The 110,175-nt window shown below is 40.5% G+C and overlaps 2 protein-coding genes across 3 annotated transcripts; one reads left to right on the forward strand and one right to left on the reverse strand.

Annotated features, from left to right (window-relative positions):
- Positions 1 to 7,531: 7,531 nt before the first annotated feature.
- Positions 7,532 to 76,597, forward strand: DYRK4 (dual specificity tyrosine phosphorylation regulated kinase 4). The gene is made up of 14 exons (XM_088025881.1): positions 7,532 to 7,619; positions 34,347 to 34,427; positions 35,123 to 35,239; positions 35,950 to 36,088; positions 37,752 to 37,915; positions 41,031 to 41,167; positions 41,487 to 41,627; positions 43,493 to 43,631; positions 53,919 to 54,000; positions 56,553 to 56,725; positions 68,697 to 68,757; positions 72,453 to 72,582; positions 75,354 to 75,529; positions 76,229 to 76,597. The coding sequence occupies exons 1-14, from the start codon at positions 7,533 to 7,535 to the stop codon at positions 76,471 to 76,473; spliced, it is 1,872 nt and encodes a 623-aa protein (XP_087882007.1). The 5' UTR covers position 7,532; the 3' UTR covers positions 76,474 to 76,597.
- A 1,769-nt stretch (positions 76,598 to 78,366) lies between these two features.
- On the reverse strand, positions 78,367 to 109,302 carry AKAP3 (A-kinase anchoring protein 3). 2 transcript variants are annotated; one of them, XM_028120976.2, is made up of 3 exons: positions 109,207 to 109,302; positions 96,490 to 98,811; positions 78,367 to 78,522 (listed from the first exon to the last, which is right to left on the reverse strand). In XM_028120976.2, exons 1-3 carry the CDS (start codon positions 109,300 to 109,302, stop codon positions 78,367 to 78,369), a joined length of 2,574 nt encoding a protein of 857 aa, XP_027976777.1. The 2 variants fall into 2 exon arrangements, with proteins under 2 accessions (XP_027976777.1, XP_087882006.1); XM_088025880.1 differs by having other exon boundaries at positions 96,490 to 98,838.
- Positions 109,303 to 110,175: the final 873 nt, after the last annotated feature.

Consider the following 110,175-nt stretch of genomic DNA (forward strand, 5'->3'; position numbering starts at 1 on the left):
AAATTTATTAAGAGCCTACCCTGTATTAGGTACTGCTATCACTGATTAGTCATCTGGCGCCAGTTTGAAATGAAACCTGTTTCATTTTCAAATGAAAATGAACCTGTTTCCTCTGTGTTATTCAAAGTAAGTTTGGGGGCACCTGCGTGGCTCATTTGGTTAAGAATCCAACTCTTGATTTCGGCTCAGGTCATGGTCTTGCATTGGGCTTGCACTCAGCCAAGAGTCTGCTTGGGATTCTCTCCCTCTGCCCCTCCCCCACTCATGCTTGCTCGCTCTCTCTCTAAAATAAAATCTTTTTAAAAAAGTAATAGCTTATACTGAAAATTACCTTAAATTATGCTAAAACCGGCCTTGCAGAAAGCACTAATGACCTTTCTGTCAAATCCAGTGTACAGTTTTCTCACCTAATCTTACCCTGCTCATCATAACCTGCCTATTAATATATTTTATTTACTGGACTCACATGACACTATTCTTTTTTAGTTTTCTCCCCATATCCCTTCCTGCTCTTCATTATTTTGCAGACTTACAATCTTGTGTCACCTACATCCACTCTTCCGCCATAGTGCCCTATTCTGTGCGATTCCATTCTTTTCCCCTGCCCCCCCCCCCTTTTCAAGCTTAGGTGACTTCAAGCTCCAGTGGTCACCTATGTGACAATGACTCCCAAGTCAGGATTTTTTTAGCCCAGATCTTGCTCTGTGCAAGAGCCTGGTTCATTGATAATCTGATGCAATAAGTCACCAGTAAATCAGTAATATCCTCCCTATCCTCCGTGTTTCCCCTCCTAGATTTTGTTAGTAAATGGCACCACTATCAATTGGAGGGCCTGGGGCACTTCCGCCCCTCACATCCAGTCACTGAACTCTCTCATTTTGTAAATTGCTCAGAACTGTTTTTCCACCTGCCGTCCCTTACTCTGAAACATCACTCACTATTAACAGGCATCCTTGCCTTGATTCTTAACCTATCTGGTCTACCCTCCATACCATTTTGCCAGAAAGTTTTCTAAAATCTGAGCATGAACACCGCTCTGCTTAAAATCCACATACAAAAACCCTAGCCTGTTTAGTTCATGAGATATTTCAAATCTGGCTGTCCCGTCTGCTTCTTCAACCTGGTCTCATGCTGCCCCCTATGCACTTTTGACTTGCCGCACCCAACAGGCCGGCACCCGTGATACCATGTGGTCCCCTAGCTCAGGGCCTTTACACGGGCTCTTACCTGTCTGCTTTACGTTGCTAATTCCTATTTGGCCTTGAAGACTCAAATTCAACTCATCTTTCTAAAAGCTTTTTTTGAATGTCTGTTTCCTTCTTAGACCAGACGATATTCCTCCAGGTCCCGCTACTGTCATTTAGCTAGAACTTTAATTAGTTTTCATGCATTTAAAACCTGGTGCAGAGTCAATGCTCAGAAAGTGCTCATCTGATGAATACTTTATATCTGGAACTTTTGCCATGAGCTTCGGGGAACCACAACCTTTTTGGAAGAGGGAGAAAGTAGGAATAATTTCATGAGCCCGGGTAGTTCGGTGAACTCGAATCTCCCCATTCTTGGGATGTCCTTCAACTCTACCTGAGGCGAGAGAATGGGAGTAGGGGAGGAAGAGAGGTGTTCTTTATGCTGATGTGAACGGTGGTTTGGGACGGAACCAAAGTCTAAGTCCTTTCCGCGGCCGGAGTCACAAAAAGAGCGGCCAGAGTTTCTATAGAGACGGGAGGAGGGCGTGGTCCCCGGCCGGTGCGGGCGGGAGCAAGCGCCCCGCAACGGCCGCCGGGCAGTGTGCGCCAGCCCCATGCAGCTCTTCCCACCACCTGCCGGCGCCCGGACAGAGTAAGGCAGCGCTCAGCGCCAGCGGGGAGGAAGGGACCGCGGTGGGGCAGAAGCATCTGGGGCAACGGGGGAAGAAGGCTGGGGAAGCGGGGAGAAGGGAGGTGCGGAGAATGCGAAATAGGGGGAGTGTGGTCGGAGGAGAGAGGCACGGGGTGTGAGCGCGGACGGAAGTGCTCTGAACCGCCACATCCTCACAACCTGACATCCATGTAGTTTGCTCCTAACAGAAAGTTGCATCGCAGACCTCGGCTGAGTGCGGGGTGGGGAGAGATGGATTTTAGGAAACTCCTAAGACCTCTCCTGAAATTGCTTCCAGCCCTGACCCCGACAACGTGGGGCGCAAAACTTTCCTCCCCCTTTATCTTCAGGGCGTGGCTGGTCCTTTTGGAGGTCAAAAGTGAGCCCACAACCCCACGCCTCACGTGGATGTCCTAGGATGTGGCTGATACCAGCCTATCCTGGCCCAGCCCATCTGCTTGAAGCCTCCATGCTCAACCAGAGCCCAAAGCAAGACAGCTTTAAGCTGTGTGTGGATCGATCATAGGTACGTCCAGAGCATCACTTTTCCTCTGGGTCGTACTTGCCACTCTAGGGTAATGCTCGTCCTAGCAAATATTTTCCTTAAAAGGGGGATGAACAATGCAAAATTTGGATTTTTTTTTTTTTTTAATCTGTAGTTGATTTGTGCTACTTGCTACGTTTGAAACGTCCATCCGCCAATTCAGGGCGTAAGTAACTTGTGACCCCTCTGACTTGTTTTAAATGACTGATTGTCAACAATCTTAACTCAAGCTTCACTGTTCAGGATTCAATGGAGACCTGGCAAAGGTGCAAGGCCATTTATAGAAAGTTCAAACTATGAAAGGACAAATGTGTCCTTTGCTGCTAGTCTTGCTCGAGGGATTTAATCATCTGTGTGTGTTAAATATGTAAAATCTAGGAGTTTTAAGGAATCCTTCAAACCTGGACTGTGCCTAATTAGTTCTGGGACTTATGTCTTTTACTTCCCTTCTCGGTTTTAGTCCTTATCAAGAGGGTAATGAGAAACCTGAAAGGAGTCTCGAGTGGTGTGCCAGCCACTCTTTGACTTTGCCTTCTCCAGCTCCATACTGTTGTCAGGAACTTGGCTAGAATACATACTTCGCAAATTTGTGGAGGACCCAGTGCTGGGAGTCCATGGTTTTAGCTGATCCCAAATCCAACATGAGTGTGTTGTGACAGCTAAAAGGGGCAAATACTGGTCTAGACTTCATTAATAGAAATACAATGACCAGGTGAGTGATGTAAAGATCTCGCTGGCTGATTTAACATTGATTAGTACATAATCTAGACTCTAGAAAATGGTAGCCACTTAAAACAAGGTCATAAAAAAACTAGAAAGTAGAGAGGGACAATCACAATACAAGTTCTCTCTGTCATGCCTGGATGCTCTATCCTACGAAGACATGCTTGAAATAAAACTACAGAATGCCTGGAGATGAGTAGGTGCCAGGGAGGCAAGAAGGCACTGTTTTGAATATTCAAGAGCTCTTGGAGTAGAAGAGAGGGTAGATGTGTTCTTTGTTGTTCTGCAGAGGATAGCAAGTATTTGTGGAGGATATGTTGCTCAGTATCATTTCTTCCCACCGACATTTGCTGAGCACCAACCATATGTATAAGCAGTCAGAGGTGAAATGGGTTGCCCGGAAAAACAGTGAGTTCTGTCACAGGAATATTCAAGCAGAGACTGAATGATTGCTGGGGATACTCTAAAGAGGACTTCTGCCGGGGTGGGAAAATGGATGAATGGCCCCTAAAACCTCTTCCAGCTCTGAGAGTCCATGGACCATGAATTGTTTCAAGGATAATTGCAGAGAGGCCAAGGAGTTCTCTTTGCAGCAGTGAGAGTAACTTAAGTACATTAAGTACATTATCTCCTATCCACAGAAATGCAAAGGGAGTACCTGCCAGTCCTACACTGCCACAATTTCTGCCCCAAACGTAGCTCTCCAGGGCATAAAGATCAAGCTACTTGACAACTGCAATAGAAATAAATCTCAAAAGATATATTTCTTTACTGGGCATTGAAGATTGGTGTACATAGATAACACAATAAATATAAAATACTATGTATACAGTTAAGGCTGGCCCCACTGTTGATGGCTCTGTCATGCCTACCAGACCCTGAACTCTCCTTGAAAGCAAGGATTCTGTTTTACTTATCTCTCAGGCCCCCATGCTTAACACAGTCTCTGGCATTCAGATGGTGGTCTCAAATTTTTTGATGAATTAATCTAAACTATCTTAGATGTCTCTTTCTCAGCACATTTGTACCAAGAGCTTTCAGCAGACAAGTCATTGTCCTTGTCCAAAGGAGGAATGTAAGGAATAAAATAAAATCCGAGCTCATCATTCTTGCCTCCAAGAGATTCACAATCAAGATGAAATGAAATGTATGCCCCTAAAATAATTAACACTCAAGTTGTTGACCAAGTGACAAAATGATCTCCACACACAAAAGGGCTGAAATCCAGAGGAAGGCGATGGGTCTAAACTGGAGAAGTAGGGAAACTAATCTCCATGTAAAATAATAGGAGGAACTTTTAAATTTTAGTTTCAGTTCTCAAAGCCGTATTCATTCTGGCTCTGAGATGAGTTTCTTATCTTTGACCCTTCATGCAGCAGTTATAAACAAGATATAAAACATTCTCATAGTTCACCACCTATTTTGAGGATAAAAAGTAGCATTTGTGAAGCTTTGAACATAGGTTATGTGTCATGGATTAAATTGAAGCTAGATTGAATGCATTCTTAGGAAATAAAAAAAGGCACAAGATAGTCTTTGATGGCCACAGAATTATCCAAAGGAGTGAACTCGTGGAATAAGCCACAACAGAACTTTTCCAATCTGGCAATATTTAATAAAGTTAGCATCAAAGAAGCTTAGAACTGGAAGGGACATCAGAGGCCATCTAGTCCAGTCCTGTCATCTTACAAATGGGGAAACTGAGGATAGACAAGGCATATGACTTGCTCAGAATCTATCTGGGGACAGCACTGAGACTAGACTCCAAGATGCCGCAGCATCTTCTTGAGGTTTTCATGTTCTCTTCACCTACGGAGCCCCAGAAGCTGAATAGACGAAAAGAGCTCCACTGGCTGGGAAAGATGATGTGGACTTGATTGTCTCCCACATCCTTGTGGAATAGATGGAGGGAGCATGTTTGGATTTTGCAACCCTCATATCAAATTGATGGCCAAAATTCTACCAGTTCTGTCTCCCAAATTATTCCCAAGTTCCCACTTCCACTGTGTCCTCACATGGCCTTGGTTGAGGTCCTCATCCTCTCTTGCCTTGATGCTCAAGACAGCTTCCTACTTGAGCTCCTCTGAACCTTGTTCCATGGTATTGCCAGAGAGATGATCCTAAGTACAAATCTGATTTTGTCAGACCTAGAATGAACCATGCGACCCTTTCTTTACAGTCTAACCACCTCTCTAGCCCTCTACAGTAATGTCCATGTGCTCACACTTTCTGAAGAACACAGTGCTCTTTCCTACTATTTGGTTGCTGTCTTGTCCATCTGCTCTTGACTCCATGCCTGTCTGTTTATTCTTCAAGGACAGTTCTACTCTGCTCAGGTGTGAAGGCTCCCTCGCCCCCTGCAGTGTGCTTCATTAGCTCGTTGCACTGGCCTCTATTACTGCCCTGATCATGTGCATTGTAATGACCTGTTTCCATGTGTCTCCCTCCTAGATAATGAACTCTCCTTAAGGGCAGAGGCTATGTCTGGTTTATCAGAAGAATTATCTCAGCAAATGTTTGTAAAGGAAGGAAGGGAAGAAAGAAGTGACATTATGATCATTTGAAGAGAAGCAACTATTACTTTTTGTTTACTCTTGCATAGGATTTTTTCATATTGTGTGTGTGTGTGTTAAAATTCATGTTCCCACTCACCTTCCCCAGCTCCACCCCTCAAAGGAGGTAATTATTTTTATTTTTTCTATGTTCTTCAATATACCTGATTAAGACATGCAAACATCTTGTTTTTTTCTTTTAAAGATTTTATTTATTTGTTTGAGAGAAAAGAAAGAGTGAGAGAGACAGCACGATCAGGGGGAGGGGCAGAGGGAGAGATGCAGGGAGCCCACTGAGCAGGGAGCTCAACTCCAGGCTCAATCCCAGGACCCCGAGATCATGACCTGAGCCAAAGGCAGAATCTCAATGGACTAAGCCACGCAGGCACCTCCACCTCGTTTTTTTCTTTTTAAAGATTTTATTTATTTATTTGACAGAGAGAGAGACACAGCGAGAGAGGGAACACAAGCAGAGGGAGTGGGAGAGGGAGAAGCAGGTTTCCTGCTGAACAGGAAGCCCGACGCGGGGCTCGATGGGATCATGACCTGAGCTGAAGGCAGACGCTTAACTGACTGAGCCACCCAGGCACCCCCATCTTATTTTTTTCTTAAACAAATATGGAATCATGCATATTGTTCTGTTTTTATTCAATACATTACAGGCATACATAGAGACTTCATTTTTTAAAGTGATCACATCATATTCTATAATACATATGTGCCATATTTTTTAACTTCTCATTATATATAGACAAGTAATTTCTGGTTTTTCAACATTATGCTGTGATAATAGTGGGCGGGACGTGTCCTGAGTCCTCTGAATAATTTCAGAATTGTGATGCTGTCACCATTTATTATAGGGTCTTGAAGAACCTACCAATGGAGTGGTTTACAGAAGCCAGAATAACATTCGCACTGATCCCTGTTCTGTCCTTGTTCAGATGTCCTTGGCTACCTTGGCTCTTGTTAGAGTTAGAGGCTGAAAAGGATCTTCAAAGGGACACAAAGCAGAGTTCTAGCAGCTGTCTGTTAATGGAACGGGCATGTAACAGTGGCGTCAGATCCTTTAAGACTCTTCCATTTACATAAATTGTCGCTTTAACCAGATTCCATAAACTTAATGCAAATTAGTTTTTCGTCTTGCAGTGAGTTCATTTTTCATACAGCTCTGCTCTGAATAAAGAAGGTGCAAAAAATGCCTAATGAAATCCAGGCAAAGCATTTCTATCCATTGTCCCTTTTCTTTTTCTGTAGGCTTTAAGCTACCGAGTAACCGCTTATATATGTATCTTTCAGAGCAAAAGGTGGTTGTGGTAAGAGAATGGTTTACTTTGCAGTGAGCTAGAGGAAATGGGTCTTTTTGTTTGGTGTCCTAAACTGCTGGCCACCTCGTTAGCTCATCTTCCTTCCTGGGCTGCCGTCTCCCTTTGCCCTGAGCACCCAAGGGCTGATGCCAAGACACCCCCTCTCCTGACATCAGCCACCAGGAGGGAAAAAAAAGGAGTTAGCAGCAGACACTCAGCCACTGTTTTTAGGCCTGACACTTTTTTTTTTTTCAAAGTATTTTTATAAGAGAGAAAGAGCGTACACAAGCAGGGGGAGAGGCAGAGGCAGAGGGAGAAGCAGGCTCCCCACAGAGCAAGGGGCCCCACGTGGGGCTCGATCCCAGGACCCTGGGATCATGACCTGAGCTGAAGGCAGATGCTTAACCGACTGAGCCACCCAGGCACCCTAGGCCTGCCACTTTTTATCTCCAAGCCTGCCCTCATTCTTCCCATCCCTGGGTGCGGGCGCCATTACTTATATTTTGCTCCTACTACCAATGTACTTTTTATTCTTCCTCCTGCAGGACTAACATGGATGCTAAAAAACCAAGGAACTGCAGTTTGACATCCTTCCCAATTTTGAAAGCAAGAAAGAAACAGAATATCAACCCTGGGAAGGTAAAGATCCTTGAATTTCATTTGGGCAAGAGAGGTATCATCATGAAGATTTGGGGACCTGGGATCTAGGAGTGACCATTGTCCTCCAAGCACCTTTGATGACAGGGTGAGGAGAAGTTCTGGAGGTGTGGATGGACCAGGCTGGTTGGCAAAGCCAGGTCTGGGCAGGCTTGGAGGGACATTAGCTGCAGGGCCAGAGTGTAGTTTCATGAACTCCAGAACTGCAAAGCCTTCATCAAACAGGTGGCTTGTGTTTGAGAAGGCCCTGGACTAGCATCTCTTCTAAGTATCTTGTATTGTGGTCTGTATTTCTGGAAACACACCAGAGGTGTCCCAAAATGGTTCCAAACACTTCCGGAAAAGGTCTATGTGCTTTGGGTTGTTGTTGTTTTTTTCCCCCCTAACACAGACATGGTGTCTTTTTACCCAGTCTCGAAAACCAGTGAAACACCACAGCATAAAGGTAATTGTGTGATGTGGTGACTTTGTGATCACCATCTACAAGATTACTTCTAAATGAGGTGTACTTTTTCATCTAATGCTCTCAGTTTGGATTTTACACCTTACTCGAAAGATCGTATTATTTGGATCTTTGCTCTGAAAGTTCTGTGGCAAACTTGAGCCCAGAGCACTCAGGTTTGACTTTGAATCTTGCTTGTGTCACTGAATGGAAGAGCCAGAGTTCAACAGCCTATCCGAGTCCTGAAAAAAGTCTGCTCCCTGTAGATCACACACCACCTCCTTAAAATTATGACTCTTAGGTCACCTCCAAGCAGTGTTCCTGATTTAACCTTAGCCTTCTCTCCCTCAGGGTTATAACTCATGAAAATGAATCTTAATGCAAAGTCCACTGCCCCCCAGCCCTACCCTTGCCATTACCAAATACAATAAAAACCATTATTTTGTGATTCACAGGCACAACAAGTTATTAATTCCTAAAACATTTATTTTGACAAAGAAATCAATATAAAATATTTAAAAGAGTAAATCTATCACAAAACAGGATAATATAATAAAGACAACATTCTGTTCACATTTAAAAATATTCTGCAAACAGGATGGTCTTGGTCATCACTTAAGAAAAATCATCACAAGTTTTGCAACTTATATATATTTTTCTACCTCCTTGAGCTCATTTTTATTGAGTGTTTGGATGACTCTCACATGAACTTTAGAGGCAAGTACAATTATTATCCTCATTTTACAGATGGGAAAACTGAGATTCAAGTGGAGTTAACCAGCCATTGCCATAAACCATTGCATGGCAGACAGAATGCAAACCCATATTCTTTTTTTATTATGTTATGTTAATCACCATACATTACATCATTAGTTTTTTTTAAATATTTTAATTGTTATGTTAATCACCATACATTACATCATTAGTTTTTGATGTAGTGTTCCATGATTCATTGTTTGTGCATAACACCCAGTGCTCCACGCAGAACGTGCCTGCTTTAATACCCATCACCAGGCTAATCCATCCCCCCACGCCCCTCCCCTCTAGAACCCTCAGTTTGTTTTTCAGAGTCCATCCTCTCTCATGGTTCGTCTCCCCCTCTGACTTACTCCCCTTCATTCTTTCCCTCCTGCTATCTTCTTCTTTTTTTTCTTAACATATATTGCATTATTTGTTTCAGAAGTACAGATCTGTGATTCAACAGTCTTGCACAATTCACAGCGCTCACCATAGCACATACCCTCCCCAATGTCTATCACCCAGCCACCCCATCCCTCCCACCCCCCACCACTCCAGCAACCCTCAGTTTTTTTCCTGAGATTAAGAATTCTTCATATCAGTGAGGTCATATGATACATGTCTTTCTCTGATTGACTTATTTCACTCAGCATAACACCCTCCAGTTCCATCCACGTCATTGCAAATGGTAAGATCTCATTCCTTTTGTACATCATTAGTTTTTGATATAGTGTTCCATGATTCATTGTTTGTGCATAACACCCAGTGCTCTATGCAGAACGTGCCCTCTTTAATGCCCATCACCAGGCTAACCAATCCCCCCTCCCTCCTCCCCTCTAAAACCCTGTTTGTCTCTCAGAATCCATAGTCTCTCATGGTTCATCTCTCCCCCCGATTCCCCCCCTTCATTTTTCCCTTCCTTCTCCTAATGTCCTCCATGCTGTTCTTTATGATCCACAAATAAGTGAAACCATATGATAATTGACTTTCTCTGCTTGACTTATTTCACTGAGCATCATCTCCTCCAGTCCCATCCATGTGGATGTAAAAGTTGGGTATTCATCCTTTCTGATGGCTGAGTAATATTCCATTGTATATACGGACCACATCTTCTTTATCCATTCATCTGTTGAAGGGCATCTCAGCTCTTTCCACAGTCTGGCTATTGCGGACATTGCTGCTATGAACATTGGGGTGCATATGGCCCTTCTTTTCACTACATCTGTGTCTTTGGGGTAAATACCCAGTAGTGTAATTACTGGGTCACAGGGTAGCTCTATTTTTAAATTTTTGAGGCACCTCCACACTGTTTTCCAAAGTGGCTGTACCAACTTGCATTCCCACCAACAGTGTGAGAGGGTTCCCCTTTCTCCACAACCTCTCCAACATTTGTTGTTTCTTTCCCTGTCCATTTTTGCCATTCTAACTGGTGTAAGGTGGTATCTCAATGTGGTTTTGATTTGAATTTCCCTGATGGCTAATGATGATGAACATTTTTTCATATGTCTGTTAGCCATTTGTCTGTCTTCTTCAGAGAACTGTCTTTTCATATCTTCTGCCCACTTTTTGACTTGATTATTTGGTTTTTGGGTGTTGAGTTTGAAAAGTTCTTTATAGATCTTGGATACCAGCCCTTTATCTGTAGTGTCGTTTGCAAATATCTTCTCCCATTCCGTGGGTTTCCTCCTTGTTTTGTTGACTGTTTCCTTTGCTGTACAGAAGCTTTTTATCTTGATGAAGTCCCAAAAGTTCATTTTTGCTTTTGTTTCACTAGCTTTTGGAGATGTATCTTGAAAGAAGTTGCTGTGAGCGATGTCAAAGAGGTTACTGCCTATGTTCTCCTCTAGGATTTTGATGGATTCCTGTCTCACATTGAGGTCTTTCGTCCACTTTGAGTTTATCTTTGGGAATGGTGTTAGAGAATGGTCGAGTTTCATTCTTCTGCATGTGGCTGTCCAATTTTCCCAGCACCATTTATTGAAGAGACTGTCTTTTTTCCATTGCATATTTTTTCCTGCCTTGTCAAAGATTATTTGACCATAGAGTTGAGGGTCCATATCTGGGTTCTCTATTCTGTTCCATTGGTCTATATGTCTGTTTTTGTGCCAGTACCACGCTGTCTTGGTGATCACAGCTTTGTAATAGAGCTTGAAATCGGGCAACATGATGCCCCCAGCTTTGTTTTTCTTTTTCAACATTTCGTTGGCAATTCAGGGTCTTTTCTGATTCCATACAAATTTTAGGATTGTTTGTTCCAGCACTTTGAAAAATGTCATTGGAATTTTGATCAGGATGGCATTGAAGGTATAGATTACTCTGGGTAGCATAGAGATTTTAACAATGTTTATTCTTCCAATCAATGAGCATGGAATATTTTTCCATCTTTCTGTGTCTCCTTCAATTTCTTTCATAAGTGTTCTGTAGTTCCTAGAGTATAGATCCTTTACCTCTTTGGTTAGGTTTATTCCAAAGTATTTTATGGTTTTTGGTGCTATTGTAAGTGGAATCGTTTCTCTAATTTCTCTTTCTACAGTTGTGTTGTTAGTGTATAAGAAAGCAGCTGATTTCTGTGCATTGATTTTGTATCCTGCCACATTACTGAATTGCTGTATGAGTTCTAGTAATTTGGGGGTGGAGTCTTTTGGATTTTCCACATAAAGTATCGTGTCGTCTGTGAAAAGAGAGAGTTTGACTTCTCTTTGCCAATTTGAATACTTTTTATTTCTTTTTGTTGTCTGATTGCTGTTGCTAGGACTTCTAATATGATGTGGAACAACAGTGGTGAGAGTGGGCATCCTTGACGTGTTCCTGATCTTAAGGGAAAGGCTCTCAGCTTTTCCCCATTGAGGATGATATTCGCTGTGGGTTTTTCATAGAAGGATTTTATGAACTTGAGGATTGTTCCCTCTATCCCTATACTCTGAAGACTTTTAATCAGGAAAGGATGTTGTATTTTGTCACATGCTTTTTCTGCATCAATTGAGAGGACCATATGTTTCTTCTCCCTCCTCTTATTAATGTGTTGTATCACATTGATTGATTTGCAAATGTTGAACCACCCTTGCATCCCGTGGAGAAATCCCACTTGGTCGTGGGGGATGATCCTTTTAATGTATTGTTGGATCCTATTAGCTAGGATTTTGTTGAGGATATTGGAATCCATATTCATCAGGGATATCGGTCTGAAATTCTCCTTTTTGATGGGGCCTTTGCCTGGTTTGGGGATTGAGGTAATTCTGGCCTCATAGAATGAGTTTAGAAGTTTTCCTTCTGTTTCTATTTTTTGAAACAGCTTCAGGAGAATAGGTATTATTTCTTCTTTGAATGTTTGGTAGAATTCCCCAGGGAATCCATCAGGCCCTGGACTCTTGTTTTTTGGGAGCTTTTTGATCACTGCTTCAATCTCGTTACTGGTTATTGGCCCAGTCAGGTTGTCAATTTCTTCCTGTTTCAGTCTTGGCAGCTTATAGGTTTTAAGGAAGGCCTCCATTTCATCCAGATGGCTCAGTTTTTTGGCATATAGTTGTTGATAATAATTTCTAATATTTGTTTCTATTTCCTTGGTGTTAGTTGTGATCTCTCGCCTTTCATTCATAATTTTATTTTTTAATTTTTTATTGTTATGTTAATCACCATACATTACATCATTAGTTTTTGATGTAGTGTTCAATGATTCATTGTTTGTGCATAAAACCTAGTGCTCCACGCAGAACGTGCCCTCTTTAATACCCATCACCAGGCTAACCCATCCCCCCACCCCTCCCCTCTAGAACCCTCAGTTTGTTTTTCAGAGTCCATCGTCTCTCATGGTTCGTCTCCCCCTCCGATTTACTCCCCTTCATTCTTCCCCTCCTGCTATCTTCTTCTTTTTTTTTCTTAACATATATGGCATTATTTGTTTCAGAAGTACAGATCTGTGATTCATCAGTCCTGCACAATTCACACCTCTCACCATAGCATATACCCTACCCAATGTCTATCACCCAGCCACCCCATCCCTCCCACCCCCCACCACTCCAGCAACCCTCAGTTTGTTTCCTGAGATTAAGAATTCCTCCTATCAGTGAGGTCATACGATACATGTCTTTCTCTGATTGACTTATTTCACTCAGCATAACACCCTCCAGTTCCATCCATGTCGTTGTAAATGGCAAGAGCTCATCCCTTTTGATGGCTGCATAATATTCTATTGTGTATATATACCACATCTTCTTTATCCATTCATCTGTCGTTGTACATCTTGGCTCTTTCCACAGTTTGGCTATTGTGGACATTGCTGCTATAAACTTTGGGGTGCACGTACCCCTTCGGATCCCTACATTTGTATCTTTGTGGTAAATACCCAGTAGTGCAATTGCTGGATCTTATGGTAGCTCTATTTTCAACTCTTTGAGGAACCTCCACACTGTTTTCCAGATTGGCTGCATCAGCTTGCATTCCCACCAACAGTGTAGGAGGGTTCCCCTTTCTCTGCATCCCCGCCAGCATTTGTCGTTTCCTGACTTATTAAACATAGCCATTCTGACTGGTGTGAGGTGGTATCTCATTGAGATTTTGATTTGGATTTCCCTGATGCCGAGCGATGTTGAGCACTTTTTCATGTGTCTGTTGGCCATTTGGATGTCTTCTTTGGAAAAATGTCTGTTCATGTCTTCTGCCCATTTCTTGATTGGATTATTTGTTCTTTGGGTGTTGAGTTGGATAAGTTCTTTATAGATTTTGGATACTAGCCCTTTATCTGATAGGTCATTTGCAAATATCTTCTCCGATTCTGTCAGTTGTCTTTCGGTTTTGTGGACTGTTTCTTTTGCTGTGCAAAAGCTTTTTATCTTGATGAAATCCCAAGAGTTCACTTTTGCCCTTGCTTCCCTTGCCTTTGGCGATGTTTCTAGGAAGAAGTTGCTGAGCCTGAGGTCGAAGAGGTTGCTGCCTGTGTTCTCCTTTAGGATTTTGATGGACTCCTGTCTCATGTTGAGGTCTTTCAACCATTTGAAGTCTATTTTTGTGTGTGGTGTAAGGAAATGGTCCAGTTTCATTCTTCTGCATGCGGCTGTCCAATTTTCCCAACACCATTTGTTGAAGAGACTGTCTTTTTTCCATTGGACATTCTTTCCTGCTTTGTCAAAGATGAGTTGAACATAGAGTTGAGGGTCCATTTCTGGGCTCTCTATTCTATTCCATTGATCTATGTGTCTGTTTTTGTGCCAGTACCATACTGTCTTGATGATGACAGCTTTGTAATAGAGCTGGAAGCCCGGAATTGTGATTCCGCCTGCTTTGCTTTTCTTTTTCAATATTCCTCTGGCTATTCGGGGTCTCTTCTCGTTCCATACAAATTTTAGGATTATTTGTTTCATTTCTTTGAAAAAAGTGGTTGGTATTTTGATGGGGATTGCATTGAATGTGTAGATTACTCTAGGTAGCATTGACATCTTCACAATGTTTGTTCTTCCAATCCATGAGCATGGAATGTTTTTCCATTTCTTTGTGTCTTCCTCAGTTTCTTTCATGAGTATTTTATAGTTTTCTGAGTACAAATCCTTTGCCTTTTTGCTTTGCTTTATTCCTAGGTATCTTATAGTTTGGGGTGCAGTTGTAAGTTGGATCAACTCCTTAATTTGTCTCTCTTCTGTCTTGTTGTTGGTGTATAGGAATGCCACTGATTTCTGTGCACTGAGTTTTTTTTTAATTTTTTTATTGTTATGTTAATCATATATTACATCATTAGTTTTTGATGTAGTGTTCCGTGATTCATTGTTTGTGCATAACACCCAGTGCTCCATGCAGAATGTGCCCTCTTTACTACCCATCACCAGGCCAACCCATCCCCCTACCCTCCTCCCCTCTAGAACCCTCAGTTTGTTGTTCAGAGTCCATCGTCTCTCATGGTTCATCTCCCCGTCCGACTTACTCCCCTTCATTCTCCCCCCCCCGCTATCTTCTTCTTTTTCTTTTTTCTTAACATATGTTGCATTATTTGTTTCAGAAGTACAGATCTGTGATTCAACAGTCTTGCACAATTCACAGTCCTCACCATAGCACATACCCTCCCCAATGTCTATCACCCAGCCACCCCATCCCTCCCACCCCCCACCACTCCAGCAACACTCAGTGTGTTTCCTGAGATTAAGAATTCCTCCTATCAGTGAGGTCATATGATACATGTCTTTCTCTGATTGACTTATTCCACTCAGCATAACACCCTCCAGTTCCATCCACATTGTTCTGTGCACTGATTTTATATCCTGCCTCTTTACTGAATTCCTGTATGAGTTCTAGCAGTTTTGGGGTGGAGTCTTTTGGGTTTTCCACAAAAAGTGTCATATCATCTGCAAACAGTGAGAGTTTGACTTCCTCTTTGCCAATTTGGATGCCTTTGATTTCTTTTTGTTGCCTGATTGCTGTGGCTAGGACTTCTAATACTATGTTGAATAGCAGTGGTGATAGTGGACATCCCTGCTGCATTCCTGACCTTAGGGAGAAAGCTCTCAGCTTTTCCCCATTGAGAATAATATTCGCTGTAGGTTTTTCATAGATGGCTTTTATGATATTGAGGTATGTACCCTCTAGCCCTATACTCTGAAGACTTTTGATCAAGAACGGATGTTGTACTTTGTCAAATGCTTTTTCTGCATCTATTGAGAGGATCATATGATTCTTGTTCTTTCTTTTGTTAATATGTTGTATCACGTTGATTGATTTGCAGATGTAGAACCAACCTTGCAGCCCAGGGATAAATGCCACTTGGTCATGATGAATAATCCTTTTAATGTACTGCTGGATCCTATTGGCTGCTATTTTGGTGAGAATTTTTGCCTCCATGTTCATCAAGGATATTGGTCTGTAATTCTCCTTTTTGATGGGGTCTTTGTCTGGTTTTGGGATCAAGGTAATGGTGGCCTCATAAGATGAGTTTGGAAGTTTTCCTTCCATTTCTATTTTTTAGAACAGTTTCAGGAAAATAGGTATTAATTCTTCTTTAAATGTTTGGTAGAATTCCCCCGGAAGCCATCTGGCCCTGGGCTTTTGTTTGTTGGGAGATTTTTGATGACTGCTTCAATTTCCTTAGTGGTTATAGGTCTGTTCGGGTTTTCTATTTCTTCCTGGTTCAATTTTGGTAGTTGATACATCTTTAGGAACGCACCCATTTCTTCCAGGTTATCTAATTTGCTGGCATAGAGTTGGTCATAATATGTTCTTATAATTATGTGTATTTCTTTGGTGTTGTTTGTGTTCTCTCCTCTTTCATTCATGATTTTGTTGATTTGGGTCATTTCTCTTTTCTTTTTGATAAGTCTGGCCAGGGGTGTATCAATCTTGTGAATTCTTTCAAAGAACCAGCTCCTAGTTTCGTTGATCTGTTCTACTGTTCTTTTGGTTTCTAGTCCATTGATTTCTGCTCTGATCTTTATTATTTCTCTTCTCCTGCTGGGTTTAGGCTTTCTTTGCTGTTCTTTCTCCAGCTCCTTTAGGTGTAGCGTTAGGTTGTGTTTTTGAGACCTTTCTTGTTTCTTGAGAAAGGCTTGTTTTGCTATATACTTTCCTCTTAGGACTGGCTTTGCTGCATCCCAAAGATTTTGAATAGTTGTGTTTTCATTTTCATCGGTTTCCATGAATTTTTTTAATTCTTCTTTAATTTCCTGGTTGACCCATTCATTCTTTAGTAGGACGCTCTTTAGCCTCCATGTATTTGAGTTCTTTCCGACTTTCCTCTTGTGATTGAGTTCTAGTTTCAAAGCATTGTGGTCTGAAAATATGCAGGGAATGGTCCCAATCTCTTGGTACCAGTTGAGACCTGATTTGACCTAGGATATGATCTATTCTGGAGAGTGTCCCATGGGCACTAGAGAAGAATGTGTATTCCGTTGCTTTGGGATGGAATGTTCTGAATATGTCTGTGAAGTCCATTTGGTCCAGTGTTTCCTTTAAAGTCTTTATTTCCTTGTTGATCTTTTGCTTAGATGATCTGTCCATTTCAGTCAGGGGGTGTTAAAGTCCCCCACTATTATTGTATTGTTGTCAATGTGTTTCTTTGCTTTTGTTAATTGCCTTATATAATTGGCTGCTCCCATGTTAGGGGCATAGATATTTACAATTGTTAGATCTTCTTGGTTGATAGACCCTTTAAGTAGGATATAGTGTCCTTCCTCATCTCTTATTACAGTCTTCGTTTTAAAATCTAATTTGTCTGATATAAGGATTGCCACCCCAGCTTTCTTTTGGTGTCCATAGCATGGTAAATGGTTTTCCACCCCTTCACTTTCAATGCGGGGGTGTCTTTGGGTCTAAAATGAGTCTATTGTAGACAGCACATCGATGGGGCTTGTTTTTTAATCCAATCTGATAGCCTGTGTCTTTCAATTGGGGCATTAGCCCATTTACATTCAGGGTAACTATTGAAAGATATGAATTTAGTGCCATTGTATTGCCTGTAAGGTGACTGTTACTGTATATTGTCTGTGTTACTTCCTGCTCTATGCTGCTTTAGGCTCTCTCTTGGCTTAGAGGACCCCTTTCAATATTTCTTGGAGGGCTGGTTTCATGTTTGCAATTTCCTTTAGTTTTTGTTTGTCCTGGAAGCTTTTTATCTCTCCTTCTATTTTCAATGAGAGCCTAGCTGGATATAGTATTTTTGTCTGCATATTTTTCTCGTTTAGTGCCTGAAGATATCATGCCAGTGCTTTCTGGCCTGCCAGGTCTCTGTGGATAGGTCTGTTGCCAGTCTAATATTTCTACCATTGTAGGTTACATATCTCTTCTCCCGAGCTGCTTTCAAGATTTTCTCTTTGTCTATGAGACTCGTAAGTTTTACTATTAGATGTCGGGGTGTTGCCCTCTTTTTATTGATTTTGAGAGGGGTTCTCTGTGCCTCCTGGAATTTGATGCCTGTTTCCTTCCCCACATTAGGGAAGTTCTCTGCTATAATTTGCTCCAATATACCTTCTGCCCCTCTCTCTCTCTTCTTCTTCTGGGATTTCAATTATTCTAACGTTTCATCTTATGGTATTGCTTATCTCTGGAATTCTGCCCTCGTAATCCAGTAGTTGTTTATCTCTCTTTTTCTCAGCGTCTTTATTTTCCATCATTTGGTCTTCTATATCGCCGATTCTCTCTTCTGCCTCATTTATCCTAGCAGTTAGACCCCCATTTTTGATTGCGCCTCATTAATAGCCTTTTTGATTTCGATTTGGTTAGATTTTAGTTCTTTTATTTCTTCAGGAAGGGTTTCTCTAATAACTTCCACGCTTTTTTCAAGCCCAGCTAGTATCTTTAAAATCATGTATCTGAACTCTAGGTCCGACATCATACTAATGTCCATATTGAGTAGGTCCCTGGCAGACGGTACTACCTCTTGTTCTTTTTGCTGAGGTGATTTTTTTCGTCTTTTCCTTTTGTCCAGAGGAGAATAGATGAGTGAGAGAACAAAATGGTAACAGTTTAATAACGTCCCCCAAAAATATACTCTATACAAATCAGAAAAGACCTGAAACCAGGGGAAAAGAAATGGAAAGAAAGAAAAAAAAAAAAGAAAAAGATAAAAACAAAAGCAGAACAAAACAAAACAAAAAAACCAGAATATGATCAAATATGATCAGGCTAGTGTATAGATCAGTGCCACACACTAGATTTTGGGTGTATTTTGGTCTGTTAGAAAATAGTGCCTCCTAAATTTGTAAAGAAAGAAAGACTTATATATGTACAAAATAAGGGTTGATACAATGAAGGGATGGAAGATGACTGTAAAGATGAAAATTATAAAAGATTTTATAAAAGGAATTGATAAATTGTTTGAAAAATGAAAGAAGAAGATTTAAAAAAAAAAACAAGGGAGAGAATGTGATCAGTCAGGAGACTGGAACAAAGCCATACACTAGACATTTACGGTATATTTTGATCTGTTAGAAGAAACCGTATCTCAAAATTTTAAAGAGTGAACAACTTATGTATGTATGCCAAAAATAAAGGTAACTACTATGAAGGGATAGAATATGACTCTAAAAATGAAAAATAAAAAATATTTTTTTAAAGGGATTCATAAGATGTTGGTTGAAAAAGGGAAAAAGAAAAATTTAAAAAAACACAGTTAAAAAAATTAACTTTGAAAAACTAATGAATCCTGGTTAAAAAAACCCATGAATTCTATGTGCAGTATTCCCATAGCGCTGGCGTTCTCCCGTTCTCCTTCATCGGTAAACTTGGTCTTGGCTTGCAGGCTGTTCGTGCTGATCTTCTGGGGAGGGGCCTGTTGCCGTGGTTCCCAAACGTCTTTGCTGGAGGTGGAATTGCCCTGCCCTTGTGAGTCCAGGCTAAGCAATCTGCTCGGGTTTGCTCTCGGGAGCTTTTGTTCCCTGCAAGCTCTCGGTACAGCTTTGGAGCATGAGAGTGAAAATGGTGGCCTCCCAATCTCCAGCCTGGAGGAGCGGAGAACTCGGGGCCCTGCTCCTCAGTGTGCCCCCAGAGAAAAGCAGTCAATCACTCCCGTCTCCCTGGTCTCCGGCTGCACTCCGTGCTCACCCGGCCTGTGACCGAGTGTTTCTATCTCTGGCACCCGACCCCGTGTGGAGTCTCCAAACCTAGCAGATCCCTGCGGTGCGCTCCCGCGCCGCTCCTCCCGGGGGAGGAAGGGGAGTCTCCCCAGCTCTGCTGCTTGTTGGGACCGTGCTGGAGGAGCAGTGGCCCGACTGGGCCGCTGATCAGTTTATGGCTGCCCTGAGCTGAGTTCCCACGCCTCGGCTCTGTCTCTGCAGCCGGCTTCCCCGCTCCGATACCTGGGAGCTCTGTGGCACTCAGGCACCCCCGGTCTTTCCGTGACCCCGAGGGTCCTGAGACCACACTGTACCGGGAGGGTTCCACCTCCCGCTTAGCCACTGGAGTGACGTCCCTCAGCCGAGCCAACTTTTAAAAGGTCCGATTTTGTGCTCTGTGGCTCTATCACTTGTCAGAAGCGGCCGACGGAGGCCCCTCCCCCGCCATCTACCCTCCCGAATATCGCCTCGGATTCACTTCTCCGCACGTCCTACCTTCCAGTAAGTGGTCGCTTTTCTGTTCAGAGTTGTTGCTACTCTCTTCTTCGATCTCCTGTTGAGTTCGTAGGTGTTCAGAATGGTTTGATCCCCATTCAGCTGAATTCCTGAAACCAGACGAAATCCAGGTCTCCTACTCCTCTGCCATCTTGCCCCGCCTCCTGCCTCATAATTTTATTAATTTGGGTTCTTTCTCTTTTCTTTTGGGTAAGTCTGGCCAGTGGTTTATTGATCTTATTAATTCTTTCAAAGAACCAACTTCTAGTTTCCTTGATCTGATCTACTGTGTTTCTGGTTTCTAATTCATTGTTTTCTGCTCTAATTTTAATTATTTCTCTTCTAATGCGTGGCTTAGGCATCGTTTGTTGCTTTTTCTTTAGTTCTTTAAGGTGTAGAGTTGGTGAATTTGGGATTTTTCTATTTTTTTGAGTGAGGCTTGGATGGCTATGTATTTCCCCCTTAGGGACCGCCTTTGCAGTATCCCATAGGTTTTGCACCGATGTGTTTTCGTTCTCATTGATTTCCATGAATTGTTTAAGTTCTTCTTTGATTTCCTGGTTGACCCAAACACTCTTTAGCAGAGTGGTCTTTACCTTCCAAGTGTTTGAATTTCTGCCAATTTTTTTCTTGTGATTGAGTTCCAGTTTTAAAGCATTGTGGTCTGAAAGAACATGCAGGGAATAATCTCAATCTTTTGGTATCAGTTGAGACCTGATTTGTGACCCAGTATGTGGAGAAAGTTCCATGTGCACTCGAGAAGAATGAGTATTCTGTTGTTTTAGGGTGGAATGTTCTGTAAATATCTATGAGGTCTATCTGGTCCAGTGTATCATTCAAAGCTCTTGTTTCCTTGTTGATTTTCTGCTTAGATGATCTGTCCATTGCTGAGAGTGGAGTATTGACATATTGCAGTTAACTTATTGTTATCAATATGACTCTGCAATTAACGTATTGTTATCAATATGACTCTTTATTTTGGTTAACAGTTGTCTTATGTAGATGGCTGCTCCCATGTTGGGGGCATAGATATTTACAATTGTTAGATCTTCTTGTTGGATAGACCCTTTAAGAATGATATAGTGTCCTCTGTGTCTCCAATTACAGACTTTAGTTTAAAACCCAATTTGTCTGATATAAGAATTGCTACCCCAGCTTTTTTTGAGGTCCGCTGGCATGGAAGATGGATCTCCATCCCTTCACTTTCAGTCTGGATGTCTCTTTAGGTTCAAAATGAGTCTCTTGTAGGCAGCATATGGATGGGTCCTGTCTTTTTATCCAATCTGCAACCCTATGCCGTTTTATGGGAGCATTTAGGCCATTCATGTTGAGAGTGATTATTGAAAGATATGAATTAATTGTCATCATGTTGCCTGTGAAGACGTTGTTTTTATAGATTGTCCCTGTAAATTTCTGTTGTGTATCACTCTTGGGGTCTTTCTCCTTTTATAAACCCCCCTTAATATTTCTTGCAGGGCCGGCTTAGTTGTCACATTCTTTCAGTTTCTGCCAGTCGTGGAAGCTCTACATCTCTCCATCCATTCTAAATGACAGCCTTGCCAGATAAGGTATTCTTGGGTGCATGTTCTTCTCCTTTATTACCCTGAATATGTCTTGCCAGGCCTTTCTGGCCTGCCAGGTCTCTGTGGATAGGTCTGACGTTATTCTGATGTTCCTCCCTCTGTTCGTAAGGAATCTCTTCCCCCTAACTGCCCTTAAGATGGTTTCCTTGGTTCTAAGATTTGCAAGTTTTACTATTACATGCTGGGATGTTGGCCTGTTTTCCTTGATCTTGGGAGGGGTCCTCTCTGCCTCTAGGACACGAATGTTTGTTTCATTCCCCAGATTAGGGAAGTTCTCAGCTACGATTTGCTCAAATACATCTTCTAGTCCTCTCTCTCCACTCCCTCCAGGATTCCAATTATTCTGACATTGGAACGCTTCGTGGTGTCACTTATTTCTCTGATTCTATTTTCATGGATTCTGAGTTGTTTTTCCCTGGCCTCCTCTTTTCCCTTTTTATCTATTATATTGTCTTCCAGGTCGCCTATTCATTCTTCTGCCTCAGTTACCCTAGCTGTTAGATTATCTAGATTGGATTGGATCTCATTGATAGCATTGTTAAGTTCTGCCAATTCAGCTTTCATTTCTGCCCTTAGAGACTCTATGTTTCCATTAATTGATTTCTCCATTCTAGCCATTGTCTTCACAATTGCTAGCCTGAATTCCATCTCTGACATCTTGGTTATATCTGCATCCATTTGTAAATCTGCGGCATAAGTCATAATCTCTGAGTCTTTTGTATTTTGGGGGTTCCTCCTCCTAGTCTTTCTGTGGATGGGTGGTTGAGGGTATGTATAGAGTCCAAATTATTGACCAGAACCCAAGCAAGATGCACCTGTTTTCTTGGGACCTTAGGGTTGCTGGCCTCTTGTTTTCCCAGCCTGTCTTCTGGGGGAGAGGCCTGCTGTGCTGTTGCTCAGGGAACCCTATTTGGGCGGAGTTGCCCTGCCCCCCTGTGGCGGGGGATGGGCTCAGCGGGAATCAGTTTTGGGGGCTTTTGGTCTCTGGCGGCTTTCCCTGGCGGCTTTCCATGTTTCTTCTGTGAGTCAGAGCAGAAGAGACCGTTTCCAACCCTCTGCCTCAGAGCAGAGAGACCGCAGTCTGTCCTTCAGTGAGCTCTCCAGGCCACACCGTCTCCGTTTCTGTCCGTGTTGCTATAAACTGCAGCTTCCTGGGTTGTGCACCCCTCCACAGTGCCCCCAGTCCTGCCTCCAGGTCGGGGCACGTCTGTGCCCTTTGTGCTTCTAAAACCGCCAGCTGCTCCCAGTTCACACGTGTGACCCTGCTGCTCCGGATTTCTGCCCAGGGGCTGCTTTAAAGTCCTTTCCCCGCTGCTAGCTACCGGTCTGCGAGTCTGTGCCCGGTCCCCAGTGCGTGAGGCTGTCGCTCACCGGTGGTGTAGGATCCCCACGGCCAGGTTCCCTCCCGCTGCCGTTTATCCTCCAAAGTCTGCCGGCAGAATCAGGGCTCCCTGCTTCCTACCTCAAAACCAACCGCCTGTGATATTCTGTTTGTAGAGATCCAGATCTTCTTACATCTCAGGCTGGTTTCGTGGGTGCTCAGAGTGGTCTGGTAGATATCCAGCTTAATTCCGGGGACCAGTTGAAATAGGGTCCCCTACTCCTCCGCCATCTTTTGTGTGTTTCTGTAACTGCCAACAATTGACAATACCATTTAAAAATACTATCTAGGGGTGCCTGGTGGATCATTTGGTTAAGTATCAGACTCTTGGTTTCAGCTCAGGTCATGATCTCAGGGTCATGGGATCAAGCCCGTCATCAGGCTCTGCCCTTAGCGGGGATTCTGCTTGAGATACTCCTTCTCCCTCTCTCTCTGCCTCTCCCCGGTTCATGCAAGCATGCTCATGCACTCTCTCTCTCTCTCTCTCTCTCAAAATAAATCTTTAAAAAACTATAGGGCACCTGGGTGGCTCAGTAGTTGGGCGTTTGCCTTCGGCTCAGGTCTTGGTCCCAGGGTCCTGGGATCTGGCCCCGCATCAGGCTCCTTGGTCGGCGGGAAGCCTGCTTCTCCCTTTCCCACTCCCTCTTCCTGTGTTCCCTCTCTTGCTGTGTCTCTCTCTGTCAAATAAATAAAATCTTTAAAAAAAATAAAAAATAAATAAAAAATAAAAATACTATCTAAATTTACTGCTATTGTCTTTACATCGGTAATTATTCTTATGGGCCCTAAATAAATGTCTTTTCGCCATTTGTTCATTTTTTTCCAATGGACTTCTCATCCAGTTGAGCTGAATAGGCCCAAGTAGGGAAAAGCAAACAACTCAATAACCGTTCTCAGCACATGAAACCTTGGGCTTCAATGGATAGTTATGATATTAATTGGAGGATGAAAAGAATGAATTGTAATCTCTTCACCTTAAAAAGCACTGAAGATGAGAGAGCTATGGGTCTCAGCATATCAACTGCCCCAAGCAAGTGTTGAAAAATATTTAAATAAATTGATAATAATATATATTTACTTCATGGCATTTAATGCTATAACTATAATGTTTACAATAATAATTAAATATTTAAGTATTTTAAATATGGATCTTGGTAGTGTTTAAGCTAAGGAAGTCTTTAAAATGTTGTTTTTAATAATTGATTTAAGACCACAGTGTGGTCCTCTAGATAGTAGTATACAATGCCCCATTCATTTGGCTAAAACACGGTAGAATATTAAAGAGCCGCCTGCTACGGAGTGCTCTCCGCAGGGAGTCCTTTGCCTTGGATGCCTGTGGAGAGTCCCCATCCTTTCAGCTTAGCTGGCCAGGATCACAGAGCTCTCACAGTGGCTCCCAGTGACGTAGGATCTCTGTGCAATTGAGGAAAATGGTCTAATGTTGGAGTTTATCCAAACTGCCAGCAGAGGGAACTTCCTCTTTTCTGGACCTCAGTTATCTCAGCGAGTGAGTAGTTGCACGATGTTTGGCTTTTCTGTAACTCTGATCAAAGAAAACGTGTTGCCTCGTGGCCAGCTTCTGGGATGGAAGAGTCTATTAATTTAGAGGGTTACTTTACAGTTTTTCTGACAATTAATGAATAGATGCTACAATCCCTCTAAAGGCATGTTTTCTATGTTCAGCCCTGGAAGAACAGGTACTTGCTCTGTTATTTCTCTTCTATCATTCCTATCATTTAATTGCTGAATACCACTTCCTTAGACAGGGCTTCGCTCACCACCCTTTCTAATTATATTACGTATTTGTTTGTTTACTTGTTTACTGTCAGCCTCGCCCTCTGGAACTACCATGTCCAATACTTCAGCCACTGGCCACGTGAGTCTATGGAGCCCTTGACATGGGGCTCGTCCAACTTAGGTGTGCTGCACGTGAAAAATACACACCATGTTTCAAAGACTTGGTGTGAGAAAATGAATATGAAATGCCTTACTGATAACTTTTTTTAATTTTGTTTTATTTTATTATATTATGTTAGTCACCATACAATACATCATTAAATGTAGTGTTCCATGATTCATTGTGCATAACACCCAGTGCTCCATGCAGAATGTGCCTTCCTTAATACCCATCACTGGGCTAACCCATCCCCCCACCCCCCTCCCCTCTAAAACCCTCAGTTTGTTTCTCAGAGTCCATAGTCTCTCTTGGTTCGTCTCCCTCTCCGATTTCCACCCCTTCGTTTTCCCCTTCCTTCTAATTGGGTGAGTTTTGTAGTATGTTAATACCTCAATGACATGGATAACCTTCTTAACTTCCCTTTCTCCATCTGTAAAATGAGGGCGTTTGATTACAGATTCCTTAAGGTGGCTTCCAGCACCATAATTGTTCAAGCTCCACTTAACAGAAGCCCCAAAAGGGAAGTCTCTCCCCCAAGGCCATGCACTTAGGTACATTAGAAAATGTCTCCAAGCATCTGGTCTTTCAGGCTCATGCTCTTGCCCCTCCCTCAAGCCCTAAGGACAGCCAGGCTCTCCTTCCTCCACCTTCACCAGGAACATAACCTGGTGGGTAGGACTCCCGAGAGGACACTGCATAAGGTGGGTGAAAGCCTCAGTCCTCCCGAGTGGCTGGCCACGTCCGCTCTGCTAATGAGTCTCCTGAGTCCAGGCTTGGCTGTGGGTATAAACAGGAGGATAATCTTTTCTGTCCGACATCCTGGGCTTCCTCACACAGCAAAGGGGCTTCAGGGAAGAGTCTTAGCTAGAAGTGGCCATGGAGAGATGCAATTTGCCTAAACTCTATGCAGCGATAGTCGGCTTAATGCCTTAGCTAGGGATTTGAGGAGCCTAGCAACTGTCTCTTTCTCCCAGCTCTCTGCAGTGCTCTGATGGGCCTAATCATCAAACTTGTTGTGTTCTGTAGAGTCCCCAAAGATTTATTTTCTCTCTTCTTGTCACACCCTCTCTCTGCGTTAATGCATTTGTTTTGAACTCTCGGTTGTTCTGGCTTCTGGGAAGGGATTATGGAGCCTACAAGGAGGAAGCTGTGATCTGATATCACAGAACTTGAGCTTCACCTGCTCACCCAACCTTGATCATGCACTTGGAGATTTTTTTTTTTTTAATTAACAGGGAGGAGGAAGAGACAAGGAGGAGCCAGCTGAGAAAATAGAAAAATAGCTGGTGAGGTATGATTGAGGCAGGTGTTTTGATGGAGGTGTATGCCTTTCTGAAACATCTGGGTAGCCCAGGGGCAGGAGACCAGGGTGGCCTTGATGCCTGCTGAGAGCCCAGTTGTTTTCTCCGCTGAACTTTGCAGATGAGGACATCTAGGGCTCTGTCCAAGGTAATAAGACGAGACAGTGCATCTCGAGATTCTGTTCTTTTTTTTTTTTTAAGATTTTATTTATTTGAGAGAGAGAGAATGAGAGATAGAGAGCACGAGAGGGAAGAGGGTCAGAGGGAGAAGCATACTCCCTGCTGAGCAGGGAGCCCGATGCGGGACTCGATCCCAGGACTCCAGGATCATGACCTGAGCCGAAGGCAGTCGCCTAACCAACTGAGCCACCCAGGCGCCCTCGAGATTCTGTTCTAACTAGCCCTACAGAGGGACCCTATTATCCTGTAGCACTGAGTGAGGGGGCGGGAAATATACTCCCCTGTGAGTCATGGGTAAACTGTGCATGTTGGGGTGGGGGCTTGGCCTGAGGAGAATGCAAATTAGGGAAGGGGGAGGCACAGTGTCACCAGGGAGAGGGCACTGAGGCAAGACAGAGGACTGGAGATTTCACTCTTGTGTGCAATTCTGTCCTCTATTCTGACATAGAAGTTACATGTCCGTGTGATTGATGATGATGATGATAAGGTTTGTGAAGACCTTCTTTCCTAAAATGAACGATCTCTTTCATCTAGCTCCCCAGCGCCAGGAACCCTTCTGTGAGTAGAGATTCACTTATTTGCACCAAAACACTTTCTTTTCTATGCTTTCTTTTTGAAAATGCAGTTACCTTTGAGAAGAAGGTATTGGCAGGGGAATTTTCTTATGTGCATTTGCTGACTGGGAGGCATTCCTTCCCAAAGGAAGTGCTGGGAAGCAGGACAGAACTGGTTCCCCTGGTGGGAATTGAAGCCACTAGGAGAGGGAATGTGGACACACAGGGGAGAGGGTGGACTACCTACCAGGAAGAGAGGCTGAAGTCCAAGCTCAGCTGTTTCCTGGGTGGCTTAAGTCTTTGAGGACAAGGACTAGGGTTTCCTGCTCCCTCAGTCTCTCCCTCCTCCTTCCCTTCCTTCCTTTAGCAAATATTCAAGTGACTACTAGGTGGGAGATACCACGTTATGCTCAGAATTCTGAGATAAGACTCATATCTTTTATTAAAGGGTCTTATGGTCTGGCAACAGAAGGCAGATGTAAGACAACCTTGTGCAACAAACCTTTGCAGGTGTTGTGATTGGAGCAAGTATGAAGCATGGGGCAGTGGTTATGGAGGCTTCATGGAGAATGTGACACTTTGGCCAGAGCTTGACCTTGGATAAATTCACCAGGTGAATGATAGGGACTTGGAATGGAGGAAGGTGGTAAGTGGGTGATGAGAGAACATTCCAAGTAGAAACAGTAGGAGTGGAAGTGATGAGATGTGAACAAGCATGGTGTTTGAGAGCTGCAAGGCATTCGTAATTGCTGGAGCCAAAAAGGCAGGGCCAGGGCCATGACAAGGGATGAGACTGAGAGGGTTTGTGTGCTAGGACATCCATACCCTGGGAAGTCACTGGGGAGATTTAAGCAGTGTAGCAACAAGATCGGATGTTCATGTTTAACATCTGAGGTCTTAGGCAGTTGAGGATGGATTGGGCAAGGGACAGGGTACTGCTTAGGAGACCACTGCAACAGGTGCTTAAACTAGGGATATGGTAGGCACAGTCTGGGAGGAATATCTTCATTCTCACATAATTATGCTACCCATGGTAGGAAATCATAGATGACAATTTGCAAGTTTGTGAAAATATTCTCATTCAGTCCTGCAAGTGGGAGGTTGTGCTTACTGCAGCCAGCTTGTGTTGAATAATCTAGATTTATAAAAAAAGGCACCTCCCTGTGACAACATACAAAGAGGCAGCCTTCATTAGAAACAGCCTATAACTAATCCAACTGTCCCAGCAAGGAAGATGATATGCCCAGTCTCTGCAGATGGTCCCAGCTTAGTCCAGGCTCTTGTGACTATGGATGCCATGGATATTGACACATGGCTAGGCACTGTGGGGACCCCTAAATGAACCAGCCAGAGGAATACTCTTGAGAGGCCTCATGTTTGTTGCCATAGACTCTTGCTGAGGGGAGATAAGAATTCACAAAAAATTAGGAAGGATACATAAATATCAAGGACATAAAGGAAAACCAAGTTCAGAGTGGAGAGAGATTAATTCCAAAGGAGGGGATGGCATTCAATCGTGGCTCCCATCCCGGCTGCACATTACTCACTTGGAGAGCTTTTTAAAAAATACGGGTTTCTGGGTTCTACCACTAGGGAGTCTGGGTCAGGGTGGAGATTCTGTATTTTAAGAGCTTTTCAGGAAATTTGAAACCCCTGGACTCTGTGATCTGTGCTTAGCACCCTGCCTGATACATAGATGTGCTCAGTAAATATGTTAAAAATGAATGCATCACTAAGGTCCATCTGAACTCTGTGATTCCAGGTGTCATCCCAGCTTGGGGAGGCAGGAAGCAGGTATTCCTGGAAGAATCCTTGAGTCCAAGCAATAGGAATCAGCAACTGGAATAGTTTGGCTCCTTTTAGCAATTTGTCTGATTGTTGGGGACATGGGTGGGGGGTGGGGCAGCTGGGTTTCAGCTTTCCCACCTTCCTCCGAATCAGGTTTTAGGCCGAACTCAGTTTTTATTTGAGAAAGATGAGCTAGCTGGCTTTTGCAAAGTAGTGAGATGGAATTTGCCTTTTTCTTTTGCTGAGAAAACAAAAGAAGTGTGAGAACCCAAAAGTCTCCAGTTCAGAAGACAGAGGCACAGAGAGGTGGAGGAGGGGCCCAGGGTCAGGATTTGAGACACCAGGCTTCTGATCAACCAGCCTTGTCACCATGCATGTTGGTGCAGGGCCTGAACCCTCTGGGTGTATCACCCAGTGATGACAAGCATAGCCGGAGACCCTAGGGGAATCCCAAGATTCGAATGTGGACCTAGATGTGGAGAATCTTAGCAATCTGAGCCCACTTGTGAGCAAAGGGGTCTACCTCCCTTCTTTTGACATTGCACAGTGCAATGTCCCTGCTCTGAGGCTCTGAGTCAAGGTCCCTTGACAGTGTCTTCTCAGATATAATTCTCTCTGCTTCAGGCTCTCAGGGAAAGAATGTCTTTCTCCCCTAGTGTTGCAATGAACCATTTAGAGTTCTCTGTTGTAATATTGTGTTTTTTTTAATAATGGTATTTTTTGAATTATAAAAGCTGTACATGTTCATATAAGAAGTTTAGAAAATAAAGGAGCTTCACAGGTCAGTTCTGGCTGTAGAGGAGGCCTCCACGACCAGTGATGCACACAAAAAGGAGCCATGAAAGGACCCCGGTGGCATCCTCAGATGCCCTGCCGTTTTATCTTCTGGCTCCTCCAGAGGTTTTCTCCAGCCTCAGGCAGTGCCCAGGTCTTAGACAGCATAGGAATCACTGCCTATGCTATGGACCTCTGTGCATAAAATCTTTTTTATACTGAGGACTCTAAATTTGGATAGAGAGCTCATGACTATTAGAGATTCCTGTTACATTGGCTCAGAGGTCAGTGAGGAACCGCAGAACAGGGCTACGAAGCTTCTGGTCTTAAAGGACAAAGTCTTTTTTGCCACCATGCATGCTGGAGATCACACCCTCTTTTTCCTGCCTCCTGGGGATGCTGCGATAGAATGGAATGTTGTTGAGGAAGCTGCTGGAGACAAAGAAGCAGCAAGTTTCTAAACTTGTGTGACACACTGGTAGAGGTGTGCATGGATGTAGAGGTCAGCAGCCCTCGGGGCAGACAAGCTTGGGGCAGCTGGAACCCTGTGCTGGTAGCATCTGTCTGGGAGCTGCCTCCTCTTTTTACCCCAGGTTGTCATACAAAGATAATTTTTTATAGTGTGGCATGGTGTGACAAAGGTTGGGAAGCAGTGTTCTATACGACAGTTCTCAGTGTTGGTTCCATGAGAGGATGAAGGATCCACTCAAGACACTCCCAGGGGTCACCTGAATGAGTCTTACAGACAAATGGGACTTTGGAGGTTGCATCTTGTCCACCACCTGAGTCCATGCACATTTCTCACGTGGCTTATTAGGTGGACTTGGCCCTTCCAGTGATAGAGAGCTCACTGCTCATAAGGACTCCCATTCCATTTTTTGACAGCTCTAAGCTCTAGAAAATCCTTCTTTATATTGAGCTAGAAACCACCTCTCTATGAATTCCACACTTTGACCTCATTCTGTCCTTCAGATCAGGTAGAACAAGCTTATACTGAGTCATAAGCAACGACCCCTCTTTCTTTTTTTTTTTAAGATTTTATTTGACAGAGAGAGACACAGTGAGAGAAGGAACACAAGCAAGGGGAGTGCGAGAGGGAGAAGCAGGCTTCCTGCGGAGCAGGGAGCCCTAAGCAGGGCTCGATCCCAGGACTCTGGGATCATGACCTGAGCCGAAGGCAGACACTTAACGAATGAGCCACCCAGGCACCCCAGCAACAGTCCTTCTGATATTACCCCTCCCCTCAGGAGTTTTGTTTGTTTTATTAATATACTTATTTAAGAACCAGTTTTAGACTTGCAGAAAAATTGAGCAGATAGGACAGAGTTCCCATATACCACTACATATGCCACACCCGGTTTCCCCTATTATTAAAGTCTTATATTTGTTGTGGTACTTTGTTGCAATAATGAACTGATACTGATCCATCTTTTTAGATTTTTAAAATTTATTACTTATTTTAGAGAGAGAGAGAGCATGCATGCATGCAAGTGTGGTGAGGGACAAAGGGCAGAGGGAGAGAGAGAGAATCTCAAGCAGACTTCCTGCTGAACACCAGAGCCCGACATGGGGCTCGATCTCACAACCCTGAGATCATGACCTGAGCCAACATCACAAGTCAGATGCTTAACCAACTGAGCTACCCAGGCACACCATTCTTATTTTTTTTTAATATTTTTTAAAATTTAGATAGTGATACATTTTTAACTAAACTCCACACTTTAGGCAGATTTCTTCATTACCTAATGTCCTTTGTCTGCTCCAGATTCCTATCTCAGATGTCACATTACATTTGGTTGTCATGTTCCCTTAAGCTCCCCTTGGCTGTGACAGTTTCTCAGACTTTCATTGTTTTCAATGACCTTTACACCTTTGAGGAATCCTGGTCACATATACTGTAAGATGCCTTTCTATCGGAATTTGTCTGTTTTTCTCATGATGCCATTGGGGTTGTAGGCTTTGGGAGGAAGCCTACTTGAGGGAAGGTACCATTTTCATCAAGCATATCAACGACACATACTATCCACATGGTTTATGGTTGCTGATTTTGACTAGATTACCTGGGTAAGGTAGTGTTTGTCTGGTTTCTCTGGTAAAGTTGCTTTTCTTCCCTCCTTTCCATGCTATACTTTTTGGAAACCAGTCACTACGCACAGCTTAAGGAGTGGGGAGTTGTGCTCCCCTCCTCTAGAGTGGAATGTCTGTATAATATATCAGGAACTCTTCTGCATGGGAGACTTGTTTCTTTTTGCGTGTTTATTTCTTTATTGAATCATTTATTTGCATCAGTATGGATGCATAGATATTTATTTTAAACTTTGAGTCCTAATCCAACACTACTTCATTTTGTTGCTAAAATTGTTCCAGATTTGGCCATTGGGAACTCTTTCAGTTGGTTCCTGTGCCCTTTGGACACACTCTCATCAATGTGGGTTGTTTTGTTTTGTTTTGTTTAGCCCTTCCTTACTTTATGTCACTAGGAAATACTCCAGGTTCATCTTGTGCATTTCCTGACCCAGTCCTAGAATTAATCACTTCTCCAAGGAGCCTTGCTTCCTTTTACTGGAGAATGGTATTAGAAACCAAGTTGTGAGTTTTAGGTGTGCTTGTTTCTATGGGGGTGTTATTTCTTTTAGGACCTCTAAAGCTAACAAAGCAAAGAAGTGTGTGTGTGTGTATGTGTGTGTGTGTGTGTGTGTGTGTGTGCGCGCGCGCGCACGAGTGCATGCATTAACCCTTGCATATACACATATCTATAAATTTGTCTATATGTGACCATTTGTAACTACATTGAGTTAAACATGAGTTCCTACTGATGTCTCCAACTCTAATCCATTATCACATGTTGGTAATGTTGATGATGACCTTGATTATCTACAAATCTCCAACCCATCATGGGAAACCTGGTTCCTGTCATCTATAATCTATTTATTTAGTCATTTGATTCCAGTATATATGTATGGCAGTATCAGAATTGTTAACCTCTCAGACATTTAGTTTTGTTTTATCTTCTCTCATGTTAAATATCCTCAGTGCTTTTTAGATTGCACATCATCTTGCTCATTCTCCATCAGTTCTGAATCCATGTTTTCCTTTCTTATGAGAAATACCAAAAAACCGCTCTCCATTTTACAAAAGAGGAGAATTACTTCTAGCAAACATTTACCCTTGCCATATACAAAGCACTGCTTTAAGAGTTTTATGCACATGAATTCATTTAGTCCTTATAACAATCCTTTGAGATTGGTACTGTCATTTTCTCTATATTACATGAGGAAAGGTTGATAACTTGCCCAAGTTCAAACAACTAATGAGTAGTGGACCTGGGATTCAAAACTAAGATCTGATGTCAGAGTTCATATCTGTGATCATTATTTTATGCCACATTGTTGCTTGAAGGGTCTTTCTGAAGTACTGCTCTGCATATGTAACACCCAGACTTTCAAACTGTCAGTGGTTCACTATTGCCCATTAGATAAAGACCAAATATCTTAGGTTAACATTCAGTGCCTTCCACAATCCAGTGTACCCTCTGCTCCAGCTTAGAGAGCATGAGCAGTGAAGATCCTCAGAACATTCCCAGATACTGTTTCACCTAATGAACACATTCTCTACCCTTCCTCCCAGAAAAAGCCCAGGCCAAGCCAGGCCCTTTCCACAAAGCCTCCTCACATCCCCCCTGGCAGACTGCATTAACAGTGATCTCTTCCTTCTTTGTTGACACTCATTGTTCAAGTCCTTTGCTTGGTATTTAGTTGTGTTTTGTTAATATACTTTTTATTGGTCTGTCCAGTCTCCCCAGTTTGTTCTCAATGCCAGCTTGTCACTGTTGATGACTGTTATAAGTTTTAATCCTCACAGACTTATTTGATGAGAAGTTGGGACTGCAGTATTTGCTCAGATATCATCATTGTCCATTCAATAGACAATAGACAATCAAATCCTGCATTAGTATATGTTAGCCAATCAAATTAGTTTTGTCTAAGTCCATGAGCCATGCTCTATGTAGCTCCTACTCCCCTAGATATTGTCCCTATTCTGAGAAGTCAAGGTGGCCTATTGTACATAGTCCCCATCATTTTAGCTCTGTAGAGGGCTTAGCTGTGCTAGGTGATACTAAGTTGAAGTATTGTCCCCAGTTCTTATTTCAGTGTGGCCGGTATACCAAGTTTTACAGGGGTGGGTCTGGCACCAGCTGTGTCTCAGATAAATCTCGTTCAGTTCCCTAAGAGGGGGCTGGAATAAGGAGAACCCACGAATTCTGCTTCAAAGAGAAGAACCTAGATTCGAACTGTAGCCTGTTTTTGCTAAACTTTAGTAATTTCAGTGCCACCTTCATGGTTTTTACCAGGTCTACTTAATGCTCACATTTTTTTAACTTAAATTTTGGTCTCATTTTACATAGTAAAATTATAGGTTTAATATGCTATGGTTTTTCAAATTAAAATAAATGTATAAACATTAGATATCCGTTATCTTGTATCACACACAATTACGTCACATACTTTGACGGTGTGCTTGCCACCCTTTGGGGGACACAGCTCTGCTGTTTTGGTCTTTTCCTCCTGACCCCTTTCTAGATGTGAAGTCTCTCCTGATCAGGTCACTGGTGTTCAGGCTGGGCTCCCATACTCTAGTGGGTTCCAATAGGGCACCTTCAGAGCCACTCTGAGGGTAGGAAGAGTCCCTGGGCAAGACTATGGGCATTTTCTTTTCTTTGGAAAGAGCAGCTCAGCTTTTATTTCTTCCCCTGTCCAGAGTGCCTAGTTTTTATTTGAAGAAAGGGTGCTATGGATTTTTTTAAAGTATGAAAACCATAGGACAAGTCAATCCAGGATAAGCACTGCCAGAAAGACCACTTGTTTTGATATGCATTCATTCATACATTCATTCAGTACTTCTCTAGGCCTCTCTTAGCTCTTCCTAGCTTTGGGATCAAGAGAGCTGACTTCAACTGTATTTTGATTGTTGTAATGAAGCAAAATATGTCTCAATAGCTTGAGATGATAGCATGCTAAACACTATTCCAATACTGTTCTACTTGATCTAGGTTGAGAGTAAGCCTTTGGTTCAAGCCCAGAAGCCACCTTCCAAGATCAAGAACCTCAGAATGACTCGATTCTTGCCTAAGGTGGGAAGTGATGCTTAGTGTCTTTTCTCTAGGAAAGGTTGAGGTTAAGTGGGTGGCCAGAATAGCTTTTCAGAGGCATTTTTCATCAACTCAGCATAACATGATGCATATACTCTATCCACATCACCATGCCTCATCTCCACACAATTTTAGATGTTGCTATTCAATGACAGACTACCTCTCTTGTAATCAATCAATTCATGGAGACAGGCATCCAAGTGAGGTCAAATCAATAATGTAGGAGAAATGCAAGCTTATGTTGCACCAAGGGAGGTGTACACTATATAGCAGGAAGTGCTTTCCCATATTAGGGTGGTAAGATATTGGAATGATGATAATAATGGCTAACACTTATGGAATACTCTACATGAATTGCCTCATTTACCTCACAAAAGCCTTATGAGGTAGATCCCATTTTTGTCCCCATGGTAGTGATGAGATAATTGAAGCTTAGAGAAAGAGTTTGTGACCTATTCAGGATCTACAGTTACATGCGGTGGAGCAGGGAGTCAAACCCAGAGCTCATCTGCTTGACCACTCTGCTTTTCTCTACAAGAGCTTTGAAAATAGATTTAGGCCTGGATTTGGTTCAGACTCATTCTTGCTGTGACAGGGGAGCTGGGAGAAATGACTCCCTGGAGACATAGATTTCTTGCCTGAGGCTTCTGCACCTTATCCACTTTCTCCTTATATAGAATCCAAACACCAGCATTACTTCACTCCCTTTTGTGGATACCAAGGGGAAGAAGAACATGGTTAACTTCCCACGCATCAGCAACAAAATCTTGCTAAAGCCACCCCTGCTGTATCAGGTGAGTACAGGGCAGTGGACATGGCCCTGAGCAGGGAGGTCAAAGACTTTGGTCTGGAACCAAGTTTAGAAAGGCCTAGATGGTGGGAAAAGCACAATGTCACCTGAAGAGTTGGGTTCTTGTCCTGTTCTCACTCTTTACAATGAATGTAAACCTTAGCAAATAAATCACTGACTTTCTTTTATCCACAAAATGGGCTCTCCGTAGGGTTGTCATGAGGATTTATTGAGGGAAAGAAGAGTGAAGTGTCTGGTATATAAATAGTAGAAGCATATGAAATGATTGTTTTCTTCCAGTGTCCCCTACTCTTTTTTGTGTAAGGACCAAAAGAGAGAACATAAGAAAGAGCCAAGTTAAAGAGGTATGATAGACACATAAGTTCAAGGGTTTGTGCCCTTGAGCAAATCACTTTATCTAGTTAGGAAATGACCTTCTCAAGAGCAGTAATAAAAAAACTGTTCCCATTTCTTCACTGTGGTTGTCAACTGCTTAAGGCACTGTGCACAGGCCTCACAGAGAATAATGTGAGTCAGACAGACACTTCCTTTGAGAGGAAGACTGAGAAAACCTAAGGTCTGATAATTATCATTTTCTCCCTGGAAAGGTAGAAGAAGAATCTGTCTGGAGGTGGGTGTTCTTGGTCTGATCAATGGTTCGTGACACCCAAAAGTCTAAGCAGTCCTTTATTTCAAGTCTCTTTGTCTGGACAGGAGAATCAAAGTCACAATCAGACGCCAGCCTCTGAGCTCCGGACTTCAGAGATGCCTTTTCATTCAAGCATTAAAACCGAAGATCTCAAGCCAGAGGAGAAACCACCAAGAAAGCACAAGGTGCCTCTGACGGCGGCAGGTATGCCGTTTGGGAAGTAGCAGCGTTTAGTGGGGCTGGTTCTAGATGGTCAAGGTGTCATGAGCTGAGCTGAACCAAAGAGGGCTAGGCTGCCAGGTGTTAGAGAAGTCAACTAAGGCAACAAGCCAAAGTGAAAGTAGCAGTAAGCATCTCATCACTTACTGTGATAGTATAAGGAAGAGAATAAATAGGGGGAAACACCGACTCCCCAGTGTTCCATTTTCCCTGTGGACTGGCACCACTCCAGGTCAGATGTGTATGATGAGCTCAAGCAGAGCTCACTGCCTAGGGAGCTGAACAAGCTTCCTGTCATTTTATGCAGGAGGGGGAGGGAGAAGTAGAGGGGAAGAGCTACGAGAGGAAATGTACTGAGTACTGAGTCAGAGTAGGGCAAGTGCCTTGATATCTCACTTCTTCCTCTTGATAAGGAGGTCTTGTCAGAAATACCTGAGGAAAGCATCTGAATAGGGGCTTCTGGGTTAGAAATGTAGATGTGTGTAAGCGCATGGCTGCCCAGGGGAACCTGAGCCCTTGACAGCAACTTTTCAGAGAGTTCATGTACTGGCTCTGCACCAATGCTGGTGTGGCAATGGCAGTTTCCCCGTGAACCCTGCCAGGAAGCCTTTGTAATTACCTATGGTTGGGCCTGAAAGATCACATAGGTTTTTGGCCAGGAGCCCAACTCCTCACAAGGTTCAGAGATTCATCCCCTATTAGGATTCAAAGGAAGAGAACCAACACCCACTGTGCCAACATTATCTGACACTTAGAGCTCTTTACCCACAGCTTTGAAATTGTTGTCCTTCCTCTTCTTAAACAATCTTAGGAAACACCCACGAGGCGATCACTTCAGTCTTGAGTTAGTTCTGCCTTTACAGAGCTCATATCTCCCTCCTTGCTCTCTTAGGTCTTGGTTCTATCTTCTGGGCTAAGAATATGCATGACTGCCCTTCACACAGGTCTTGTCTCTCATGTCTTTTTTCCTTCTGGCAGTTCCTTCTCCAACTCTTCAGCAGTTTGTCAAATAACGTGGTGCCTTCCCCTCCTACCCCCAATCCCCAGGACTCTCTCTCAGCACTCTCCAGTTTATCTCCTTAAAGTTTGAACCCCACCCCACTTGCTGCCAGACCAAACACCAAATACCTGATGGGGTCTGGCCAGAGAAGGATAGAGAAGAGCAAACACATGTTCCTTCCTTGCAGTCTGAGCTGCAGATTTGAGTGGGAATACTTCTTGGGCCTTTAAAGTTGCACTTAAGTTACTTGCCTGGCCCTTGAAGGCATTATAGTTTGCAAACCCTCTTGGGATAAACTGTTTGTGTAGCCCCCAATATGGAAACTGCTGCTGTAACTACATACCACTTGACACTAGCTTTCCTCCTCAAATTTTTACCAATGCTACTGCAACCCATAGCTTTTAGCAAATGGCTAAATTCTTCCTTTCCCTTCCTTGTATTTCCCTCCTGATTTATGGAAATAGTACAACACCTTAACATTTATCCTTTACATTTCTACCCTGTGAGATTCAAGACACATGGTCCTTAGTAAGGCACCTAGTTGAGGAAAGGAGTGACTGTCTCATGAGCTAGAAGGGGTGTCCTCATCAGGACCCTGGGTAAATCCCCATGTTGCCTCAACTGACAACTATAATGTCTTTCACACAGAGGCCCTAAAGTTTTTTAAGAACCAGCTATCTTCATATGAGCAAAGTGAAATCCTGGGCTACACGAAGCTGTGGTTCCTGGGGCTTGAAGCAGAGAAGCTCCATGTGACTCCTGAGAAGTTAAGCAAAACAAGTTTCGATGATGAACACGGCTCCTATATGAAGGTGATAGGGGAGTAGGTCATGGTAACTCCAGGGGCCTGGGGCTTAAGGACAAGAAGTAGTCTGGAAAGGAAAAAAAAAAAAAAAGTGTGTGTGTGTGTGTGTGTGTGTGTGTGTGTGTGTGTTTAATAGCATTTGGTGCCAATACATCTCAGACTAGGCATCCTGAAGGATTCTAGTAGGTGATAAACCAAAGAAATGCCATGTTTAAAAATGGGAAAACATGCACTTAATATACAAACTACTCTGCTAACAGAGTACTGATTTTTCTCCAAGAGTATTTGGAGTAACAGGTTTGTGTCCTGGGCAAATTTCCACAGGCTCTTTTCTGCATAGCTCTGCACCCATTGGAAAGGCCATATTCCATGGAATAAGGTGCAGTCTTCCCAATATCCTCTTTTTTGTCTCCTCTATACAAGCCCATACATGGACCTTTTCCTATTCCATTTTAAATGCCATTTCTCTGCAACCAAAAAAAGTTCTTGTCACTGTAGTCTCTGGCACCTAGTCCTTGACTCTTTTCAAGTTCCCAAAGATGGATCCTAGCAAAGATGATCTCTCCTTCTCCTCTTCTGATTGTAATCTGGGGTTCGCCAGGACAGTGCCTCTTACCAGCCTGAAGGCAAAATCCAGGCAGTGAAAAGTGTCTCTTTTGCTTCAGAAAGGAATTTCCACTTTTGAAAATGTCCAGATATGTGATGCTTAGTCTACCAGGTTAGTAGGCTGCTGAGAAATTCCTCCTCTGGACATTTCTTCACAACTTCGTTACATTTAAAGATTGGTCTTTGATGGCTTCAAAGAAGAGACATATTTCTTTTTTTTTAAAGATTTTATTTATTTATATGACAGAGTGATAGAGAGCACAAGTAGGCAGAGAGGCAGGCAGAGGGATAGGAAGAAGCAGACTGTCTGCTGAGCAGGGAGCCCGACGTGGGGCTCGATCCCAGGACCCGGAGATCATGACCTGAGCCAAAGGCAACTGCTTAGCTGACTGAGCCACCCAGGTGCCCCAAAGAGACATTATTTCTTAAGAGTATTTAGAGCTGTGTTTCTCAAGCTCTACTATACACATTAAGCCCCTGGAGATCTTGTTAAAAATGTGGATTTTTATCCAGCAGCTGTGGGATGGAGCCCCAGAGATTTTGCCTTTTTCAAAAGTTTCCAGGCAATGCCCATGCTGCTGGTCCTTGGTTACACTCTGAGAAGGAAGGATTTAGAGTTTCTGGCACAAATCCTCTATCTAGTGCCCTGGTTCTTAACATTTTTAGGCCGAGGATCCCTTTGGGAGTCTGATATATGCTGTAAGTCCTTATTCCAGAAAAGGCACCCTGAACATACATAAGGTTTCAAAGAGGGGTGGGCTGTTAATGGATCCTTGGTTAAGTATCTCCAACACAAACCTTACTTCCAATTCATCCAGACATCCTCAACTCCTCCACCCTGACCCCTACCTGGGTTAGAGTCTCTGGAAAATTCCCCAGGGATGTCAGCACTACCTTTAAGTTAATTCACTGGAGCTCAGTTCCTCAGTCTCAAATATTAGGGAGCTATGTTACTGGTGGAGGCAGGCAGGGGGATAATGCATGCTCACTGTATACTCAGAATCTCCATCTTCATTGCATTCCAATGCATGCCAAATTCCCAAACAGGCAGCACAACTGCATTCTCATTTCTATTCTGTCAACGATCATTAATTGAATACCTATTTGAGAACCTATCATATGCTTGAGCATTGCTAGACTCTAGAAATATAAAAGGAACTATAAAAATGAGTACAACCTGGTTCTTGGCCTCAAGTAATGACAGTCAATGTCAAAGTGGACATGTAGATAAATAATTATGATACAACCAAACTGGTGACCTGTGCAAAATACCTTTATGCCAACATGTGCAGAGCTTGTCCATTGCCCTTTCCCTGTACATTGTCATGACAAACCTGTACAAGTAGGGCAATCCACTTCCACAATTAGTAAAGTTGTACCTGTTCATATTCATGATCCTGATTCCTGCTATATGAAAGAACTGCCACCACAGAATCATGAACACTTCATGAGGACTTGTATACAAACATATGTCTTTCATCTCTCCCAAATTCCTGCGTGCAAAACTGGGAATCAGAGATTCTCAGAACTGGAAGGCATTAGAGGTTCTTATCCAGAATCTTCAGTTACAGATGAGGGCACTGAGCTCACAGTTAGTAAGGGACTTGTCTGAAGAAGTGCAGATAAAGTCTTTTTAATTAAAAATTTCCCATTGCTTTGAATAAATCCCTGTTCTCTAGTTTCCAGCCCGTGGAGGGACATGGGTGATTCTGACTCTTGGAAAATGCTTCTCTTCTTAGTTGAGAAAGGTTTGAGTTCTGTACTGCTTACTGTCAAGTTAGAATTAAATCTGGATAAGTCAAGAGGAGAACTAGATCTGACCAGGAAGAGGCAGAACAGATGCACCAGGGGTCTAAAATAGAACTTCCCCCAAACTGAGGCTACTGCTCAGCTGCATTCAAGAATTATGAAATATCCAAACCGGAAGGACCTGAGAGCCACTTTGTTCAGTCCTTTTACTTGGCAGGTTCCCACATAAGCAGAAAACTAGAGGTAACAGCAGGGCTGGGACTAGAACCCAAGTTTTCTTTTTTTTTAATTTTCAATTTTTAAAGATTTTGCTTACTTATTTGTCAGAGAGAGAGAGAGAGTGGGGGGTGTGTGTGTGCACAAGCAGGGGGAGCGGCAGGCAGAGGGAGAAGCAGACTCCCCGCTGAGCAGGGAGCCCGATGCGGGACTCGATCCCAGGACCCTGATCATGACCTGAGCCGAAGGCAGACGCTTAACCAGACTGAGCCACCCAGGTGTCCCTAGAACCCAAGTTTTCTAAAGACCATCCAATGTTCTTTGCACTGCCTGACGTGGATAGAGCCTGTGGGACCTTCCTGGCACCACCTTGGTAGCCTGGGATCTGAGCAACAAGCTAAGCAACGAGAGGAGTATAGGAATTACACAAATACCTGGTGCAGTTCAGAAAGTTCCCCCAGGCATAAACCATGGGCTGACACAGGGGCCCCACTATCAGGGAAGCCCCAGAGCCTATGGCTCTGTTTCTTACCCTGGTCTGGCTTCTGCAGGTCCTGCATGACCACATTGCCTACCGCTATGAGGTTTTGGAGATGATCGGGAAAGGGTCCTTTGGACAGGTGGCCAAGTGCTTGGATCACAAAAACAATGAGTTGGTGGCCTTGAAAATCATCAGGAATAAGAAGAGGTATGGTTTGCTAGATGGCCTAGGCCATGGGAGAGGTGGTTTGCGTGATTCTGGCCCCTTCATAATGCCAACCCTTCCTAACTCTGCGTTTTCCTCTGATCTTCCTCATCTTTTTCCTCTTTCTCTCTCTAATTTCACAATGGGGCAAAGTAGAAGCAAGAATATGAAGCTTTTAGTGCTTTCTGCCCCCTCTCCCTGGACGGTCTTGTTGGGGTGATGGGGAGGGGCTGGAGAAAGGGGCTAACTGCTGTAGCATGACATGACACTGTGAATTCTGTCCCCATTTCCTATCCTCCCTGCCACTCCCCCACCACTTCAGATTTCACCACCAGGCCCTGGTGGAGCTGAAGATCCTGGAAGCTCTCAGAAGGAAGGACAAAGACAACACCCACAATGTGGTACACATGAAGGACTTTTTCTATTTTCGCAATCATCTCTGCATCACCTTTGAACTCCTGGGGTCAGCTGCTTTTTCTTTTAATTCATTTTTCTTTTGAAAAATTGCTTAAGGTGACAGAAGAGAAACTTTGAGGTCAGAACACTAGATTTTTCTAGATGTGAGCTTTTAATGACTAGAGTAGACACGATGGCCAAGGAGTCAAAGGAGCTGGGCCCAAAGCTGCCCATCTCACCCCATCCCTCAGTCATGCCTGTCACCTGCCAGCATACTCAGGATGTGCTGCCTAAGTTCTGGGTGCCAAACTGGGTGACATAACCAATGCAAGGCCCCTGCGCTCAAGATTGAAACTGAAATATATTGAAAAGGACTGTCCTTTGCCACCATGTCCCCACTCACTGGCTTTATGATCCTGTGGTGCTGAGGTTGGAAGCCAAGGAAACAGGCAGCTAGCTGCTCCCAGCAAGGAAAGGACTTTGATTTTGAGCAAATAAGGACAGGAGCAGGTATTTTTGGTCAGGAAGCAGAACCTGACTGAAATAGATTGGCATCACGTAGCTGAGTATTGGAGCTGGAAGGGTGTAATAATTGGAAGGACATGCTAATTTGAGTACTTTTCTCTCTGAGAAGACCATCTTCCATAATTTGAACAAAACCAGAAACCGAGAAAGCATTTAGCAAAGGGGAATAATTAGGGTAGATGCTCAGAGGCTCAGTATTATGGGATTCACTGAGCTGGTAGCTTGGTGCTCCCATGACACCGTTGCTATTAGTGAAATTCTAGGAACCAGCTAAACTGGAGTCAGAAGGAAGGTTGATACTCTTCTCAGCATCTCTGATGACTACAAAATGTGGTCCACTTTCCAGTATACAGAGGCGAATTATCTTCCTTCTGTCAAAATGAACAAGCCAGGCTGCCTTTCTAGACCATTACTCACAGTATTTCCACAGTTAAATGTCATTGTACTTAAAAGAGCTCTGAAAAGAGAGGGGGGGCAGGTGTGCAGAGGGTGAATGCAAAGACCAGAGAGGTTAGGAGTTGCCCAGGGTCACACAGCCAGTCAGAATGAGGCTAGAGCTTCACATCTCCCTTGTACTCCTCAAGAATGAATGGCTTCCTAAGTACTTTCAGAGTTAGAGGAGGCTTGGAAATGGAAGCTTGGGAGAAACCAGGAAGAAGTTGTTTCTGGGTGGTGCCCCTTCTTTCCCTCCTCTCCCCACCTTATGGTTTGCAGAGCCACAAACTGGCAGCTCACAGATATATTTTTCTTGTTAAAATGCTTTGCATTTGTTTCCAACATTTGTAAGTCAGCAGATTTCACATAATATAGCAGGCTTTTATACAATAGTGCAGGCTTCTGCCTGTTTAGAAAATTTGGTATAATCTAGCAAGAGTAAACCCTCATTTCTGCAAGGCTACAGTTGGATGGGACCAAGCGTCCAGGCTCACTTTAGATAGGGTAGGGCTTCTCCATTTTGCCTCAGCCCCCATCTATCCACTCTCTTGTTGCTTTACCTATCAGGAACATTTATATGTCTTTAGACAGCCTTATTAGTTTGGGGCAGGGGTGGCCACTTGGTTGGGTGGTGGACTTCCTGGATCTCTTCCAAGGGCCTGAGAAACTATGAATATTTCAGAAGTTTGGCCCAACGTTTTAATACCCACATGAGTAACAAAGCAGTTAATGACCTTGCCACATAAGAAACAAGGGACATCTGAAAGCCCAGCACAGTGGAGCTTCATGCCAGATCCACCATGAATCAAGGGGAAGGTTGAGTTTATAGGACTTGAAAGCCCTGCCTCCTGGTCTGAGTTTTGCCTACTACCAGAGGGAAACCAGGTGATATGGGATCGTTTAGACATTCAAACTCAGCATTATACCTTCTGCACTGATACACACATATCACTTTCTCTCTCTTTTTTCCAGAATCAACTTATATGAGTTGATGAAGAATAATAGCTTTCAAGGCTTCAGTCTGTCAATAGTTCGGCGCTTCACCCTCTCTGTTTTGAAGTGTTTGCAAATGCTTTACGTAGAGAAAATCATTCACTGTGATCTCAAGCCTGTGAGTACAAGCTCTGTCTTGCCAGGGGAGCTGGTTCCCACCCTCAGAAATTGTTTGCCCCATTCTGTTTCCCAGTGGTAACTGGGAAGCCATCATAGCCAAGGCTCCAGGATGGAAGCCAAGCAGTTATGTTTATATGTTGTGTAAACCACGAGAGATGCGGTGAAGACTAAGGGACAGATATTGGGGCAATGCAGAGAGATGTAGTTTATCATCAAGACAGACAGGAGCAGGAAGGTCTGAGGGCTTTCCTACAGAAGGCTTAGGGGTATGAGGGACATATGTTTTTTTTTATTTTTTATTGTTATGCTAATCACCATATATTACATCATTAGTTTTTGATGTAGTGTTCCATGAGTCATTGTTTGTGCATAACACCCAGTGCTCCACGCAGAATGTGCCCTCTTTAATACCCATCACCAGGCTAACCCATCCCCCTACCCTCCTCCCCTCTAGAACCCTCAGTTTGTTTTTCAGAGTCCATCGTCATTCATGGTTCGTCTCCTGGTCCGACTTACTCCCCTTCATTCTTCCCCTCCTGCTATCTTCTTCTTTTTTTTTTCTTAACATGTGTTGCATTATTTGTTTCAGAAGTACAGATCTGTGATTCAACAGTCTTGCACAATTCACAGCGCTCACCATAGCACATACCCTACCCAATGTCTGTCACCCAGCCACCCCATCCCTCCCACCCCCCACCACTCCAGCAACCCTCAGTTTGTTTCCTGAGATTAAGAATTCCTCCTATCAGTGAGGTCATATGATACATGTCTTTCTCTGATTGACTTATTTCACTCAGCATAACACCCTCCAGTTCCATCCACGTCGTTGCAAATGACAAGAGCTCATTCCTTTTGATGGCTGCATAATATTCCATTGTGTATATATACCACGTCTTCTTTATCCATTCATCTGTCGATGGGCATCTTGGCTCTTTCCACAGTTTGGCTATTGTGGACACTGCTGCTATAAACATTGGGGTGCATGTACCCCTTCGGATCCCTACATTTGTATCTTTGTGGTAAATACCCAGTAGTGCAATTGCTGGATCGTATGGTAGCTCTATTTTCAGCTGTTTGAGGAACCTCCATACTGTTTTCCAGAGGGGTTGCACCAGCTTGCATTCCCACCAACAGTGTAGGAGGGTTCCCTTTTCTCCGCATCTCCGCCGACATCTGTCGTTTCCTGACTTGTTAATTTTAGCCATTCTGACGGGTGTGAGGTGGTATCTCATTGAGCTTTTGATTTGGATTTCCCTGATGCCGAGCGATGTTGAGCACTTTTTCATGTGTCTGTTGGCCATTTGGATGTCTTCTTTGGAAAAATGTCTGTTCATTTTTTCTGCCCATTTCTTGATTGGATTATTTGTTCTTTGGGTGTTGAGTTGGATAAGTTCTTTGTAGATTTTGGATACTAGCCCTTTATCTGATATGTCATTTGCAAATATTTTCTCCCATTCTGTCGGTTGTCTTTTGGTCTTGCGGACTGGTTCTTTTGCTGTGCAAAAGCTTTTTATCTTGATGAAATCCCAAGAGTTCACTTTTGCCCTTGCTTCCCTTGCCTTTGGCGATGTTTCTAGGAAGAAGTTGCTGAGCCTGAGGTCGAAGAGGTTGCTGCCTGTGTTCTCCTTTAGGATTTTGATGGACTCCTGTCTCACGTTGAGGTCTTTCAACCATTTGGAGTCTATTTTTGTGTGTGGTGTAAGGAAATGGTCCAGTTTCATTCTTCTGCATGTGGCTGTCCAATTTCCCCGACACCATTGTTGAAGAGACTTTTTGCCATTGGACATTGTTTCCGGCTTTGTCAAAGATAAGTTGACCATAGACTTGAGGGTCCATTTCTGGGCTCTCGATTCTGTTCCATTGATTTATATGTCTGTTTTTGTGTCAGTACCATACTGTCTTGATGATGACAGCTTTGTAGTAGAGCTGGAAGTCCGGAATTGTGATGTCGCCAGCTTTGCTTTTCTTTTTCAATATTGCTCTGGCTATTCGGGGTCTCTTCTGGTTCCATACAAATTTTAGGATTATTTGTTCCATTTCTTTGAAAAAAGTGGATGGTATTTTGATGGGGATTGCATTGAATGGGTAGATTGCTCTAGGTAACATTGACATCCTCCCAAGTTTGTTCTTCCAATCCATGAGCATGGAACGTTTTTCCATTTCTTTGTGTCTTCCTCAATTTCTTTCATGAGTATTTTATAGTTTTCTGAGTACAGATCGTTTCTTTGCCTCTCTGGTTAAATTTATTCCTAGGTATCTTATGGTATTGGGTGAAATTGTAAATGGGATCGACTCCTTAATTTGTCTCTCTTCTGTCTTGTTGTTGGTAGATAGGAATGCCACTGATTTCTGTGCATTGATTTTATATCCTGCTACTTTACTGAATTCCTGTATGAGTTCAAACAGTTTTGGGGTGGAGTCTTTTGGGTTTTCCACATACAGTATCATATCATCTGCAAAGAGTGAGAGTTTGAGTTCCTCTTTGCCAATTTGGATGCCTTTGATTTCTTTTTGTTGTCTAATTGCTGTGGCTAGGACTTCTAATACTATGTTGAATGGCAGTGGTGCTAGTAGACATCCCTGCCGCATTCCTCACCTTAGGGAGAAAGCTCTCAGCTTTTCCCCATTGAGAATGATGTTCGCTGTAGGTTTTTCATAGATGGCTTTTATGATATTAAGGTATGTACCCTCTATCCCTATACTCTGAAGAGTTTTGATCAAGAAAGGATGCTGTACTTTGTCAAATGCTTTTTCTGCATCTATTGAGAGGATCATATGATTCTTGTTCTTTCTTTTGTTAATGTATTGTATCAAGTTGATTGAATTGTGGATGTTGAACCAACCTTGCAGCCCAGGGATAAATCCCACTTGGTCGTGGTGAATAATCCTTTTAATGTACTGTTGGATCCTATTGGCTAGTATTTTGGTGAGAATTTTTGCATCCATTTTCATCAAGGATATTGGTCTGTAATTCTCCTTTTTGATGGGGTCTTTGTCTGGTTTTGGGATCAAGGCAATGGTGGCCTCATAAAATGAGTTTGGAAGTTTTCCTTCCATTTCTATTTTTTAGAACAGTTTCAGGAGAATAGGTATTAATTCTTCTTGAAATGTCTGATAGAATTCCCCTGGGAAGCCATCTGGCCCTGGGCTTTTGTTTGTTGGGAGATTTTTGATGACTGCTTCAATTTCCTTAGTGGTTATAGGTCTGTTCAGGTTTTCTATTTCTTCCTGGTTCAATTTTGGTAGTTGATACATCTCTAGGAATGCACCCATTACTTCCAGGTTATCTAATTTGCTGGCATAGAGTTGCTCATCATATGTTCTTATAATTGTTTGTATTTCTTGGTGTTGGTTGTGATCTCTCCTCTTTCATTCATGATTTGTTGATTTGGGTCATTTCTCTTTTCTTTTTGATAAGTCTGGCCAGGGGTGTATCAATCTTGTGAATTCTTTCAAAGAACCAGCTCCTAGTTTCGTTGATCTGTTCTACTGTTCTTTGGTTTCTATTTCATTGATTTCTGCTCTGATCTTTATTATTTCTCTTCTCCTGCTGGGTTTAGGCTTTCTTTGCTGTAATTTCTCCAGCTCCTTTAGGTGTAAGGTTAGGTTGTGTATTTGAGACCTTTCTTGTTTCTTGAGAAAGGCTTGTATTGCTATATACTTTCCTCTCAGGACTGCCTTTGCTGCATCCCAAAGATTTTGAACAGTTGTGTTTTCATTTTCATTGGTTTCCATGAATTTTTGTACTTCTTCTTTAATTTTCTGGTTGACCCATTCATTCTTTAGTAGGACGCTCTTTAGCCTCCATGTATTTGAGTTCTTTCTGACTTTCCTCTTGTGATTGAGTTCTAATTTCAAAGCATTGTGGTCTGAAAATATGCAGGGAATGATCCCAGTCTTTTGGTACCGGTTGAGACCTGGTTTGTGACCTAGGATGTGATCAATTCCGGAGAATGTTCCATGGCTACTAGAGAAGAATGTGTATTCCGTTGCTTTGGGATGGAATGTTCTGAATATGTCTGTGAAGTCCATTTGGTCCAGTGTGTCATTTAAAGTCTTTATTTCCTTGTTGATCTTTTGCTTAGATGATCTGTCCATTTCAGTCAGGGGGTGTTAAAGTCCCCCACTATTGTATTGTTGTCAATGTGTTTCTTCGCTTTTGTTATTAATTGCCTTATATAATTGTCTGCTCTCATGTTCGGGGCATAGATATTTACAATTGTTAGATCTTCTTGGTGGATAGACCCCTTAAGTAGGATATAGTGTCCTTCCTCATCTCTTATTACAGTCTTTGTTTTAAAATCTAATTTGTCTGATATAAGGCTTGCCACCCCAGCGTTCTTTTGGTGTCCATTAGCATGGTAAATGGGTTTCCACCCCCTCACTTTCAATGTGGGGGTGTCTTTGGGTCTAAAATGAGTCTCTTGCAGAGAGCATATCGATGGGTCTTGTTTTTTAATCCAATCTGATAGCCTCTGTCTTTTGATTGGGGCATTGAGCCCATTTACATTCAGCGTAACTATTGAAAGGTATGAATTTAGTGCCATTGTATTGCCTGTAAGGTGACTGTGACTGTATATTGTCTGTGTTCCTTTCTGATCTATGCTGCTTTTAGGCTCCTCTTGGCTTAGAGGACCCCTTTCACTATTTCTTGGAAGGCTGCTTTCGTGTTTGGAAATTCCTTTAGTTTTTGTTTGTCCTGGAAGCTTTTTACCTCTCCTTCTATTTTCAGTGACAGCCTAGCTGGATATAGTATTCTTGGCTGCATAGTTTTCTCATTTAGTGCTCTGAAGATATCTTGCCAGTCCTTTCTGGCCTGCCAGGTCTCCTTGGATAGGTCTGTTGCCAATCTAGTATTTCTACCATTGTAGGTTACATATCTCTTCTCCCTAAGCTGCTTTCAGGATTTTCTCTTTGTCTCTGAGACTTGTAAGTTTTACTATTAGATGTCGCGGTGTTGACCTATTATTATTGATTTTGAGAGGGGTTCTCTGTGCCTCCTGGATTTTGATGCCTGTTTCCTTCCTCACATTAGGGAAGTTCTCTGCTATTATTTGCTCCAATATATCTTCTGCCCCTCTCTCTCTTTCCTCTACTTTGGGATCCCAATTATTCTAATGTTGTTTCGTCTTATCGTATCACTACTCTCTCGAAATCTGCTCTCGTGATCCTGTAGTTGTTTCTCTCTCTTTTTCTCAGCCTCTTTATTGCCCATCATTTGGTCTTCTATATCGCTGATTCTCTCTTCTGCCTCATTTATCCTAGCATTTAGTGCCCCCAATTTTGATTGCTCCTCATTAATAGCCTTTTTGATTTTGACTTGGTTAGATTTTAGTTCTTTTATTTCCTCAGAAAGGGTTTCTCTAATAACTTCCATGCTTTTTTCAAGCCCAGCTAGTATCTTTAAAGTCATGATTCTGAACTCTAGGTCCGACATCATACTAATAGTCCGTATTGAGTAGGTCCCTGTCTGACGGTACTACCTCTTGTTCTTTTTGCTGAGGTGATTTTTTTCGTCTTGTCATTTTGTCCAGAGGAGAATAGATGAATGAGAGAACAAAATGCTAAGAGGTTAACAACATCCCCAGCAAATATACTGTATACAAATCAGAAAAGACCTGAAACCGGGGGAAAAGAAAGGGAAAGAAAGAAAAAAGAGAAAAAAAATAAAAAAAAGATAAAAACAAAAACAGAGCAATACAAAAAATCAGAATATGATCAAATATGATCAGGCTAGTGCATAGATCAGTGCCACACACTAGATTTTGGGTGTATTTTGGTCTGTTAGAAAATTGTGCATCCTAAAATTTTAAAGGAAGAAAGACATATATGTACAAAATAAGGGTTGATACAATGAAGGGATGGAAGATGACTGTAAAGATGAAAATTATAAAACATTTTATAAAAGGAATTGATAAGAAGTTGTTTGAAAAAAGAAAGAAGAAGATTTAAAAAAAATATAAAGAAAAAAGGGAGAGAATGTGATCAGGCAGGAGACTAGAACAAAGCCATACACTAGTGATTTAGGGTATATTTTGATCTGTTAGAAGAAACTGTATCTCAAAATTTTAAAGAGTGAACAACTTATATATATATATGCCAAAAATAAGGGTAACTACTATGAAGGGATAAAATATGACTCTAAAAATGAAAAATAAAAAATATTTTTTTTTAAAAAGGGATTGATAAGATGTTGGTTGAAAGGGGAAAAAGAAAAATTAAAAAAAAAAACAGTTAAAAAAATTAACTTTGATGAAGTAATGAATCATGGTAAAAAAAAAAGCCATGAATTCTATGTGCAGTATTCCCCTAGCGCTGGAGTTCTCCCGTTCTCCTTGATCAGTAAACTTGGTCTTGGCTTGCTGGATGTTGGTGCTGATCTTCTGGGGGAGGGGCCTGTTGCCGTGGTTTCCAAATGTCTTTGCCGGAGGCCGAATTGCCCCGCCCTTGTCGGTCCGGGCTAAGCAAGCTGCTTGGGTTTGCTCTTGGGAGCTTTTGTTCCCTGCAAGCTCTTGGTACAGCTTTGGAGGACCAGGGCGAAAATGGTGGCCTCCCAATCACCCCGAGGAGCCGAGAACTCGGGGCCCCGCTCCTCAGTGCGCCCCCCAGAGAAAAGCAGTCACTCCCGTCTCCCTGGTCTCCGGCCGCACTCCGTGCTCACCCGGCCTGTGACCGAGCGTTTCTATCTCTGGCACCCGATCCCGTGTGGAGTCTCCAAACCCAGCAGATCCCTGCGGTGCGCTCCCGCGCCGCTCCTCCTGGGGGAGGAAGGGGAGTCTCCCCGGCTCTGCCGCTTGTTGGGTCCCTGCTGGAGGAGCAGTGCCCCGACTGGGTCGCGGATCACAGTTTATGGCAACCCCGAGCTGAGAGCCCGCACCTCGGCTCCGTTCCTGCAGCCGGCTTCCCCGCTCCGATACCTGGGAGCTCTGCCGCTCTCAGGCACCCCCTGTCTTTCTGTGACCCCGAGGGTCCTAAGACCACACTGTCCCGGGAGGATTCCACCCCCCGCTTAGCCACTGGAGTGACGTCCCTCAGCGGAGCCGACTTCTCAAAGTTTCGATTTTGTGCTCCGCGGCCCCATCACTTGCCAGAAGCGGCCACGGAGGCCCCCTCCCCCGCAGTCTATCCTTCTGAATATCGCCTCGGATTCACTTCTCCGCACGTCCTACCTTCCAGTAAGTGGTCGCTTCTCTGTTCAGAGAGTTGTTGCTACTCTCCTCTTTGATCTCCTGTTGAGTTCGTATGTGTTCAGAATGGTTTGATCCCTATTCAGCTGAATTCCTGAGACCAGACGAAATCCAGGTCTCCTACTCCTCCGCCATCTTGCTCCGCCGAGGGACATATGTTATGCAGAGAGATGGAGAACTGCTCTACTAAATCCTGAGTTTATCCACTGTACTCTGAGTTGGTCCTAGGGTAAAGCAAATCCTCTGCTCCATATGAATGTGCCCTTCCCACATGTCCTGCTGATATTCTATACCTACCTCTGTTATTGCCCTGGTTGCTATGTAGGGATGGTTTCTTTATCTTCCACTGACTGCAAGCTCCCCCAAGGTCAGGGACCATTGTCTTCTCACCATTTTATTCCCAGATCTGTCATGGTACCTGGCAATAGTAATGATAGGCAACAAATAAATGCTTGTTAGAAGAGTTAATGATTGCAAGCTTGAGGAGTACAGAAAGGTAGCTAGGGGAAAGGTATAAGGGTGTGAAGATATTCGATCAGGAGCTGGTTCCAAAAACAAGATGACTCTCACAGATATGCAAATATCCCTTAACTTTTCCTCATTCCCTTCTCCTCATCCTCCCTGAAACGGTTGATTTTTTTTATTGTTTTTTATTTTAATTCCAGTATAGTTAACACAGTGTTATATCAGTTTCAGGTGTACAATATAGTGCCTCAACATTTCCATACCACACCAGTGCTCATTATGATAAGTTTGCTCTTTAATCCCCATCACCTATTTCCCTATCCCCCCACCCACTTCCCATCTAATAACCATTAGTTTGTTCTCTATGGTTAGAGTCTGTTTCTTGGTTTCTCTCTCTCTTTTCTTGTTCATTTGTTTTGTTTCTTAAATTCCACATGTGAGTGAAATCATATGGTATTTGTCTTCATCTGACTGACTTATTTCCCTTAGCATTATACTCTCTAGATCCATCCATGTTGTTGCAAATGGCAAGATTTTGTTATTTATTTATTTATTTATTTTTTGGCTGAGTAAAATTCTATTGTACAGCTCTTCTTTATCCATTCATCAGCTGTTGGACTCTTGGGCTGCTTCCATAATTTGGTTATTGTAAATAATGCTGATATAAACATAGGGGTGCATGCATCCCTTTGAATTAGTGTTTTTGTATGTTGGGGGTAAATACCCAGTAGTGTGATTAGTGGATTGTAGGGTGGTTCTATTTTTAACTTTTTGAGGAACCTCCATACCAAAACAAAATTTTTAAAAAACCATAACTCATTGGGCAAATTTGGGATATTTTTACAGTCCAGTATTGATAAGATAGAGATGTTCTCTCAGGGCTTACTGGTAGAGTCTCACAAGAATGGTGATACATTGATTTATTCTCCACATTCAAGTTCCTAATCCTCAGCTTTGCAGCTTCAAAGAATCACTACATCCATGGTTTTGGGGCTTAGGGGACTGACTCTAAGCAAGGAAATTCACATGACATAATGGATTTCTTTGAGAAATAGTAAACTGGAATATATATGCCCCTAGAAAAGTGTGCATGCAACCAGGAGAGTGCTTGGTGAGTGTAGATCAAGAATCAGGGAGTTATTCAAAGATACAAATGTAGTGATCTGAAGGGGCACCTGCACTCCAGGGTTTATAGCAGCAATGTCCACAATAGTCAAACATGGAAAGAGCCCAGATGTCCATTGACAGATGAATGGATAAAGAAGATGTGGTATATATATCAGCCATCAAAAAAAATGAAGTCTTGCCATTTGCAATGATATGGATGTAACTAGAGGGTATTATGCTAAGCAAAATAAGTCAATCAGAGAAAGACAATTATCATATGATTTCATTCATATGTGGAATTTAAGAGACAAAACAGATGAGCATAGGGGAAGGGAGGGAAAAATAAAACAAGACAAAATTAGAGATGGAGAACATCATAAGAGACTCTTAATCATAGGAAACAAACTGAGGGTTGCTGGAGGGGAGGTGGGTGGGGGGATGCAGTAACTGGGTGATGGGCAATAAGAAGGGCACTTGATATAATGAGCACTGGGTGTTATATACAACTGATGAACCACTGAACTCTACCCTGGAAACTAATAATACACTATATGTTAATTAGATGAATTTAAAATTAAAAAAAATAATCAAGGAGTTAGGATAGTTTCAGTGAGCTCTGATGGTCTGATGCATCCATCCTCACTATAGAGCTTTTTCTGTCAATATGATGGGAGGGCCTACCCCATTTAGTTAAGGAACCTTTCCATTGGTCTGGAGACACACTAGAAATGTCTGCTTTTTAACGACTTTTGCTGATTGAACTCTTCCAGTTAATATAGATATACTTTAGGAAAGGTATAGGGACTAAATTTGTACTTTCTTAATTTGTGGTGCCGGAGGCTTCAGACCAGGCCTGCTGTGTCATACCTAGAAAGTTAAGGGACTCAGTAAGGAACTAATTCATCTGATATTCATAATAGTCAATTCATTTGATACTGAGAGCTATGAAAACATGACTGGGATTTTAAACTCCAGGCCTAGGTAGTACACCCTCATGCTCTGAGAGCCCAGGAGCTCTGCTTGCTTAACCACAACTCTCCAGGGACACTGGTTTCACATTTTCCCCAAAGTCGGCGAAAGAATCATAACTCAAATTAAATTATTGCTTTTTTTGGTCCATTACTGACATATCAGTATGTTGGGGGAGCACTTAATGGAAACATTAAATTCAGTCAGTGATATTTCTAAGGCCTTATGCAAGCAAGAGATAGAGTCTGGTGCCAAGGAGATAAAAATAAACCCATAGGGTTCAGGAGTTACACATTCTATATGGGGAAGGAGACAAAATATATGCAAAAGAAATACTGCAAAGCAGCAAATGCTGGGTCCAAACAAGAGTGCAGACCACAAATCGAATAGGAAGTCAGAGGAAGGGGGAGAATATGGTGTTTGGAGATGTGGGAGGAGGCCAACTTGGAACTGGTCGCATTTTGAACGGGGTCCTGGAGGATGGCAGGCATTCTGGTAAATAGAGTGTGTAGAGCAACATTATTAAAACTGACGTCTGTCTTTCTCCTTCTCTCTAGGAGAATATAGTGTTATACCAAAAGGGCCAAGTCTCTGTTAAAGTCATTGACTTTGGATCAAGCTGTTATGAACACCAGAAAGGTAGGCATGTTCTGGTCCCTTTGTCTGAATTTTCCTATTGCGATTTCTTTCCTTTACTGAATGTAACACCACTTCTGATGTGAGGTCACATGAGTTCTAGTCCGGACTCAGCCACAGCAATTGCTGGTGTGATTTTGAACAAGATGCTTCACTTCTCTGAGTCTAAGTCTCCTCATCTATAAAATGAGAAGACTGGACTCAAATACCACAAAGGTCATTTACAACTCTTAAATTCTGTATCTGGAATTACCCCAGAGCCTTGGCTCCCAAAACTAACTAGGTGTGCATCTGAATTACTAGAGGCCTCTAAAAATTTACATCTCCCAGGGCCTCACCCCAGATGTACCGAATCTAAATTTCTGGGGGAGATCCCAGCAGTCTGTACTGTAGAACACACAGCCATTCTGAGGTTTGGGAGTCACTGCCCTAAGCTCTCTAGACTTTATATTTTTTTCCAGGCTAGAATCCAGAAAGCAGCCTTGGAGTACATTTGTACAACCATCGCTGAACTTGATTTAAGTGCCTCTTCTTTGACTTTTATCAAGTTTGATGGCAAGAACATGTACCATTTAACAGATATGTAATTGAATATCTTGTATGTGTCTGTCACCGTTCTGGGTACAGGAACAAAAAACCGAACACATCCTGTGCTCTGATTGCTTACAGTTCAGTGGAAGAAACAAAGATACAAAGGTGCAGTGACTATAAATACGTACAGACTGTATCAAGGGAACAGCAAAGAGGGGTTTGGGAACAGCCTTCATGGTGGCAGGGAGTATCAGAGGAAGCCTCCTGAGGCTAAAGAAAAGACTACTAGATGGTTGTTTCTAAATATTCTGCAGCACTACTTTTGAAGACACATGTTATCTTTTATGTATGGAACCCATAAGAAATTCCAGCTAGAAAACAATCTGCCTCCTACAAAGTACTCATTTGCTTAATCTTCTCAGCCATGAAAGCTGTGCAGCCTCTTTCTTGCCTTGGCTGCCAGGATGCTCCCAACAGATTTGGTAGTGATCCTATCCTTGCTTTCAGATAGTCATTTCCCCCTTTATATAGCTTCTGAATTCCCTTTATCTTTATTTTAACCATGAGGCAGTATAGAGTATAGATACTAGACTTGAATGGCCTGAGTTCAAATCCCAGCTCTGCCTCTTATAGCTGAGTGACCTTGACAATTTATTTCATCTTTGTATGTCTCAGTTTTCTCATTTTAAAATGGGGACAATCATAGCACCTACTTACAGGATTGTTGTAAGGACTGAGAGTTGCTCTGTATGAAGCACTTGGAATAGTGCCTGGCACATGTTAAGGATTTTTTTTTAAAGATTTTATTTATTTATTTGTCGAGGTGGGGGCAGGCAGAGGGAGAAGCAGGCTCCCTGCTGAGCAAGGAGCCCAGTGCGGGACCGGGTCCCGGGACCCTGAGATCATGGCCTGAGCCGAAGGCAGACGCTTAACGACTGAGCCAGCCAGGCGTCCCAACATATTAAAGATTATAGAAGTGTCCATTAAATCCATTTTTTAAAGTTATGCTGTGTATATATGTACTTTGATTGCAAAGCGCATCAAAAGCATTTTGGATGTAGGCAGGGTATAAAAGTCATTTTTATTATATCTTTATTTTGTTTTAAATCACAAAATTGTTATGTTTTTACTGTAAACAATTCAAACAACAGACAAGGGACTACAGAATCCTTGTCCTGCCAGCATCTGGGTAAAGAATGTCAGCGTGTGGAAGTAACTGTAGTGTCCTGTTTCTCTCACCTCTGTAAAACCTAGGCTCCCCATAGTACTGTCTTCTGTACAGCTTTATCTGCTGAGATTTTCTGGGCTCTTCCTTCTTTATATTATACAACACAATGCACATAATACATTGAATACACGTTAGAAGAGTGTGCATTTTGCATGTTTCTTTTTCCATTTTAATATGCCTCTTCCCTTGCCAAATCCCAATACTGTCAGAAGGCATCTACCCCAAATTAATGTGATAGTTTGAAAATTTAGCTTTATTTTAGTCTGTTTCCTTTTTTATAAAGTTTGGCTAACTTAAATATCCTTCCCTAGAACAACGCCTACTTTAGAGTTCTTGACCAGTAAAGTGAGGATAGTAACACCATATGATAATCAGGTTGCTGTGAAGATTTGATGAGATTATATACGTAACTTGACTCAGAAGTGCTAGTCAGGGCCCCTGGGTGGCTCAGTTGGTTAAGCGACTGCCTTCAGCTCAGGTCATGAGCCTAAAGTCCTGGGATCGAGTCCCGCATCCGGCTCCCTGCTCAGCAGGGAGTCTGCTTCTCCCTCTGACCCTCTCCCCTCTCATGCTCTCTCTCTCTATCTCATTCTCTCTCTCAAATAAATAAATAAAATCTTAAAAAAAAAAAAAAGAAGTGCTGATCAGCTGTGTTTCCATCTCCCCGAAAAGCCTGGAAAGTGAAAAGGGGTGGAGGAGTCTTAGTTACCCTAGACCTTCCCTTGAGAAGGTGTCCTGAAGAAGTGTGTTTTGGAGAGGAGGATATTACCTGATGGTTCTCTTTCTTTCCCCACAGTATATACCTACATCCAAAGCCGGTTCTATAGATCCCCAGAGGTGATTCTGGGCCATCCCTACAACATGGCCATTGATATGTGGAGCCTGGGGTGCATCATGGCTGAGTTGTACACAGGCTACCCTCTCTTCCCTGGGGAGAACGAAGCGGAGCAGCTGGCCTGCATCATGGAGGTGAGGGGGAGGGCCGCCGCACGATCCTTAGCTTGCACTCTCAAACACTGGGCTACATCAGTCGCTGTTGGGCAGTGGCCTGCATACTTTTTTGTTGTTGTTGGATGTTCCCCTAGAAGTATTTTTGGAATTATATTTCCCTCTGTACACTTTTGAGTTGGGATCTAACATTTTTATCATAATATTAAATAGTTGCAGAGGATGAAATTTCCAACATATTATGAAAGTGACATTTTCTTTTTGTTTATTTTTCAATCATTTAAAAAATTTTCAATTCCAGTATAATTAACATACAGTGTTATATTAATTTGAGGTGTACAATGTAGTGATTCAATAATTCTATACATTATGCGCTCAACATGACAAGTGTACTCTACTTTTTTTGAGAGAGAGAGCACTCTCGAGCATGAGTCCGGGGTGGGTGGGATGGGGAGGGGCAGAGGGAGAGAGAAAGAAAGAATCTTAAGCAGGTTCCATGCCCAGCAGAGAGCCCAACGTGGGGCGCAATCTGATGACCCTGAGCTTACAACCTGAGCCTAAATCAAGAGTTGGGCACTTAACCGACTGAGCCACCCAGGCACCCTGATAAGTGCACTCTTAATTCCATTCACCTAGTTCACCCATCCTCCACCCACCTCCCTTCTGGTAACCATCTGTTTGTTCTCTATAATTAAGAGTCTGTTTTTTTTGTTTGTCTATTTATCTTTGTTGATTTGTTTTGTTTTTTAAATTGCAAATATAAATGAAGCCGTATGGTATTTGTGTTTATCTAACTTATTTGACTTAGCGTTATATTCTGTAGATCCATCCATGTTGTTGCAAGTAGCAAGATTTCATTCTTTTTTATAGATGAGTAATATTCCATTATATATATATACTACATCTATATATACATATATACCACATCTTTATATATATATACATACATACTCCATATATATACATATATACCACAACTTCTTATAGATATACATCTCTCTCTATATATATATATGTGTGTGTGTGTGTGTACCACATCTTTATCCATTCATCTATTGATGGACACTTGTGTTGCTTCCATAATTTGGCTATTGTAAATAATGCTGCAATAAACATAGGGGTGCATTTATCTTTTGAAATTAGTGCTTTTGTATTCTTGGGTAAGTGTCCAGTAGTGGAATTATGGGATCATATGATAATTATATTTTTAATCTTTTGAGGAATCTCCATACTGTCTTCTACAGTGGCTATACCAGTTTGCATTCCCTCCAACAATGCACAAGAGTTCCTTTTTCTCCACATCCTTGCCAGCTCTTGTTTCTTGGGTTTTTTATTTTAGCCATTCTGACAGGTGTGAGGTGATATCTCATTGTGGATTTGATTTGCATTTCCCTGATGATGAGTGATGTTGAATATCTTTTCATGTATCTGTTGGCCATCGGGATGTCTTCTTTGGAAAAATTTATATTTATGTCTTCTGCCCATTTTTTAAAATAATTTTTTATTGTTATGTTAATCACCATACATTACATCATTAGTTTTAGATGTAGTATTCAATGATTTATTGTTTGTGCATAACACCCAGTGCTCCATGCAGAATGTGCCCTCTTTAATACCCATCACCAGGCTAACCCATGCCCACACCCCCTCCCCTCTAGAACCCTCAGTTTGTTTTTCAGAGTCCATCATCTCTCATGGTTCATCTCCCCCTCTGACTTACTCCCCTTCATTCTTCCCCTCTGCTATCTTCTTCTTTTTATTCTTAACATTTATTGCATTATTTGTTTCAGAAGTACAGATCTGTGATTCAACAGTCTTGCACAATTCACAGCGCTCACTATAGCACATACCCTGCCCAATGTCTTATCACCCAGCCACCCCATCCCTCCCACCCCCCACCACTCCAGCAACCCTCAGTTTGTTTCCTGAGATTAAGAATTCCTCATATCAGTGAGGTCATATGATACATGTCTTTCTCTGACTGACTTATTTCACTCAGCATAACACCCTCCAGTTCCATCCACATCGTTGCAAATGGCAAGAGCTCATTCCTTTTGATGGCTGCATAATATTCCATTGTGTATATATACCACATCTTCTTTATCCATTCATCTGTCGATGGGCATCTTGGCTCTTTCCACAGTTTGGCTATTGTGGACACTGCTGCTATAAACGTTGGGGTGCATGTACCACTTCGGATCCCTACATTTGTATCTTTGTGGTAAATACCCAGTAGTGCAATAGCTGGATCGTATGCTAGCTCTATTTTCAACTGTTTGAGGAACCTCCATACTGTTTTCCAGAGGGGTTGCACCAGCTTGCATTCCCACCAACAGTGTAGGAGGGTTCCCCTTTCTCCGCATCTCCGCCAACATCTGTCGTTTCCTGACTTGGTAATTTTAGCCACTCTGACTGGTATGAGGTGGTATCTCATTGAGCTTCTGATTTGGATTTCCCTGATGCCGAGCGATGTTGAGCACTTTTTCATGTGTCTGTTGGCCATTTGGATGTCTTCTTTGGAAAGATATCTGTTCATTTCTTCTGCCCATTTCTTGATTGGATTATTTGTTCTTTGGGTGTTGAGTTGGATAAGTTCTTTATAGATTTTGGATACTAGCCCTTTATCTGATATGTCATTTACAAATATTTTCTCCCATTCTGTCGGTTGTCTTTTGGTCTTGCGGACTGGTTCTTTTGCTGTGCAAAAGCTTTTTATCTTGATGAAATCCCAAGAGTTCATTTTTGCCCTTGCTTCCCTTGCCTTTGGCGATGTTTCTAGGAAGAAGTTGCTGAGCCTGAGGTTGAAGAGGTTGCTGCCTGTGTTCTCCTTTAGGATTTTGATGGACTCCTGTCTCACGTTTAGGTCTTTCAACCATTTGGAGTCTATTTTTGTGTGTGGTGTAAGGAAATGGTCCAGTTTCATTCTTCTGCATGTGGCTGTCCAATTTCCCCAACACCATTTGTTGAAGAGACTTTCTTTTTTCCACTGGACATTGTTTCCTGCTTTGTCAAAGATGAGTTGACCATAGACTTGAGGGTCCATTTCTGGGCTCTCAATTCTGTTCCATTTATTTATGTGTCTGTTTTTGTGTCAGTACCATACTGTCTTGATGATGACAGCTTTGTAGTAGAGCTGGAAGTCCGGAATTGTGATGTCGCCAGCTTTGCTTTTCTTTTTCAATATTCCTCTGGCTATTCGGGGTCTCTTCTGGTTCCATACAAATTTTAGGATTATTTGTTCCATTTCTTTGAAAAAAGTGGATGGTATTTTGATGGGGATTGCATTGAATGGGTAGATTGCTCTAGGTAGCATTGACATCGTCACAATGTTTGTTCTTCCAATCCATGAGCATGGAACGTTTTTCCATTTCTATGTGTCTTCCTCAATTTCTTTCATGAGTATTTTATAGTTTTCTGAGCACAGATCCTTTCTTTGCCTCTCTGGTTAAATTTATTCCTAGGTATCTTATGGTTTTGGGTGCAATTGTAAATGGGATCGACTCCTTGATTTGTCTCTCTTCTGTCTTGTTGGTGTATAGGAATGCCACTGATTTCTGTGCATTGATTTTATATCCTGCTACTTTACTGAATTCCTGTATGAGATCTAGCAGTTGTGGGGTGGAGTCTTTTGGGTTTTCCACATACAGTATCATATCATCTGCCAAGAGTGAGAGTTTGACTTCCTCTTTGCCGATTTGGATGCCTTTGAATTCTTTTTGATGTCTGATTGCTGTGGCTAGGACTTTTAATACTATGTTGAATAGCAGTGGTGAGAGTGGACATCCCTGCTGCGTTCCTGACCTTAGGGGAAAAGCTCTCAGCTTTTCCCCATTGAGAATGATATTCGCTGTATGTTTTTCATAGATGGCTTTTATGATATTGAGGTATGTACCCTCTATCCCTATACTCTGAAGAGTTTTGATCAAGAAAGGATGCTGTACTTTGTCAAATGCTTTTTCTGCATCTATTGAGAGGATCGTATGATTCTTGTTCTTTCTTTGGTTAATGTATTGTATCACGTTGATTGAATTGCGGATGTTGAACCAACCTTGCAGCCCAGGGATAAATCCCACTTGGTCATGGTGAATAATCCTTTTAATGTACTGTTGGATCCTATTGGCTGCTATTTTGGTGAGAATTTTTGCCTCCATGTTCATCAAGGATATTGGTTTGTAATTCTCCTTTTTGATGGGGTCTTTGTCTGGTTTTGGGATCAAGGTAATGGTGGCCTCATAAAATGAGTTTGGAAGTTTTCCTTCCATTTCTATTTTTTGGAACAGTTTCAGGAGACTAGGTATTAATTCTTCTTTAAATGTTTGGTAGAATTCCCTGGGAAGCCATCTGGCCCTGGACTTTGTTTGTTGGGAGATTTTTGATGACTGCTTCAATTTCCTTAGTGGTTATAGGTCTGTTCAGGTTTTCTATTTCTTCCTGGTTCAATTTTGGTAGTTGATACATCTCTAGGAATGCACCCATTTCTTCCAGGTTATCTAATTTGCTGGCATAGAGTTGGTCATACTATGTTTTTATAATTGTTTGTATTTCTTTGGTGTTGGTTGTGATCTCTCCTCTTTCATTCATGATTTGTTGATTTGGGTCCTTTCTCTTTTCTTTTTGATAAGTCTGGCCAGGGGTGTATCAATCTTGTGAATTCTTTCAAAGAACCAGCTCCTAGTTTCGTTGATCTGTTCTACTGTTCTTTTGATTTCTAGTTCATTGATTTCTGCTCTGATCTTTATTATTTCTCTTCTCCTGCTGGGTTTAGGCTTTATTTGCTGTTCTTTCTCTAGCTCCTTTAGGTGTAGGGTTAGGTTGTGTATTTGAGACCTTTCTTGTTTCTTGAGAAAGGCTTGTATTGCTATATACTTTCCTCTTAGGACTGCCTTTGCTGCATCCCAAAGATTTTGAACAGTTGTGTTTTCATTTTCATTGGTTTCCATGATTTTTTTTAATTCTTTAATTTCCTGGTTGACCCATTCATTCTTTAATAGGACGCTCTTTAGCCTCCATGTATTTGAGTTCTTTCCGACTTTCCTCTTGTGATTGAGTTCTAGTTTCAAAGCATTGTGGTCTGAAAAGATGCAGGGAATGATCCCAGTCTTTTGGTACTGGTTGAGACCTGGTTTGTGACCTAGGATGTGATCAATTCTGGAGAATGTTCCATGGGCACTAGGAAGAAAGTGTATTCCATTGCTTTGGGATGGAATGTTCTGAAAATGTCTGTGAAGTCCATTTGGTCCAGTGTGTCATTTAAAGTCTTTATTTCCTTGTTGATCTTTTGCTTAGATGATCTGTCCATTTCAGTGAGGGGGGTGTTAAAGTTCCCCCACTATTATTGTATTGTTGTCAATGTGTTTCTTCGCTTTTGTTATTAATTGCCTTATATAATTGTCTGCTCCCATGTTTGGGGCATAGATATTTACAATTGTTAGATCTTCTTGGTGGATAGACCCCTTAAGTAGGATATAGTATCCTTCTTCATCTCTTATTACAGTCTTTGTTTTAAAATCTAATTTGTCTGATATAAGGCTTGCCACCCCAGCGTTCTTTTGGTGTCCATTAGCATGGTAAATGGTTTTCCACCCCCTCACTTTCAATGTGGGGGTGTCTTTGGGTCTAAAATGAGTCTCTTGCAGACAGCATATCGATGGGTCTTGTTTTTTAATCCAATCTGATAGCCTGTGTCTTTTGATTGGGGCATTGAGCCCATTTACATTCAGCGTAACTATTGAAAGGTATGAATTTAGTGCCATTGTATTGCCTGTAAGGTTACTGTTACTGTATATTGTCTGTGTTCCTTTCTGATCTATGCTGCTTTTAGGCTCTCTCTTGGCTTAGAGGACCCCTTTCAATATTTCTTGGAGGGCTGGTTTCATGCTTGCAAATTCCTTTAGTTTTTGTTTGTCGTGGAAGCTTTTTATCTCTCCTTCAATTTTCATGACAGCCTAGCTGGATATAGTATTCTTGGCTGCATAGTTTTCTTGTTTAGTGCTCTGAAGATATCATGCCATTCCTTTCTGGCCTGCCAGGTCTCTGTGGATAGGTCTGTTGCCAATCTAATGTTTCTACCATTGTAAGTTACATGTCTCTTCTCCCGAGCTGCTTTCAGGATTTTCTCTTTGTCTCTGAGACTCGTAAGTTTTACTATTAGATGTCAGGGTGTTGACCTATTTTTATTGATTTTGAGAGGGGTTCTGTGTGCCTCCTGGATTTTGATGCCTGTTTCCTTCCCCACATTAGGGAAGTTCTCTGCTATAATTTGCTCCAATATACCTTCTGCCCCTCTCTCTCTTTCCTCTACTTCTGGGATCCCAATTATTCTAATGTTGTTTCATCTTATCGTATCACTACTCTCTCGAAATCTGCTCTCGTGATCCTGTAGTTATTTATTTCTTTTTCTCAGCCTCTTATCTTCCATCATTTGGTCTTCTCTATCGATGATTCTCTCTTCTGTCTCATTTATTCTAGCAGTTAGTGCCCCCATTTTTGATTGCACCTCATTAATAGCCTTTTTGATTTCGACTTGGTTAGATTTTAGTTCTTTTATTTCTCCAGAAAGGGTTTCTCTAATAACTTCCATGCTTTTCTCAAGCCCAGCTAGTATCTTTAAAGTCATGATTCTTAACTCTAGGTCCGACATCGTACTAATGTCCGTATTGAGTAGGTCCCTGGCAGACGGTACTACCTCTTGTTCTTTTTGCTGAGGTGATTTTTTTCGTCTTTTCATTTTGTCCAGAGGAGAACAGATGAATGAGAGAACAAAATGCTAACAGGTTAACAATGTCCCCAGCAAATATACTCTATACAAATCAGAAAAGACCTGAAACCAGGGGAAAAGAAAGGGAAAGAAAGAAAAAAGAAAGAGAAAAAAAAGAAAGAAAAAGAAAAAGATAAAAACAACCAAAAACAGAACAAAACAAAAAATATGATCAAATATGATCAGGCTAGTGCATAGATCAGTGCCACACACTAGATTTTGGGTGTATTTTGGTCTGTTAGAAGAAAGTGCCTCCTAAAATTTTAAAGGAAGAAAGACTTATGTATGTACAAAATAACGGTTGATACAATGAAGGGTTGGAAGATGACTGTAAAGATGAAAATTATAAAAGATTTTGTAAAAGGAATTGATAAGATAAGAAGTTGTTTGAAGGGTGCCTGGGTGGCTCAGTTGGTTAAGCGACTGCCTTCGGCTCAGGTCATGATCCTGGAGTCCCAGGATCGAGTCCCGCATCGGGCTCCCTGCTCAGCGGGGAGTCTGCTTCTCCCTCTGACCCTCTTCCCTCTCATGCTCTCTATCTCTCATTCTCTCTCTCTCAAATAAATAAATAAAATCTTTTAAAAAAAAAAGAAGTTGTTTGAAAAAGGCAAGAAGAAGATTTAAAAAAAAATAGAAAGAAAAAAAGCAGAGAATATGATCTGGCAGGAGACTAGAACAAAGCCATACACTAGTGATTTAGGGTATATTTTGATCTGTTAGAAGAAACTGTATCTCAAAATTTTAAAGAGATAACAACTTATATATATATATATATATATATGCCAAAAGTAAGTGTAACTACTATGAAGGGATAAAATATGACTCTACAAATGAAAAATAAAAAAAATTTTTTTAAAAAAGGGATTGATAAGATGTTGGTTGAAAAAGGGAAAAAGAAAAATTCAAAAAAAAGTTAAAAAAATTAACTTTGAAAAACTAATGAATCATGGTAAAAAAGCCATGAATTTTTTTAAATAATTTTTTATTGTTATGTTAATCACCATACATTACATCATTAGTTTTTGATGTAGTGTTCCATGATTCATTGTTCATGCATAATACCCAGTGCTCCATGCAGAATGTGCCCTCTTTAATACCCATCACCAGGCTAACCCATCCCCCCACCCCCCTCCCCTCTAGAACCCTCAGTTTGTTTTTCAGAGTCCATTGTCTCTAATGGTTCATCTCCCCCTCCGATTTCCGCCCCCCTTCATTCTTCCCCTCCTGCTATCTTCTTCTTCTTTTTTTTTTCTTAACATATATTGCATTTTTTGTTTCAGAAGTACAGATCTGTGATTCAACAGTCTTGCACAATTCACAGTGCTCACCATGGCACATATCCTCCCCAATGTCTATAACCCAGCCACCCCATCCCTCCCACCCACCCCCACTCCAGCAACCCTCAGTTTGTTTCCTGAGATTAAGAATTTCTCGTATCAGTGAGGTCATATGATACATATCTTTCTCTGATTGACTTATTTTGCTCAGCATAACACCCTCCAGTTCCATCCACGTTGTTGCAAATGGCAAAATCGCATTCCTCCAGTTTTCCCAGCACCGTTGGAGTCGATCTAGAAAATAGAAATTTGGGATGGATGGATGTATAGGTAGGTAGGTAGATAGATGGATAGATAGATCTATCCATCTATCTATCTATCTATCATCTGTCTCTCTATTATCTATCATCTATAGAGAGAGAGACAGAGAGAGAGAGAGATTAGATCTTTGTTCATAGTCACATGTTTTTGTTCACTGGTATAATCCTGTCTTTTTTCCATTACATATTCTTGCGTCTTTTATCAAAGACTAATTGACCATATAGTCATGGATTTATTTCTGGGCTTTCTATTTGGTTCCTTTGATCTATGTGTCCATTTTTGTACTAGCACTATACTGTTTTGATTACTACACCTTTATAGTATATCTTAAAATCTGGGATTGTGATACCTCCAGTTTTGTTCTTCTTTTTCAAGATTGCTTTGGCTATTTAGGGTCTTTTGTGGTTCCATACAAATTTAAGGATTATTTGTTCTAACTCTGTGAAAAATGCTGTTTGTATTTTGGTAAGGATTTCATTAAATCTGTAGATTGCTTTGGGTAGTATGGACATTTTAACAATATTTGTTCTCTCAATCCATGAACATGGAATATTTTTCCATTTGTTTATGTCATCTTCAATGTCTTTCATCAGTGTTTTAGAGTTTTCAGAGTACAGCTCTTTTACCTCTTTGGTTAAGTTTATTCTTAGATATTATTTTGGTGCAATTATTTTCTTAATTTCTCTTTCTGCTAGAATAGTTACATTTTATTTTAATTTTTTTAAATTTAATTTAGTTTAATTATGTTATGTTAGTCACCATAGAGTACATCATTAGTTTTTTGTTTTTTTAATTATGTTATGTTAATCACCATACATTACATCATTTGTTTTTGATGTAGTGTTCCCCGATTCATTGTTTTCATGTAACACCCAGTGCTCCATGCAGTATATGCCCTCCTCAATACCATCACTGGGCTAACCCATCCCCCCAACCCCCTTCCTCTAAAACCCTCCCTTTGTTTCTTGGAGTCCATAGTCTCTCATGGTTTGTCTCCCCCTCCGATTCCCCCCCTTCATTTTTCCCTTCCTTCTCCTAATGTCCTCCATGCTGTTCCTTATGCTCCACAAATAAGGGAAACCGTATGATAATTGACTTTCTCTGCTTGACTTATTTCACTTAGCATAATCTCCTCCAGTCCCATCCATGTTGGTGTAAAAGTTGGGTATTCATCCTTTTTGATGGCTCAGTAATATTCTATTGTATATATGGACCACATCTTTATCCATTCTTCTGTTGAAAGGCATCTCGGCTCTTTCCACAGTTTGGCTATTGTGGATATTGCTGCTATGAACATTGGGGTGCATATGGCCTTTCTTGTCACTACATCTGTGTCTTTGGGGTAAATCCCTGTAGTGCAATTGCTGGGTCATAGGGTAGCTCTATTTTTAATTTTTTGAGGAACCTCCACACTGTTTTCCAAATTTGCTGTATCAACTTGCATTCCCACCAACAGTGTAAGAGGGTTCCCCTTTCTCCACAACCTCTCCAACATTTGTTGTTTCTTGCCTTGTCAATTTTTGCCATTCTAACTGGTGTAAGGTGGTATCTCAATGTGGTTTTGATTTGAATTTCCCTGATGGCTAATGATGATCATTTTTTCATGTGTCTGTTAGCCATTTGTATGTCTTCTTTGGAAAAGTGTCTGTTCATGTCTTCTGCCCATTTTTTGACTTGATTATTTATTTTTGGGTGTTGAGTTTGAGAAGTTCTTTATAGATCTTGGCTCTCAGCCCTTTGTCTGTAGTGTCATTTGCAAATATCTTCTCCCATTCTGTGGGTTGCCTCATTGTTTTGTTGACTGTTTCCTTTGCTGTGCAGAAGCTTTTTATCTTGATGAAGTTCCAAAAGTTCATTTTCACTTGCCTTTGGAGATGTATCTTGAAAGAAGTTGATGTGGCTGATGTTGAAGAGGTTACTGCCTATGTTCTCTAGGATTTTGATGGATTCCTGTCTCACATTGAGGTCTTTCATCCATTTTGAGTTTATCTTTGTGTATGGTGTTAGAGAATGGTCAAGTTTCATTCTTCTGTATATAGCTGTCCAATTTTCCCAGCACCATTTATTGAAGAGACTTTTTTTCCATTGCATATTTTTTCCTGCTTTGTCAAAGGTTATTTGACCATAGAGTTGAGGGTTCAACTCTATGGGCTCTCTATTCTGTTCCATTGGTCTATATGTCTGTTTTTGTGACATTTTAAAATGAAACTGTTATACCAGTCTGTCAAATGTACTCAGAAATATCTAAAAACCAGAGATGACACCTATATAAATCTATGTATTGTTCAGTCATTAGTCATTCACTATCCTGACTTTTTGGAAAGAATATTTTCCAATAAAAAAGCTTTACCAAGACTCATTGTATGATTATTTATTATGTATTATTCTTAAAGGCATCGTATTATGGAGCTAAATTAGACAAAACAGGAGAAAATAACCCTAAAAAATTAGAAATTTCACATTTTAGGATTATACCAGTGAACAAAAATATTTTGACTGTGGACAAAGATATTCTCTCTCTCTCTCTCTCTCTCTGTGTGTGTGTATGTATATATATGTATATATATGTATATATATATATCTTAGTCTTTCTTATTATCTATCTAATATCTCTATCTATCTACCTATCTATCTGTCCATCCCAAATTTCTATTTTCCAGATCGACTCAAAGTTATAGATGGTCAGAGGGACACACACATACCCTTGAGAATTATTAAACATAGTTTCATTTCATGGTTGAAACTAATAAGTATTAAAATAATTTATGTAATAATAGCTATAAATGATATCTATGATGGAATGAACACTGGCCTGGAAATCAGTAAACATGGAGTCTAGTCCCAGCCCTTTCTCTTGGGCAAGTCAGTTCTCCCTTCTGAATCTCTGTAAAATGAGATGATCAGAGTACTTGGCTTCTAAGGTTGATGATGACTGATTTAATGAAGCATTCCTGAAGCAACCCTGTTTCCAATACCAAGAAGAATTGGGGAGCATGGGATCTGGGTTGAGGTACCCTCCGGCCCAGAACTGATTCAGCTTCCTCCCGACCTCAGTGTCACTGAGGCTGAGGAGGAGGAGGAGGAGGAGGAGGAGGAGGAGGAGGAGGAGGATAGGGCTGTGCATGGATGTGGCTGGGAATCCAGCTGCAGGGATAGGTAACCTAGGGCTGAGGACACCTGTAATTTCTCTGTTTCTGTACATCCCTATAGGCTGCAGTGGGTAAAGGTGAATAAGTAGGTGCTACACTTTTCTTCTCTTTTGTCATATAGTGGACTGATGCCCATCTGGTGATTTCCACCTCCCAGAGTTGGGATATGTCATTCCTTAATTCAAGGGTGGTCAGCATGTACACTGGTTTATTTATTCTGACAATGAGATCTGGCTGCCATTAAAAGTAGGCTACCTCTAGTTGGTCTTAATGCTTATTTAAAATAACATGGCTGATATTGAGAATACTGCAAGTGCTCTAAATTAGGAGTCAGAAGACCCATGCTTTTGGCCTAAAATCACTGGCTTGAGGTTATCACTTAATATCCCCGGGTCCTTATCTGTTAGAAGCAAAATTTGGCCAAAGTCCCATCCAGCTCTAATGTGTGACTCCACAAGAGTGAACCCACTGCGTTGTACTTGTTGAAGGTGCTGGGCCTGCCACCAACCCACTTCATTCAGAGGGCCTCCAGGAGACAGACATTCTTTGGTAAGTCCCCAGGTCTAATGCTCTTTTTCCCATTGTGATGATGAAGTCTTATAGACCTCGGAGATACCTCCCATACCTAAACCTCATTCAGTGCTCTTGCCTGGGCCCATCCCAAAGGGCAAGCTGTGATGAGAAGCTTCTGCTAGAAAAGTAAAAAACTGCTGAGAAGTGGTACCAGAAAGCATGATGGAGATGGGATGGGGGAGTCACATTGGGAAGGAGGTCTTGGCATAAAAATGACAAGGTTTCTGCTCAGAAGATCCATCAGCAGATCTTGAAACTTGGAAGCTTATAACTATGCCCTTTCCTGTAAATTCTCCTTTCTCCTGCAAGCAGCTTGCCCCTTCGTACTATGTACTGTGCAGAGAAATCAAAGAACAGAAGCTTCTAAGAATGGTGGGAAATTTCTTTGCTACATTATATCATTAATGGAGCACCATTCTTTCCTGCTGAAATTCTCTTAATCCTCCAAATCTTTACTATGCCAGAATCATAGCAACTTTGCTATAAAATGGGTAAATAAAGCTGTTAGAATAGTTTGGCTGTCGATATGTTGTGGCTTGCCAGTTATGTGTAGGACAGCTACCTAATTGCTGGAATTAAGCTTCATCAGTGGCCCCATGTTGCCCAACCTCCATCACAGTTTCCAGGCTCTGGATTTTCTGATCCTCTTCCTTTCTCTTTGATTGGTGCTGTGCGAGATGGACAGGTGGATTAACAAGGTCCAACTGAGGCAGGGCTTCCAGGGCACTGTGCACCAAATAGATGAAGTCGGTCTCATATCTAAAATCCTTTCAAAGAGCCACAAGAACCTAAGGGATTCTTACGTAGAAAATCCATAGTGACCAGAAATTCGGCCCAAGTGGAGTGAAGCCAGACATGAAGGAAAGGGGACTCCACAGAAAGGGGCTCTGCACCATCTGGAATGACATTTCTGACCACCCATTCCCATCGGGATAGTTCATAGGCTTCTATTGGCTATGGAATATCCATCATTCCTAGCCCTCTCACCTCTTATTTCCACCCAAGAGTGCCTTCAAAATAGGGGCAAATCCCTTACTTTCTCTCCACAGCTTGCCCCATACGTAAGAGTTAAAAATACCCTGATGGGGGATTCCTGGACAAGACGGTTTTAGTCATGTTGGTGGTCAGTCAGTATACATTAGTTCAGTCATGTGAGCGTTAAAATGTAATCTACTCCTGCACCATTTGGTAAAAAGCCCCTGCCACAGCTACAGGTTCCCTGGTCCCTTTCCCAGGACCTGTTGGACTCCCCAGTATCCAGAAACTACAAGTTTAAGGCCTGGCAAGCTGAGGGTCCTCCATGACTCTGTTTCAGTACCAAAGCTATCATCCTTTCTGATTGGTTAGTCCCATGCCATTCCAATGGTTAACTCTTTGAGACATCATCTTGTAGTCATGGCTGGAGCTTTGAAGACCTTCCCTGTGGGCACAGTAAGTGTCCTGGCTGCCTTACAACAGTGCCCATGCACTAACCCTTCTTCTAGAGCAGTCTGATGGGGCAGGCAGGAAGATCTTAGCTGACTTGTTTTTATAACATACATAGAGCAATGGAACTGGTCTTTTAAACCCAGATATGCTTTTACCATCCACCACTTTTAATTTAGCCTTCTGGATTTCAAAGGATTTAGGGAAAGAAAAGTAGGGAAATTGGTATTCCCTCTTGACAAAGACATGGTGGGAAAAGTCACATCTTAAGCCCATAACACTGAATTTAAGGTTTTTTATGTTCTGGGGGGCACTAAGAAGAAAGGAATATAGGGCATCTTGGTAAGAGGGTCTGGTTCATAGAGTACTGGTTTTTACCATCAGCATGAGGCTTTAGAATAATGATGTGTTTTTGGTAGCAACATCCAGATGTCTTCACTTCCTGCATAAGAAAGGACTTTATTGGGATCTGCATCTTCTTCAGCATTTCCCAAACTTTGTCTGATTATAAGAATCAGTTGGGGACTTGACAAAAATGTTAAGTCCCATTATCTTCCTGTGTAACCTATGATATAGCAGATTTGAGGTGGGATGCAGGAGTCTGTATGTTTTTGACAACAGATATTTGTGATATTTATGATAAGTTTGAGAAACACTATGTTCACCTCAGTTATTGGCTCTCCCTTCCCCAGATTTGGGCTGCCAACAGCTCCTCAACCCCCAGCCACTTGTAGTTTATACCCCTCATTAGCAGCAAAGTGATGTTGCTTCAAAGGCACTAAGATGCTTAGGTGCTCCAGGTCACAAGAAGGAGATGGAGAGATTAATTAAATATTGAGGAGCGTCAGAGAGGGTGAGAAAAACTTGTACAAGAAAAACAATTACATAATGATGACTTTAGAAGCTGTTATTTATAAGCCTGTGAGCCTGATTATTCAGTCATTTGTAAAAATAGCAACATAGGATCAAATGAGAGCACTGGTGCCATAGTCAAAAAGGAAACGGGGTTTGTATGAGTTCACAGTACCTATACCCTATGCAATACTCCCAACTCATTTTTATGTCTGTAAATACACATACACACATTCAGGGTCTCTTATAGGAATTCAGTGTGAGCAGATATTTTCTTTGAGGCCCCACATATTGCATTAATTATAAAAGTAATACGAAAACAATGGATCGTGGATCACCACATCAAAAACTAATGATGTATTGTATGGTGACTAACATAACGTAATAAAATTAAAAAAAAAAAAAGAAAACACTGGGACACCTGGGTGGTTCATTTGGTAAAAAAAAAAAAAAAAGTAATAGAAGGGCTTCATTATGCACCTTCCAGATGTCCCTCATGTGAATCCCACTGAGTTTTTGTGAGAATTTTTTAATGTGTAAATTGTGTGTGTATATTCACATCCATCCATATGCAGATTTACAAGGTGTGAGCATAAGTGGTCATCTTTTCTGAACATGATGTCCAAATGAGTGGCCTCACCTTCAAAGCATTGCACAGAATATTCTAGAGAAACCTCTGGAGCTGTCTTCAGGGCTTCTTTCCAGGCATGATAAATACATTTGGTGAGAGTGTTAATCAGTCAAAATGACTGAAGGAAGTCATTTCCAAGCTGTGGTCTTAAGCAACAAAGCAAGTTTAATCATTCCAATTTGTGGATAAAATTTTGATGTGACTATAAAAAAGTAATGAGATTAATTTGCTTGTGTGGCATGTAAATGAGTTCTGAAAGCAGATGATTTTCCTACAATGACTTTCTTGTTACACTTCAGGGATGTTCCAAATTATTATATTGGGTCAGTGGGAAAGGAGCAAGGGCATAGATAATCCAGGAGTAGACAACATCTTTTTTTGTTCAGAGCTGAATGTTTTTGTCACTTCAGATTTATTATTATTTTTTTTATTATTATTATTATTCATTATCATTATTATTTTACCCTGGTTAAGGTTAAGCCATTTGATTTTGGGAGGAGGAGGTGGGAAAGAGGCTCAGAACATACTGAATAGGGGGGGAAAGTGTTTGTAAAGGTTAATTGCATTCATTGGATAATCTACATGTGATTCTTTCCATCTGAATGAGATGGAGGGCATGTTTGTGTGGGGGGGAGGGGGGTGGTGTAGGACAAAACTAGAGCTGCAAAGACCACTCCAAGAAGCAGCATGGTTGAGTGAACGGCTATGATGTGACCAATGTATATTAACACCTGGAACTAAACAGAGTGTTGTATCTCTAAAGATTCCAAAGGTTTTCCTAAAAATATGACCGACAACAGGGGGAAAAAAAGATACCCGGATTCTAAGGATCTCACGATGGTGCTGAAAACCTACGACACCAGCTTCCTGGACTTTCTCAGAAGGTGTTTGGTGTGAGTTTGCAGGGGTGTCTCTGCCTCTGGGTTTCCTCTTAAACACTGTATTTTCCCACATGTTTGCTGGTGAAAGTCTGGGGCTGGGACATAGTTATAAAAATAATAATAGATACTGACCACAGGGCTTGAGAGTCTGTAGAATGCTTTTCCTCATGAGACTGTTCTCTTCCATTCTTGTGTGACTAGAAGGGCAGATGATTTGCTCCGTTTTGAGATGTGGAAGCTGAGGTTCAGTGACTTGCCCTGGATTAGTGTGTGGGTAGGGCTTGACGTCTTGGCCTCAAACTGCCTGGCAGCAAGGTTGTAGGTCAGTTCTAAATAGCTTCTTCAGGAACTGAGGTCAACCTCTTGCATGTTGTAACTGTTTGCATACCACCCAGTATGTGGTTTCTGGGTCCCTCCCCATTCCCCTAGGATTTACAGCCTAAATTAAAGGATTAAGGAAGGGATGATTTATAAGCCATTTATTATGTACAGCTTTTTGGAATCTATATGCTAATTTTGACTCTTAGAAATTAGGTTCTGTACTTCAGTCAAGTCGTAGTAAAAAAAAGGAACAGTACATAAAGCATTCAGAACAATGCCTAGTGTTTCAAAAATGTTAGCTCTTGTCATTCTTTTAAAAGAGGTTTTGCAAGTGTGTCTCCACTAAATGGCAAATAGATTAGCCACATGATATTTGGTCAGTTATTGTCTCTCTCTGGGCCTCAGTTTCCTTTTCTATATAATGAAGTATTCCTAAGGTGTCTTTAGCTTTATCAGTCCTATAATTGTTGAGTATTTTTGAAACCATATGTTTATGTTCTCTCATTCTTCCAGTGGGATGGAGTAGTTTTAGCAAAATACTCCTCTTGTATTTGTGCACTCTGGGAATTTAGGTACTAGCTCAGAGGATAGGCCATCAAATACTGCTGAAAGTTTTCCATCTAGAGGGTCATGCTACTCATTTGAAGAATGGAGCTAGAGAAGGATCCTATGTTTCACCATTATCTCCATCCCCCTGCCCCAGCCTTTTGCTGAGGCCACAGAATGAATGTGCATTAGCAAATGACAGAGACTCACTACTGAGACTGAGGTGAGTTGTCCAGAAACCCCAACCATCCAGAACACAGCTCAGAACCAAGAAAGAAATTTTTCTCTTTTTTAGGGCAAAAGGCTAGTTGCTTACAACTTGCAAGAGGTGATCAAGCTAATGGGGCGTATTATCTTATCATTCCCTTTTTTTTTTTGCTAATTAACAAATTTTTGGAATGACAGATTAAAAATTTTGAGTCAAATTTAATAGGGGCAAATGTAAAGTCCTATGTCAAGCTTTTATAGGCCAACTTTAGAAAGTAAGGAGAGGGGAGTTATAGCTTAGCAGCAGCTCATTTCAAAAAGAACTGGGAGCTTGAGTTGTTTACGACCTTATAAATCTAGAATATTAATGCCATCTACCTGCAGTTAGAAGCTATTCCCAGCATGATGAACATCGTAACACAACAGCTGAAATTTCCTATCTAGGAAGGTGACAACCTTATTATATGACCAACACTTAGTAGTAATGTAAATGTTTTTGGATAGTTGGAGGATTGTGACATAAAAGATTAGTTGTCTCATTCTGTATACAGTAGCCGCCCCCCCCCCATGGTTTTGCTTTCTGCGGCTTCAGTTACCCACTGTCTACTGCAGTCCAGAAGCAGATGATCCTCCTGATGTCTTGTCAGAAGGTCAGTACTAGCCTAGCACTATATCACACTGGATCTGTCATTCACCTCACTTCATCTCATCACGTAGGCATTTTATCATCTCACGTCATAAGAAGGGTGAGTATAGCACTAGAAGATATTTTGAGAGGGAGAGACCACGTTCACATAATTTTTATTATAGTATATTGTTATAATTGTCCTATTCCATTATTAGTTCTCATTGTGAATCTCTTACTGTACCTAATTTATAGATTAAGTTTTATCATAGGTATGTATGTAGAGGAAAAAACATAGTATATGTGGAGTTTTGTACTATCTGTGGCTTCAAGCATCCACTGGGGGTGGAATGTATTACCCTATAGGTAAGGGGGGACTACTGTAATGTTAATGGGTAAAATTAGAACTTGGGTCTAAGTTACTAGTGTAAAAGTCCTAGTGAATTTTGGCTCAGTAAAAACGAAGAACTTTTAAAGAATTGGTTTTATCAGGATTGGAATAGCTAATTCTGTGACTAAGCACCTTGTCACTAAAAATAACTCAAGAATGGCAGGATGATTCCATGTTGAAGGTTCTGTCAGATGCCTTTTGTTACTGCATTAGATGTTTGGCTGGATTATATGCAAATCTCCTTATAATATTAATATTCTAACACTCTGTAATTTTGTGTGTGATATATTTGAAGGCCCAGATTTTGTAGTTTGGAACTTGAAATTAAGCATCTCTTTGTTTTGATCTTAGTTTATTGACCTCTAAGTCCCCATGGTTAAGATTTTCTATAATATTTCTTGGGAGGGAAATTCTAGGAACTCTAGAAGACTTGGGCTCTAATATATTCCCTGGTTTGTCATGCAAATTTCCTAAAAAGATTATTTTCAGAGTTGTTTCCAGGTACTTTTATATGTTGTAATCTCTGTTCTATTATGATATCTTTGAGTTATAACATGGTTTAAATGGGTTCTTTAAGAATGAACTATTTTTATTATATCCCATTTAGGTTCTTTATTAGTGTCTTTTTAAATGTTTTCAACATTAGAAAGGGAAGCAAAACAATAACCCGTGCTGGGCTTTGTTGGTATATAGATGGGAACCTTCTTTTCGCATGACGCCTGACCAGGCCCTCAAGCATTCTTGGATTCATGAGCCACGGAATCTCAAACCACGGTCCAGGCCCCAGACCCTGAGGAAAGCCAGTCTCTGTCTCCCCTCTGAGGCTCCAAAGGCCAAGGTTCCAGGGCATCATCACTTGGACATAAGCGGTACAGCCCCTCAAATAGCCAGTCCTCTTCCTGTAGTCTGGTGCTCAGGTATCTCTGGAGGGTTCATGTCAGTTTCTCTGAACTCAACCTTGGATAGTTTTTCTGACTACATCACTACTAGCCTGTCATTTCTCACTTTTGAGATTCAGCCTCTTTCAGGAGACTTCTTTCTAGCTGGGTTTGCTTCTTTCTTGCCCCTTTATAATTAGGAATTTCCACTTTTCTCCTGTCTTCAATTCCCTTTCTCCTCCTTTCCTTTTCTTTCACCGTGTCCTCCTCTGCCTGACCTATAATTTACCTTTTGAATTTTTATCAGATTATGGCATTATGCAGATATCTTTTATACGCAATATAGCCTCATGGTTTTGTTCATGGTCACTAGGGTCAGGTTGCTTGGGATTAAATTCTGGCTCTACCATTTACCACGTGTGGGCCCTTGGGCAATTTAGTTAGCCTCTCTGTGTCTCAGTTTTTTCATTTATGAGAATGAGAATAATGCCTATCTCTATGGTTGCAGAAAGGATCAAAGAAATTAGTAAATGTAAAGTGCTTACAGGCATTATTCATTTGTAAAGCACATAGAATGTGTTTTTATATCATTACAACCAGGATTTTTCCCAAAGTAATTTACAGTCAAATGGACAGAATATAATTCACATTTGAACACTTGTTCCTTCTGTCTTCTCTCTCCTTCGGCAGAGGTGATCACCAAAGAAGAGACCATAGACAAAATAAAAGGTGGCACCACCAAGCAGGTTCAGAATTTGGGTGATCAGCAGGGCTCTCTGCAGCATGCAGCTGAAGTTGTCCAGCTGCCTCAACTAACAGAAGCTTCCGGAAAGCCAGAGGCAGCTGTTGGACCAGAGGGGTCCAAGACCTCCCCAGAAAAACAAAGTAAAAACTCCTCACCCAAGAACATGAATATTTTACCACCTATTGTATGACCTTTGCTGAAGGTGTGTCCTGTTCCTTTCCACCAATGATTTGTATTAGAGACAGCACTTACATTCTACAATATTTCAGATTGTTCTTTTTTAATGCATAAAGGTTTGTTTAAAAAAAACTTTATTCACATGGCCGGTTAGCATGATTCCTATTATGAGGGATGAGAGAGAATGTTCTTGCACAAATGATGTGTGTATATGGGGGCGGAGGGGCAAGTACTCAATGTCATAGCATCACTAATAGAACTCTGAATATTTTTTTTATTTTCTTTTTCCCCAAGACAGCTGACCTGTGGATTCTTGTTTGAAAATGAAAATGAAAAACCAGTTTGAATTTAGCTTGTAACTAGCTTAAGCACCAAAGGACATTTATTTGTTTATGTAATTGAGGAATCAGGAGGGATAAGTGTGATTTCAGGCACTGTGGAGTCTAAAAATTCAGACAAGGTCATAGGGCTCAGATTCCCTCTCTACCTATTAGCCTTGCTTCTTTTTGTGGTTTTCATTCTAAAGACAAGCTCTGCCCAGAAGTTAAAGTGACCACCAGTATCCTGTCAAAAGATGCAGTCCTGGTAGGAAAGTCTCAGAAATGACTGGACTTGAACCAAGCACTATGTCTGAGATATTGGGATCTTGTGATTGGATAGGCTGGGTCACAGGCCCACACTGTGATGATGGTAGCACCATGGAGTAGGGGACAGAGTATTTCCCAAAGGAAGGGAAGCTAAGTAAACAACAGGATATATTCACTCATCCACCATCCTCAAAATCTCATTTGGCTTTCTAGTCCTTCTCTGTATGAATATATAATCTCTATATGATTGTAATTATAGAATAGATACAATTTTATAAGAAACTTAAGATCATAACCTCATAAACAACATGGAAAATATACGTGGCTTTATAGTTTTCAATTACTGTGTAATATTTCATGAAGGAAGACACCGGATAATTGAAGCAATGGGGTGAGAGAAGATCACCCAGGAAAGGTGAAACAGAATGAGAACAGCAGAGGGTCAAAAGAAAGTAGGAAAGATAAATATGCCAGGAGATAACAGACTTAAATAGAGCCCCCAAGAGATGAAAAAAAAAAAAAAAAACCCAAAAATTAGAAACCAAAGGAGAAAGTTTCTAGAAAGATGAAAAATATAAAATTCCATAGAAAGGTCAGGATAAGAACAGAAAAAAAATGCCTCTTAAGTGGGGAGATATGGACACTAAATGAGAGAAGTGCCATAACAGGTGATTTGTCCCAGGTCCTATAGCCAGAAAAGTATAGAACTGGCAATAGAACTCAGGTCCTCTGGACTTTTTTTTGACACTAGCTATCTTCAACCGTGGATAAAGTTGAGGGAGACAATTGTTCTGCAACTCCCCAGAGAGAAGAGAAGAAGCCAAGTCCTCAATATCATAATTTGAATGATTTAGGCTGAATAGAAAATATTTTGTGATTTGAATGGTTATAAATGCTAAAATAAATTGTGGCTTCTTATTCTTAGGAACACTTTAAGGCAGGGGATCTTCAAGTTGTGGCACAGATCAGATACATTAGAAACAGGATGTATGACCTTAGCCAGGGCCTCTCAGGCCAGCGCTATTTTTCTTCTGCTATCCATCTGATTATTTTTTTAATTCCTGAAATTTCTTCACCTTATTTTCCCACTGGATCCCAAGGAAACCAAACACCTGGAGCCCTTTAATTGTAATTTTTTTAATTTTGTGTCCTTGCTTGCATGGACAGGAAAATCTGCAAAATCCAGTGACTAGCATAAGATGACATGTCTTTGATGTGAGTGGTATGAAGATAATGTTAGGGCTCTTTAAGGATATGGAGAGGGGAGCTGTGGAAGTAAGAAGAGAGGGGAGGAGGGGAAAGCAGTAGGTAAGCGCTGATCACAGGTTCACCATCAGCCAGTCCAGCAGCTGCAGCCGAGTAACATTTCCCACCGCCTCATCCAGCTGTCGCTCCTTCTCATAGCGCAGCACTGACTGCAGGACCTCACCTACGCTGCGTCCTTTGTCCACAGCAGCAGCCGAGAGCTGAAGTAGCTGGGGAAAGGAAAGAAAAGCAGTAGTAGAGGGGCAGAGCATCCCAGAGCAGATAAAAGAGGGCCTGCCAAGGCTAGAACAAAGAGGCTGGGCAGACCTTGGTAAACTGCAGTAAAAAGGGCTTGCCATAACTGGCAGGTATGCAGCCTGTCTGACAGAAGAGAGTTATATCATCCTTAGAAGAGAGATGTTAGCATCCATATGATATATGGAACATACAATTTCCCACAAGACTAAATCTTGCTGCTTCCAGTGGGTGTTTGGTCAATGGTGGTGCTGTTTTCTAAGAATTCTAAAGTTCTTAAAATTACTGTAATATCACGAAACAGTCTCCATCATTGTCCCAAGACCAAACAAGGGCAGGGGGGAAATAGCCAGAGGACAAATGCACACGGTGCTTTCCATGCCCTACAGAACAGACAGCCCTAGAATGCTAGAAAAGCAGGAAAGTGGCTCAGAGATCCATTCAGCCCCTGGAAGATGCAGCCCAGAGAGGTGGCGAGACTTGTAATACAGTGCTAGAAATTAGCAGAGGCAACATGCATGCCCAGGTCTCTGAACCCTATGTTTAGCTCTCTCTTCAAGCTTAAAATGAGAAAAATTAGCCAAAGCAATCATTCTAGCCATATGAACACAGTACATTGCCATTCATCTAAGTAACCAGATTTTTATTTTGTGTATTCTGCACCTGACTCTCTGAGAGGAAGGAAAACAAACAGGCCGAATATCAGGAGCTTTTCCTTTTTCCAAAAGGGGAAATTTCCATAAGAAAGACTAAAGTACACATGGATGTTCTTAAAACAAATGGAAGGACCAAGTCTTAACAAAGAGAAGCTATAAAGAAGAACCAAATGAAAATTCTAAAAAACACAAAATCAAAATGGACTAAATAGAATGAAGATGAGAATTCTACCACTGAACCACCAATGCCTGGTAAAAAGAAGAAGACAGCAGGAGGGGAAGAATGAAGGGGGGGAAATCGGAGGGGGAGACGAACCATGAGAGACGATGGACTCTGAAAAACAAACTGAGGTTTCTAGAGGGGAGGAGGGGGGCGGAATGGGTTAGCCTGGTGATGGGTATTAAAGAGAGCACATTCTGCGTGGAGCACTGGGTGTTATGCATGAACAATGAATCATGGAACACTACATCAAAAACTAATGATGTGATGTATGGTGATTAACATAACATAATAGTAAAATAAATAAATCAATCAATCAAAATGAAGATGAGAGAGGAAAGTCAGTGAACTTAAAGACCAATTCATAGGGAAAACACACACACACACACACACACACGCACTGAACAACATAAGAGATTGATTAAACTTTCTTCAATTAAAACCTCTTTGAAAAAATAAAGAGAGCTCAGGGGCCTGTGGAACAATACTAAAGGTCTTATATTTATGTCATTAGAATCCCAGGAGAGGAGAAAAGTGTGGTGCAGAAAAATGCTTGAAGAAATAATGGATGAATGTTTCCCTAGTTTGCCAAAAGACATAACTGACAAATTCAAAAAGCTCAGTGAGCCTAAAATAAGATAAACCCAAAGAAATTCACTTTAGGACCTGTCTTAATCAAATTGCTAAAAATTAAAGAAAAGGAAAAAATATGAAAGCAGCCAGAGAAAATTTATAAGAGAAAAATTCAAATGACAGCAGATTCCTGATCAGAAACCATAGAAGTCAGGATATGATATAACACTTTTAAGCACTAAAAAGAACTGCCAAATCAGAATTCTATATCAAAAATTATACTTCAGGAATAAGATCCAAAAAAATTTTCAGATTAAAGAAGACTAAAAGAAGTCATTTCATTGACAGAAAATGTGTTCTAATTCTTTAGACAGAAGGAAAATGATGTTAGAAGGAAGCTGGGAACATCAGGAATGAATGAAAAACAACAAATAGTAAAAATCTTAATACAAATAAGTTATTTTTCTCAGTTCTTTAAAATATGGGCATACCTTGAAGATACTGTGGGTTCAGTTCGAGACCATCACAATAAAGTGATATCACAATAAGGCGAGTCAAAGTTTTTGGTTTCCCAGTTCATATAAAAGTTATATTTACACTATTAAGTGTGCAATAGCATATGTCTAAAAAACAATGTACATAATTAAAAAATACTTTATTGCTAAAATATGCCAACCATCATCTGAGTTTCCAGTGAGTTTTAATCACTGACTACAGATAACCATAACAAATATAATAATGAAAAAGTTTGAAATATTGTGAGAATTACCCAAATTGACACAGAGACACAGCATGAGCAAATGTTGGAAAAATGGTGCCAATAGACTTGCTTGACACAGGGTTGCCACAAACCTTCAAATTTGTAAAGAACGCAATATTTGCAAAGCATAATAAAGTGAAGCAAAATAAAATGAGGTACAGCTGTATGTTTATAATTGAGAGCAAAAATAACATTGTCTAAGGATTTTTCCAATATACGTAAGATTATATAAAATAACTACAACATAAGGGGGACGGTAATGAGACTGACAGAATTAAGATTTCAATACCACAGTTTAAGTGGTAACTATTGATTTTACATAGACTCTGAAAAGTTAATGTCCATTGTAATCCTTAGAGAAACTACTTAAAAAAACAATACAAAAGACAGAGTCAAAAACACAATAGATAAATTAAAATGGAATACTAAAAAAAAAAAGTTAATAATTTAAAAGAAGGCAACAAATGGGGGAAAAGGAGGCAAATTAGAACAGTGGACCCAAATCCAAACATACCGATAATTAGGCTAAATGTAAAAGGTATAAACACACCAGTTGTCAGAATGGATTAAAAAGACCCAACACCATATGTTACCTACAAAAACACTCTCTTCAAATGATACAAGTAATTTAAAAGTAAAATTATTGAAAAAAAAATATGTATCATTGAGACACCAATCAAAAGAAAGCTAGAACCTCAACATTTATGATCAATTGATTTTTTTTATGAAGGGGAAAGATAATTCAAAAGGGCCAGATATCCATTTGTCTTTCCAACAAATGATGCTGAGACATCTGTATATCCACATGCAAAAAATGAACTTAGATGCCTACCTCATTATACATAAAAATGAACTCAAAATGGATCACAGACCTAAATATAAGAGCTGAAATTATCAAACATTTAGAAGAAAACAAAGGAGAAAATCTTCATGGCCTTGGGTTAGGTCAGGGTTTCTCAATCTGGTACTATTTACCTTATGGGCCAGGTAATTCTTTTGTTGCAGGCTGTCCTGTGCATTCTAGGATACTTAGCAGCATTCTTGGCCTCTACCACTAGACCCAAGTAGCAACTCCCCTCACAGCTGACACAGTTGAGAACTACTGGGTTAGGCAAAGATTTATTAGATACAACATCAAAAGCACAAGCACAGACTGAGAGAAAATGTGTGCTAATCATATATACCTGATAAAGGACTTGTATCCAGAATATATAAGGAGTTCTTTTTTTTTCAGAGTATATAAGGAATTCTTTTAACTTGATAAGAAGAAAACAACCCAGTCTATGAACCCTGAGAAACAAACTGAGGGTTCTAGAGGGGCGGGGGGCGGGGGATGGGTTAGCCCGGTGATGGGTATTAAAGAGGGCACGTACTGCATGGAGCACTGGGTGTTATGCACAAACAATGAATCATGGAACACTACATCAAAAACTAATGATGTAATGTATGGTGATTAACATAACATAATAATAAAAAAAAAGAAAACAACCCAGTCAAAATATGGGCAAAAGATTCACACAGATAACTCACCAAAGAATATATATGAATGGCTAATGAGCACACAAAATGATGTTCAACATTTTTAGTCATTTTAACGTAGGTCTATCAGATTAAATCTACAGTGAGATACCATTATAAGAGCTATAACAAAAAAAAAAGAATAATGTTGATGAGAATGTGGACAAACTTAAACCCACATAAATTGCCGGTGGGAATGTAAAATGGTACAGCCATCTTGGAAAAGTTTGGCACTTTCTTAAGAATTATACTTACCTTAAAATGTAGCATTCCTACTCCTTGTTAGCCAAGAGAAATGAGAATATATGTCCACACAAAGACTTGTATGTGATTATTCATAGCAGCATTATTCATAATAGCAAAGGAGTAAAAACAATCCAAATGCCCATTAACTAGTGAATGGATAAACAAAATGCAGTACATCCACTTCATGAAATACTATTCAGCAATAAAAAGGAATGAACTGATACATACTACAACATGGAAAACTTCAAGAACATTATGTTAAGTGTGAAGAGCCAGATGTAAAAGAGCCATATTTTATTTTATTTTGTTTTATTTATTTTATGGCTCCATTATATAAAATGACAGAGCGGTAAATCCATAATGATGGAAAACAGGTAAATGGATACTTGTGGCTGGGGATAGAAACAGAAATGTACCCTAGAAAGTTCTGAGATAGAGAAATAAGGAGTCCCTAGTCTTATCATATATTAAAACACACTATAGAATAACAGTAATTAAAACAGTATGCTATTAAAATAGTAAGACTAGACAATTCAATGGAACAGAACAGAAAATTCAAGAAAAGAACCAAAGACAGGTAGCCATCTGGAAAAAAAAATAAGAGGTTGCATCCCTACCTCATACTTAAATAAAAATGAATTGAAAATGGATCAAAGTCTTAAATATTTTTAAAAAATCATAAAAGTACTAGAAGAAAACATGGGTAAGTTTTGTTAATATGTTGTAGTGTAGAATGTTTTCTAAAATATGACACAAAATCCAGGAAAAAACTTGAAAATTTACTTAAATTTGACTACATAAACATTTTAAAAATATATGACAAAAACAAAATAAAACAAAAATACAAATGACAAAGAATTGTATTTAATATCATAAAGGCTAATTTTCTTATATATATAAAACCCTTAACAGATCAATAAGAAAAAGACTAGCAACCCAGTAGAAAAATGGGCAGAGGTTCTGAACAATTCATCCATGAAAAAGGAAATTCAAGTGGTTCTCAAACATATAAAGAGATATTTATCCTCATTCCTAATAAGACATATGCAAAGCAAGGCAACATTCAGCAAAGATCAAAATTTTGGCACTCATTGTGGGATAAAGCATGGGAAATGGGCATTCTCATGTTGCTTTAATAGGTGTGCAAATTGGTGCAAGCTCAATGGAAGGCAATTTGGAAATATATATCTAATATACAAATACATTTTTCACAGACACCTTGAAATTCCTTTCCTAGGTATTTAGCATATACAGAGATGTTTCAATCTGTGCATTCAGCATTGCTGAAATATTAGGAACTGAAATGTCCATACCTATGTATGTGTGGTTAAGTACAGAGCCTTCATACAATAATATGTAGCCACTAAAAAGAATGTGGCAGCTAAATATGTTGCAGAACATATATATAGTACTAACATTTGTGACTTAAAGAAAAAATATATATATACCTTTAAGTATTTGCTTGTGTATGCATATGTATTTCTGGAAGGATAAAGAAGAAATTGATCAGAAAGTTTTTCTCCAGGGAGGGAAATGGGATGGGAGATAAGGATAGGAAAAAAAACCCTTAATTTTCACTGTGCCTTTTGTGCCTTTGGATATAATACTATGCACATATTATCTAGTCAAATATGGATACAAATTTGTTTAAAGGAATTGGGTTCATGGGGATTCCAGTGTTACTGCATCAGCATGAGAGTATTTCCATATATTAATTAAATCTCTTTCCATGGGGTGCCTGGGTGGCTCCGTCGTTAAGTATCTGCCTTCGGCTCAGGTCACGATCCCAGGGTGCTGGGATCGAGCCCCACGTCGGGCTCCCTGCTCAGCGGGAAGCCTGCTTCTCCCTCTCCCACTCCCCCTGCTTGTGTTCCCTCTCTCGCTGTGTCTCTCTGTCAAATAAATAAATAGAATCTTTAAAAAAAATAAATCTCTTTCCAAAAAAAATCTCATATCATTTTTAGGTAGTTTCTTTGAAGTATACTTCATCCAACTTTTATTAAAAATATACTGATATTCAGTGCAAATCTACTCATTAGTTGAAATTTGGATGTGCCGTTGCCCATCCTTTCCATTCTTTTAGATGATCATCTTTATCTTTACAGTGGGCAAAGGTGTGTGTGTGTGTGTGTGTGTGTGTGTGTCTAATTCAAGTATATTGTCTTCATTTTGGATAAGTATAGACATTCTATTTCAAAATAATATAAAACCAGAATGTATTATGTATGTTACGTATGCTGGGCTTGACTTAAAAGATGGATATAGAACAAAAACATTTCGCACATTATATACATGAAACCTATGATCCTTTTCAGATTCTTTTTTCATCAGCTTTTGTGAAAATAGCCCCCTCTGTTAACTGTTATATACCAAAATAGTTGTCTGTTTTACAGACTGGGAAAACTGCAAAGAGACAGAGCTTGCCAAGAACTCAGGGATGTATCTCATATTGGAACCCCATGTTCTGTCTTCTAGCCCAAACTTAACTGTGCACACATATGACCTGTGAATTTTGCTAAAATTGAATTTCTAGTTCAGTAGGGCAGGAGTGGAGCTTGATTCTGTACTTATAACAAGCCCCCAGGTGATGCAAATGCTGTTGGTCCACAGACCCACTTTGAAAAGCAAGTCTATAAATTATACAGTTTCTTGTTTAGTAAAGCCTTATCTGAATATTATACAATCCCATGTCTCCCCGGGCATCAGATAAATCAAGTAACCCAGTTATAAGGATTACTAATGCCACTTACTAAACAGAGAAAAACTTCCCTTCCACATACTCTGATTTCTATGAGGATGAATTATTTTTATAAATAGTTCCAGCTTCTTGTGCCATGCTTACTACTTAATTGGTGCTATTCCATTTCTCTCAATTGAGATGAAATTATCAAAAGTCCTAAGTGTGTGTGTGTGTGTGTGTGTGTGTGTGTGTGTGTGTGTTGTAGGGATGCTCTGTTTCTTAATTCCTCTACATTACCTGAAGCAGCAACTTGCATAAATACTCATGCTTTCCAGCCTCAAAATTTCCTTTCAGAAGTGGATTCAAAATGACAGCATAAAAGGATCCTGAACTCACCTCCTCCCACAAACACAACAAATCTACAGCTACATATGGAATAATTCCCTCTGAAAAGGACCCCAAAGCTAACTAAACAGTGCTTCCATAAGAAAGAATAAAAGAGCCACATCAAGATGGGTGGGAGAGGGGCGCCTGGGTGGCTCAGTCGTTAAGCGTCTGCCTTCGGCTCAGGTCATGATCCCAAGGTCCTGGGATCGAGCCCCACATCAGGCTCCCTGCTCCGCGGGAAGCCTGCTTCTCCCTCTCCTACTACCCCTGTTTGTGTTCCCTCTCTCACTGTGTCTCTGTCAAATAAATAAATAAAATCTTAAAAAAAAAAAAAGACGGGTAGGAGAAACAGAGACATGGTCTAGCAATAAACCTGACCCTAGGCACAGTGACCTAAATCAGGAGGAATCTCATAAAATGGAGCTTGTCCCTGAGGAATGAGGGGTCTGTGCCCCATATCAGGCACCCCAACCCTTAGGAACTGCACCAGAAAAATAAGCCCCCAAAGTGTCTGGTTTTCTTTTTTTTTAATTTTATTATGTTATGTTAGTCACCATACAATACATCATTAGTTTTTGATGTAGTGATCCACGATCCATTGTTTTCGTATAACACCCAGGGCTCCATGCAATACGTGCCCTCCTTAATACCCATCACTGGGCTTAAAAACCAATAGGGTTTACTTCCAGGAGAACCAAAAGGCATAGGGATCGAAAAATCTGCTCTTAAAGGGTTTGTACACAAACCCACTCATCCTGGAACCTAGCACAAAAGTAACAGTTTGAAAGCCTCCTAGACTATATACAAAGAAGACTCATTTCTTCATCTGCCAGAGAGGCAGAAACTTTCTGGTACTCTCTTTGGGGATGAAGGCACTGGCAGGAGCTGTTTTTGTGTTTTTCTTCTGCCTTGTTGGTGCCATTTGGGTGGATGCCCCCTTCTCATACCACCTCCTAGCCTGCTAGCTCCAGTGGGAGCACCCAGTTCCTGCACGCTGCAGCCACAGCTCACCATGCCACAGTCAGTGGACAGGCACAAATCACACAGGGGATGCTCTTTGAAAACCTGGCTCTGGTGGCCAAAGGGGATTGCATTTCTGGGTCCTAGGGGTCTGAAACAATCAGAGAGTGTCTTTGGCAAGCTACCACCCTATGGTGCTGCACAGACAGCAGACTAAAACATCCAGTCTTCATGTGGAAAAGGCCTATATTCTTGTCCTGGAACTTCAGCCTGAGGGGCAGGCTTCAGGTTTGCCACACACCCAGAGGTTACAGAGGCACCCCCAAAGAACATACACAGGGAGACACCATATTTGCCCAGTCCCTTGGCCTTACCACAGTTTGTTGATACCTCCTTAAAAGGAGCCTATGTGCATGTCTAAATACATGATTTTTGCAAGTGTTGCCCAGGAATACCTCCAGATCTCCTAGTCTGGAAGTCATCAGGGATTGCAATTGTGGACCCCCAAGATTGTATATATTTACATACCTTAAAAGTTGCTGCCTGAGGATGTGGCTTACAATTAACTTGAAACTAGGCACTGTCTGAGATCCCTCCCTTTGGAACACTGACAGGTCTTGGCACAACCTCAAGAACTGTATTAAGAACAAATCAAGCTACAAATCAGAACTACAATGAGATACCACCTCACACCAGTCAGAATGACTAAAAATTTACAATTCAGGAAACAATAGATGTTGGTAAGGATTTGGAGAAAGGGGAACCCTCTTACACTGTTGGTGGGAATGCAAACTGGTGCAACCATTCTGGAAAACAGTATGGAGGTTCCTCAAAAAAGTTAAAAATAGAACTACCTTATGACCCAGCAATTGCACTACTAGGTATTTAGCCAAAGGATATAAAACAGTGATTTGAAGGGGTACACTGGGGTACACCCCAGTGTTTATAGAAGAATGTCCACAGTAACCAAAATATGGAAGGAGCCCAGACGTCCATCAACAGATGAATGGGTAAAGAAGATGTGATGTACACAGTATATATAGTGGAATATTAGTCAGCCATCGAAAAGAATGAAACCTTGCCATTTGCAATGATGTGGATGGAGCTAGAGGGTATTATGCTAGGTGAAATAAGTCAGTCAGAGAAAGACAAATACCATATGATTTCACTCATGTGAAATTTAAGAGACAAAACAGATGAACATAGGGGAAGGGAAGGAAAAATAAAATAAGATAAAAACAGAGAGGGAGCCAAACCATAAGAGACTCTTAACTATAGGAAACAAACTGAGGGTTGCTGGAAGGGAGGTGGGTGAGGGGATGGGGTAACTGGGTAATGGGCATTAAGGGTGGCACCTGAAGTAATGAACACTGGGTGTTACACATGCAATTGATGAATCACTAAATTCTACCTCTGAAACTAATAATAATACAGTATATGTTAATTAAATTGAAGTCAAATAAAAAATTTAAAAAACAAAAAGAAAATCACTAAAGTCTGAGAAACAACCAAAAGCTAAGGCTTTTAAACAATAAGGTTCATCTCCTACATGAGGCTACTACTCCTTCAAGACTGGGAAAGATAGCTGTTTCACCTAATACCTAGAAACAAACATCACACACAATGAAAAGACAGAGGAATATGTTCCAAATGAAAGAATAAAACAAAACCTCAGAAAGAGACCATAGTGAAAGGGAGATAAGTAATCTACCTGATAAAGAGTTCAAATTAATGGTCATAAAGATGCTCATTGAACTCAGGAGGAAGAATGGATAAACACAGTGAGAACTTCAATAAAGAGACGGAAAATATAAGAAAGTACCAGACAAAAGTCACAGAGCTGAAGAATTCAATAGTTAAACTGAAAAATACACTAGAGGGATTCAACAGAAGATTAAATGAAGTAGAACAGATCAGTAACCCAGAAGACAGCACTGGAAATGACCCAATCAGAGCAGCAAAAAGAAAAATAAATTTAAAAAAGTAAGGATATCTTAAGAGACCTGCAGACAACATCAAGCAGAATCATATCTTCATTATAGGGGCCCCAGAAGAAGAAGAGAGAGAAAAAACAGGAGAAAACATATTTTAAAAATTAATGGCTAAAAATTTTACTAACCTGGGAAAGGAAACAGACATCCAGTTCTAGGAAGCAAGGAAAGTTCTATATAAAATGAACCCAAAGAGATAATTTAATTTATAATTAAAATGTCAAAACTTAAAGATAGAGAATATTAAACCAGCAAGAAAAAAAAAAAAAACTTTTCTTTTAGAAGAGAAAATAGAAGGGACCCCCAATAAGACTTTGCAGGCCAGAAGAGAATGGTATGATATATTCAAAGTGCTGGAGGAAAAATCTTCCAATTGAGAAGAGCTACCTTGCAAGGTTATCAATCAAAATTGAAGGGGAGATAGTTTCCCAGAAAAGCAAAAACTAAAAAAGTTCATTACCACTAAACTAGCCATATAAGAAATATTAAAGGAACTTCTTTAAGCTAAAAATGAAAGGCACTAACTAGTAACAAGAAAACATATGAAAGTAAAAATCTCACTGGTAAATGCAAATATAAGTAAAGGTAGTGGATTAACTATTATAAAGCTAATGTAAAGGTTAAAGTTTAAAAAATGTCTTGAGGAACCTCCATACTGTTTTCCAGAGTGGCTGTACCAGCTTGCATTCCCATCAACAGTGTAAGAGGGTGGAACATAAGGAATAGTGAGGAGGACCACAAGAGAAGGGAGGGAAAACTGAATGGGAAGAAATCAGAGAGGGAGACAAACCATGAAAGACTCTGGACTCTGGGAAACAAACTGAGGGTTACAGAGGGGAGGGGGTGAGGGGATGGGGTAGCCGGGTGACGGGTATTAAGGAAGGCATGTGTGGTGATGAGACAGGGTGTTATATGCAACAAATGAATCATTGAACACTACATCAAAAACTAATGATGTATGTCGGCTAATTGAACGTAATTAGAAAACGTTAAAAGACAAAAGTAGCAAAATTACCTGTAACTATACTAACAGTTAAGGGACATACAAAATAAAATGATGTAAAATAAGACATCAAAAACAAATAGAACATGGTGGGGAGTAAAAATGTAGAATTTTAAAAATGTGCTCAAACTTAAGATGCTATCAACCTAAAATAGACTGTTGTACATATAGGATGTTATATGCAAACCTCATGGTAACCATAATACAAAAATCTATAGTAGATACACATAAGACAATGAGAAAGAAATCTAAACATAACACTAGGGAAAATCACTAAACCACAGGAAAAGAAAGCAAGAGAAGAAAGGAACAGAGAGGAACTACAAAAACTGAAAGTAATCAACAAAATGGATAAGAAAAACAAGACCCATCTCTTTGTTGCCTGCAAGAGATTTACTTCATCTAAGGACACACATATAGGACTCAAATAAAATCAGAAATGAAAGAGAGAAGTTCCAATTGATACCACAGAAATACAAATGATCGTAAGAGACTACTTTGAAAAACTACAGGCCAACAAACTGGGACAACCTAGAAGAAATGGATAAATTCCTAGAAACAAATAATCTTTCAAGACTGGATCAGGAAGAAAATCTGAATAGACTGATTACTAGCAAGATTGAGTCAGTAATTAAAAGCCTCCCAAAAAACAAAAGTCTAGGACCAGATGGCTTCACAGGCGAATTCTACCAGACATTCAAAAAAATTTAATACCTAGCTTTCTCAAAGTCTTCCAAAGAATTAAAGAGGAGAGAATACTTCCAAACTCATTTTACAAGGCCAGCATTATACTGATACCAAAATCAGATAAGGACACCAGAAAAAAGGAAAATCAGAGGCCAATATCCCTACTGAACATAGATGCAAAATCCTCAACAAAATATTAGTAAAACAAATTCAATAGTACAATAAAAGAGTCATATACCATGCTCAAGTGGGATTTATTCTCAGGATGCTAGGATGGCTCAACATTTGCAAATCCATCAATATGATATACCACACTAACAAAATGAAGGATAAAAATTATATGATCTCAATAGATACAGAAAAAAGCATGAGACAAAATTTAATACCCATTTATGATTTTAAAAAACACTCAACAAAGTGGGTATAGAAGGAACCTACCTCAGTATAATGAAGGCTATATATGACATGCCCACAGATAATACCATACTCAATGTTGAACAGCTGAAAGCTTTTCCTCTAAGATCAGGAACAAGATAAGAAAGTCCATTCTTGGACTTTTATTCAACATATTATTGGAAGTCCTAGCCACAGCAGTTAGGCAAGAAAAAGAAATGAAGGGCATCCAAATCAGAAAGGAAGAAGCAAAATTGTCTTCTAATTACAGATGACATGGTAATATATACAGAAAACACTAAAGACTCCACCAAAAACCTGTTAGAACTAATATATGAATTCAGTAAAACTGCAGGAAAAAATCAATGCACAGAAATCTGTTTTGTTTTTATATAATAATAACAAACTATCAAAAAGATAAATTGAAATAATCCCATTTGCAACTGCATCAAGAAGAATAAAATACCTAGAAATAAATTTAACCAAGAAACTGAAAGAACTGTGAAATGAAAATTACAAGACACTGATAAAAGAAATTGAAGATGACACAAATAAAAGTAAAGATATTCTGTGCACATGCATTGGAAAAACTAACACTGTTAAAATGTCCATACTACCCAAAACAATCTACAGATTCAATGCAATATATCAAAATCCCAGTGGCATTTTTCACAAAACTAGAATAATTCTAAAACTTGTACAGAACCACAAAAGACTCCAAATAGCCAAAGCAGTCTTGAGAAATAAAAAACAAATCTGGATGTATCATGCTCCCTGATTTTAAACTGTACTACAAAGCTATAGTAATCAAAAGTGTATGGTATTGCCACTAAAAACAGACATATACATCAATGGAACAGAATAGAGAGCCCAGAAATAAACCCACATATATATAGTCAATTAATTTACAAAAAACAAAAAAAAGCCTGGAATATACAACAGGGAAAGGACGGTTTTATTCAATAAATGGTGCTTAGGAAACTGGACAGCCACATGCAAAAGTATGAACCTAGAGCACTATCTTACACTGTATAAAAAATTAACTCAAAATGGATTAAATACTTGAATATAAGACCTGAAACCATAACATTGGTCTTAGTGATTTTTTTTGAGTCTGATTCCAAAGGTAAGGCAAACAAAAGCAAAAATAAACAAATAGGACTATATCAAATAAAAAGCTTCTGTGGAGCAATGGAAACCATCAACAAAATGAAAAGGCAACCTACTGGATGGGAGAAGATATTTACAAATTACACATCTGATAAGGAGTTAATATCCAAAATATATGATAAACTCATACAACTCAACAACAAAAAACAACCTGATTAAAAAATAAGTCAGACTTCAAGCTATATTACAAAGCTATGATCATCAAGACATCATGGTACTGGCACAAAAACAGACACATAAAAAAAAAAAGACCCATAGATCAATGGAACAGAATAGAGAACCCAGATACAGACCCTTAACTCTATGGTCAACTAATCTTCAACAAAGCAGGAAAGAATATCCAGTGGAAAAAAGACAGTCTCTTCAATAAATGGTGCTGGGAAAATTGGACAGCCACATGCAGAAGAATGAAACTGGACCATTCTCTTACATCATACACAAAGATAAACTCAAAATGGAGGAAAAACCCTAATGTGAGACAGGAATCCATCAAAATCCTAGAGGAGAACATAGACAGTAACCTCCTCCACATTGGCCATAACAACTTCTTTCAAGACATGTCTCTAAAGGCAAGGGAAACAAAAGCAAAAATGAACTTTTGGGACTTCTTCAAGATAAAAAGCCTCTGCACAGCAAAGGAAACAGTCAACAAAACTAAGAGGCTACCCATGGAATGGGAGAAGATATTTGCAAATGACGTTTCAGATAAAGGGCTGGTATCCAAGATCTATAATGAACTTACCAAACCCAACAACCAAAAAACAAATAATCAAGTAAAAAAATGGGCAGAAGACATGCACAGACACTTCTCCAAAGAAGACATACAAATGGCTAACAGACACATGAAAAAATGTTCAACATCGCTAGCCATCAGGGAAATGCAAATCAAAACCACAATGACATACTATCTTACACCAGTTAGAATGGCAAAAATTAACAAAACAGGAAACAACAAATGTTGGCGAGGATGTGGAAAAAGGGGAACCCTCTTACACTGTTGGTGGGAATGCAAGCTGGTACAGCCACTCTGGAAAACAGTATGGAGGTTCCTCAAGATGTTAAAAATAGACTTACCCTACGACCCAGCAATTGCACTACTGGGTATTTACCCCAATGATACAGATGTAGTGAAAAGAAGGGACACATACACCTCAATGCAATGTTCACAATAGCCAAGCTGTGGAAGGAGCTGAGATGCCCTTCAACAGATAAATGGATAAAGAAGTTGTGGTTCATACATACAATGGAATATTTCTCAGCCATCAGAAAGGATGAATACCCACCATTTGTATCGACATGGATGGAACTGGAGGAGATTATGCTAAGTGAAGTAAGTCAAGCAGAGAAAGACAATTATCATATGGTTCCACTCATATGTGGAACATAAGGAATAGTGCAGAGCACCACAGGGGAAGGAGGGAAAACAGAATGGGAAGAAATCAGAGAGGGAGACAAACCATGAGGGACTCTGGACTCTGGGAAACAAACTGAGGGTTACCGAGGGGAGGGGGTGGGGGGATGGGGTAACCCGGGCGATGGGTATTAAGGAGGGCATGTGTTATGATGACCACTGGTTGTTATACACAACTGATGAATCATTGAACACTACATCAAAAACTAATGATGTTATCCTATGACCCAGCAATTGCACTTCTGGGTATTTACCCCAAAGACACAGATGTAGTGAAATGAAGGGCCATGTGCACCCCAGTGTTCATAGCAGCAATGTCCGCAATAGCCAGACTGTGGAAAGAGCTGAGATGCCCTTCACCAGATGAATGGATAAAGAAGATGTGGTCTATATATACAATGGAATATTACTCAGCCATCAGAAAGGATGAATGCCCAACTTTTACATCAACATGGATGGGACTGGAGGAGATTATGCTAAGTGAAATAAGTCAAACAGAGAAAGTCAATTATCATATGGTTTCACTTATTTGTGGATCATACGGAATAGAATGGAGGACATTAGGAGAAGGAAGGGAAAAATGGGGGGGGATTGGAGGGAGAGATGAACCATGAGAGACTATGGACTCTGAGAAACAAACTGAGGGTTTTAGGGGGGGTGGGGGGATGGGTTAGCCCGGTGCTGGGTATTAAGGAGGGCACGTACTGCATGGAGCACTGGGTGTTATATGCAAACAATGAATCATGGAACACTACATCAAAAACTAATGATGTACTATATGTTGGTTAACTGAACATAATAATAAAAAATAAGACAGACAAAGACAAATATTACATGATTTCCCTTATATGTGGAATCTAAAAAACAAATAAACAAACAAACAAAAACCAAAGAGACTCTTAAATACAGAGAACAAACTGGGGGTTGCCAGAGGGAAGGAGGTTGGAGGATGGGCAAAACTGGTGAAAGAGATTAAAAGGTACAAAGTCCTAGTTATAAAGTCATGGAGATGAAAAGTCCAGCATAGGGAATATAATCAATAACACTGTAATAACCTTGTATGGTGAAAGATGGTGACTACGCTTATTATGGTGTGCACTGAGTAATGTACAGAATTGTAAAGTTACTACTTTGCACACCTGAAACTGATATAGTGTGTGTTGACTATATTCCATAATAATACATTTAAAAAATACTGTAACAAAAAAATGGGCAGAAGATCTGAATAGACATTTTTTGAAAGAAGACAGATTGCCAACAGGCACATAAAAAGATGCTCAATATTACTAATTATCAGGAAAAAGCAAATCAAAACCACAATAAAATATCACCTCACACCTGTCAGAATGGCTATCATAAAAAAGGCAAGAAATAACAAGTGTTGGAGAAGATGTGGAGAAAAAGAAGTCCTCATACACTGTTGGTGGAAACGTAAATTGGTGCAGCCACTGTGGCAAATAGTACGGAGATTTTTCAAAAAATTAAAAGTAGAACTATCATATGATCCAGCAATTTCACTTCTGGGTATTTATCTGTACAAAACCACAAATTTGAAAAGCTCTATGTACCTCTATGTTCATTGCAGCATTTTTTACAGTAGCCAAGATGTGGAAACAACCCAAGTGTCCTTTGACAGATAAATGGATAAAGGTATGGGCCATGTGTGTGTGTGTGTGTGTGTGTGTGTGTGTGTGTGTGTGTGTGTGTGTGCGCGCGCGCACACGCGTAATGGAATACTCCTCAGCCATAAAAAAGGAGAAAATCTTGCCAGTTGTGACAACTTGAGGGTGGACCTTGAGGGTGTTATGCTAAGTGAAATAAGTCAGATAGAGAAAGACAAATACTGTATGATTTCACTTATGTGTGGAATTAAAAAAAAACACACACAAACAAAAAACCCCAAACTCATAGACAGAGAACAGACTGGTGGTTACCAGAGGGAAACTGGGTTAGGGGTGAGTGAAATGGGTCAAGAGCTAAACTGTGGGGTAACTAGACCTTTGGTGATGATCACTTTGTAATATATACAGATATCGAATTATAATGTACCCCTGAAACAGATATACAGGCATACGTGTTTTATTGTGTTTTGCTTATTGCACTTTGCAGATACTGCGTTTTTTACAAAGTGAAGGTTTGTGACAACCCTGCATCAAGTGAGTCCATTGCTGCTATTTTTCCAACAGCATTTGCTCACTCTGGGTCTCTGGGTCATATTTTGACAATTCTTGCAATATTTCAAACATTTTCATTCTTATATTTGTTGTAGTGATCTTGACTAGTGATTATATTTGCTAAGAGCTCAGATGATGGTTAGCATTTTTAGCAAGAAAGCATTTTTTAAATTTAAGTATGCACTTTTTTTTTAAAGAAATAATGCTATCACACACTTAATTGACTACAGTATGGTATAAACATAACTTCTATATGCACTGGGAAACCAAAAAATTCATTTGACTTTGCTTTATTGCAGTGGTCTGGAACAGAACCCACAATGCTTTTGAGGTCTGCCTGTAAAGTTATATACCAATTTTACCAGACACATGCACAATTCTCTTCAGTAAGCAGTTCCAAGCCCTCGTGGGGAGGAGCAAGGAGTTAGAAGGCACGCACTTACCTTTATCAGTAATAACAGTGATAAGTTGATTTCCCATCTGCCTTATTCTTTAGTTTTACTTCTCAATTGATTCAGAACTTAGAGTAAGGGGAAGAGGGATGTTATTTATTGAATCCTGTCAAATCTCCAACACTTCCTAGACAACCAGCTGAGAGAGTAATGACAAGTTTGAAAGGGTATACACCTAGATCTTTACCCTAACCTCCCACCCCCTCAATACATTGCCGGGATGCCTCCCAGCAGCTCCTTCTCATTCTTAAGGCAATATGCTGTCCTATCCAAATTTCATCCTGAGGCCCAGACCTTTATCTGACTCTTTTGCTAAGTCTCTTAGAGGTTTTTTATCTGTGCATTCCCACCAATATATGCAGAAAAAAGAATCAGATTTGATTTGTCACATATCACACACATATGATAAATCAATATCACATATTTATATGTGTGTATATATATATAAACTTATTCCTCTTTTTCCCCTTTGATATGCCTCTTACTGGGCAAAATCCAATTTTACTTTAACCATTATCTCTGCCAAGAGGCATCTTCAAATTCTCACTGTCCTCCTCCTACTCTTCTTGTAGCTGTCTTCCCATTCAGAAAAAAACAGAACTTAAAACCCTAATTAACCCTTAATAAATCTCCCCAAATTCCTCTGACTCTACTTCCTTACCTTCTCCTGGATTCCTTCGTCGTCACCAGCAAAGTACAAAATAGGGACATTGAGTTCAGAGGAAGCTACCCACTGAAGTACGGCTCGGAGTTGCTTGTTCTGAACTGTATCACTTAGGCTATGATTGCTGACAATCACTTTGGGTGCTGCACATCCTTCAGGGGGCTGTCCTGATATACCTCTCAATTCATTATGGATAGCTTGATAGGCATTCTGCAGGAGAGTCTCTGCTGTCCCTGTGCCCTTGACTGGTAAGCACGCATATAAACTATCTGGGAAGGCTGAAGTTGGCCTGCTCGCATCCCCAGACTTATCATCTCCCAGCTCCGCCAAGGGAGAGTCACAGGACTTGGCAATAATGAGACATAACTTCATCACTGAGTCCATCAGATGTTCTACCATTTGCCCATTCATGTGGCCATCTAGCTGGCTAGCAACCATCTTGGTCAGCCCAGCAAAGGTACCACCAGCCTCACTGCCTTCACTTAATTTGATGGGAGAAGGGGTTACAGGTCTTTCACACTGGTGGCTATATTGTTCCTTAATTTGCTGTTCTGGCACCTTGGGTTCAGGGCTACGGTCACTCTTGAAGATGGTCTCACCAAGCAAATTCCGGATGAAGTTAAAGAAAACATTCATTAGATCCTTCTTTTCTGCTTCTTCTTGGTCACCTCCCATTTGAGGAGACTTAGGGCGGGACTCATCAGAAACTACAGGGGACTTGTTGGCAGGCAAGTTGGTGCTGCCAGCAGCTTCAAGGAAGCTCTGTGTATCCATGCTTCCTCCCTGGGCCAGGTGGTATTGAATCAGAAGTAAGGCAGATACGATCAGGTCCTTGGCCCAGGAGTCTGAATCACACATAAAATTCTCAGGTTTCTCTTGGTGATGCATAGGGGGGCTGAGGTTGCAAGTATCCAAAGGATATCCCAGAGGAGTGTCTGGTACAGGCTTGTACTGTTTGTTGGGAGCTGTAAATGTTGCTCTTTGGAAACCTGGAGATCTTCCTTCTTTTTGATTTTTATGCCAAAATGTCAATCCCTCTTTGACAAGGTGTTCACCCAGAGTTTCAGCACAAGACTTCTCCTTCTCTGGTTTGGATGCAGGACAGTACATTTCCCCCCTCAATTTACCTTCAGATTTCATGGTTGCAAAGTTTACATTTCGGTTTTTAGGGTCACCCATTCCTTTCATGGAGACAAGGGAGTAACTCTCAGACTTGTCCTTAGTTTTCCTGATATTTTCAGGGGGTTTCTTTGCAAACATTACAGTGTATAGCTTACTCAGCATGGCATCCATGATATCTGTGGCCTTCTGGCTTCCATGAGAGAATAAACTTCTTTTTACAGCTGAGACAAAGTCTGAATCAGTCATGAGGGTCCCTGTGACATTGTGGAGGTTCTTCATGAAGGAATCAATAAGATCTGAGACGACCTCTTTTGCATGCTTGAGCAGTACCTTCTTTAGCAGAATGGTGGCAATGGTTGTGTCTTTCACTTGGATCCTCAGTGTCTTCATGATGGAAACCATCATATCAGATACCACACTGTTAGCATAGGTCATGATCCCTTGACTAACAGAAGCTGTAAAGTCATCAGGTCTTTCTTGCCCTCTGAACATCCTTCTCTCCTCAGGTAAGGACCTTCCACCCTCTTTGGCATCACCTGCATTATGAGATTCAAACACCTCCTTGTAGAAGAAAGACTTCTTAGAAGCAGGCTTATCATCTGGACCCTTGCTTTCCTTGGTGCTCTCCTTGATCTTCAGAGTGGTCTTATATTTCAAATTTGGGGGACTCTGTAATGATCCTGAGGCTCTGTCACCAGAGCCTGGAGCCTTATCTGAGGTAGCATTCTTGGAACATGCAGAGACAGTCTCATTCACCAGTTCTGATGCCACCATACTCAAGCTTTTGTTGGGTGTGGGCTCATCTCCCATGTACAATGACTGATGGACACATTTGTTTTCAGAACCATTTATCCTCTCATTGATCTCCTTACGGGCCATGGCTATGACTAGATTTGTGAGGCGATTAGCATAGAAAGAAACTTCATCTACTGAATTCCCATTACTGAGATGGACACTGGCACCCTGGATGGGGTTCTCTCTGTGAGTCATCTCAAAGTGCAATCGTCCTGGACTGCCCTTGGTGGTGGTATTGTAATAGTCCACAGAGAAACCCTTGCAGGGGTCTCCTAAGTCACTCATTTCCCTGCCCAGTGAGGGTTCTCCAGGCTTGAACTTAACATCTTGGAACCCTGCTGTGCTTCTTTCCAAGTCTCTGCGGAGCCAGCTGAGCACTCTGATAGGATCAGTTGAGGCTTCCTTAAAAACAGACAAGGATTCATCCGACTATAACAAAGTAAAGACACTGGACATTCAGGACAACCTCAAAGATTTCGTTACAAAAATGCTCACCTTTCTCAAGCCTTAACTGTGGTATCATCACAATAAAAGTAACCAACATTTACCTAGGTACTTAGTATGTATCAGGCACTGTTCCAAGTATATTAAGATTATTATCTCACTTAGCAGTATTCTTTAAAAAAAGATTTTATTTGTTTATTAGAGAAAGAGAGAGAGAGAGAGAGAGAGAGCACGCTCATGAGTGAGGGGGAGGGACAGAGCGAGAGGGAGAAGCAGACTCCCTGCAGAGCAGGGCTCTATCTCAGGACCCTGAGATCATGACCTGAGCCAAAGGGAGATGCTTAACTGACTAAGCCACCCAGGCACCCCTCACTTAACATTATTCTTGCAATAAACTTAAATATTAGCTCTCTTATTATCCACATTTTACAGAGGAAGGGACTGAAGAAAGGAGAGATCTAGTTAGTTACTTATCTGAGGTTATACAGTTAATCACTGATGGAGCAGGAGTTCCAACCCAGGCAGTCTGACTCTAGAGCCCTGCTCTCAGCCACTACATGATATTGCTTTTAACAATATATATCCTTAAGATCTGACAGTCATCTGTTATGTAGCAGAGTCAGCATTTGAACTGAATCTGATTTTTCTTTTTTTTTAAAGATTGTATTTATTTATTTGAGAGATAGAGAGCATGAGAGGGAAGAGGGTCAGAGGGAGAAGCAGACTCCTTGCTGAGCAGGGAACCCAATGCGGGACTCGATCCTGGGACTCCAGGATCAAGACCTGAGCTGAAGACAGTCGCTTAACCAACTGAGCCACCCAGGCGCCCATGAATCCGATTTTTCTTATATTTATATTACTTGCTATTTTCTATGGCTTATCTGTTTTTATTTAGATCTCTTATTAAAACTATAGTTTTTAAAAAATTAGAGAATTCAAGGACAATTGTGCATAATTAATCACTTTGCCGGGCTACACAAGCACAGTATTGATATGTTAAATGGCTTCCAATGAACTATTTGATATCACTTAAGTGAACAATCTAATTTTTAATTGAGGAGTTAATATCTGTGGACAATTTATTAGTTTTGAATGAATACAGATTCTTTAATGAATACTAGCTGTAATAAGCACATATATGTATTTTTACATTTACATATTACAATCTATAATTTTCACTTGAACATAGGCTAAATTAAGTATGTGAAAGTGTCCTATTTACTATCAAATGTAAAGGAGTACTGTCATTATATTAATGTCTATCTAGGAATGACTGCAAGTATTGCCCATCTTTAAAGAATAATTTGGCACTTTAATTACCAAGTATCACATAAGTTACTAGCTACTATTTCTTAAATACTTGTGTTTGCCAGGCACTGTGCTCAGTGCTTTACACACATTATTTCACTTAATCCTCATATACAGCCTCATAATACACGGAGGTATTACTGTTCTGGTTTCATAGATGAGAAAACTGTGGCTTAGAGAAGTTACATAAATTGGCTAGTATCTCACAGCTGCCACATGATGGAATTTAGTATTCAAATCCAGTTCTGACTCTAGAATTGGCTCCCCACACCTTCAGTACACTGCTATGTTTGGATGACTTGGAAAGAAGAGAAAAGCAGTTCTATCAGTCTGCTATGGGGCTTGTTTAAGCTGTCTGTGGGCCATCGTGCTTGGTGCAAAGTTCTCCTAAATGGTTCTCCTAATTTGAATAATAGCTAAAACTTCACACTTTAGTGGAAAACTATGCATAAGCTATACCACAGTCTTCCACATTTTCTGATTCTGATTCTCTTGTAGCTATGTTACAACTCTGTAGATAACTGATAGCAATGTAATATAATTCTTGTTTATACATGTTAATTCTGACCAGAGAAAGTTCCACTGTAGAAAAGGTCAGTTTTGCCCGCATTTGCACATTCACTTCAATATTCCTGATCTACATATGTGGTTCTTTTCTTTGATTCTCCTTTGAACCTCACCAGTCTCTTGTTAATGATTAAAGCATTTAATGAATTTATTTTAATTTAATTAGTTTCAGAAATTTAATTAATTGAATTAATTATAAGAAAATTAGAGAAATAGAAAAATTAGAAAAATAGGGAGATAATTAATTAATTAATTTTAAGTAGGCTCCATATCCAGCATGGAGTCAAATGTGGGGCTTGAACTCTCAACTGTGAGATCAAGACCTGAGCTAAGAGCAAGAGTCCAATACTTAATGGACTGAGCCACCCAGTCTGAGCCCCACCATGAGTTTTGTCATTATTTCACCTTCTCTGAAAATAATCTTTTAACAGGTTTGGAAGTCTCTGCCAAGATGTCCAGCAGATTCACCTAACTGAGACAAATATCATCTTGAGGGAAGTATACCAGGTGCATCTTTCCTTTGACCCCAGAGGTGAATCCAAGGTGGCAACAGAACTTTGCATTCTGTTTTTTCTAGTTTTAATTTTTCTCTGTACTAACTTTGCTTTTGGTGTTCATTTTGGTTCCTTGATGGCCAATAACTGTTGGTGGCAGTGGTGATCAAGAATTTGGTTTTATTGTTTAACCATTTGGTGATCTCTTTAATGGATTAATTGTTTATAGAGATCTATTCTCTGTTGGGTAAGAGACAATGGAAAATTTGTTTTGCTAGTATTTTTTGCCCATCTCAAGCTCAAAGCAATTAAGAATTTTGTGCCCACTGAGAAGTAGAAGAGTTCTTTGATTTCTGGACAGGTGAGTCTTGTGTTTCTGTGTTTACTTTTGATACATGGTTGAAAGTTTATTATTTTTTTTTGGAGATTTAATTGACATATAACATATTAGTGTCAGGTATACAATATGATTCAATATTTGTACATATTGCAAAATGATCGCCACAATAAGTCTAGTTAATATCTTTCACCACACCATAGTTCAAGATTATTTTTTCTTGTAATGAGAACTTTTAAGATCTATTCTCTTTGCAACTTTCAAATATACAATACAGTAATAACAACTATTGTCACTATGCTGTACATTAAATCCCCAGGACTTATTTCTTTTATAGCTTGAAGTTTATACCTTTTGACTCTCTCAACTCACTTTGCTCACTCTCATACCACCCACCCCTGGCAACCACCTATCTGTTCTCTGTATCTAAGAGTTTTCCTTTTTAAGACTCTACATATAAGTGAGATCACACAGTATTTTGTCCTTCTCTGTCTGACTTATTTCACTTAGCTTAATACCCTTTAGGTCCATCCACGTTATTACAAAAGGCAAGCTTCCTTCTTTTTATGGTTGGATAATATTCTATTATGTATATATACCACATTTTCTTTATTAATTTATCCATGGATGGACACTTAGGTTGCTTCCATGTCTTGGCTATTGTGAATAATGCTGAAATAAACATAGGGTGCAGTTATCACTTCGAAATAGTGATTTTGTTTCCTTCAGATATACAGTTGGAAGTGGAACTGCTGAATCATATGGTAATTATTGTTAATTTTAATAATTTCCTCATGTGATTGCAATTAGTATTAAATGAGATAATATGCACAAAATCTGTACTCTTATAGTGATGTATAAAAGATAATACTACTTAAATATTTCAAATTAAGATTAGATTTCAGAAAAGGTAAGATAAGAGTAAGAGAAGTCAATAAACTTGATTTTTAGGAAATGCAGTGGAACATAGTTAACCATTTGTGGGAATACTAGGAAATAAAACTTGACCATATATCTATGGGGAAGTAGTGCTCTGGGTGAAAAGAGACATGCTGGAAGACAGTATGGCTAGGGATGTGTACTGTGATTCATTCCTGTGGGAGGTACGGGGAAACTACTTTCTGAATTTCTGTGATGAATTTTTTTAAAAATTATTTTTCTGAACCAAAGATCAGTAACAAGTGGGAAATTCTTTTTTTTTTTAAGCTTTTATTTATTTATTTGACAGAGAGAGAAAGTGAGGACAAGCATGGGGAGCAGCAAGCAGAGAGACAAGCAGGCTCCCAATTGAGCAGGGAGGCCAATGCAAGGCTTGATCCCAGGACCCTGGGGATGATGACCTGTGCTGAAGGTGGACTCTTAACTGACTGAGCCACCCAGGCACCCCCAAGTGGGAAATTCATTTTGGACATAATTCAGCTTTAAGAAGAAGTTTTAGGAAGAAGTTTTTAGGAGAGCTGCCTATAAGCATGTCTGAGAAAGAGACAGAGAAAGGGTGGTGGAGTCAGAGCAGAGACTGCATTCGAGAAATGGAAAATCAGGTTTGGATATACAAATTATCTACCATGATGGCCCTCTACTGTAGAGGTGATTTAGGGATTTAGGGTAGGTGATGTGTAATACAAACTACCTGCATAATTCAATATGTATATAGTGTCTGTATACAATACACTGTACCAGATACTGTGGGACATGTAAAAGATGAAAGAAATATGATCTTTGCCTTCTGGAAGAATAAAATCTACTGTAGAGACAAAATATGAACACAAATGTTACTACATACTTTGTTATCAGTGAAAATAATAAAAAGAGATATGTTGAATGTTACAAAAAGGACAGATAATTTTGGGTGGGTGACTAGAAAAAGTAGTGGCATTTGAGATGGACTTCTAAACATTTTGATAGTCAGATATAACAGGGTGGGCATTACTGGCAACAAAATGACACAAGCAAAATATATTATTTGGGATAATGCTAGTTATAAATCACATAGCCCTGAAGTATTAGTGGTATAAGAAAATAGAGCTTTATTTGTCAATCACCTTGTTTAGAGAGGACATTCAATGAGCAGCTTTCTTTGCAGTGACTTGGGGACTTAAGCTCTGCTTTTGCATGGTTTCACTCTTCCCTTGGGCCTCAAAACCCATTCTTCAAGTATATGAGGAACAATCAAGATCACGGAGAACTGAATGGGAGACTTTCACGGTCCAGACCTGACAGTATCAAACATCATTTTTACCGCTATCCCATTTGTCTTTGTCTTTTGAAAGCTTGATTATAATGTGTTTCAGCATGGGTCTCTTTGAGTTCATCTTTGTTGGAGTTTGTTGAACTTCTTGGATATTTATATTCATGGCTTTCATTGGATTTGCAAAGCTTTAAGCCTTTATTTCTTCCTATATCCTCTCTGCCCTTTCTCTTTCTCTTCTCCTACTGAGATTCCCACAATGTGTTGTGTTTGCCTCATGGTGTCCCACAGGTCCCTTTGGCTCTGTTCACTTTTCTTCGATCTTTTTTCTTTCTGTTCCTTAGAGATGTTAATTTTCATTGTCCTCTTCAAGTTTGCTGATTCCTTCTTCTGCCTGCTCAAATATGCCTTCAAATTCCTTTAGTGAAATTTTCATTTCTTTTATTATACTTCTCATCTGCATAATTTCTTCTAGGTTATCTCTAGGTTTTCTATCTCTTTATTGATGTTTGCATTTTGTTCATACATTGTTTTCTCAGCTTTCTCCACATCTTTCTTTTAGTTCTTTGAACATCTTTAAGACAGTTGTTTTTTGTCTGTTTTGTTTTTAAGATTTTATTTTTATTTTCTTTATTTGAGAGGCAGAGAGAATGCAAGAGAGAGCATGAGTGGGGGGAGGGGCAGAGGGAGAGGGAGAAGCAGGCTCCGATGTGAGGCTTGATCCAAGGACTCTGGGACCACGACCTGAGCTGAAGGCTGATGCTTAACTCACTGACCCACCCAGGTGCTCCAAGTTTTTATGTCTTTGTCTAGTGGATCTGCCATCAGGTTTTTTGCAGACACAATTTCTGTTGACCTACTTTTTTCCTTTGAGTTACACTTTCCTGTTTCTTTGTATGCCTTGTGATTGTTGTTGAAAACTGGACATTTGAATCTAATGGCTGAAAGTTTAGAATTGAGGCTACAAGCTATCAGTATTTGTCATTCATAAAAGCATTAAGTGTAAGCAGTTATAGCTTCCTACTCCCACATGATACCAAATCAGATTATAAAATCCCTTAAATTAAAGGATCTCTATTCTGATTGGAAAAAGTATTCTTTTTTTTTTAAAAAAAGATTTATTTACTTATTTGTCAGAGAGAGAGAGAGAGAGCATAAGCAGGGGGAGCGGCAGGCAGAGGGAGAAGCTGGCTCCCCACTGAGCAAGGAACCTGATGCAGGACTTGATCCCAGAACCCCAGGATCATGACCTGAGCCGAAGGCAGAGTCTTAACCAACTGAGCCACCCAGGTGTCCCTGGAAGAAGAATTCTTAAAGAACCTAACCCAGAAAGATTTTAGGACTTTAAGTTCACATAAGTTAGGATAATCTTTGGCAAAGAAGATGAATTTAATAATTTTGATTTAATAAAAACACCTATTTGACAGAGAGAGAAAGTGAGGACAAGCATTTGATTTAATAAAAACACCTATGTCTTTTATGATTTATCAGTATTACGTATAATGCAAGTATACATTTTTATGTTACTTTGATATGCTCTTCATAAACTTATACAAATCCAGCAAGCTAGTATTACTTCTACTTAATGTTTAATGTCATAAAAATATAAATTTGTGTTAATCAAATTGAATATTATTCTGACAAACTTTATTTTAACAGTTATTATATTTTATAGTATTGTTGGCTTAATGGTAAATTTCCAGCATCTTTCTGTAACTTAAAACACAGGTATTAAATTGAGTTATTTAATGGATATTCATTGGATACTTTGATCATTTCTAAGTAAGATAGAATACTGAAATCCTAATGGTTAAAAACAGTTTATATGCTTTTGCTTATTATTTTTATTATGATAGAGAAGCTATATCTTTGGGTCTGTTAATAAATATGTCCATTTCTGCCACTTGGTTATAAAGGGATGTATATGGCTGTAGAAGGTTGTTTTATGTGTGTTCATGCATTCTGCTAGTATGCACCTAAGCTAGTGTATAACAGTTTACAGTTATATACTTCCCCTCCCCCACATATTTTTTATGAAATAGAAAAAATGGAAAGTACTTTGCCTAAAAGTTTTTATTAGTATAACTTAACTATATTTAGGAACAATGGTTTCAGGGAAATCCAGTGGTGTACGTTCTTGTTTTTATAGGAGCTAAAGGTGAAACCTGGTAGAAAAAATTTCTTATTCTTGACTTCCCAGTCTCAGGATAGCAAGGAATGGAGGCCTTTAAAAGTTCAATTTGAGCTTCCTTATGAAGACTTCCAGTAAATCAAACTTAACGCCTATCTGATTGTTATACCTATGTAAATAATCAACCAAATCTGATTAAATTAGCCTTATTTTGAGATAAAAATTACTTTATTTTGAGATTTATCAAAATGGAGGCAACTGTAGGGGGAAAAATTGTGCTCCAACAGAAAATGATACATTGTTTATAATCTACAGATTAAGCATTGTTTACAGCCTTCCACATAATCTGATTCTGATTCTGTGGGGGCTATTTTACAATTGTAAGCTGTAGATAATTGACAACAATGCAGAAGAAGTCTACATGTCTATAGACGTGTAAATTCTGTCTAGTGGAGGTTCAGCTGACTTCCCTTCTCCACTGTGGAAGAGGCCAGTTTGGCCTCTCTTTGCACATTCATTTCAATATTCCTGGTCTATAATCCATCTCTTTCTTTATTCTCCTTTGAACAGGTTGTAACACCTCCCCAGTTACCTCATTAATGAGTTAAATAAAATCTTTTACATGTGTTCCTTTTCATATCTGGTTGAGAGTCCGGATTTTATTCCCCCCCCCCTTTTTTTTTCGAAAATTATCCCTTAATATTACCTACATATTTAAAGATAGGCTCATTCTCTGCAAATAGGCATGTTTCATAATTGGGCTGTAACATGTACAAGAAAGTCTTATGATGCAGATGTGGGGCTTATTCTTTTATCTTTTTTCAATTCTTTTCACAGATAATTAAAAAAATATAGCGTAGAATGACGGGGGGAAATCGGAGGGGGAGATGAATCATGAGAGATGATGGACTCTGAAAAACAAACTGAGGGTTCTAGAGGGGAGGAGGGTGGGGGGATGGGTTAGCCTGGTGATGGGTATTAAAGAGGGCACATTCTGTGTGGAGCACTGGGTGTTATACACAAACAATGAATCATGGAACACTACATCAAAAACTAATGGATGTGATGTATGGTGATTAACATAACATAATAATAAAAAATATATAGCGTAGTACACAGCTTTATGATGGAGTATAAAGAACTGTGTTAGCTTGCTGTGTTTATAGGTTTTTATTGTCCATTTACATTCTTTGAACCTAAAAAGTATATACCCTAAGTCCATTATTCCACTTGATCCAGGAGAATTTTGCAAAAGTGGTTGATGAAGCCATAGTGACTGACTGAAAGACTAACCACATGTGTTTTTCTATCAATGCAGTCTATAATCAAATACCCATCTCTTCCAAACCCCATTGCTCTCTTGCAATCTTTAACTCTTTCTCTTTTTATACGGTAATATCGTGAGCAGCTGGAGAAGGTGGATGCCAAATTACTTCTGAGTCTTTCTTATTTAAGGCCAGGGAAAATTTTCACATCCATGAAGGAGACTATAAAAAGGGTTAAGGGGTTTAATTTTCTCTCCGCAGCCATCTTCTGTTCCAGTATCTTAGTTTGAAGTCAACATATATACCTACCATTTTATTCTTCACCTCTAGCTCTGTTAAATATACTTTATGAAATTTTTCCTGACCACTTTCCACTCTGATCTGTTCTTTAAACACCTATAGCAATTATTGCCAGAAAATCCATTTGGCAAATTATCATGAACTTCTTATATTTAGGGTCTACTGGTTATTTAGAACTTTTTGATTATTTTTATATTTTCACACATATATTTTTTATTTTCCCAAATTAATAGTATGGTCTATGAGGGCAGAAATTTTTTTTCTTTCTTTTTCTTTAAGATTTTATTTATTTGAGAATGAGAGAACGAGCAGTGGGGAGGGTTAGAGGGAGAGAGAGAGAGAGAGAGAAGCAGACTCCTGCTGAGCAGGGAGCCCGACATGGGGCTCGATCCCAGGACCCTGAGATCATGACCTGAGCCGAAGGCAGACGCTCAACCGACTGAGCCACCCAGGCGCCCCTCTTTCTTTCTTTTTTTTTTTTGCATCCCCCAGAGTGCTCCTCCCTTAATGAAAAATCATGACCTTTTCTGTTTATTTGATTCAGTATTGAAATCCATCTATCTTTTGTTTTTCTACATGACAGAGCAGAGGTAAATAAAAGATCTAATAGAAGCAGTTTTGGTTGGCACTTACTCTATAGTAATTGGATATTTATTATCTATATGTTTTAATGTCTTAGATTTGTTAGTGTTTTCTCTCTTAGGCTACATAAGATAGACCAAATAGATTTTGAATAAACAGAAGATGGGTCATGTAGCATTACATGCAAATAGGTGTTTGAGAAATATTAATAAGGATAAGAATTGCATAGTGATTCCATTAGATTATGAGATCCTTAAAGAAAAAGAATTCTGTCTAATCTGTTTTTATATCTCTGACCCTAGGAATCAGCACAGAGTCTATGCCAGTGATCCATGACTGTCCCTCAACTCCAAGTCTACCCTTCTTTGCCTTGTTCTGTGACACTGGAACTGGAAAGACGCTGCACTTCTGGCCCACTTGAACTCTCTGGGAAGTGTCTTTGGCCCCAGCAGCCTAGTGCTCCTGTGGCAGCCACACTCTCTCCAAAGAGATCTGAAGCCACCTTGGCTGAAGGAGAGGAAGCTTCTGTGAGGTCTTAGTCTTTTCCTGTCCAGTCTCTGGCAGCCTAGGGGTAGTGGCTGCTCTCTACACTTGCTACTTCTGGAATTCTCAGAGTCCTCTTTTACAGCTTTTAGTAGTTAACTTGTTAACTATCTTTCACTAAATTTTTTAATATCACATTATTTGCTATGGTTTCCATCTTCTGACTGGACCCTGACTTACAGTGCCTGATACTAAGTACTTAATAAATGTTTGTTGAATGATGACGGCAGAATGATAATGTTACTTAGATGAGAGCTTATAGTTCTGAGAATTTTGAGGCATCCTACATTTCAGAAAATAGTTTCTATGAACTTTGTAGACATTTGTTTGAAATCCAATCCCTTTCTGTTTGAAAATAAAAGAAAATTTTACAGCTGTAATATATAGGTTTTGCATTAATTATACTATGTTTCTTCTATGAAATTACCATATATGGGATTTTCCCCAAAAAACAATATGGATAAGAATTTTTTGTTCTAGAGGAGTTCATGTTTTTCCCCAAGAAATTCAAGTAAGTAGTGAGTAAGTAAGAGTAGTGAGTAAGAGAGGTGAGGAGTGGTGGTGGAGTTCGTAAGTCTATTCTTAATGGTATTCCACCTTATTCCTAAATTAGTATTTATAAAGAGGTCAACCCTTACCATTTTCCAGTCCTGGGGTTGGCTGTCTCCAGGTGAAAAGACATCAACTTTGCATACTCCATTTTGGCTTTGTAACCAGTCAACCCTATCCGACATCTGGAAGTAGAAAAAAAAAATGAAAGGGTCATCAAAGGACAAGTTACATGAAATTAATGAGAAATAAAACAAATGGCTGAGGTGTGGAAAATAGGAGCAATGCTTTCAATAGAGACCTGTCCCAAGAGCTACTTCAACCCACGGGACTCTAGATCTCTTCATTCTCAGTTCTCAATTGCATGAAGATTTCTTAAATACATATATCTCTAGTACTGAGGCCAGTGCCTGCTATATGCTAGAGGTGCTTAATACAGATTTGTTCGTGAATGAACCTATGTAACCAGGTCCTGCTCTATGTGTCCTTGCTTGACAGCCTTTCCACATCCTGGACTTTCACTAAACACTCAAAACTCAATGTGATCAAAATAGAATGAATTTCCATTTTCTCTGCCTCTTCTTGTCCCACTAACTTATTATTTTTTGCCCCACCAACTTATTTTTAAAGTAATATATGCTTCATTTTCATTAATTTCCAGAGCACTAACTTAACTTATATTAGCAGTAGTAAGTCTAGTAACTCCTCCTTAAGACCAATCCCTTCCTCCAAATAGCCAAAGGTGGGGAAATTCTTAGTCTCCATGGTTGAGCCAAACTTCTGGATGCCAAGAGAAAAGAGATGCCACGTACACCATCCAATGGACCTTGGCGTGGATGCCCTTGCTGATGTTGATTGTTCCATAACCCTCCCAATACTTTGCTCTACTCCCTAATCTCAGTAATGGCACTGCCATCTAGCTAGTTTTCCAAACCAGAAAACTGATAATCATTTTAGCTGTCTTCTCCCATCCCAAGCCTCCCTCTAACTGCTACCACTTTCTTCTTTCATTTGTCATCACTTTTCATGAAAGAATTGCTTATACTTGCTTTTTGTTA

This window comes from Eumetopias jubatus, unplaced genomic scaffold, assembly GCF_037043125.1.
Source record: "Eumetopias jubatus isolate StellerSeaLion01/CBP00866 unplaced genomic scaffold, mEumJub1_p1.0 scaffold_8, whole genome shotgun sequence".
In the NCBI taxonomy this organism is placed as follows: Eukaryota; Metazoa; Chordata; class Mammalia; order Carnivora; family Otariidae; genus Eumetopias; species Eumetopias jubatus.

Coding starts and splice junctions, on each gene's coding strand:
- DYRK4 (XM_088025881.1), top strand. CDS start 7,533: ATGGATGCTAAAAAACCAAGGAACTGCAGTTTGACATCCTTCCCAATT. Junction 41,168..41,486: donor ATCATCAGGAATAAGAAGAG/GTATGGTTTGCT, acceptor CCACCACTTCAG/ATTTCACCACCAGGCCCTGG. Junction 41,628..43,492: donor ATCACCTTTGAACTCCTGGG/GTCAGCTGCTTT, acceptor TCTTTTTTCCAG/AATCAACTTATATGAGTTGA.
- AKAP3 (XM_088025880.1), bottom strand. CDS start 109,302: ATGTCGGATAGGGTTGACTGGTTACAAAGCCAAAATGGAGTATGCAAA. Junction 98,839..109,206: donor AACCCCAGGACTGGAAAATG/GTAAGGGTTGAC, acceptor ACTTTGTTATAG/TCGGATGAATCCTTGTCTGT. Junction 78,523..96,489: donor ACGAAGGAATCCAGGAGAAG/GTAAGGAAGTAG, acceptor TCCTTTCCCCAG/CTACTTCAGCTCTCGGCTGC.